Genomic DNA, 138204 nt, shown 5'->3' on the forward strand with positions numbered 1-138204 from the left:
AGCAGAACATAACTTCAGCTGCAGGAGTCAGCCTAAGACCTAGACCTGGCTCATCCAAAGATTCCTTCTCCAAATTACAATGATTGGTTCACAGCAAGGCACAAAACGCAAGCAAAGTCAGCAAGACTCAAGCCTGGAGCTGATGATGGAATTGTTGGTAAAACAGAATCTCTGTCTGTCTGCTGGAGTCACTGAGCTGGAAGCATGTAAGTCTGTTGGTGCTGGTGACCATCTCACCCTAATGTGAGGAGGGTAAGCCTAGAAGTTAAGTCAGCAGAGGGAATTCCCTGCCAGTCCCGTGGTTAGGACTCCACGCTTTCACTGCCAAGGGCCTGGGTTTAATCCCTGGTGGGGGAACCAAGATCCCACAAAGTAAGTCGGCAGAGAAAAAAGCAGAAGCAAGAGATGGAAAAACGGATACTGTGTCTTGTCAATATCATTGAGCCTCTAATATCAATCAGCCAGGCCTGAAGTCATCCTACCCCTGGACTTTTCAGTTAACTAAACCAATAATTTTGCTTTACGGCTTAAACCAGTTTGACTTGGAGTTCTGCCACTTGCCACCAAGGGAATACTGATTAGGGGAAGATCCCTGGTTCAGTTTTGGACATGTTGAGTTTGAGATGCCTCTGATGTCAAGTAGGCCGTTGCATGTGTGAATCTGAGCTAGAGGTTTAAATTATTAAGCCTCCTTTGTATAGTTGGTGATTGAATTTCCCACGCCTAGAACCCAGCCTGGCATAAGGTAGGCATTCAGTGAATATTTGATGAATACGTGAATGAATGAATATAACAGTCTGATAAATCCTTAGTAGCCCTTCAGAACCAGAAGTGCTGATCAGTCCAGGTAGATGGGATAAATAAAATGAATACAGCTGAAGAAAATATTAGTGAACTGGAAGACCAAATTGAATAACTCTCCCTGAAGGAAGATTCAAAAAAAATTAGAAAATATAAAAGAAATAATACGAGTTACAGAGTATTAAAGCAGAAGTAAAAATATCCAGATAATAAGACTTCAGAAAGAGAAACAAAGTTGGAGAGGAGAAAATATTTGAAGAAATAATGAAAGTAAATTATACAGAATTTAAGAAAAGATCAAAAGACTTCTGTTTCCAACCAGGATATAGAGGTTTTCAGCAGACCAATTCTCCCACTGCAGAAGTTAGAAGAAAAACAAAAAAATTGCAAGAATCGTCTTTTTAAAGTCAGCAGAGAGCTCTGACTGAATGAGAGGAACTAAAATTCCAAAGAGAGAAGAGCCTTCATTCCTGAATAAGCTGAGGATCACTGGTCAAATATTTTTCTCTGGAGGCATTTGCCAATTCTGGACACAAAGGCTTAGCTCAGGCAAAGGAACATTACTGGGAGAAAGAGAAACCAGCAAAGATTTTGGTGGTCCTGAGGAGCTGGAGGCTCCTGGAAGCCCCTAAAAGCTGGAGGGAGCAAAATCTTCTGCAGTCGCGTGGTGTTTAGGAGCCAAAGTCTAATTACAGAAAGGGGGCCTGCCTGAAACGAAGGGGCCAGATTTTGAAGATATGTGGGGCGGGAGGTGGGAGAGTTAAACTCAAAACCTCCAAAAGACAGAATAAAACCTCCCACAGCCCACAGGCTGAGACAGAGAATGTCTAGGCTCTCATTCAAAAGCCCAGAAGGCTCATGCCTGAGAAATGAGGATGAAACAAAGGTAGATAGAGTATTCATAAAACTGGAATTTATCCCCAATCCAGCTCAATCCCTAACTTGACGTGATCAATTTCTCAGCACAGGAGCCCAAAGAGTAAATGTAGAACATCCTCTGGTGAAAGATTAAAGTCATCTGGATAAAAGATAATGGTCCTTTTGGTGCAGCACCTAAGAAGCTTGCAAGTTGCTAGTCTGTCCTAACAGCAAATAAAAAGGTGAACAGGGCTTCCCTGGTGGCGCAGTGGTTGAGAGTCCGCCTGCCGATGCAGGGGACGCGGATTCGTGCCCCGGTCCGGGAAGATCCCACATGCCACGGAGCGGCTGGGCCCGTGAGCCATGGCCGCTGAGCCTGCGCGTCCGGAGCCTGTGCTCCGCAACGGGAGAGGCCGCAACAGCGAGAGGCCCGCGTACCGCAAAAAAAAAAAAAAAAAGTAAGCGGATTGAGAAAGATATTCCATGTTAACACTAATTAAAAGAAAGTAGTAGTAGCTATATTAATTTTAGACAAAGCAGGGATAAAAGAGGGGCATTACATAATGATAACATAATATTGTACATTAACAACATTTCAATTTTTAAAAATTAACACAAAACGAATCAAAGACAAGTGTAAGACTTAAAACTATAAAACTCTTAGAGGAAAATATAGGGCAAAGTTTTCATGACATGGCATTTGGCAGTGATTTCTTGGATATATCCAAAGTCACAGGCAACAAAAGAAAAAAAAGACAAATTGGACTTTACAAAAATTAAACATTTTGTGCACCAAAAGCCAATATCAACAGAGTAAAAAGGCAACCCACAGAATGGGAGAAAACATTTGCACATCATATATCTGATAAGGGATTAATATTCAGACTATATAGAGAACTCCTAAATCTCAACAACAACAAAAACTAAACAACCCAATTCAAAAATGGGCAAAGGACTTGAATAGACATTTCTCCAAAAAAGATATACAAATGGACAAAAAACACATGAAAAAAATGTTCATTGTCATTGGTAAGTAGGTAAATGCAAATCAAAACCACAATAAGACACCACTTCACATCCACTAGAATGACTATAATCATAAATACAGAAAACAGCCAAGTGTTGGCTGGGATGCAAAGAAATTAAAACCGTTCTGCATTGCTGGTGGGGATATAAAATGGTGCAGCCACTGTGGAAAACACTTTGGCAATTCCTCAGTAAGTTAAACACAGAAGTACCATATTGTTCCACTCCTAGGCATATACTCAAAAGTGAAAACAGGTGTTCAAACGAAAACTCGTACATGAATGTTCATAGCAGTATTATCCACAATAGCCAAAAGGTGGAAACAACCCCAATGTCCATCGCTGATGAATGGGTAAATAAAATGTGGTATATCCATACAGTGGAATATTATTCAGCCTCAAAAAGAAATGAAGTACTGATACAAGTTGCAACATAGATGAACCTTGAAAACATTATGCTAAGAAGCCAGATACGAAAGGCCACATACTGTCTAATGATTCTATTTATTTGAAATATTCAGAATAGGCAAATGCAGAAAATACAGCAGGGATGGCCAGAGGCTGGGGCAAGGAGAATTGGGATTTCCTTTTGGAGTGATGAAAATATTCTGCAACTAGATAGTGGTAATGGTTTCATACATGGTGAACATACCAAATACCACTGAGTTATACACTTTAAAGTGGTTAGAAGGTCCCTGCTGGAGTGCCCCTGTGCCCCTGAACCGGCTTCTGGGAGCTTGGCAGACACAGATGAGAGACACCATGAGAGCTTCATGGTTGTGCTTCTGGGGGCTTGTTCCCAAGAGAGCAGAGCCCCTGAGGAAGAGGAGGAGAAGCAGGAGAAAGAGGAAGAGGAGGAAGGAGGAGGAGGAGCAAAAGAAGGAGAAGAAAAATCCAAACAAAAGGCCAAGCTGCCAAGGACCGCTTGAAGAAAAGGATGCCATGACAGCCACGAGCTAATTCCCCTTAAGGATTTTATCACGCCTGTGAAGTTCCCAGGGAAAGTGAGACACCGGCCTGCGGTGCAGCTCCCCTTGGAGGAGAGCGAGCAGAGAGCTCTGCTTCTGAAGAAGTGGTCGCTCTACAACATGGAGTTGGAGAAGGACGCCGTCAGGTCCATGCTTGAGGCCCGGCAGGGAATCTGCAGGAGCTGCAGCTCACATCCCCGGAACGCCACGAGGCAGCCACCGAGCGGGACCCCAGTCTATTCCCCTTTGAGAGACAGGGACTAGAGTACACGCCGCCGATCTCCAACTACCAGCCCCCGGAAGGCAGGTACCACGACATCACCAAGGTGTACACACAGGTGGAGTTCAAGAGTTAGAGCTGTAGGCAGCTGTCCACAGAACACACTGGCCCTGAGAGCCGGAATGACCAGGGCTCAATGCTTGACTTGGGCCATTTGGACATCTCAGAACATATTGATCTATTATAGAGGGAGTCATTCTGATTGCACAGGAGGAGCAAGAAATGTCTAGTACACTGGAAGCGTGGTAAGATGCATGCAGTTTTTGTTGTTTTTTTAATGGAGGTGTAGTTGATGTACCATATTGCGTGGGTTGCAGGTGTACAGTATGGTGATTCACAATTTTTAGAGGTTGTGCACCATTTATAGTTATTGTAGAATATTGGCCGTGTTCCCTGTCTTGTACGGTATATCCTGTGGCTTTCTTTTTCTCTTTTTTCTTCTTTTGGCCGCACCACGTGAGTTGTTGGGTCTTAGGTCCCCGTCCAGGAATTGAACCCGAGCCCTCGGTAGTGAAAGAGCTACATCCTAACTACTGGACTGCCAGGGACTTCCCTTCATCTATTTTTTTAAATTGAAGTATAGTTGATTTACAATGTTGTCTTAGTTTCTGGTGTACAGCAAAGTGATTCAGCTATATACGTATATTATATACATACACACACACACACATATATACATATTCTTTTTCAGATTCTTTTCCATTATAGTTTATTACAAGATATTGAATATAGTTCCCTGTGCTATACAGTGGAACCTTGTTTTCTAATCTATTTTATATATAGTAGTGTGTATCTGCTAATCCCAAACTCCTAATTTACCCCTCCTGTCCCCTTTCCCCTTTAGTAACCAAGACATGAAAGCAACCTAAGTGTCCACTGACAGATGAACGGATAAAGAAAATGTGAGATATATATATATATATATATATATATATATAATGGAATATTACTCAGCCATAAAAAAGAATGAAATAATGTCATTTGCAGCAACATGGATGGACCTAAAGATTATCATGCTAAGTGAAGTAAGTGTGACAAAGACAAATATCATATATCACTTATATGTGTAATCTAAAAAAATGATACCAATGAACTTATTTACAAAACAGAAACAGACTCACAAACATAGAAAACAAACCTTGTAGCTTATTTTATACATAATGGTTTGTACCTCTTGATCCCCTGCCTCTGTGTTGCCCTTCCCCATTTCCCTCTCCCCACTGGTAGCCATGGGTTTGTTCTCTATATCTGTGAGTCTGTTTCTTTTTTGTTGTGTTCACCAGTTTGTTTGTTTTAGATTCCACATATGGGTGATATCATACAGTAAAAACAAACAAAAACAAATAAATAAAATAAATTGGTTAAAATGGTGAATTTGATGTTTTGTGTATTTTGGCACAATTTTTTTTTTAAGTCAAGAGAAGGTACTAAGTTTAGATAATTCAGCTTCTCAACTAAGGCAGATTGATGCATTGGCTTCTCTGTGAATCTCACTTTCTCTTCATGGTTTCAAGATGGCTGCCACAGCTTTAAGCTTCTCATCTTCCCATGATAATATCCAAAGAATGTAGGCAGAGGCTTCTCCTTCATGTCCTCACTTATTTTCTCAGGGAGGAAAATATTTCCCAGGAGCCCTTCAGCAGCCTGCCCCTTAGATTCTCATTGGCTAGAGCCAGGTCACATGCAGACCCACAAACCAATCACTATAATAGGAATGGGATTCCAGGCCTTGGGTTAAACCAATTATGATTCATCCCGAGGCTGAGTGAGGGGCTCTCCTTCCCTTACCATCTAAAGAAATTTGGACTCTGTTAGCAAGGAAGAAGAGGAACACAGCTGGGACTTCCCTGGTGGCGCAGTGGTTGAGAATCCGCCTGCAACTTCAGAGGACGCAGGTTCGAGCCCTGCGTTGGGAAGATCCCACATGCCCTGAAGCACCTAAGCCCGTGCGCCACAACTACTGAGCCTGCGCTCTAGAGCCCGCGAGCCACAACTACTGAAGCCCACACGCCTAGAGCCCGAGGTCTGAAAACAAGAGAAGTCACCACAATGAGAAGCCTGTGCACCGCAACGAAGACCCAACAATGAAGACCCAATGCAGCCAAAAAAATTAATTAATTTTTAAAAAAGAGGAACACAGGTATTTGTTAGGCGATGGTGTATACCACATCCTCCTCTTAAAATAATATCATCTCAAATATCCTTTGGAAATACCCATACATCACTCTCAAAAAAGTCGTTCATTTGGGGTGATCCCACCCGCAAAGCACCAGAAGTGGACAGTAAGCCAAAAGGGTGGTCCAAGGACGGGTGTACGACCTAGCCTCACTAATAATAGGCATCCTCTGAACTTTCCTAGAATTTACTGGACAAGTTGCATTCACTCCCTGCTGAGCTTGATAAACTACCAGATTATAAACCTGAAGTCACTATGTGTTCATCTCTGCCACCACATAGTGGATTCTCGCTGAAAATGAAGCCAATACAGAAGACAGAGCCTGGAGATGGAGAGAAATGACATTCCCCAAAATAGGTGTGCTTCTGAATCCGGCTGTGCCTGAAGCCAGTGTAGCTCAGGACTTTTCGTATATATGGGCAAATACTTGCTCTTTTTCACTTGACTCAGTTTGCACTTGGTTTTTTATCATGTGCAGTTGAAGAGTCCTTAATAATACAGGAGACCAGCAGGGACGAGATCATAAAAGGCTTGAAAGTGAGGCTAATAATTTTGGACTTTATCCTTGAGTAACTGGGAACCATGGATGAATTTTAAGTAAGGGAAAGACATGACCAGATATATGAGACATGGTCCCCATTGTGGAAATGGGGAGTCCTTCCCTCTGCCCTAGAATAAGCCAAAGTCAGATCGGCCACATGTTGTACTGTTTAAATCAGGAAGAATTACCAAATCCCCCAACGCCACCACTATCAACTTTATCAGAGGGAGACTCTAAATCAAAAGAACTTAATGAAAACTACTCCCTGGGTCATAAGTCAAGCATCCATTGAAAGTGGGTATGGATTGGGACTTCCCTGGCAGTCCAGTGATTGGGACTCTGCATTTCCACTGCAGGGGGTGTGGGTTCGATCCCTGGTCGGGGAACTAAGATCCCACAGGCTGTGCAGCGTGGCCATAAACAAACAAATAAATAAAAGTGGGTATGGATTAATGATGCCCCCAAGACCCAAGCAGTGCAGGAAGGAATACTTTCTGAAAAGAGAGAGAGCCATGCAAATGGGGAAAACATTTTTTTAGACATTTATCCTTACTGCTTCCAGAAAATTTTGGGGGGTCTTTGAAAGATATGCTTACCTAGGAATGAAATCTAATAAGGGAACCAGCAGGCCCTGCAGCTTTCACTCTTCCAGCCGAGCTAATAAAATTGGTGGCTCCACTATAGGCATCCTCGCTCTGGGTCCTAGAGGCCGTTCATCACCCATAGTTGCTGGGCTGGCAGGAAGCAAACATCAGTGCCCTTCCGGCTGAAGCCCAGGACCCTGCTCTCTTTAGACAACAGGATGCAGGAAGGAACCCAGAAGGAAAACCTCCTCCTGTGGAAGAGGACTGGAGCCTTCCTTAGGAAGACAGAAGTCGTCTTACATAGAGACTAAGAAGGAAGTTCATGTACACATGCTTGGTGCATCTGAGGACGGGAATGCCAAGTCAGAAGAGGAAAAGCATCCATGAAGGTGGAGATGGAGACAGACAGTCATATGGTGCTTTTCTGTGTGATGCAAGGGAATGTTCAAGTGTGCCAGGGCTGTAATCTCTGCTCCTCTTATGATGTAAATTCCTTCAGAAAACACCCTAATCTGTGTTTTGCAAACTTGTTTAGTGTGCATAGGAGTCACCTATAGGGCCTGTTACACGTGTAGATTCCTGGGATCCTTCTATAGATTCTTTTTTAGTAGAAAAAGTGGGTAGCTGTTGTTTATACCTGTTCAGCATCCTTCACCCCTTCTTTTGGTATCTTTGGGGAAACAAAGTGAAGGACAAATGTGTAAGCACTTATTCATTAGCTCCCATCCCTTTTGGTCAACGATGGCCCCAGGGGCATTCATTCCACCCTCTTCTAGGGTGCGCATATATTAGTGCTGAGTGGGTCTCCAAGCATCCCACACTGAGGGGTCAGAGAAGCCCCAGAGCAAGAAGTGAGAGGTGCAAAGTATGGGCAAAATGCAGTCGGGCTGTACCTGTGCGAACTTGGCAACAGTGGCTGGTAAAGAGGTGTGTGCCTGAGAAGATGTGAAGTAATGCACCAGAGTTTCCTGTGTGGTCCACATCCTGAACTCTCAGATCTGTTCAGGCCCTCCATTAAGTCCAATCCATTACAAGAGCATATACAAGATAAGCTATATTAATTATCCTACTGGTCTATACCCATCCTTGATTTCTCTCGCCTACACCCAGCATTGTGCTCACCTGGCAAGCGACCCTCAGGTGAAGAAGACACCACCATTAAGTGGTAGCACTAGTGGGGATTTGAACCCACCCAGTTTGTCTCCAGAGCTTGGGCTTTTAACCACTACAATGCCTATAGCACAGTGTTGAGGAAAGTTTCAAGGTAGGTGGCATCCAGTTTCAGTGAGAAAAAAATGCCATAACTGCTTCGGGATGTCGGCCATGAACAAAGAGGCTGGTAGACACACCACCAAAAGCAAAAGTGACCAAAGAAAAATAAATTGGACTACATCAAAATTTAAAACTTTTGTGCTGCAAATTAAGAGAGTAAAAAGACACTCCACAGAATAGAAAATATTTACAAATCATATATCAGAGAAGGGTCTAGGTTCCAGACTGTATAATGAACACTTACAACTCAACCATACAAAGAGTAATAACCTAATTTTAAAACAAGCAAAGAATTTCAATAGACATTTTTCCAAAGAAGATACGCAAATGGGGAAAGAGCACATGAAAAGATGTTCAACATCATTAGTCATTAGGGAAATGCAAATCAAAACCACTATGATATACCACTGTGCACCCACTAGGATGGCTGTAATATAAAAGATGGACAATAACAAGTGTTGGCAAGGATGTGGAGAAATTGGATTCCTCTTACACTGCTGGTAGGAATGTACCGTGCAGCAGCTGTGGGAAACAGTTTGGCAGCTCCTCAGTAAGTTAAACATAGAATTACCGTTATCACTCAGCAATTCCACTCCTAGGCATACACCCAAAAGAGCTGAAAACAGATGTGCAAACAAAGACTTGTACATAAATGTTCATAGCAGCACTATTCACAGTAGCCCAAAAGTGGAAACAACCCAAATGTCCACTACTGATGAAGGGATGAGTAAAATGTGGTCTATATATACAACTGAATATTGTCCAGCAATGAAAGAAATGGAGCACTGATACCTGTTACAACAAGGATGAACCTAGGAAACATGCTAATTAAAAGAAATCAGCCACAAAAGGCCATACTGTATGATTCCATTTATATGAAATGTCCAAAATATGCAAATGTATAGACAGGATGTAGATTAGTGGCTGCTGTGGGATGGGGGGGTGGGGACAATGGCTAGTGACCACTGATGAGTCTGGAGCCTCTTTTAGGAGGGACAAAAATGTTCTAAGATTAGATTGTTGTGACGGTTGTACAACTCTGTGACTATACTAAAAAAACATTGAATTGTACACTGTAAATGAGTGAATTGTATGGAATGTAAATTATATCTCAATAAAGCTTTTTTTTTTTTTTTTTTTTTTTTTGGGTACGTGTGCCTTTCACCGCTGCGGCCATGGCTCACGGGCCCAGCCACTCCGCGGCATGCGGGATCCTCCCAGACCGGGGCACGAACCCGTGTCCCCTGCATCGGCAGGTGGACTCTCAACCACTGCGCCACCAGGGAAGCCCTCAATAAAGCTATTTTTAAAAACCTGCAAGTCCCATGTCCTAGGAAACCCCTCAATCATTCAGGCAAACCAAGGGGGTTTGTCCCCCTAATGCCACCCTCAGCCATATAAAATTTTTTTCAAAAGAGAACAAGGGGATTGGGGAGAAAATGCAGGATCTGGAGTGTTATTCAGCTTCTTGCTGTGGCAAGGCTGTGTAACAAACAACCCCAAAATGCAGTTGTTTAGAAAAACAAACACTGGGGACTTCCCTGGCAGTCCAGTGGTTAAGACTCCTCGCTTCCACTGCAGAGGGCTCGGGTTTGATCCCTGGTTGGAGAGCTGTGATCCCGCATGCCGCGTGGTGCAGACAAAAAAAAAAGAAAAGCAAACATTTATTTCTTGCTCACAGGTCTGTGGGTCAACTGTGCCTCTACCGGGCCAGCTGGACTTGGATGTCTCCCATTCTAGGACCCAGGCTGAAGAAACAGCGTTTCCCTGGGGCATGCTCTTCTCATGGTGGGTGGCACAAGCAGGAAAGGCCAAGGCAGGTCACACAAACATGCATGAGGCCTCAGCTAGGATATAGCTTACCTCATGCCCGCTTACACTCCATTGGACAAGGCAAGTCTGCCAAGCCCAAAGTCAGTGGGATGGATAAATATTCATTGCCTAATGAGAGGCACTAAAAAGTCTCAAGGCAGCGGGGCTGGGCCTGTAATCTTATTATGGGGGGAGTGGAATAGTTGGAAATAAGCCAATCTACCACAGCCAATGGGCCAAATACTTGCCATTCCTGCACTATGAGACATTTGTCTAATGTCTGCTGCATTGGGAGCCTTTTTTCTTTAATAGAAATGACTGTATATTAAATTCTGATTGTAAAAGTAAAAAGAATCAGACAATACAGAAAACTTTAAAATGTAAAAGCTATAATCCCACCATTCAGGGTTAACCAACAATAACAGCTTAGTGTTTATTGTTATATAATTTCTTACATATATATATATATATATATATAATCACACTGATGTTATTTTTAACATAATTAGCATTACGATATACATACCGTTTTGTAATCTCTATTGTCAGTTAAAATTTCTTGAATACCTTTCTATATAAAAATGTCATCGCAATTTTTTAAAATAAACTTATTTATTATTTATTTATGGCTGCATTGGGTCTTCGTTGCTGTGCGGGGGCTTTCTCTAGTTGCGGCGAGCAGGGGCTACTCTTCGTTGCAGCATGCAGGCTTCTCACTACGGTGGCTTCTCTTGTTGCAGAGCATGGGCTCTAGGCACACGGGCTCAGTAGTTGTGGCGCACGGGCTCAGTTGCTCTGCGGCATGTGGGATCTTCCCGGACCAGGGCTCAAACCCGTGTCTCCTGCATTGGCAGGTGGATTCTTAACCACTGCGCCACCAGGGAAGTTCCTATCATCGCTATTTTCAATGTTTATATTTTTTCACCAATAATTCTGCCATCATAACAGACTTATTTCCATTTCTCATATTTACTTCCAATCTGTAGCAATGTTATTCAATTTTTTGCTTCAACGTAATCATAGTGTACAGGTGGTCCCTGGCTCACGATGGTTTGATTTATGATTTTCGACTTTATGATGGGCGGAAAATGATATACATTCAGTAGAAACCATACTTTGAATTTTGAATTTTGATCCTTTCCCAGGCTAGCAATATGCAGCCTCTCTCGTGATGCTGGGCAGCGGTAGCCACAGCTCCCAGTCAGCCACATAATCACAAGGGTAAACAAGCATTCTGTACTCAGACAACCATTCTGCTTTTCACTTTCAGTACAGTATTCAATAAAACATGAGATATTCAACATTTTATTTTATTTAGTTATTTATTTTTTCCGGTATGTGGGCCGCCCACCGCTGCCCGCTCCACGGCACACGGGATCCCCCCCGGACCGGGTCATGAACCCACGTCCCCTGCATCGGCAGGTGGACTCCCAACCACTGAGTCACCAGGGAAGCCCAACATTTTATTATTAAATAGGCTTTGTGTTAAATGATTTTGCCCAACTGTAGGCTAATGTTTAAGAAAGGCTAGGCTAGGATACGATGATCAGTAGGTTAGGTGTATTAAATGCATTTTCTACTTACAATACTTTCAACTTGAAACAGGAAGGAAGGGGGCATGGCGTGATCTTTAAAAGAATGACATAGCCACAGGACATAACAAAAACTGGTTAGAACAAACTAGGTCCAAGATGGAGGAAGATTCGACTTCCAGTAGACCTTGAGCCTCATTATGTGCTCATTGTAATACATTAGCATATGCTAAATGACACACCCACCAGTGCCATGGCAGTTCTAAGACTAACCATAAAAGGTCAAAAAGTGGGCGATGTCCCAATCCCTGGAAATCTCTGCCCCTTCCCCAAAATAGTTGGAATAATCCTCCCACTCATTAGCCTATGAAATTACCCAGCCCATAAAAACTAACCATAAATATTTTGGGGCCTCTTGCCTTCTGAGATGGCCCACACTCTGTGAAGTGTGTTTCTCCCAAGGCCCTTCTCACCTTTTGAGACAGACCGCGTTCGTCTATGGAATGTGTATCTCTCTAAATAAGTCTACTTCTTAATAACTGCTTTGTCTCTCACTGAATTCTTTCTGTGATGAGACATAAAAAACCTGAGCTTCATTAAGTCCTGAAGCCAGCTGTGTGATCTCAATTAAAAGACCGTGGGTTCAAGTCCAAATCTGAGTTGCACCGTTTCAAACTTAAGAAGGGTTTATGGGGATGTAAATCGAGGAAGATCTGTGTATGTTTGTGGGTTTGCACACTTAACATTGTTCCAAAAATGATCTTCCATGTTGTTACAATCTGGAAATTTGTTCTTTGTGGTGCTATCACACCACCATTTAATTAGCCAATTCCTATTATTGGGCGTTGTGGCTATTTCTAGTATTTTACTATTATATTAATTCATTCCAAAAATTCCTGTTGCATTCGATTGGCTGAGTTTTTTCTCCCTTCTTTTCCACCATTCTTCCCCTCATGTCAAGTGGAGGAGGGATGGCCATTGGCAGTTCCCAACTGTTGAGTTCAGTAGCGGTGTAGTAGTTCGGTAGCAGGGGCTTACTGGTATAGATGTGTATCGTTCGTAGCCACTTCCCTATACAGTTACTGACAGCTGTCCTGAGTAGGGATGGCTTCCAGAAACTCTCCTACTGCCCACTAAGCTGACTCAGGTCACTTTGTGACACCAAAGTGCGAGGCCAGAAGTCATCTGGTGATAGGAGTGTGGTCTACAGTGCCTGGCACCCAAGGCCCATGTGGGCAGTGGACGAGAAACAAGGTTTGAAATGTACTGAGCTAGAAGCTGGTGGATGGGAAATGGTGGGAAATCTCCTGCTAAATGGGAAAAAAAAAAACCATCTAACAAGGAGAGAATAAGGTTGATGCACAGAAAGAGGCAGAGACTAAGATGGAAAGATAGTACTGGTGGCGTTTGCATCCTGCCTGTCTCCCTGCCCTCCCCATGATCAGGCACTCAGCCCTTCCCTGAATTCATGAGCCAATAAATCCATTTTGTTTGAACAAGATCTTTGCGGTGTAGACACCGAGCTGGTGCTAACACCATAGCTCCTGGAACAGTGCTGGAACTAGAAAGGTGCATGAGAAATAAACCTGCCCTCTGGGAACCCACAAACTGAGGGACTGGGAGATGCTGACAAGTGATTATAGCACGAGTTACACAGTAGAGGTGTTGAACCTGACTCAGGAACCAAGAGAAGGGGACCCCGGGCTACATGCAAGAACTGAATAAGATTTCAGCAAGGAATGACAGTCTAAGTTCTAGGGAATGAATAGTTCAAGCAGTGACCGCTATGACATCTTTGTTAGGTTATCATTTTTCTGCTTTCAGATGACTTTAAGGTAACCTATGGTAATAGGATTATTGAGCTAAAGAGCATGGACATATATTTATTACGGCTTTTGTAGGCAGCTACAAAATGCCGAGGAAGTTAGGAGTGAAGCCACACCCCTCCTCCTAGCCGTCAAAAAGCCCTCTCGTCATCTAGCTTCATTTCCCACAGCAGCCCACCCCACCCTCCCCGTCTCATCACCAAGGCCCCCAATGCCAACAGTAAGAGCTGTATCAAAAGGAAATGCTTCCATTCCACGTCTGGTAACAACCTATCATGGAAAAGTATATAAATGTATATATATATAGGGGCTTCCCTGGTGACACATGCCAACGCAGGGGACACGGGTTCGAGCCCTGGTCTGGGAAGATCCCACATGCCGCGGAGCAACTAAGCCCGTGCGCCACGACTACTGAAGCCTGCGCACCTACAGCCTGTGCTCAGCAGCAAGAGAAGCCACCGCAAAGAGAAGCTCGTGCGCGGCAACGGAGAGTAGCCCCCAGTCACCGCAACTAGAGAAAGCCCACGCGCAGCAACAAAGACCCAACGCAGCCAGAAATAAAATAAAATAAATTTATTTTAAAAAATAAATAAAGTCACAACAACGATACCCATTTTAAAAAATATATACTGAATAAAATTTGAAACAGTTTGAATCACTTTGCTGTACACCTGAAGCTAACAACATTGTAAATTAACTACAATTTTTTTAAAAAATGTTAAATTAAAAAAAAAGGCAATGCTTCATCCCAGCTTGGGCCTCCAACCCAGGGGGTGATGTGGGGAATGGGCTGGAGCAGCTAATTACTGGAACAGAGGCCATTGTTTTCAACTCTCCTATCTCCAGTCTGTCCTTCCCCTGTTTTAGGAATCTCATAATCCAAGGCCAAACTCACAAGTTGCAGACATACGTGTCTAGTAAATCTCTACCCTCTCTCCTCCACATGGGGCTAGCTCAGCAATTAAAATTCCAATTCCTTCAAAAAGGACTCAGCACGGGGGCTTCCCTGGTGGCTCAGTGGTTGAGAGTCCGCCTGCCGATGCAGGGGGGGCGGGTTCGTGCCCGGTCTGGGAGGATCCCGCAGGCCGCGGAGCGGCTGGGCCCGTGAGCCATGGCTGCTGAGCCTGCACATCCGGAGCAACGGGAGAGGCCACAACAGTGAGGCCCGCGTACCGCAAAAAAAAAAAAAAAGGACTCAGCACGGACTACGTAGCTGGGATGGGAACTGGTAACAACTCCATCTAAGATGGTCCAGAGTTTCCCCTCGGAGGCTTGGTGCAGAGAGGGCTCCCTCAGCAGCAGGCATGATGGAAAAGAGCTGAAGCTTTGCAGTCAGAATCGCTCTGTGACTTGCAAGTTGTTTTATCTCAAATGACTCCTCTCGGATTCTGTTTGCGTGTGTGTGTGTGTGTGTGTGTGTATATAAAAGCTAATAATATCTACTTTTTTATTCATTTAACAACTATTTAAAGTTCACTGTGAGGCAGCGTGGTGGTGCTGTAGTGGAAAGAGCAAGGCCAGGGAACTGGCAGAACCAGAGTTGAGTCTTGCTTTTGCAACTGATTGGATTTCATTCAGTCTAGGGAAAGATGCAACGTGAACCATTATTTTAGGCAACCCTAACAAAAAACGCTGCCAAGTTCTGACACAATGATTTCTTATCTCTTGGAATTGTATTTTATAGTTATTAAAAGAGGTCTTTAGACTTACTGATATCTTGAGGTAGATTTTTATCATATATCATTCTTCATATATCTAAAAATAGAAAATGTAAGCAAAATAAATTGGTTAAGGTTGTCAAAGCCCTTGACCAAGGACCACCAGAAACACACTCATAGTCCAAAAAAGTCAGGTTTGTTTAACTTGAAGCAGTAAGGAGAGTGCATCCTGGGGACACCCTTGTGTGTATCTCCTTAAATCTGGGTTTTTGTTCCATGGTTCTGCGGAGGGATTAGGAAAGTAGGGACCAGTTGTGGATTAAATGCTGTCAAGAAGAAGAGGCAATTCAGACTGGGTATCTTTATAATGCTTACCTAGGAGGCAGGAGGATTCAGAGGGTTAGAGTTGTATCTTTGGTAAAGAAGCACCAATCGGGAATTCCCTGGTGGCCTAGTGGTTAGGATTCCGGGGGGGCCCAGGTTCAATCCCTGGTCAGGGAACATCCCACAAGCCGCATGGTGTGGCCAAAAAATAAAAAAAAAGGACCGGGCTTCCCTGGTGGCGCAGTGGTTGAGAGTCCGCCTGCCGATGGTGGGGACACGGGTTCGTGCCCCAGTCCAGGAGGATCCCACATGTCGCGGAGTGGCTGGGCCCGTGAGCCATGGCCACTGAGCCTGTGCGTCCAGAGCCTGTGCTCCCCAACGGGAGAGGCCACAGCAGTGAGAGGCCCGCGTACCACAAAAAAAGACCCAGTCACTCAGAGAAAGGCCAAGTCATTTTTGTGGTCACAAAGTGGCCCCACCTGAGCATCTAAGCGTGTCTCATTCTAAGCACTGATAAATAACAAAATTCAACTGAATAAATCTGAAGATTTAATTGGCTTTATTTAATGATTCAGCATCCTATCCAGTAAACAGAAAAGTGCTCTGCAGAACTGTACAAAATGGAAGGGTTTTACAGAAGGAAGGATGGATGGGTAGGGAAGTTATTAGCAAAAGGAAAGAACTGTTTCAGGCCAGGTCATATTCTTTTTTGGGGGAAGGGAACGGAAGGGGTCTTTATGCAGATTACCTCACTAGTGCTGATCAGGAAATTTCAGATTATCTGTTTATAGGTCACATTCCTGGGAGAGGTTGAAAATGCAATTAAGTCTTGGTTTGCTGTCATGGGGGCAAATGACTCTGTTCTGGGGCCTGTTGTTTCTTCTTCTTCTTCTTTTTTAACAGCATGGTTTATGTTCTGCTGGTATCATCACTGCCTGAATATCAGAAGGGCCATCTTACACTTTCTTAGTTCTGGACCAGGGATCCAACCCACGCCCCTTGCAGTGGAAGCACGGAGCCCTAACCACTGGCCCGCCAGGGAAGTCCCCACCTTACACCTTTTTGATAGTCTTAAAACTTCACGTTGATGTCCATTAGAGAAAAAGCACCCCCATTTCAAAGATGTTAACATGTAGGGAAAAATGCTCATGCTAGATTTGATGAAATAGGATTCTTGCTGTATTACCCTGGGGAAGTAACTTAACCCTTTAAGGCTCAACTTCCTGCTCTGTAAAATGGGAACAACACAGTCTACTACATAAGACTTGTGAGGTCTAAGAAATAATGTCTACAAAGTGCCTGGTATAATACTGGCTGCATCGCTCAGGGTCCAACCACACAAGCAGGAACCCCTCTAAGAATGTAAAAACAGAGAACTTAATGCAGGGGATTGGTGACACGGGTGATGGAAGGGCTGAGAAACCCAACAGCAGACAATGAGGCAACCCAGAGATTAGCAAAAACCAGAAGCTGCCCACACTCCTTAACTGGAGGGACAAACAGAGGAGATGGAATTAGTGGAGCCTGGCAGGGAGGACCACCATGGGAAGTTGGAACCACAGCAGCCTATCCAGTAGGAGGTGGCACCACAGGGGAGCCTCGCCTGCTGCTGGAGACCTGCCAGAGCCCGAGCAAGAGAGAGAAAGAGAAGAAATAACCTGGCTTTTTCATACCTCCTAACTTCCAGTCTCCTGCCACTGTCTCCCATTGGCCAAACCCAAGCCTGAAAGGCAGCTGTCCTGGAAGCCTGAGAAACTGCACCCTGCAAGGCAATACAGAGCAAAGCAGAAACGCAAGGAAGGGATCTGTAGCAAAAGGGTAGAGAACAACCATTAGATAGAAATAGGTTAAACAGGCTTGGTAATACCTTTATTTGTAAAACCTTTAAAGTACTGCATACACGTGAAAGTAACAAAATCATTCACTTAAAACCATACTGTAGTCCACATAAACTAGTTCACATCTCCCCTCCCACCCCAACCTACTACATTATTCTGATGACTACTGTGTCTGGTCTACTACAGTGGCATTTTAAGACGGATTTTCAGTGTCAGGCATGTTCTCCACTGAAATTTCATGAGGGCTTCTACAGCAGAGGGAGATGCCCATTCTATGTCACAGAGGTCAAAGCTCAGCCACAACAGAATTATGCAGCAGCGTCATGGCAACTGGACGCTGGTCTTGGAGCTCTCAAGGACTTCTGCGTGACCTGTGGGGAGGGTCACAATCTCTGGACTCACTTTTTAAAAATGTAAATCACAACCCTCGGGGTGGTTTACGCGCGCCCCCAACACTCCACTTGGCTCTTCATCTTTCCATTCCCTTGTCCAGAAGGCTCCACAATGTTTTTTGAAATAAAGGATGAAATTGTCTAAGAAAACAGATAACGTACCCAAGATCACAGCGCTAGCAAATCGGAAGGAATTCATTCTCTACTCTTCCCACGCCAAGGCGCTTTCCGCTCCCCCACCGGTTCTTTTCGCGCCCCGTACATCCTCTGGCGGAGGAAGGCTTGTTCAGGGAAAGGCAAGAGAGACCCCGCTCAAAATCCTGGGGCACTTGGTAGCGCTCTTCGTGCAGCCAACGTGCCCAACTGGCGTCTCAATAAACGGCGACCCGCCAGGTTCGGCCGGCCGGCTCAGGACGCTTCCGGCTCGGGGGAGCTCAAGGTCCTCTCCCGCTGGCCCGAGACCCGCACCCCCGCGCCGGGGGGCAGCCGGAAGCAAGCTACCCTGCCCGCCTCCTGCGGGTCGCGGGGTTTCTAACGGAGCCGCGTGCCCGGGGCGGGGCCACGCGCGATTGGCCGCTCGGAGTCGGGGGCGGGCCCGCGGCGGGCAGGCCGGGCGGGCGCCGACAATGAGCCTCCATAAAAGGGAGCGGCGGGGGGCTAGAGCCCCGGATTGAGCCCTCCCCGCCCGGGGTCCCGACGCTTTAGGTCTCGGGGAGGCCCAGACGCGCCCGTCGCAGGCCGGGCCGGCGAGCGGCGGGCGGCGGGCGGCGGGGAGGGGGCTGCCGGCTTGCGCGCAGGCCTGCGCACCAGTCCTCCGGCGTCCGGTCACCGAGAGCCCCCCCGGCCGCGCCATGGCTCTGAAGGCCGAGGGCGCCGCGCTCGACTGCTTCGAGGTGACCCTCAAATGCGAGGAAGGGGAGGACGACGAGGAGGCCATGGTGGTGGCCGTAATCCCGCGGCCCGAGCCGATGCTCAGAGGTGAGAATGGGAGGGGAATCCCACTTCCGCGTCACGGTCCGGGGCTCGGGCTTCCCCCCCCACACCAGTCGGGGGTCCGGGTACCCCCTCCCGCACCTCCACTCAGGGGCCCAAGCGTCCCCACTCCACTCCGGCCTGGTGCCCGGGCGCCCCCTTCCCCCTTATGTCTGAGGTACTGGCGCTCTCTTGTTACACCCCCAGCGGGGTTTGGAATCTCAGGCCTCCCCGAATTCCCCCTCCCCCGCCCAGGGTCTGGAGCCTTCGATCCACGCCCCGCGAGCTCCGGATCTTCCGGTGCCCGAGCGCCCCCTCGCCCGGGCCCAGCACGACGGCTTCGAGGTGACGCTGGCGGGTCCCACCCCTCCCCCCCCCCCCCTCCCCCTTCCCCCTCCCCCCCCACCGCGGAGGCAGAGACAGAGGCAGGCCCAGGGGCCAGGCCGTGTTCTCGGCCGAGGGCCGAGGGGCGGCAGGGCCTCCACGCCGGAGCTAGGGGCCCCGCACCTTGGTGTCCGGAGTGATTCGGTGGGTGGAGGCAGGCGCCGCTGCAGCCCGCCAAAAGGTGGATTTTAAGGGCTCTCCATGCAGAATGCTTTCCTACGCCCCCCTCACCATCCCCGGGCCTTGCGCTTGCATAAGCCACAGGTGTCAGATTCTCGCGCTGCAAGGGTGAAAGGGGTTGCATAGGACACCTAGTTTTGGAAAAGGAGTGCTTGCCACGGGCGCCCTCAGCCACTCTAGAAGGGGATTGGCCTCGGGAAGGGGTTTGAGGAGCAGTCTGGGAGCACTCGCTTTCCCCTCCTCCCTCACCGATTTGTCCAGTCCTCAGGATCTTGCAAACCCTAAGAAAACAAAGAGCCACCTTAGTGGAAGACACACTATTCATGAAAATGCAAAATCTTTTCATTCCTAGATACCCCGTCCCTCAGGGGGACAGTACCCAAAAGGTTGAGAGCAAGGCCATTCATTTAGCCTCAGCAGGACATGGTGATGTCTCCCTGCACTGCCTCTCCTTTTTGGAATCAAGAGTGCTATAAAATGAGGGAAATAAAGGCCACTACCCTTCTCAGAGCTTTTAATCCAAAAGAGAGGTTCTTTCTGTACTTCTGCTAATATTTCTCGAGTGCTCAGTGCCAGGCTGTCTCAGTTAACCCTCTCAACAACCCTGCGAGAGCATCCTCCTTCCCCAGAGAAGTGAATTCATTCAACAAGTATGTGGGGGCACCTCTTATATGTCAGGCACTGTTTTAGGCTAGGCATGCTAATAGTTATAAAGAAAGTCGAAACTCTGCTATTCTGAAACATATATGTAGATACTAATGACTAAAGATAAATGAAGATAAATAAATGTATAGCATGTCAGGTGGTTCAGAGAACAGGAAATCAAAGTAAGGAGAAAAGAGTGAGGGTGTTTCATTTGGAATATCAAGTGGTCGGGAAAGCCTTCTCTAATAAGGTGAATTTTGAACACAGACCAAAGGAAGCGAGGGAGAGAACCCTGTAGATAATTGGAGGTTAAGAATTTTCGGCAGAGAGAATAGTAAGTACAAAGGTCCTGAAGCAGAAGCTTCTTGAAAGATTTGGGGTGGGAAAGAAAAACAGACGAATTCAAGGTTTTTGGCCTGAGTGACTGGAAGGATGGACTTCCCATTTGCCGAGATGGAAAGACTGGAGTGCAGGCCTGTGGGAGATGGGGAGTTAAGGTTTGAACATGGCAAGTTTGAGAAGTTTATGACACATTCAAGCACAGGTGTCAGATGGTAAGTAAGGCATGTGAATCTAAATTTCCTGGGAGAGTCTGGTTAGAGGTATAGACATGGGAGTTGTCAGCAGGCAGGCACTGGGATGAGACCACCAGAGGAAGGAGGTAGATAAAGATGGGGTCCCAGGACCGTTGTGGAATGCTCCAGTGATTCCAGTTTAGAGACTGAGTCATTCCTCATCAAACACTGCTGAATGCCACTACATGCCAGGCACTGTGCCGAGTGCTGGAGATACAGTTGTGAAGGATCAAAAATCCATGCTGTCTTGGACCTACAGTACAGACAGGAGACAAAGGGAACGAGTAGGAAATGAAGCAGTGAGGGGAACAGGGAGCTCAGGTGGGGCAGATGGCAGCTTTCTAAGGGATGGCAGACAAGCCTTGGGTGAGAAGACGGCTCTGTTCCGGAGAAGGGACTGGCACGGGTGCCCGAAAAATAGCTCCAGTGAAGTAAGAGAAGAACCAATAGAAGGTGGTGCCCTGGAGTCCAAGGGACAAAAATCCAGATGGAAGAAGCCATCTGTCAAAGGACGAAGTTGAAGAGCTGACCGCTGGGTTTAGCATTGGTGACCTTGACAAGAGCTGTTTTCGAGGAGTGGTGGGAAAGAAAGCCCAACTGCAACCAAGGGATTCCTGCCCACAGTCACATTTGAGCGGGGTACAACCCAGCCTTGGAGCTAGACCTTCTGAGACCAAGCCGGTTCTCAGACCCATTTCAAATGCCACCTCTTCCAGGTAGTCCCCAGGTGTTAGGGTCTCCCATATTTGTCTTTCGCTCCATCTTCTCAGGTGGGAGGGAGGTGCAGCCACAAGGGATCAGAAACCCTGAGCTGCCAGGCTAACGTGGGTCTGAGCCTGCATCCTTTGCTGAGCTGAGAAGGGTTCCCATCCTGTTGGAGCTTATGGTCCATGTGCACAGGGAACAGGTGCTGTGTCGACCAGTAGGGACGAGCTAGGTTATTGCTGCAAAGGCTTTGGGAGGGGAGGCTATTTCCGACAGGATGGGAGGCCTCTTGAAGGGACCTCAACAAGTGGAGGAACAGGCATGGATGCCATTCACTGACCCGAGAAGGCTCATTGAGCGTCTCCTCTCCTACGTGCCAGGCCCTGCGGGGACAGTAAGATGACAAAATTTACCATTCTTGTCCTCAAGGAAGTGCTTCGCTGCCGTGGCCTGGTAGTCGCATATGGATATAATCACCTGCCAGGGGTGGGAGGTCAGGAAGGCTTCACAGGGCTGAGGTTTTGAGCAGGGCCATGAAGGAAGTAGAGGACTTTGCCAGACTGATGGGCTGCCAAGGCCGTAGACATGCAGGAACGCAGTCTGTTGGAAATGCCTGTTGGACCTGTGGTCGGAGACTAGATTGAGGTAGCAGGATGCCGAGGCATGTAGGCTGTGTTTATCGTGGCTAGTGCCTTGTGGGCTCCAGGGGAAGGGAGAAAGAGACTCTAGGTGGGAAAGTTCCTTCCCTACATATGCCACCAGGTTTGGGGAATCCTGTTCTCTGTGTTGTTGGTTGTGGGCACCTTTACTGACAGTCCCCGCCCCCTCCTCTCCCTCCGTAGTGGCCCAGCAGGAGAAGACCCCACCGCCGAGGCCCAGCCTGCTAGAGGCAGGCAGCGATGGCTGTGAGGAGCCCAGGCAGCAGGTGTCTTGGGAGCAGGAGTTCCTGGTGGGGAACAGCCCGGGAGGCAGCGGGCGGGCGCTGTGCATGGTGTGTGGGGCCGAGATCCGGGCCCCCTCGGCGGACACGGCACGCGCCCACATCCTGGAGCAGCACCCTCACACCCTGGACCTGAGCCCTTCCGAGAAGAGCAATATCCTGGAGGCCTGGAGTGAGGGGGTGGCGCTTTTGCAGGACTTCAGGGCCGAGCAGCCGTCCCCGCCCCATTCAGGTAGATGGGCTGGGGGAGGGGCGGAGGGGGAAGGAAAAGTCAGGACTCTTGTTGCTCACTGGCGTCTGCCCCCTTCAGACTCAGGCCAGGAGGTGGAAGTGGACCCAGACTCCGACCCGGACCCCGAAATGCCAGCAGAGATTGTCGTTCTCCTCGACTCCGAGGACAACCCCTCCCTCCCTAGAAGGAGCCGGCCCAGGGGACTCCGCCCTCTGGAGCTTCCTGGTCAGTCATCCCAAAGCCTCAGAGGCTGAGTTGGGGGGAGGGGAAGCATGGGCCCTGCCATCTGGGTGGAGAGAGGCTGCTGGGCAGGTACCTTCAGCAGCCCTGTGGTTACAGCAATCAGGCCTCTTAAAAAGGTCTTGTCTTTTGCAGCGGCCCCTGTCCCAGAGCCGGTAAGCAAGAAGCCACGTGGTCAGAGATGGAAGGAGCCCCCTGGGGAGGAGCCAGTCAGAAAGAAAAGAGGCAGACCCATGACCAAAACCCTGGACCTGGACCTGGACCCGGACCCGGACCCAGGTGAAGGGGAGGAAGGTGTGGGCTCCAGGAGGAAAGCTAGGACCCTGGGGGGGGGGGGGGGGATGCGTGGCAGAGGGCACCTGCACCTCAGCTGAGGCCATGGGCTCAGCCCTTGGGAGTCTGACCTCACAGTTCCGTCCTGTCCTCCTTTCCAGATCCCCCCTCACCTGGCTCACCCACCGAGACTTTTGCGGCTCCCACCGAGGTCCGACACTTCACCGACGGCAGCTTCCCCGCTGGCTTCGTCCTCCAGCTCTTCTCCCACACCCAGCTCAGGGCCTCAGACAGCAAGGACTCGCCCAAAGAGGGGAGAGTAGCAGAAGGAGGTCTTCTCCAGCCGGAAAGCCCCTCCCCAGGTGAGCTCGTGAGAGGGGCTGACAAGTGCGGGGTCAGGAAGGCCGCATCCCTGGGGTCTGGCCTCCACGAGGCTGCTTGGCAGCAGAGCCCAGGCTAGAGGTGGCTGGTGCTCCAGTCCCCTGGGAGAGGGGCCAAGGGCAGGTGGATTTAAATACAGCAGCCAGCCAGAGAGCTGAGTTTTTTTGCGAGCTCCTTGGGAGTGTCCTGGCTGGTTGGTAGGCTGGGTTAGGCCAGTGCTCCCCAAAAGCCCGACACCCATCACCGCAGTTAAGGTTGATTCCAGCTGGAGCCTGAGGTGCCCACCTTGGCCCCGGTGGACCAGGGGCCTAGATGGGACCGATAGCAGAGTAGACGGGGCAAGCACTCAGCAGACACCTCAGCTCAGTTTACGTCTAATAATAGCAGTAAGCGCTTGTGTTTTTATCACGTTCTCCGATTTTAAGAAACTCATATGCAGCTCATCTGGCCCTTATAAAAGTATCTTTTCCAGATGGACCAACTGAGTCTCAGAGAGCTGGTTCCTCCTCTACGGTCCTTGTATTCATTTCCTGAGACTGCTGTAACAAACTACCACAAACTTCGTGGCTTACAACAACACAGATATACTACTTTTTAGTCCCGGAGGTCAGAGGACTGGAACGGGTCTCACTGGGCTACAGTCAGGGTGTCAGCAGGGCTGGGTTCCTTTCTGGCTCCTAAAGGAGGAAGTCTTGCCTCTTCCAGCTTCTAGCAGCCGCCTGTATTCCTTGGCTTGTGCCCTCCATCCATCTTCAAAGCAGGCTGTGGCCAGTGCAGTCTTTCTCAGGATGCCACTTTTGGGTCTGACTCTTCTGCCTTCTCCTTCCCCTTTAAAGACCCTTGCGATTACACTGAGCCCACCCAGATCGTCCAGATCTCTGTTTTACTTTAAAGTTGGCTGATTAACAATGTCAGTTCCATCTGTGGTCTTAATTCTCCCTTGCCGTGTAAGATACCGTATTCACAGGTCCTGGGGATTAGGACTTGAACGTCTTTGGGGGACCGGTATACTGCTACCACAGTCACGTAACCTAGCAGTAGCAGAATTGCGATGAGACTGGCCTGTGTTCCAGCAGGGCAGGGCTGAGCCTGGTTCCTCTCTCTCTTCGTCTCGCCGGGCCAGGCCCTGCTCGCAGCATCTCAGACGCAAAAAATGGTTTTTCTTTTTTTTTCTTTCTTTTGTTTTTTGGCTGTGTTGGATCGTCGTTGCTGCGCACGGGCTTTCTCTAGTTGTGGCGAGCGGGGGCTGCTCTTCATTGCGGTGGCTTCTCTTGTTGCGGAGCACAGGCTCTAGGCGCGCGGGCTTCAGTAGTTGTGGCTCGCGGGCTCAGTAGTTGTGGCTTGTGGGCTCTAGAGCGCAGGCTCAGTAATTGTGGCACACAGGCCTAGTTGCTTCACCGTGTGTGGGATCTTCCAGGACCAGGGCTCGAACACGCATCCCCTGCATTGGCAGGCAGACTCTTAACCACTGTGCCACCAGGGAAGCCCCAGAAAGTGATTCTTGAAGGACTGAATGTATGACACAGAGAGTGCCTCGTCCCGCCTGCCTGAAATGGGCGTTTGGAGTTGGAGCCCTGAGAAAGATGGCACATGGGGTGCTGGAGGCTCCCCAGAGCAGGGCTCTCAAAAAGGAGGTGTACTTTTTGCCTAAAGAAAAAGGCAAACCTGTCACTTCAGCCCACATCACTCAGTGGTGACCACTGTCAAAAATTTGGCTTGCGTCCTTCAGACCTTTTACAAAGCTCTGTGTGCACGTCTCTGCACGTGTGCTTTCATCTATTTATTTTTTACCACTTTTTCTAGTCTGGAGGCAGGCCTCACCCCTGTGAGGTTGTAACTGTCTCAGGTTTCAGCTTGAGTCACCTTCCAGTCCTGCTTCCCCAGGACCGTGCTCTGCCTGGACTCGAGTGTTTCCCGGGCCCCCTCGTATTGTCAGTGGGCCCCTGCTCTAAATGGCTGATCTCTTCCACTGGCTGACGAGTCCTCTGGTTTCATTCTTGAAAGTGGGGGCTTTATTTTGACCCCTGGGGTACCCTGTGCCCAAACCCCACCTGTGTGGAGTGACCAATAGGTGAGAAGGGCATCCTTGAGATCTCAGGTTTATTTGGGGTGAGTGGGCAAAGCCTGAGATTTGGGGTTCAGCAAGCTGATTGAATGATGTGAGAGGGATGGAGAGGGCCGAGAGGTGTTCCCGGCAGAGGCAGGGACCTGTGGAGGTTGGAGACAGTCCAGAACCTGCAGGAGGTACTAAGTGACACAGCAGCAGGTGTTCCGCAGCCCAGCTATGGGAAATGACAGGAGCGCCACAGCCTCTGTCCCCACGAAACTCACAGTCTGCCTAAGGGTACAAGTCAGCGAATAGAGAATAGTGTGGTGCCCACGATGGTTCTGTGCAGAGCACAGGCTCCAGACCAGTAGTTTCAGGTTGGCTTGGGGTTTTAAGTACCCAAAGCTCAGATTTCTCAGAAACCTGTGAGGCTTCAACCAGAATGTCTCTACTTGGAGTTGTTTTATTTATTGAAACTCTCCAAAGGTCTTATTTGAGTAAAGATCCTACCGCTTTAAATCAAGGATATAAAAGTTGGGGGGCGGGGAGTCACTATGGTCAGGTCAGCTGACCTGATGGATATGTGTGTCGAGCAGTCAGGGACGACTTGCTGGACTTTCAGGGGCCTCCCAGGCTGAAGGCGGGGACCTGGCCAGGAGAGGAGGTGAGCCCTGAGGGCCCACTCGAACACAGTGGAAAAAAAGCCTCCTGCTGGGGTGTGTGTGTGTGTGTGTGTGTGTGAGATCACCTAGAACAGGGCCTGGGTGTGTGTGTGTGTGTCAGCACCTAGAACAGGGCCTGGTTGTGTGTGTGTGTGTGTGTGTGAGCACCTAGAACGGGGCCTGTGTGTGTGTGTCAGCACCTAGAACAGGGCCTGGTTGTGTGTGTGTGTGTGTGAGCACCTAGAACGGGGCCTGTGTGTGTGTGTGTGTGTGAGAGAGAGAGAGAGAGAGCACCTAGAACAGGGCCTGGCACCAAGAAAGCCCTCAGGGAAGATTTTTTGACAGATGAGTGGATGGCGGCTGCCTTCACTTGTCATCCTAGTGGTGACATTTCCAGAGTCTCTGCTCAGAGACAAGCCTTAGTGAGAAACGAGAGAAGTGGGCCGCAGCCACCCCCTGGAGAAGGTGTACACATTTACACACACATGCACAAGTGTGGAGGAAGGCGAGGGGAGGAAGCTGGGGAAGCAGAGCAGTTTGGGCCAGGAGAGAAGTCGGGGTGGTTCTGGGGTTGGGGTGCTGCAGCTTGTCCCAGGGACAGAGAAGTCCTCTTGGCTTGCTCTCTGATGGCCTGGAGCTCTGCTTATGCACTGCTTCTGAAAGAAGATCTCTCTACCGCACCTCAGGCCTCGCTCTCCTGAAACACCCCTCCCCACCACCCACCCCTTTGCCCTCCCTGCTATCAGGAAGAATTGGCACTTAATTCCAATGTACTGAGTTCTTTTAATGTATTTTTTCCTGAAATCCACAGGACCACCTTATAAAGGATTATTATGTCCACTTTACAGAAGAGGAAACTGAGCCTTGGGCAGGTGTGTTTCACCCATGCGACTCCCCGCCTGCAATGAGGGCCAGGAATCAGTTCTCTGTCAGACCAGGAGCTGTTCTTTTCTCTGGGTCTTCCCCATCAGCCTACGCAAAGCTGTTCTTTCTCCCTTCTTGACCCCTCATCCCATCGTAGCCACTGTCCCATTTATCCCCGAGCCTTTTCAGCAAAGCTGGAGAGCTCTTCCATACTGTCTCCAGGCTGTCTTTAGAAGCCACTTGAGTCAAACGCATGCTCACCACCCTACACTAAAATGGCTCTTTTGGCAACATTGCCATTGACTTCCATAAAGTTAGATCTGGTGGTCAGTTCTCAGTCCTTATCTTTCCTGACCGGGCAAAAACAAGGAACCCCTCCCTCCTTCCCTCCTTCCCTCCTTCCTGGAGACCCTTTCTGCCCTTGGCCTCTCGGGCAGCAGCATGCCTGGGTTGCACCTGCCTCTTGCTTGTTCTTTCCTAGCTCCCCAAGTGGGATCCTATGGTTGTTTTTCTTCCCATTTCTGGAACATATGTTCCTTTGGGTCAGGATGTTTGCCTGTTTCATTTACTGTGATGTCCCCAGTGCCCAGCACAGAATAGGTGCTGCTTCTGTATTTGGTGGATGAATGAATGACCCAACCGTGGGCCAGGGTCTGCGCTCAACGCTCTGGGTGATCCCGTCCAGGCTCACAGCTTGAAGGACAGTTCCTGTGCTCACAGTCCCGCCTCTCTCCTCCACCCCAGACCTCTCCCTTCGGTTCCAGCCTCTCTCTTACCCGTATGACGTGTCTGATTGGTTGCCTAAAAGATCCCCCAAGCCCGGAGTTTCTGACGGCGTTTCTGAACGGAACCCCCAGTCTCCTCCCCTCACCTCCAGCCACTCTATTCGCCCCCAGTCTTCCCTTACCCAGGAAGCTGGCAGCCCCATTCTTCAGTTTGCTTGGACCAAACCCTCGGAGTCATCATCTTCTGTCTCTCTCAGACCCCGCATCCGTCCATCGGCAAATCCTGTTAGCCCCACCTCCAGGATGCTCAGAACTGACCCCCCGTCACTACGCCTACTGCTGCTACTTTCATCCAAGCTTCCTTAACAACCTTTGAACTTGTCTCCTAGCTTCTGAGCTTTGCCCTCTGTGGTCGGTCTCATACAGCAGCCAGAGCCCCTGTTGAAACACAAGTGGGATCCTGGCACTGCTCTGCTCAGAGCTCTCCAGCACCGTCACTGTCGCACTTCAGATAGAAGTCACAGTCCTCGTGGAGACCAGTGGTCCTCAAACCAGGATCTTCACCTCTTCTGCCCACCAGGGCATCTGCATTTGCTCTTCCTCCCGTCAGGAATGCTGTTCCCCAGCTAGACACGCCGCTGACTCCTCGCTTCCTGTATGTTTTGCTCACGCATCAGCTCTGTGAGGCCCTCCCTGCTACCCCGTCCCCTTCCCTGGTGTACTTTACTTTGCTTCTGTCTGTATATATCACATTGCATTCTTGCTTTGTTCATCCTGTTTATTGGCTCTCACCACTGGAATGTAAGTTCCAGGAAGGCCGCTTGGCCTGCTCCATGTTCTGGGGAACCCCCAGCAACTGGACTAGTGTTGGGTACAGTATAGTTGCCCAGGACGTTATTGTTGAATTAAGGAGCCAGTGAGTAGGCTCCGCTTGCCCTCGAGGAGCTTAGAGTTTGTCAGGGAGACAAACCAGCTCATGTGACTACAAAGCAGAACTTGTTCAGTCGCACGACCCAGTGGCAGCCATTGAGTCATTTTAAATCCCGGCAAACAGTACAGCAAAATTGTACCTGTTTTCTCTGCCAGATTTTAAATCATTGGGTCTCTAGAAACAGTGCAGAAGAAAACCGCAAATAATACAGACACCGCAACAGTTACAGTCACCGTTTTCTGGCTTTGTTTTTTGATGTAACTTTTGCGCGTGCCCGTGCCAAACCGGACATTTTGGTACCTGAACAGCGGCTGTCAGCAGTTCATGTTCCCCTGTCTTAAGGCCTGGTTTTGTCCATTGTGAGTAGCTCCTCCACGCTGCTAAGTTGGACATCTGACCCCTGCGTGGTAGGTATTGACTCGGGAGATGAAGAGCCTGGTTGAGGTTCCAGAGCAGAGCTGAGTGTTAACCCAGGACTGTCTGTCCAGTGCTCTCTCCTCCGCCCTGCATATTCACCTGGTTGCTCCTTTGTGGGCACAGTCATGTCTTTTTCTGCTTTGGGGTGTTCCCCACCCACCACCTCTGCCCACACAAGGCAGAACCCATCAGGCGTCCTAGATGAAGCGGAGTCAGCTGAAGGTAGTTGAGGGGGGCGGGGTACAGCACTAAGCGTCCGTGTGCCAGAATACATGAGGGAGGAAGGCTGCGGAGGGCCTGCGCTGATGCCTGCGGAGGCGCGATGCCCTTGCGGTTGGTGCTGGTCCTTGGATGATCTAGGAGCACAGCTTCCCACTGTCCCCAGGCTTCTCCTCAGACCACAGGTCCTGGGCTATGGAATTGAAGGCCAGGAAATGGGGGTGTGGTTTACAGAGACCCTCGGGGGACATCCTCAAGGTGCGTTGTCTGGAGGGCCCTGACTCTCTCTCTGCTCCCATCCTTGCCCAGCTCCCCCTCCGGGGCTTCGCGGGACGCTGGATCTCCAGGTTATCCGCGTGCGGCTGGAGGAGCCCCCGGCAGTCAGCCTCCTGCAAGACTGGTCCAAGCATCCCCAGGGCACCAAGGGTGTGGGAGCAGGTGACAGCCCAGAATGGCCCGCGGTTCTGTCGGAATCCAGCACCACTGTCGGGGGGCAGCCAGAGGCAGGGAGTGGCCTGTAGGTTCTTGCTTTTCAGGGCGGGGAGAGGAGGCATTGTCACCCTTCGGCTTATCACTCAGAGCTGCCCAGCTCGGCCACCTGATGGAGAGAGTAAAACCAGGTGCCAAGGCAGGATGGAGGAGAGGAAGGTGGGCAGCATCCGCTATGACTCGGGGACGCTGGAAAATGTCTCCCTGAGTGAGGCGTGAGGCCAGGCCCTGAGGGGGACGGGGGTGCCGAGGGCTGTCGTGCGGTAGGGCATTGGGCCTTTGGAGAACACCCACCCGATCCTTTTGCTGACCCAGACCTCTCTGTCCCCCTGACCTCCTCCCACCTTCTCAGCCCCCCACCATTCTCCCTTGGCACAGTGCCTTACGCAAGAGGTGGTCGTGACGGTGTTGAACTGAGTCCCACTACCTCGGGGGACGCCTCTCCTCCCCCACCCGTTTCGGCTCCTAAACCAGGAGGCCTCCATTACCTCTTCTTCCTGCTCCATCCCTGCAGGTGGCTGAAGTAGCCTACCTGGGGGCTCCGTCACTCACACTCTCCTCTTCACCCCTTTTCCTGTTGTATATATCTCCTTTGTTGACAATAAATTATTTTTTTTTATTAAGAGAGTTCCGTCTGGGCCGTCATTGGGGGAAGGGGTTTGCTAGCGGGATATCCGGCCTCCTGGAGCGACCTTGAGGAGGGCTAAGAGGTGGTCCTGGGTGTGAGCCAGAAAGCTGCTGCCCCAGAGGCTGGAACAGGGTCAGGGCAGGCTTTGTTGGGCCAGCAGACCGAGGCCGAGTCAGTTAGCAGGGCACCTCGCCCCCTCCCCTTACCCGTGCCCTCCAAATGGGGTCAGAAACACCTTTAACATGTACCTTCTGACTCACTTGGTAAGCCTCTGTCTGTCCAAGACAGGCCACACTGGGGGGCCCAGGGGAGGAGCTGAGACTTAACATGACCTTTACAAAGTGCCCTGGCTGTGCCCAGTGTGCAGGGGAAGAGAAGCCTCCCCTCCCCCTGCCCCAGGAAAGGAAGGCAGGCGGTGGGGTCCTGAATGCCCCCAACCTTTCAGCGCTGAACGCTCAGCCTCATGGTCTGCCTGCCCTCTCCTCGGCTTAATTACACCAAGCCTTTGGCTGGTTTTCCTGTTCCCCAGACCCGGAGGTGGGTCCACTTGGATCTCTTCACCAGATTCCTAACCCCTTATCCTCCTAAATTAACCGTCACCAACCAAATCTGTGTAGGGTTGTGTTTTTCCTCTTTGGTGAAGGGGGCTCTCAAGAGAGGCACAGAGGGCTCTCAGATCCCAAACTTCACTGTCCCGTTCAGAATCCGGGGGTGAGTGGGATAAATAGGGCCATCCACCCTCTGCACCTGGACTGCTGGTGGATCCCGTGCGGCCGGGGAGGGGCGGGGCAGAGGCAGGGCTCACAGGGCAGTTGTTCCTGTGTGACACCAACCCCATCAGGTTTTGAGACTGACCAGAGAGCTGGTCCCTAAATAAGGAAGGGTGTGGGCTTGAGCGCGCTGTGCTGTGTGCCTGTCTGAGCTGGTGTCACCCGTGGGCTCAACCAGGTGTGAGTGATCTCAGCGTGGTTGACTCATGGGAAGTGGTCCTTTCTCCCCATCTGACGAGCTCGGGAGAAAGCCCAGGGACATCTGGGGCCCTCTTCCAGGGGAGACCAGAAGATTTGCGGTGTGGTGGGGGGAAGAGGGCAAGGATTCAGGACCCCTCGTGTCGAGGGCGGCCGCACCAGCGCGTGATGTCAGGGGGCCGTAGAACTACCCTGTATCTCTACCACCATTTCTGCAAATTGGCAAAACTTGTATCCTTCCTAATAGGAAGAAATAAGTAATGCTGAAAGTTTGGCTCTGAAACACAGACTATGAATTGTCACAGGTGGTCGCTGTCCGTCCTTTCAATCGTGTGACTGTGTTTACATTTATGCCAATGTGCTTTTAAAACAATGTGGCTGTGTTGCTGGGTGTTGACAGTTGGGAGAACTTACATAAAAGCTCATTGTGCAATTGTGAAGCTAAATGCACCTTCGCGGCTGTTAATTATGATTGAAGGTTTGGCCCGCTAGACTGTGAGCTCCTTCCGGGCGAGGGCTGGATTGCATTGACTTCATTTTCCTAGCACCCTGCATAGGGTCTGGTGCATAGTAGGTGCTTAATAAATGTTTGTCTGCTGACATCTTGGTGTGTATTCCTATGCGACGTTTTTGCAGTGCAGGCCGGTCCCTGCAGTGTGGTCCTCTGCATGAGGTGGCTGCCATGGTGACTGCTGGTGACGTGGTTGTTCCATGGCTTAAGCCCCACATCCTGGGTGGCAGGGATCTGCCCAGCCTCGGCCAGGACCCCAGGGACTCCGTGAGCATGTGTGGCTGGGAGCTGCCTGTGGGCATCTCTGGGCTTCCAGGGAGAGGTGGAGAGAGTGGAGCCCGGGGAGTGGCTCCACCCAGAGTGCAGAAGGGAGTTTCTGAACGTAGGTGAAGGATTGCTTGGGGTCCGCCACCTGGGCCAGAGCCACAGTCCTAGAGCCTGTGACACCAAGAAAGCCTCCTTTGCAAATATCAGCGACCCGAGTGGCTGATGGTGGTGACGTTCTCCAGGTGTGATGCTGGAGTCCAGCCACGACCAGGTGAAGGAGCTGGGGAAGAGGATGCCGCCGCCCGACCCCTGAGCCGTACCCCCACCCCTAGTCCCCAGTACTCCTTTGTGCTCTGAAGGCGGCCACCTGCCACCCTTCACAACTGCCCTCCTTGGGGTCCAGTCAGGGAGCTCTTTTTGGAGACCAGTAACAGCCCTGAGGGCAAAGGCAGTCTGAGACCAGGGAAGAAGCAGCCCCTTCCCTCCTTGAAGAGAAACTGCAGTGTGTACGGCCGTGGTTGGAAAGGGGGGAGCACGGTTGGAAAAGGGGGAGGGTCACCGGCTGGGCCCCCGTGCAGCGCCCAGTCCCGTCACTGCTCTGGTGCGGACTCCGCGGCTCCTCCAACCCGCTCTCCCTTTCCAGGGCCCCCCCCACCCCATTCCTCACACACACAGCCAGGCTGCAGAGCGGCTGGAATGAGACTGCCTTCACGGTGTGAAGTCCTGCACACCCCTGAGGTGTGGAGGAGGCAGGGGGCTGGGGTGCGAGAGCGTCTCTGAGGGGATTGCAGCCTCTGTGTCTGTCCCCACGGAGGGTCTTTTGGGAAGGGGGCACCCAGCTGACCTCCCCAAGGCAGGATGGAGGCTGCTGCTTGCAGGTGTGACAGGTAAGGTGACTCCGCAGCACACCCGTGTGTCTGTTTCCCACCTTCCTGGAACCAGGTGCCTTCATATCACCGAACCTGGCCAGTCCCTTTCTTCCCTCGAGCAAATAGCCTCACTCCGTGGACAGAGCACACCACGAGAAAGGAAGAGAAAGGAAACAGAGCCACCTTTCTGGCCTCCCTAACACCAACAGCAAAGCCTCAGGTCTCCTCAGGCCCTGCATCTAGGAGGCCCGGGGAAGCAGGGGCTGGGACAAGCACCCTGCAGGGTCAGCTTGCACAGCCGTGGATGAAGGCCCCTGGGCAGCCACGGTGCTGGGAACTGTGGTGTGCAGACAGGACACCTGCCCTGGTCTCCACTGTGGGTCACCCGACCTTGTGCCCATGATACAGGTGAGGAAACTGAGGCACCTTGAGCTGCATGTGGTACCTTGCCTGCCATCCCAGAGCGGCTAAAGGAGCAGAACCTGGCTGAGCCCAGGTCTGTCTGACTGCAGAGCTGTTGTCTCCGGCACGCCATGGCCTGTTTGTGCTTTAGGAAGACCCTGGCACACCTTCCCTCCAGAGTCTCGGGACCCACGGTGGGTTCAGGGGTTGGGGCTGGAGTGGACGCAGATGGGAGTCAGGAAGCTCGTTCGAGACAACAAGTGGTCACACCTCCTTTGCTCGGGAGCATGATAGTGGTGCCCAGTGCCCCTGCCTTGCCAACTTCCAGAGCCCTCCAGGGCCTGGCCCCTGCTGGGATCATGCCCTGTGCCTGGCAGTACCCACTGGAGGGGCTCACAGCAATGTGGAGGGGTGCTCATCACACCTGTCTCAGGTGACGATGTCTGGGAACCAAGCTGAGGGTTTTGAGGGTGTTGGGAGCCCTGTCCCTCACCTGCCTTTCTCCTGAAAGGCTCCTGGGCCCCTGGTGGGTCCCGCCTGCTGGCCCTGGCCTCCCTCAGCGACCTCTGACCCTGGCTCAGGCTGGACTTGGTATTTGGAGGCTACAAAAGCAGTGCCAGGTGCAATGATGTCCACATGAGCTCGGGCTGCCCTAGGGGACAGGGCAGAGGGAAGGGCTTCTCCTTTCCAGACCCTGCCCTGTCCCTTCCACTCCCTCTCCTTGACCCAACCACTTGCCCACCATGGCACCCACATCTTCCTGGGTGAGCAGTTGGCCTCAGAGAGACTAATCCATGGCCCTCCAAGGTTAAGATCACTGTGCTGTTCAAAGCTCAGGCTCAAGGGGCCACGCAGACCCGGGCTCACAGCTGCCAGCTGGATGAGAGGCATTCACGGTTCAGGTGTTTTGAATATAGCTGTGAACAAGAGAGAGAGCACCCCGGCTCTCCCCACACCCCCATTCCAGGGGAGGCAGACGGCAAACTAGGGGCTTCTCAGTGTGTCCAGCAGGGAAGAGTACTGGGCGTGACGGAAGGGCACTATTCATTTTCTTTTCTTTCTCTTTTGATCATGGACTTTTTTTTCCCACACTACGCGACTTGTGAGATCTTAGTTCCCCGACCAGGGATCAAACCCCCGGGCCCTCGGCAGTAGAAACACGGAGTCCTAACCACTGTACTGCCAGGGAATTCCCAATGGTGGACATTTTCAAACACACCCAAAAGAAGAGGGGGAGAGAGAGAGAGAGAGAGAGAGAGAGAGAGAGAGAGAGAGAGAGAGAAACAGTGAACACTGATGTATCCCAGCTTCAACAAATATGGCCAATTTTGGTTTATCTTTATCTCCCCACATCTCCTTCTCTTCTGGATTATTTAAAAGCAAATCCCAGACATTGTATCAGTTCATCTGTAAATAGGTCTGTTTGTATCTCTAGGAAATTCAGACTCTTTTCAGTAAAATATATATCACACTTTAAAAACTAATAATCCCTTAATGTCGTTTAATATCCACACAGTGTTCACATGCCCCAGTTGGTCCATGAATATCTTTAAAAAAACCTTTTTTTAATTGTGGGAAAATACTCATAACATGAAATTGACCATTTTCAAGTGTCCAGTTTAGTAGTAAGTACATTCACATTGTTGTACAACCGATCTCCAGAACTCTGCCATGAATCTTTATACAACTGACTTCTTTGAATCAGGGTCTAAGTACATTCCACACACTGCATTTGGTTGATGGCTTTCAACCTGTAACAGCCTTTCTTTCCTCTTTTTCCCTATTTCTTTTCTTTTTTATTAAGAACACAGTGGCTTGTTCTGTGGACAGAATTTCCTCCGTTCTGGACTTGGCTGATTGCATTCCCATGATATCCTTGCCTGTTCATTCGTCAAGGGATGCAGTTTTGAGTTGGGGGCTAGAGAGGGCTTCCTCTGGAGACATTTAAGCACAGAGAGAGCCATGCAGTTACATAGGGAAAGGGAGTTGAGGGCAAAGGGAACAAGGAGGGCCAAAGTCCTGTGGCTTTCGTTCCCCAGAGATTCACAGCCTGCTATGTGCCCAGCACTGTTGGAACCACTAAGGACACCGCCAGGGCCAGAAAATGTCCCTGCTGTCCTTGGGGCTGGGGACCTCAGGCACTGTCCTCCCTAGGGAGGATGGTGAGGTGGTAGGGAAAGTGGGAGTGTTCCCCCAGACACACCTGCTGCCGGCCAGCCAGGAGCAACCATGCAGCTTTGGGTACGCGGGGACATCATCTCAGACACTGATGAGTCATTGGCCGGCCTCCCCCGCCCCTCATCCTCCAGGAAGCCAGTTACAGCCAGCTGGTACCGACTCCCCTCTGCCAGCTCCAAGTCTGAGGCTGCTCTTGGCCCATCCCTGTGAGATGGGAACTCCTTGAGAGCGGCCTCCTTCATGCCTCCACGGGCTGCTCCTATTTCTGCCAGGGCTCGCAGTCCTTTGCTTATCCTTGGGGTCTGACTCTGCATCACCTCCTCTAAGAAGCCTTCCTTGCTGCTTCTTCCAGTCCCCATGCTCCCACAGGCCCCAGATCATCCACTTTGGGTATCCCCCTCTGAGCCCCAGTAAAAACCGCCCACTTCTGCTTTCCCCTTTGCCTCCCACCGACGTTGCTTCTGCAAACGTGGCAGCCTGGCTTTCCATCCAGAATGCCCAACCTTCTTAGTGATGGAGGTGGCAGAACTCTGCCTGTAGACAGTGGCCCAGTATGGGAATGTGAGTTGGTCCAAATGGCACCTCCTACCAGGAGAACAGACACTGAAGGTGGCCTCCCTGCCTGATGCCCCTTCCTCTCCCCCTCTCCCCTCCTCCCCCCTTCCCCCTAAGTCGGTATACAGTGACCTCCGTGGGCAGCTGGGCTTTCCTGCTGCGCTAGGCACATATGAGCAAGGCTGGCAGGAACACTGTCTCCTCCACCCCAGGCACAGTGCCAAGTCATGGGCGAAGAAGGACAAGAGTGACATTGTCACTGGCTTAGGGTTTGGGAGATTATCTTAGTCTGTCCAGGCTGCCGTCACAAAATACCATAGACTCATGGCTTATAAACAACAGAAATTTATTCCTCATATCTCTAGAGGCTGAGAAGTCCAAGATCAAGGTGCCGCCAGATTCAATGTCTGGTGAAAGTCCACTTCCTGGTTCATAGACAGCTGTCTTCTTGCTGTGTCCTCACTCGGGGAAGGGGCCGGAGAGCTCTGTGGGGTCTCTTTTATAAGGGTCCTCATCCCATTCATGAGGGCTCTGCCTTCATGACATAATCACCTCCCAGAGGCGCCACCTCCAAATACCATCACCTCAGGGGGATTAGGATTTCCACATATGAATCTTGGGGGGCAGACACACCCCCACATATGAATCTTGGGGGTCGACAGCATTACGGAAGACCACACAGAGAGCAAAGAAGAAGCCTGAGGCCCCAAGTGGGCGAGGGAGTTACCTAATGGCTCACATGATCCATTAGTGACAGAGCTGGGGCCAGGATGGACTCTTACATCTGATCCAGTGCTGTGCTTCTGGGACGTGGGGAGGATATAGTAGAGAGACTTAAAAGAAGCCTCAGGGAGGCTGGCTAGTCTGCCTAATAATAACAGCAGCCCACACAAAGCGCTGGCTGTCCACCAGGCTCTGTCCTGGCCTGTTTCATGTATCGTCTCATTATAGCCTCACAAATCAGCCCTGTGAGGTAGGTAATTTTATTATCCCCATTTAACAGATGGGGAAATTAAGGCAGAGAGACGTTAAGAGGCTTACTTAAGATCACATAGCTGCTAAGGAGCAGCCTGGCAGTAGGGTCTGTGTGTTTGCCCACCACCCTACACAACCCACCTCTCGTGGGCAGAGAAGCCCAAAGTTCATTCCCCTGTTCCCACTCCCACTGGCAAGGGACCAGGCTTCTCTATGCTTCAGTTTCCTTCTGAGAAAAATGAGGGAAATAACAATGCCTCCCACTTGTGAGTGTGAGTATATCCACATAGGATGCAGCTCTCCATGTGGGTTAGCCCTGAGAAAAGGGAAGGAGCCTGGGAGTTCCTGTCCTAGTGTAGCTCACATCCTGGTGGAATAATAAACATATTCTAGTCCATCAGTTCTAAGATGCACATCTGCCCACACTCTAACGTCTCTGAAATGTCCTAAATTCAATATGGTGTATGGTAATGGCGATAAAGTGCATGATGGGGCTTCCCTGGTGGCGCAGTGGCTAAGAATCCGCCTGCCAACGCAGGGGACACAGATTCGAGCCCTGGTCCAGGAAGATCCCACATGCTGCAGAGCAACTAAGCCCGTGCGCCACAACTACTGAGCCTGTGCTCCAGAGCCCGCGAGCCACAAATGAAGCCCGGACGCCTAGAGCCCGTGGTCTGCAACAAGAGAAGCCACCGCAATGAGAAGCCCGCGCACCGCAACGAAGAGCAGCCCCTGCTCGCCGTAACTAGAGAAAAGCCCGGGCACAGCAACAAAGACCCAATGCAGCCAAAAATAAATAAATAAAATAAATAAAATTTTAAAAATAAATAAATAAAATGCATGATGGGAGTTCAGAGACATCAAGAGAGAGCAAAGCTCAGCGAGATGGGAGGGTCTCTGTGAGTCAGAGGGCATGTGTGGGTTTGCCACACCCTGTTATCTGACTCTTGATCAGAGGGCAATTCTGGACCACTCTCCTTACCCCTCCGGGGTGGCCTGCCTGAGCAGGCTCTCTGGCTTCACTGGGTGGGAGGAGAAAGATGGAGAAGAGTTGCAATGGTTCACAGGGGTGAGAATGAAGGTGTCTTCCATCCAGCACCTTGGGCTCCCTTTGGCTTTTCCCCTCCTGGCCCATCCATGCAGGGGACTGCTATCCTAAGGCCCCTGTGCCTCTGGTGCTGGGGATCTGTAACCGCTGCCTTCCCTGATTCCAGTGGGCAACATGGCTGCCCTGGACCACAGGTCCTATCCATTGGTTTCTACCTGGTCTGGGGCTTGTGGTAGAGCCTTTACTTTTGTGTTTGTCTTGTTTTCAGTTATTCAGGTTGGAAAGCTTGGAATTATCCTTAGCTCTTCTCTCTCACATAACTCCTAAACCAATCCATCAAGAAATCCTGTCGGGGGCTTCCCTGGTGGCACAGTGGTTAAGAATCCACCTGCCGGGACTTCCCTGGTGGTGCAGTGGCTAAGAATTCGCCTGCCAATGCAGGGGACACAGGTTCGAGCCCTGGTCTGGGAAGATCCCACATGCTGCAGAGCAACTAAACCCGCGAGCCACAACTACTGAGCCCACGTGCCACAACTACTGAAGCCCGTGCGCCTAGAGCCCATGCTTTGCAACAAGAGGAGCCACTGCAACGAAAGGCTCACGTGCCACAACGAAGAGTAGTTCCCACTCGCCACAACTAGAGAAAGCCGGTGCACAGCAATGAAGACCCAACGCAACCAAAAGTAAATAAATAAAATAAATAAATTTATTTTAAAAAAAAAGAATCCGCCTGCCAATGCAGGGAACATGGGTTCAAGCCCTGGTCTGGGAAGATACCACATGCCGCAGAGCAACTAAGCCCATGCTCCACAACTACTGAGCCTGCTCTCTAGAGCCCACGAGCCACAACTACTGAGCCCGTGTGCCACAGCTACTGAAGCCCGCGTGCCTAGAGCCCATGCTCTGCAAGAGAAGCCACTGCAATGAGAAGGCTGCGCACCTCAACGAAGAGTAGCCCCCGCTCACCACAACTAGAGAAAGCCCCTAAGAAGCAAGGAAGACCCAATGCAGCCAAAAATAAATAAATAAATATATATATTAAAAAGAAAAGAAAAGAAATCCTGTCCGGGGACTTCCCTGGTGGCACAATGGATAAGAATCCGCCTACCAATGCAGGGGACACGGGTTCGAGCCCTGGACCGAGAATATCCCACATGCCACAGAGCAACTAAGCCCGTGCACCACAACTACTGAGCCTGCGCTCTAGAGCTCGTGAGCCACAACTACTGAGTCTGCGTGCCGCAACTACTGAAGCCCGCGTGCCTAGAGCCCGTGCTCTGCAGCAAGAGAAGCCACCACAGTGAGAAGCCCGCACACCGCAACAAAGAGTTGCCCCCACTCGCTGCAGCTAGAGAAAGCCCATGCGCAGCAACAAAAACCCAACGCAGCCAAAAATAAATAAATAAATTGATTTTTTAAAAAAAGAAAGAAAGAAATCCTGTCGGCTGTATCTATCACAAATCTGACCAGTTCTCACTACTTCCACCACTGCTGCCTTGCTCTGAGCCATGGTCATCTCTCACTTGAATTGTCATAAAAGCCTCCTCAGGGTTTCCAGAAGGAAACCCTGCCCTGCCCCTTCACTCTATTCTCAGCCAGTCAGGTCATGTCACTACAGTGGCTCCCCACCTCACTACAAGAAAAAGCCAAAGCAGCGGCCCACCAGGCCTGACTCCACATCACCTTTCTGCCCTCTTCCCCTACTGTTTACCCCCACACTCTCAAACAGCCAGGCCCGCACCTGCCTCAGGACCTGTGTACTGGCCGCACCCTCTGCCTAGAATGCTCTTCCCCCAGACAGCGGCAGAGCTCACTCCCTCATCTCCTTCAGGTCTTTGCTCAAGTGTCACCTTCTCAGTGAAGCCTGCACTGACCACCCTAAAACTGCAACTTGTTTTCCATCCCTTCACCTCACTTCTGCAATCCTGATCCCCCTTAGCTGACTAGTTTTTTTCCCATGGCACTTAATATTTACTATCATGTATTATGTTTGTTGCCTGTCTTTCCCCAGTCGAGATGCAAGTTCCCCAATGGCAGAGATCTTTTGTTCACTGATATATCTGAAGAGCTTAGAACAGTGCCTTGCACATAGTAGATGCTCAACAGATTTATGAATGAATGAGTTTGCAGGTTAGAGAGAGGTAAATGTGTGGTAATAATTAATCTTTGAAGAGGACTAGGTGGGTATGAGAAGATGATATTTTTTTTTTTTTTTTTTTGTGGTACGCGGGCCCGACTGCCGCGGCCTCTCCCGCTGCGGAGCACAGGCTCCGGACGCGCAGGCTCAGCGGCCATGGCTCACGGGCCTAGCCGCTCCGCGGCATGTGGGATCTTCCCGGACCGGGGCACGAACCTGTGTCCCCTGCATCGGCAGGCAGACTCTCAACCACTGCGCCACTAGGGAAGCCCGAGAAGATGATATTTGAACTGGATCTTGAAGGACATCTAGAATTCCAGGTGAGGGAGGTGACTGGCAATCGATTAGCCTGAACAAAAGCGTGAAGGTGAGAGAGCTTGGTGGCAGGGCACAAATTGCAGGGAGGTGTCAACCAGTGATACCTAGTTGGAGAGGATATTCACAAGGTAAGTTGAGGCCAGACTGTGCAAAGGTTTCAATGCAGGCCAAAGTCTTTTCCTACCACCAGGACCAGGTACAAAATTTGTGGGGCCCAGTGCAAAATGAAAATGCAGGGCCCCCTGCGTAAAAATTTCAAGAGGGGTGACAGTAGAGCATTAAATCAAGCTCAAAGCCCTTCTTAAGTATGGGGCTTTTATGTGACTGCACAGGTCACAGGCCCATGAAATCAGCCTGCCTAACCCACAAGGGAGCTGGTGAGAGCCTTCTAGCAAGGCAGAGATGTAATTGGAGCTGGACTTTAGGAAGATTATTCTGGCATGGCTGGTGGGGCAGGTTGGAGGGACTCTAGGCAGGGAGACCTGTTAGACAGCTTTGTGAGGAAGAGGAGAGAACAGGTAGGATGGAGGCAGGGACTAAGGGGCAGAGTGCAGGGATGAGAACTTGAGTGAGTAGAAGCATGGAGGATGTAGAGTTTGCTTAGTCAAGTTTGCTTAGACAGGGGCCAGGGAAGACCCCTGAGTGCACCTCCCTTTGCTCCTCCAACCCCCTCCCCTTTTCCCTTATTCCAGGGACCCAAGCCTTGGAGGTTACACAGGGCACAGGAATCAACAGTGAGTCTCCCTTTGGCCACCAGAGGGCACATCATCCTCATGGATTTTTCCGGATGAATTTGGGGTCGGGGAATGTCCTCTGGCTTCACCTCTTCCTCTTTTTTCCCTCTCACCTCCTTCTGTGTTCTTTCACCAACTTCTTCCTCAAGGGCTGGATGCCTGAATGGAGCTGAGGTGGGGCATGAGGAGGTGTCATGGAGTCCCGAGCATTTACTAGGACTGTAGGTCATACCTGTTGCCTTAGGAAGTATGTTCATACCATCCTCTCATTGCTTCTGTCTGGCTGCCTATTTCTCTGGTTGACTTAGCCAAGGGCTCTGCTCAATAAGCTGTAGCCGGAGTTGGAAGTCAAGTGTCAGAGGTCCAACCCACAAGCCCTTGGGCCTCTCTCCTCCTGTACCTTTGGGAACTTGTTACTTGAGCTTGGTCTCTGGCTCTTGTGGGGACTCTGGCTTCTGCCTACCTTATCTGCTGTTGAACTTAGGGTAGGTTTGGGAGTGGTGTTTTTTCAACATGTCCAGGATACAATGGGTGGGGGCAGCTTAGAGCCCGAGGAATCAGACCAGTCAGCCTACTGCCCCTCCCTGGTGAGACAGTCTAGGAGGAAGTGAAGAGTGAACTCAGGTTGCCACATGGACTTCCTGTTAAAGTCAGGGGCTCTCCAGAGATGAGAGGGACCTCAGAGCTCATGAATCTAGTGACCTCAATTTATTGATGGGGAAACTGAGGCCAGAGAAGAAAAGGAACCTCTCTAAGTGTCCATTCTTTGTGCCATCCTGAGGAATCCTCATTTTCAACCAGTTTCTCTTTTCTTTCCCATGAGTTCCTTGTCTTAGAAGCGATAACTAAAATGTGAATTAAGATAATGTCTCTCCTGCTCTACCTCACAGGGGTAGTTAAAAGGGAACTGGTGAGACTCATTGCCATAGTGCAATGCCGTTTTGTGCTATTTTGAACAAGCAAAAGACTTTTTCTGAAAGAAAAGAAAGGTAACAATTCAAAGTTGTTACTTAGAATGTCATCACTGGAACAAAGGCATGGATTCTGTCAATATAGGAGCGTTGAGGAGTCTAAACAGAGATGTTATGTGATTTTTCCAAGATCACACAGCATTTTCACTACACACAGCTGGAGGTGGAATGCAGGGCTGGGGTATCCGTGCAGGTCCGGCAGCTGGGAGCCAAGGACGTTTACCTGGTGCTTGCCTGGTACCTTGAGGAGCCCTGTGGACTAGATGTGGGGTGCATGGATAGATAAATAGAAGCCAAGATAGATGACAGCAGGTGATGAACGGTAGGTAGACAGGTAATAGACTAACGCTGCATCTGACAGGTGACACACATGTTGATAGACAGGCTGGATGATAAACAAGATGTATTTAATGAGCTAGCTGAGAGACGAAAGGACACACAGACAGGAAGTTGCCTTAGAACCAAAGGATGCCAACAGCAGGGATGGCTAACAGCCTTATTTTCTATTTAGTCAAATGGTAATACGCACACGTGATCCACGCTCCCTGTTGAAGATTTGAAAATACCCGAAAACTGACGGAAAGAAACGAAGAGTCAGACTTTGGGTACCACCCGAGGGAATGACCCGAGGCTCGCCCGGCCTCGGGTGTTGCCGGAAATGGCCGACGACCGCCGGCGGTCGGCGGGGCGGGAGGCGGGCGGGGCCGGCTCAAGGCAAGCGGGGCGGCTTCGGGTGTTTCCGGAAACTGCCGAGAGCCAGTTGGAAGTGGGCGGGGAAAGGCCTGTGGGCGTGGCTGGAGTACCCGGAGTCCCTTCGTGGATTTCCGCAAACAGAGCCGAAGCTTGGTCTTCGGAATCGAGGAGGCGCGCGCGTCCCCGGGATTACCTTCTTCGGGTGTTTCCGGAATTCACCAGTAGTCCGTGGCCGGGAGGAGAAGGCGCGCCCCCCTCCCGTTTCTAGCCGCTTCGGGTGTTTCCGGCTGCTGCCGGCGGAAAGAGCCGAGGGCCGGCGGTGGTGGCGGCCATGTTGGGAGCAGCAGGTCCGGCGGCGGCTGCCTGTGTGCCGGGCGCGGAGCAGTGCCGCTGAGGGCAGGGGAGGAGCGAGGCAGGCGGCCGGCTGCGGCGGCAGAGAGTAGGCGGAGCGGCGCGGCCCGGCCGAAAGGCGGCACAGCCCAGCCGGGGGTCGGGGGGGTGCGGTCCGGAGCCGCTCGGAGCCGGCGCGGCCTAGCCCGAGCGGCGCATCCCCGGGCTGGCGTGAGCGGCAGTCCGGCCTCCCCGCACCCCCGGCCGGGGCCCATGCGGCGGGTGCCCCTGCTGTGAGAAGCCCCGCCCGGCCGGGCTCCGCGCCTTCCCTTCCCTCCCTTCCTCCGAGCTTCTCGGTTCCCTCCCCTGAGATACCGGCGCCATGTCCAGCGCCCGGACCCCCCTACCCACGCTGAACGAGAGGGACACCGAGCAGGTAAGGAGCCCTAAGGGCTCCCCGAATTCTCTGGCTGGGCCCCTGCACCTTGCAGAGCCTCCTCCCTCCTCAGCTCCCCTCGTGCCCCTGCTGCCATCCTGTAAGCCTCGGCTGCCCTGTCATCGGGCTCCTGGCCCCGTACATCTCCCTTCCGAGTCCTCTCCTGGGACCCACCTCGTCCAGACTCCAAGCTGTACACTTGTCTTTCTGCCGACCCCCCCGCCTTCTCCCCTCACCGCCCTCCTGCGCTCTTCCGTGTTACCTCCCCAGCTTCCTCTTCTCTTCCCTTTTTCTCTCGGGGGCCTTTCTGGTCTTCCTCCACCCACGCTTAAAGCAGCCACCCTCCTGTTCCTCGACTGGCACCCTGCGATTTGCCCCAGGTCGTTGTCCACCTCCTCTTCCATCCCTCCAGCCTCGCTTCCCCTCCGCCCGCACCGGTTCTCCCAGTCCCAGCTTTCACCCTCAGGGTCCTTGCCCCGGAGTGTGTTCTCGATGCCTATCCCCTTCCAGTTCCCCGGCTTTCTACCCTGCCTCTTGCATTTTCCAGATTGTGCTCTCCCTCTTGCTTGCAACCCACCAGCTCCACCCTCATCACCTTTCCAAATCTTTCGCCTACTCTTTGCTCATCACTTTCCCTTCTCTTCTCCAGGAGCTCCCTGGTGCCTCGCGCTGGCATTTGTCGCTTCCGTGTTTTCCCGTACAGCTGTCATGCGCATAGTTTTCCCACAGGTTGTCTTTGGGGTTCCAGTCTTCACTCCCTTCAGAGTCTTTGGATCCCTCACGTTCTCTTCCTCTGGGGTTTGTGTTTTTGAGTCTTGGCCTCCTGTTTCTCACTGTGAGTGCTGTACCAGCCTTCTCCCTGGGCTCTTCCTACCGAGGGAAAGACAGCCACTATTTCAGCCCCACTTCATTTACACAACCTGTTGCTCGGTCCTTTCCCCGGCCTTGCCACATCCCCGGCCTTGCCTTTCTGTCCTCTTACACCGCAACACAAACCGTGAGGCTTTCTTGTTTCTTCACTCCTGGATCTGTCACTTTACATAGTTTCTTCCCCCTTGCTTGTTGCCTTCTGGTTTCTCTGCCCTCACCCCATCTTACTTACTATGCTTCTTAATTAGGATTGCCTTTAATCTCCATATTAGTTTCCTGCCTTCTTCACTTCATGTTTATTTTTCCCGTATATGCCCCTATCCATCCCCTTGTGATTGGCTAGTCTTTGTAACCCCCCGGGCCCGGAAGTTTGCACGCTAGTTTCTTGAGCTACACACTTCCCCCTCATCCTGGCAATCACTGCTGTCATCTGTCACCCAAGCCTTAGCCTTTTCTGTGTCATCTCACCTCTTAGCCGAGAGGCGTCCACTTTCCACCCCTCCCCTTTCTTTCACCATCTCTAGTGTCCCTTGCTGCCTGCTCTGTGGAGAGTCTCCTGCCTGTCATACCTTGGTGGAGAACTTTACTAGGCCAAAAAAACTTGGTGGAGAACTTTACTAGGCCAAAAAAACTTGACCTGAAAAAAGAGCTCTTCTCCTGTGGGGCTTGAAGTGCTTTTTGCATCCTTCTCCCTCACTACATTATTTATGTTTTCATCTTGTTTCCTTCTTTCTCCTTAGTGCAATAGAACTGTTGTTATATTCTCTTGCATATTAACACCTTTCTCTGAAGAATCCACCCTCTTTTCATTTCTCTGATGTTTTTCTCTTTTGTTACCCCCTCACTCTCTGTCATCTGGGCAGTCAGGAACTCAAGAGGAGTTCTGGATAAGTTTTTCTGCAGTGGTTGACCCTTTCATTACTGATGGATGGACTGCTTGCTTCTGGGGTTGAAATGGGTTGAGAGGGAGTGATGGTTGATTTCCGTTTCATCAGCGGGTTTGGCAGCTGGTTCTGTATGGGACTGAGGTGTTTGGAAACTGGAGCATGGTCTGTATCTCACCGTCTTTCCCTCCAGTGCCAGCTGTTTCTCTCCTTACTGGGAACCACTTTCTCAAGGCCCTCTTGAGGTTGCCTATTCCATTCCTTTTCCTATCACAGCCTTTATTTAGCAGGTAAACCCTGCTTAACCAGAGGACTTTCCCAGGCTGTTGATTCTGAGCTGGTAGGAGGAGGCCAAGTGACTGACTGGCACCCTCAGGCATCTGGGGAGTGGCGGTGGAGTGCCTACTCTCTCAGCAAGGCTGTGGGGGGCATTGTATTCAGCAAAGTAGAGTAACAGAGCGCCTCAATGTGGTTTCTTTGTGCTCTTTACTCCATGTAAATGTATTCTTGCCTTGGTCTTTTTCTTGTGATGTGTGCATTTGATTTCCTCTCTTCCCTACAAGCCTCACATAATGCTGAGCGCATAGTAGGAGCCCGGTGCACGCCTACTGATTTTGTGATAGCAGAACTCTGTGAACCATTTGGGAACGTAAGCTGCTCCTGATAACTTTGTCCAGAGCACTGGCTGCATACATTGTCACCCTGTTCCAAATTATGAATTACTCATCCTGTTTCCACTCCATGGATTCAGGTTCCCCTGAGCCGCTTCATTGGTTCTTCTGTCATTCTCAGGGTAGCCGCACCGTTGACTTGATATTAAGTCTCATTCCAGTAAAAGCGTGGATTTCGAAAAACATAACGGGCAGATGCAGTATTTTTTAAAACAAGAAAAAAGACAAGTAACACCTCCTCTGGTCATACGGCTAGAGAGGCCTGAAGCACTGGTCTCCTTTGGGCTAGATCATGCCACCAGGTGAGACCAGAAAGCTCTTCTTGGTCCTGTTGCGATTCTAGCTAAAATGGTCATTGCATAAGCCTTAATGTTGTGAAATAAAAAGCAAGGGATTTGGTTGGTTTGATTTCTTTCCCCCAAAGGCCCTCTATTATCTGGGCTTCCCTGGTGGCGCAGTGGTTGAGAGTCCACCTGCCGATGCAGGGGACGCGGGTTTGTGCCCTGGTCCGGGCAGATCCCACATGCTGCGGAGCGGCTGGGCCCGTGAGCTATGGGCGCTGAGCCTGCGCGTCCGGAGCCTGCGCTCCGCAGTGGGAGAGGCCACAACAGTGAGAGGCCCGCGTACCGCAAAAAAAATAATAATACTAAAATAAAAATAACAAAGTTCCTCTATTATCTTATTTAGATTTAAATTATTTTAATTGGTTTCACAAGAAAATAGGTAAACAAACTCTGTTGGTTGTCTTCGAGCTCCAATCTCTTGCTCTTTCTCTCCCCCTTTCTTTAAAACGTGTGGCTGATGAGAAGCTGTTTCTAGGAGCTCTTTGATCCCATCTGAATTAAACAGACATACACACACACAAAATGTTGAAGCATAAAAATAAACCTAGTGTTGCAGAGAGATTGCCTGTTTGCTGTCGACTCTGCTTCTAACAGTGAAAGTAGGAGATAAAAAGAAAGTTAAGCCCTGTCTTTATTGTGATTTTTGTGACACCTGATTGCAGATGTGCTTTTTCACAGTCATAGACTCTTCCTTTTGCAGAAAGAGGGTTGTGACCTGGGGCTGGTAGTTTTGGGCATTCTTAATCTGAGAGCTGAGCTTTCTGTTCACTTTTCCAAATGGCTCTGTTGGCCTGGAGGCTTGGCAGTGGTGAAAGCAATCAGCAAGATGACTGTTTGTCTTCCAGCCAGCAGCAGCAGTAATAGGCAAGTGGAGAGGGGTCCAACTCGCAGAGTCCACCTGCCGCTGGCGAAAGCTTCCTGTAACACCTGGTAGAGGGCCTACATTGGCTTCATACCTGCCCCACCTCTGGGCCTCAGGAACCACAAGAGAGGGCTCCTGAGAGAAAGCACCTGAGAGAAAGCAAGAGGCTTTCACTGCCCACCCGCCTCTGCCTCTGCTGCAGTGGGCCAGGGAGGGGGCTGCTGTTGTCCTTCCAGGGAGTGAGTGGCATTGTTTCTTCTCTCAGATGATTCTGGGAAGAGGAGTTTGGAAGTGTGGGTGAGAGAGCAAATCTAACTTTTAGAATCCCGTACAGAACAACTGAGCCACTCCAAACACACATATCCCTTGGATCCCAGTGTTGATTCTGGCTGAATGTTTCACTGAGTAATCTGGTTTTAGTGTTGTCTTGTAGAGAGCTCGGTTCGCTCTCCTTTCACTCCCTGTCCTGCAGGCTGTGCAGCAAGCCCCATGCTCTGGGTGCTGACTCCGACCCCTGCCCTTTGACCCTGGCCAGGGGCTCCTTGGTGGTGCTGCCTTCTAGTCAGGGGTGTGGGTGAATGTCAGACCATATAGTCTTACTTTCTGCTTCACCCTCGAAACAGGGAAGAGGTACTGTTAGACCAAGGGCTCTAGGAGCCGCTGGAGTTCATAGAGTTGCCATACTACAACCTTTGAACCTGGTAAAGGTAGCTACCTAGTAAATTGTAACGATTTCTCTCTAGTCTGTGGACTTTGGGAAGTAGCTAAACAGATGGATACAAGGCAGTCATTGAAATTCGACCTGCTTCAGATTAAAATCAAGTTTGCAAGGGGATAACTGAATCTTTCGGATGGCGACCAAAGATGGGGCTTGAGTTTTCTTCAGCATAAATGTCTTAAACAGAGTTGATGCCTGTGAGGCAGGAAAAGACTGAGAATTTGTTTTCTGAGAGGCTTGCATGGTTAGAGCTCTTGGGAGTCAAAAACATCTCAGACTAGACTGCTTCCCCTTTGGACAGAACAGCCTAATTCTCAGTGGGCGTTTGACCAGGACTAACCCATGCCTTCATGAACTCTTTCCCATTGAGCACTTAGCCACCTGGCTGGCATTCCTCTTCTCCCAGGAGCTTCCATGACTTTCCTCATATGTACTGTGTCGACTTAAATGAATATTTTATGCCTAGAGTGCAGCTAAGCGTTGGACCTTGTGGCCCATTATCGACAAGCGAGGTGGGGGCTGGGCACCACCCTTGGCCCCAAGATAGCGTCTCTGCTAAATGGACTCCCCCCAGCAGCACTTTGAAGCTCATTAATGGATTGGGATGAAGTAACCTCAGCAGATGGAAAGGGCAAGGAGGGTGGTCATCCTTCCTTCCCTGAGGCTGCCTGATGAGGCTTTCCTGCAGTAACCAGGTCCAGCCCCAGCTCCTTGCGCTGGGTTAAGCTGTAGACTGACCACTAGGCCTCTGCTTTGGGAGGAGACGTGGAAAGGGTTTGGTTCCCTCTTAGCCATGGTGACGCTGCCACATTCGCCACTTTCCTGCGTCAAAGCAAAAATTGAGAGGGCTATGGAAAGGGTGGATGGAGTTTAAACCTGGCCCTTCCTCCTTCAGCGGAAGTTCACCAAAGTGACAAACCAAATAGGTGGCTGGGTTTCCTTTTCTTGATGGTAGATTCCAGTATTTGTACATTTTGCACCTGAAGCTTGGATTCTCCAGGCTCTCTCCCAGCCTTCATCAAGTATGAGTCACTGAAGTGTTATCTATGCATTTTCCCCTTCTGTCTCAGCAAAGGGAAGAGTAAGGCTTTACAAACCTTGTGGGGGAGGAAACACCCATTTCCCACTTGTGGCATGGGAAGAGGCTGTCTATCGCCATGTTAACTCTGAAAGTTCTAGCGCTCGGAGCAGAGCGTCACTACCCCGCCACAGCCCCTTTAGTGCGGACTATTGAATGTCTTTGCTGTTTCTTAGACTTTGAGATGGTACATCTGGTTCTGAAAAGGCACCAAGAGAACATCTGGCCCCCTTGGCTTCCAGTTCTCTCTCAGAGGAGGAGGGGTCCCAGGGCCTTCTCTGGCCCACTCGACCTGCTTCTCCTTTGCCGGGTATAAATAGGCTAGATCCCTTCATCTGAATGTCCGTTTTGTCTAGAGTGTTTGAAGTTTTTTTGGTCCCTGTGGGGAGTTCTTAACACAGATGTCCGTCTTTGGGTTGGCACTCATTCCCCCTTACCTTCATTTATTCCTTCTCATTGGAAAAGGGCAAAAACCAAATATATTTCCTCTTGTGCAGCAAATGATAGACTTTAGGCTTATGAAGTCATAGTATCACAAGGAGGAGGGAGGGTGAGATGGACACTGGTCTTGGTGGCTAGGTGGATCCTGTGGGACAGTGAAGTGGGGGAGGGGGAAGGGGGATTCAACGACTGGCTCCAAGCCACCTTTTTCTTTTTAACATAAGGAAGGCGGAGCAGACCAGCGGCTTCTCTGTAGAACCAGTCAAGCTAGTTTTGAGCCGCCTCGGCCTCTTTTCCTCTGTGCTCTTTGGGAAATTGGCAATACAGAGATCTGCCTCCTCTGGGGCTCTGCTCATTGAGGCATGAGTTTGGAGGAGGTCTGTAAACAACCACCTTCCCCCCTAATTCTGAATGGGTCTCTGAGCTGGGCCTCTCCAGTGAGTGGGCTTTCTCCACACCTCATGCTACTCAAAGCAACTTGGTCTTACACACCTTGCACTGGAAGCTCTAAGATAGAGCTCCTTTTCTTTGCAGTTCACAGCTTGGCAAAAGGCCCTTCGCCTGGCCAGGAGGTCTGTGCTTGGCTCCCCACGTGTGGACCTGGAAGGGAGTCGGGACTCCTGACTCCTGGCTGTCGTGATCTGGCTGCTAAATCCAACCAGACCCCAGACCTTTTGGATCGGTACATAGGTACTGTCTGTCCAGGCCCGCTGGCTGTCCAGGCCCGCTGGAGAAGAAAAAAGGAGAGAGAATAGTTTTTGATCTTTGGCAGTTCAACAGGTACTTCAGCCATGGGGAACAGTTTGAGTGTCCCTGATCAAGGTGCCTGTAGGGAAGGTGGGAGCCTTCAGTCACCACGTACTGGCACTTCCTGAACACAGCAGGGAATCTTTCTCGGTGGGGGGGGGGGGACAGAGCAGGATTCTGAGCCCTCTGCGACTGGACTGCAGGTGCTGCTGACGTAGCCGGATTGTTTTCTCAGTCTCCCACTAAGCAGAAAGCTCCCAAGTCCAAAAGCTTGGTGATTAATGAGTGCAGCTACCTGCAGGCAGAGCTCTAGCTTATGTCCTTGTTGCTGCTACAATGGTTTACTCATTGCTTCTCCTGAGGACCATTTTACTGAAGGTTTTGTTTTGGTTACTCATATCCTATACGCAGGGTGGCCCCCTTTTTCCTTCACCTTCTTTAGACCCGAGTGTCTGCTGGTTTTCCCTTACCCCATCACTTCCTCACCTCCTCTCCACAGATGGCCATCTTTTGACTGCCTTTGCGCATAGCATTGGCAGCATTTTTGGCTTCTTGCTTTGTTTTTGCCCAAAAGAGTTTGAATTACTGGTTCTCCAGTCACAGGAAGTGGGGTCCCTTAGGCCCTCTTGGTCTAGCATAGCATTCTGATTGAGTCGAGCTTATGGCAGTGTTGAAAGGAGGTCCCAGCACTTTCGGACTTCCAATAAATGGTGTCACTGTGGTCAGAGCAGGCTCTGCAGCTAGAGTCCTTGTATTGGAATCTTGGGTCAGCCCCTACTGTGACCTTGGGCTTATTTTATCCCTCTAGGCCTGTAAAGAAAAAGGAGTAATAATAATACCTATCTTACAGATATAGTTGTTGTGAGCATTAAAAGGGTTAATGAATATAAAGAGCTTACATTAGTGCTGGCAGGACGTAATAATTATCGTCATCGTTGTTTCAGTTGAGCAACTTAGTAAATTTTCTCTGAGCGCCACACAACTCCAGGTCAGTATAAGGGACGTAGTTTGGAATGTCTCTGTAATGACTGGAAGAATCTTGGCCTCTTCCAGCCATTGGGGTTCCATAGGTGCTTTTCCTAGCATTTCTGGGTTTTTTAATTTGTTTGTTTATTTTAGCTTTCTTTTTTAATCAGATATCTGAAAGAAAATAGGATGCTGTTGGAGAGGTTTATGTACTTTTGAAAGCACTTTTTAAAAAATACTTCGTTTATTTACAAGATATCAATATTAGGCAACTTTATTGATTAAAGGGGAAAAAAAACACACCACCCTCTGCCTGCCCATTATTTCTGTGGTGTGAATGGTGGTGGTGTTGGTGGTGGATGTGCAGTCTCTTCATTGGCTGGAAGGCCAAATCCAAAGTTACTGGAGCATGGGCTTTTCTGAGCTGTTGGGATCCGGGTGTTAGAGGAGGCCCCACCTAGTGCCAGGATTTCTTTCATTGTGTTCCTTTATTCACGTGCAGTATTTACCCTTTGGCAACAGGAGAAAGCTCCCTGTTTCTCTTAAAGACCACATGGGAACTTAGCAGCTGATTTTAGGTTCCTTTTTCACTAGCAGAGGGGCCTTCAGGGCAGGTTCTTGTTACCTTTGTTGGCTTTTCTGAAGTGAAAAGAAAGCCTCCCCTTTGTGAGGCCTGGGAGGGAGGGTGACCGTCATTTCTCAGCGGCTCCTGTGGATTTGTGGACTTTGAATCTTGGGCCGAGATTTTGGTCTCAGTTGGTTCCTGTTGATGTTCCTTGCTTGCCACTTCTAGAGCCTGAATGCCTTATCAGAACAGCAAGTAAGTTGCTCAGTTTTTTTCACACTGCCACTGTGGCCAGGGAGAAAGGTAACAGTGTCGCCGCAGAGCTCATCAGGGAATGTTTCTGTCAGTGTATTTTCCTCTTCCTTTTGACCCCTCTGCTGACTTGTGTCTCACTTCCTTTTTTTTTTCTGTTTGGTTTCTTTGAACTCTGTTCCTTCCTTTTCACTGTCCATCTTGGGTTTTCATCTCCATGTACCACTGCCTTACCTGTTTGTATGCCTGTGTGCCTCTTTTTTTTTTTTTTTTTAAGGGAACTTCTAAAATTATTTATTTATTGATTGATTTTTGGCTGCATTGGGTCTTCGTTGATGCGCGCGGGCTTTCTTTAATTGCGTCGAGTGGGGGCTACTCTTTGTTGCAGTGGGCGGGCTTCTCATTGTGGTGGCTTCTCTTGCTGCGGAGCATGGGCTCTAGGCACGCGGGCCCAGTAGTTGTGGCTTGCGGGCTCTAGAGCACAGGCTCAGTAGTTGTGGCACACGGGCTTAGTTGCTCCGTGGCGTGTGGGATCTTCCCGGACCAGGGCTCAAACCTGTGTCCCCTACATTGACAGGCGGATTCTTAACCACTGTGCCATCAGGGAAGCCCTGTATGCCTCTTCTGTGGCATGGCTCAGGAGAGGAATTTTGCTAGTCTGAGATCGCCTTCATGTATAAAATCCCAGAACCACCCAGTCCTTTCTTTCTCCTATTCCTCTGATTTCTGTAAAGTTAAGGACTCACTGCTTTAGAAAGCATTTTATTTTTGTGTCTCTGGAGCCACGTTCCTCAGTAAATCCAGGCTTGGCAACTTGACAACTTATTAGGGATGGCATCCCAGTTTCCCTGGTGACAGGGTCTAAGCTAGTTCTAGGCTGTTTCCTCTGACCAATCAGGAATGCCATAACTCTAGATCCTGTCTTGGGAGAGATCTGGGGAGGCACTTGTTAATTTTGGTAGCACAATATTGAACTTGGTTCTCAAAGTGTAGTCTGGGGACCCTTGGGGTCCCTAAGACCTGTTTGGTGCTATACAAAGTCAAAATAATTTTCATTGTAACATTAATGCAGTATTTGCCTATTTCACTCTCATTCTGTCACCAGTGTACAGTGGAGCTTTCCAGAGGCTAAATGATGTGTGTTGATGTCATCACTCTTGGCCAGTGGAATGTGTACTTCTTTATTTTTGTGTTTCCTAGAATTTTTAAGGTAGTACTTTAAGGCATAAATGTGGAAGTTTTCTGGGACTTCCCTAGTGGTGCAGTGGTTAAGAATCTGCCTGCCAATGCAGGGGACACAGGTTCGAGCCCTGGTCCGGGAACATCCCACATGCCGCGGAGCAACTAAGCCCATGTGTCACAACTACTGAGCCTGCGCTCTAGAGCCCAAGGGGCACAACTACTGAGCCTGTGTGCCACAACTACTGAAGCCCACGCACCTAGAGCCCGTGCTCCGCAACAAGAGAAGCCATTGCAATGAGAAGCGCGCACCACAACAAAGAGTAGCCCCCGCTCGCCACAACTAGAGGAAGCCCGTGTGCAGCAACAAAGACCCAACGCAGCCAAAAATAAATAATATAAATAAAAATAAGTTTATAAAAAAAATATGGAAGTTTTCAGTGATGAACTCGATTTGTTCTCAGTACTTCTGCTGTGCTCTTACTAGTTTTCTTCGGTTATACCTGCTAATCTCTGTAAACCTCATTATTGTACAATAAGTAGTTATTTTAAAATCCCAGCATTTTCCTTCACCTTTGAAGAAACACAAGAAGTAAGTACAACCTGCAACACTTACTTGTAAAAACTTTTTGGAAAACTAATAATTTTTTAAATTTTATTTATAGTTTATTTTAGCACTTCTGTTTTATTCTCAAATAGAAGAAAATTTATAGTATTTCTCTTATATTTAAGGATTAATTGTTGGCTTAAAAAAGGGAGGTTGGAAGTCTTGCTTTCTCAACGTACCTGCCAGCTCTGTTTACTGCAACTGGACATATCAACAAGTGAAAGGGAGAGATCTACTCTGAAGAAACTGGGCGAAACTGTAGACAAGAACTGAAAAAAAAAAAGAAATGAAAATCATAATGAAAGTTATCTTCTCAGCTTTATAGATGCAAATAATGTACTTTATTGTATCTTATGCAACAGAGCGTTTTCATGTAGTATTAGGATGCCAGTTAGGTTGAAGCATCATTTCAAGACCAATCAGTCAGAGTTTAAAGAAGAAGGAATTACGTGTTTTAAGCGTACACACCATGGTCTCTTTAAAAGCCAAAATTTGTTCCAGCTTTTCCACCTAGAAATGACAGAGTCACTGAAGCCTCTTACAGGATGAGTTTTTGCTTTGGCTGGAATAGCCCACCCAGTAGCTGAGAGACTAATGACGTTTTGAACAGCTGACGTTCCTGAATGCCCACTGAATGAAAAGTCAGTAAAGTTCAGGGTAGTGCCACTTCGTATGTTACCATGACTTGTCGAATTAAAGATTTAGCTGCAAACATGAAGACTGAGGTAATATTTATAAAATTTTACTTTCACCTTACAAATGAGCAGATTTATAGACATGGCTCAAGTTGTATCAGCACCAGGTATGCTTCAAAAAATATTTCCTTTTGTGTGAATGCTCAACAACAAACACAAGTTGTGATAAATATGCATAGGGTTGAATAACTTTTTTGACTCTCATGGTTTATCCTGAAACAATTTCATTTCCATTTGCACTGTTGGTGCAGAAGCAGTGACAGTGAAAACTGCTGGTGCCATAACATGGATCAGGGCAGTGGCGCAAAACTGCTGGTGGTCGTAGTCATGGACTTTCCTGCTACACACTTGTGGTTTAAAAAAAAGCTATTTTCACTTAAGAATGCCTTGGATGAAGCACTAAAAATTATTATTTTTTTAATTAAATCTCAACCCTCCAATAATAAAGGTCTTTGATGTTCCAAGTGAAGAAATGCAAAGTATTCATGGAGCATTGCTGCTGTATACCGTAATCCAGCTGTCTGGAGAAAATGCACTTGCGTGTTGGAGCCGAACCATCTACATGGATCATCATTTTTACTTGAAATAGCAGTTGATGGACAAACTATAGTTGTTCGTACTGCAGTATTTAGTGGACGTTTTATTGAAATTGAACAAAGCCTGTCACCATTGCCGGTGATAAAATTCAAGTTTTCAAGCAAAATTTAGAATTTTGGAAAACTTGTATTTGTCAGACTTTTTTGATGAGATCGGTGATAAGATTGATGGAATGTGATTTTTCTGATGTTGTATGAAATGCCAGTATTTGGAAATTCTGCATAATTCGGTGAAAGAATGTTTCCTAGATTGTCAGTGGGTAAAAGAGCCATTCAAAGTGCAGGATGACCAGTGGATTTTAATGTAAATGTACACAAAAGGTTCACTGATAAAATTTCAGATTGCACATTGCAACTAGTCTTTAAAAACTACTACTTGTGGAGTTTTGGTCTAGTATCAAAGAAGAAAATCCTCAGTATTTGAAAGGCTATTAAACTCCATTTTCCAACTACACATCTGTGTGAAATGAGATTTTCTTTATATCTTTCAACCAAAACAGCATGTGGAAACACACTGAATGCAGAAGCAGATATGAGAAGTTGGCCCTCTTCCATTAAGCTAAACATTAAAGAGATGTACAAGAATATAAAGCATGTAACTCTTGTTGCAAATTTCATTTTGTTTTAGAAATAGTTTCTTCATTTAAAAAATGGGTTAGTTGTGTAAACAGGTAATAGGTTTATTGTTGTTTTGAATGAATAAAAATAATTTTAAAAATTACCAGTTTCAATTTCTAATAAGGTAAACTGTTGATATCTATGACCCACATAAACAAAAGATCTTCATAGTCCTTGATAAATTTTTTAAGAGTTTGAAGAGTTCTTGAGACCGAAAAGTGAGAAAACCTTTGTTGTAGACAAAACCTGAGTTGATTTTCCTCAGTCTTGGGCTGGTTACCTGTGATGACTTCACAGGGAGCCCTTGTTTGCAGTTCCCAGCCCTTGTAATAATCCCTGCCTGGGCCTCAGAGACTTTGACCCGAGTGAGCTTATTTCCTTCTTCTAATACATATAGCATTGGCCTTGTGAGGTTTTTTGTTGTTTTATCTGTGGTTTATTTCCCCCGTTTTTTCTCTTTATTCCCTAATTTTTCTTTTTCTCATTTTCCCTTTCTCTTTATTCTTTTATTTTTCTCATTTTTTCTTTTTTTATTCTTTAGTTTGTTAGGTTTTTTTGGTGGGGGGGGTCTGGCATTGTGTTTTAATTACATGATAAAGATCAGTTCATCAGGTGGACTTCCTTTAGTATGTGTGAAGTTGTGGTTTGGAAAATATAGTTTCTTCACTAAAAATAAGTAACATGTTTATATGTAATGGGTTTATTAATGTTCTTTTAAATGAATGGAGACACTGATGGATATAACCCATATAAACAAAAGCTTTTGGGGAGCTCAGTTATTTTTAATACTGCAAAGGCTTTCTGAAACCAAAAAGTGTAATAAGAACCACAGCTGTAGACAAAACCTGGGTTAATTCTCCCTGGCTTTGTTTGGTTGATTTCTTGGTAATTTCATTAAAAAAAAAAAAAAAGAAAGTTTTGCAGTTCCCAGCCCCTATTTAGTCCTGGCTGGGCCTCAAGAAGGCACTTGCTACCTTGGTTTGCTGTTGTTCTAGCCGAGGAAGCTGGTTCTCAGTGACCAGAGGGACTTTGACCAAAGTTGGCTCCTTTCCTCCTCTGAATACATAGCATTGACCTTGTGATTTTTTTTTTAAACAGTTAAATTTGATTTTTTTAAATGTTGAGATAATTTTAAGCTTAGAAAAGTTGCAAAAATAGTCCAAAGAGTTTTTGTACGTTCTTTATCCAGCTTCCCCTTATATTAACATCTTATATAACCATAGAACATGTATCAAAACTGAGAATTAATCTTGGTATCATACTGTTAACCAGCCATCTTCAGATTTCATCAGTTTTTCCACTGATGTGCTTTTTGTGTTGAGGATCCAGTCTGGGAGCCCACATTGCATGTAGTTCTCCTGTCTCTGTAGTCTCCTTAGTCTTTCCATGTCTTTCATGACATGGACAGTTTTGAAGAATGCTGGTTATTTTTATAGAATGTTCCTCAGTTGTGGTAGTCTGAAATTTTCTCATGGCCTTGTGCTTTAATTCTGATTTTTCATTGTGGTCAGATACACGTAACACAAAACTTATATTTTAATAAATTTTTACGTGCATAGTCCAGTGGCATTAAGTACATTCATAATGTAGCCAGCGTCACTATTTGTAGAACTTTTTCATCATCTCAAACAGAAACTCTATATCAATTAAGCAGTAATTCCCCATATTCCCTTCCCCCAGCCTTTGGTAACTTCTTTTCTGTTTTCTTTCTCTATGAATTTGCTTGTTCTGAGCACCTCATATAAGTGGAATCATGCAATATTTGTCTTTTTGTGTCTGGCTCATTTCACTTAGCATAATGTTTTCAACATTCATCTATGTTGTAGCTTTAATTACATTTTAAAAGTTAACCTGGATTTTACTGTGATGGTATGTGTTAACTTGGTATGTTGGAAAATATAGTTATTAAGACATAGTTGTAATGGGTTTAGTAATATTATTTAAAGTGAATTAATAGATTAACATTTTCTCTTTTTTTTCTCAGTTTTAGTTACAATAACAGTAGCTATAATCCACATCAACAAAAGCTATTTGAGGTCCTTAATAATTAAGGCATAAAGGATTGTCCACACAGGAGTGTGAGAATTGCTTTTGTGGATCATCCCTGTCCTTGATTGGCTGGTTACTTGCTGTGACCTCATAATGAGCCTTTGTTTTGCAATTCCCAGAGACCTGGCTGAACTGCAGGAAGGCACTTGCTGCCTTGGTTTGCAGTGTATCTGTATGAGGAAGCTGGTTCTCAGTGACCTGAGGGACTTTAACGAAATTTGGCTTATTTCCTCCTTCTAATACAGAGCACTGGCTTTTTTTTTTTCCCCATTAAAAAATCCTTTGGCTTACTTGGATTTCATTATGACAGTAGATTTTTTCTTTTAAGCTTATATGTAGGCTATTGGTCAATTCCAAATTTGAAAACTGCAAAGCTTGCTTAGTCTCTATCCTTGAAAAACCTTGGTGCCTATAATAGCTGAAGGCTGGTAGGCTCCAGGCACTCACTGAGGCCAGAACACCCAACAGTCTGTTCTCAGGGTGGCTGCAGAGCCTACACACTTTGTTCCTATTTCTTCTGTACTTAACTCTTTGTTAGTCCTGTTTCTTAGTGAAACACGCCTGCCAAATCCCGCTTTTATGTAAGAGCACTTTATTTTCTCCTGGAAGAGATAAGCAGATTTGTTGTGTATGTAACAGCGTGGGAACTTTATCTTTGCTTGAAGCATCTTTAAGAGATACAGTTGCAGTAAATATATTTCTGAACTACTATATTATTTTCCACCTCGTTCTTTTGCTTGTATTCATTCTCCAGTTAACATAGCACCTCTTTTTTAAAAACTATTTATTTATTTATTTTTGGCTGCGTTGGGTCTTCGTTGCTGTGTGCGGGCTTTTCTCTAGTTGTGGCAAGCGAGGGCTACTCTTTGTCGTGGTGCGTGGACTTCTCATTGCGGTGGCTTCTCTTGTAGAGCATGGGCTCTAGGCACCCGGGCTTCAGTAGCTGTGGCACACAGGCTCAGTAGTTGTGGCTTGCGGGCTCTAGAGCGCAGGCTCAGTAGTTGTGGCGCACAGGCTTAGTTGCTCCGTGGCATGTGGGATGTTCCCGGACCAGGGCTCAAACCTGTGTCCCCTGCATTGGCAGGCAGATTCTTTTTTTTTTTTAATTTAATTTTATTTATGTTTTTGTACAGCAGGTTCTTATTAGTTATCCATTTTATACATATTAGTGTATATATGTCAGTTGGCAGGCAGATTCTTAACCACTGCGCCACCAGGGAAGTCCGTATCTCTTACTTTTAAAAGCTCTTCTTAGTACCGCTAATAGTAGACCTTTGGGCCTCCTATAATAGTCACTCAGACCAACTTTAAAGCAAATCTTTTTTTTTTTTTTTTTTTTTTTTTTTGCGGTATGCGGGCCTCTCACTGTTGCGGCCTCTCCTGTTGCGGAGCACAGGCTCCGGACGCGCAGGCTCAGCGGCCATGGCTCACGGGCCCAGCCGCTCCGCGGCATGTGGGATCTTCCCAGACTGGGGCATGAACCCGCGTCCCCTGCATCGGCAGGCGGACTTTCAACCACTGCGCTACCAGGGAAGCCCTAAAGCAAATCTTTTTATACTCATCTTATTTGCTCAGAATCACTTCTCATTAGGATCATTAAAAAAAAAAAGTTTAATCAAGTGCTTACCTTATGTCAACTTGTGTCTACATATAGACTTGCAGGATTGTAGCTCCATTTCCCAGCACTCAGCAAGTCCCATAAGCCTCTGCTTTTTACACAAAGCACATTTCTTTCCAGAATTCAACTTGATGTGCTTTTTTCTCTCTCTTCAGCCACTGGTCTATATGGAAGATAGACTTGCTTTCAAAGGAGATTTGTTCACTCTATTAGCTAAGGCAGTGACTCAGTAACAGTGCCTCCTGGATGGCCCTCTAAGTACATTACTCTGTTCCCAGTGGTTGGGAAACTCTTAAAGGCAATGGACTGAGTACTTGAAGGGTAGACGTCTCACAGGGCACAGTTTGCCCTGAGGCTAGTGTCTTCAGCTATAGACATGATAATAGCCAGCATTTATTGAGCACTTAACTTTGTCCCAGATACTTGTTTAATTAGCTGTTTTACATTCATTAACTCATTTAATCTTTGTGAGATAGTAGGTCTTATTATTTTCCCCACTTTGCAGATGAGGAAACAGACGCCCAGAAATGTTGAGTAACTTTAAGGTAACAAACTCATGTGGTTCAGAGTGTTTGTTGGTGTCAGAACAAGACTTTCTTGACCTTGGAGAGCACTTTGGCTCTGGCTTCAGTTGTGTCCTGGCAGTGGAAGATAGATCCCTTAGGATGAGCTCACAGCCAGTGTGGGGCAAAACATGGCTCCCAGGCCGGCTTCAGAGTTGTGCGTGCTCTCCTCTGCCCCACCTTGTTTCTTTCTGCCCTCTGTGGCCTGTTGTAAAGGTAGCACAGTACTGGAGATGCAGCTCTTTGGGTTTAGCTCCCTGGTCTTAACAGCTGTGGGAAACAGTTTTTTGATCTTATTGTTTAATCCTGGCTTCTGGTTTTCCTCTTCATCTCTTCTTACCTTCTGGGATTCCAAGAACTCCTTTAGAAAAACCGGAGTCTTGAGATCTGAAATTGGTAACCAACAAGTAAATACCTCACAGCATAGGACAGTTTGGATTCTTAGATTTGACTGTCCTGCTCAGTAGCACCTCACTGACCCCCAAAAAGAAAACTTTTGTTTGTGGATCTTAACTATGTACATTTTATCCTTACGCAACTAATATTTTCTTTTTCTTTTTCTTTTTTTTTTAATATTTTCTTTTTATATACCATTATGTACACTTACACACGCAGAAGCCCAGAGCTACTTGCTTTTAGCCTTGACTGCCAAGGACACTGAGAGCACTGTAGCTGGTAGTGCCAGGCCTCTGTGTGTGTTTGGGACTTGCCAGTCCAATCCTGGGAGCTGAATTCTGTCCGTCCTGCTGTGTCTCTTTATCCCATCGCTTGTGTAATATGCCACTACTTCCTGTTTGCATTTGTCAGTCTTTCTTTTGGTTCACTTCTCTCTCCTGAAGCTGTGCATGTGGTCCTCCTAGACATCTGGAGTTGTTTCTTCGTGAGAATGAACCTCTGAGGAATTTCAGTTAACTTGAGTTTATGAGTTTTTGGTTTGATTTACTTGCTTGTCTACCCCTGGCAATATAGTGCCTTTTCTTTTATGCTGTTAGAGGTTTTGATTTTATTAGCAAAATTCTGAAATTTTGAGCTGATTTAAAGATGCCCGCATGGGGCATGGGTAAAGGGGGTGAGCTGCTGCCCTTGATTCAAGCATCACTTATCCACTTGCGCCCCTATTGCTGCCCTAGCAGAAAAAGAGGAGGAGTTCAACTTATATGATTGTATTTGTGTTCAAGCCTGATTCACTTCTCTAAGATCACGGTTACATGCCATTTCTAAATTACTTTAGAATCCATCTTTTTGTTACAGTGGAAAAACCAAGGTCCATGTGAATTACTTTGAGAAGCACAGCCTGTTGGGTTTCTTATGAGTGGTTCTCCCCCTCCCCACTTCCCACCTCCAGCACTTTTTTAAAAATTTATTAATTAATTTATTTTTGGCTGCGTTGGGTCTTCGTTGCTATGTGCAGGCTTTCTCTGGTTGCGGCAAGCGGGGGCTACTCTTCGTTGTGGTGCGTGGGCTTCTCATTGCGGTGGCTTCTCTTGTTATGGAGCATGGGCTCTAGGCGCCTGGGCTTCAGTAGTTGTGGCACGTGGGCTCAGTAGTTGTGGCTCACGGGCTCTAGAGCGCAGGCTCAGTAGTTGTGGCGCACGGGCTTAGTTGTTCCGTGGCATGTGGGATCTTCCTGGACCAGGGATTGAACCCGTGTCTCCTGCATTAGCAGGTGGATTCTTAACTGTTGCGCCACCAAGGAAGTCCCTCCAGCACATTTTTATCTCTCCTCAGAGGTGGCTGCTGTCACATACAGGTGTTCTTTAGTGATGCAGGCCACTGCTTCCTTGGAGAGTGCATGGCAGTGTTCTCTTGCTAATGAAAAGGCTGTCATAATGGGTTAGGTCCATAGGGGCTCTGCCCTTCTGTACTTGTATTCCTAGGGAGAAAAATCTCTACCTTAATTACCACATCATGCTGGCAGAGAGGTGTGGCTGCTAATCGATTAGATGACAGTCCTTTGCATTGGTGTGGAACTGTTGAGGTTGTTTTGTTTTTAAATAAAATAGATTTGAGCCAGGTAAGTTTATTTTGAAGAGATAAAGATTTCCCTTTATTAACCTCATGTCTTTTTTTTTTTTTTTTACAGACTGTCTTTTTTCTCTTTTTTAAAATTAATTAATTTTTGGCTGTGTTGGGTCTTCATTGCTGCATGTAGGCTTTCTCTGGTTGCAGCGAGTGGGGGCTACTCTTCGTTGTGGTGTACGGGCTTCTCATTGCAGTGGCCTCTCTTGTTGCGGAGCACGGGCTCCAGGCGTGTGGGCTTCAGTAGTTGTGGCACACGGGCTCAGTAGTTGTGGCTCGCGGGCTCTAGAGTGCAGGCTCAGTAGTTGTGGCACACGGGCTTAGTTGCTCCGTGGCATGTGGGATCTTCCCAGACCAGGGCTTGAACCCGTGTCCCCTGCATTGACAGGCAGATTCTCAACCACTGAGCCACCAGGGAAGTCCCAGACCTCATGTCTTTAGTGCCATTTCTGTGTCCTTATCTTCTAACTTGGTAGTAAGAAGCACTAAGTTGGCTTTTCTTGTCATTTTGGTGCCGGTGGCAGTGTCTTTTCCTCTCCTGCACCTTTGGTGTGCTTTCTTTCTGTTTGGTAGCACCAGATTCCTTTATTTGTTTTGGTTTTCCTTCTCTCCTCCTGTCTTGGAGTGGTTGAACCCTATTCTGAAATATATTTTTAAGATAGTGTTTAAAAGCAAACACCCTGCCTTTCTTGAAACCACAGAAACTGCTTGTGAAACAGCCGATAGAGCAAGCTGCCAAATCCACACTGTTAAAACCAACCCCTAACTGACAAAATGTCAGACACTGATGTTAAACCTTCTTTATGATTAGCGTGTGAGGGTTTTTCTCATTAATAAATGTTTAGGTGCTGAACTCCCAGTTTCACATTTGGAATGCTTTACATTATAAAATTCTGCATAGTAAACCATTCCAAAAGAATCTTGTGCAGCTAATCTGCTATCTGCTGTAGGAAAGGTTTTCAACAAAACAATTCCCATTCCCCCTCCCCTATTTATTTTTTTTAATTTCAGAAAATGATTTTCTTTGGGGGTGATTTGGGCCAAGTCTCACTAGCTTTACCATTTTTAAGATAGAACTATATATAAAATATATAAACAACAAGGATCTACTGTATAGCACAGGGAACAATATAACTATATTCAGTATCTTGTAATAACCTGTAATAGAAAAGAATCTGAAAAAGAATACGTATATATGTGTGTGCAGACACACACACACACACACATAACTGAATCACTTTGTTGTACACCTGCAATATTGTAAATCAACTAAACTTTAATTAAAAAAAAAATAGAACTAGCTTCAGAATTATTTTTCCCCCAACAGAGGAAGACTGGGGTCTTAATCTTTATCCTTAGGCCCTGAATTACCTTTTTTTTTTTTTTTTTTTAGGATGGCATAGAATCTTCTGTTTGTCTAGGGAATTTCTTTCCAAGTACTTTCAGGAATAAGTATTCGTTCCTTCTTGAAACCTTCCAGAAGAACTCTGACAGTGCTGGTAGCCTGCTGAGTAAGGGCACAGTTTAAAAACTGGTACTAGTGTATACATCAAGCTATAGCACTGCTTGAATGGGAGTTGATGAGGGAGACCAGGCTTGACAACCAATAATTGGGAAAGAAAAGGAAAAGTATATTAACGTGCCTCCAGAGTCATAGCCAGCACTGAGATATGGGCCTCTGGATGCAGAGCTTTACGAAGCCCTTCCAGGTTTTCCCCAAGAGCACCCTCTTCTGTTCTAACGCTGAGGGCTTGTTTTGATGTCATTTCCATGACCTTAGCCCTGAGCAACTTTTCTGACTTTGTGCTTCAGCCCTTCCTGTATCTTCTTTGCTTGTATGTTGGGCCTGTCTCTGGTTTCTACATGGGGATGAGACAAGGAAGGCTAAATGATTGATTCTTCAGTGAGTCTCCCGGGTTGACTTCCTTTCATACCAGCATCTCACAGCTCTCATCGTGGTCCACTCAGTGGGTGGGCATCCCCATTCATTGAAGTCCCAGGGTTTAATATGTATTATTTATTTAATTATTTGGCTGCTCCGGGTCGTGGTTGTGCCATGCGGGATCTTTTAGTTGCGGCATGCGGGATCTAGTTTGCTGACCAGGGATCGAACCCAGGCCCCCTGCATTGGGAGCGCAGAGTCTTAACCACTGGACCACCAGGGAAGTCCCAAGTCTCAGGGTTTAGATAGATCCTGGTAGAACTCATGGTCGTAGCTAGAAGCGAGACCCGGGATCTTCAAATCTCTCAGCGCATAGTTCCTCTGAAAAATAACAAAAGCTACAGACTTCTAGTAAATTGGAGGGCACAGGCAGACTGTAACTTTAGTTAGCTCCTGGATTTGGTCCTACGTTGGACAGTGTGATTTGTGCTTCTCTCTCCAATTAGGTAGTCAACTTTTTTGAAGGCTGGGCTGTATTTTACCCTTCTCTGTATCCCTTCCTCCCCCATAGTCTCTTAGAGTGCTTTGCACATGATCATCTCTCAGTGAATTATTTGTGAAATAAAACAATAAGAAAAATTACAACATGGGTATTATTCTTCATTTACCACCACCCTTGGGGAAGTGTGTCCATATTGATTTGTGAATCAGACATTTGTCTATCCAATTTTTGGCCATATAAGTCACAAGTCTTAATTGGTGTCTTAATAGGTTCAATAATGACTAAAAAGAACAACTTTTTCAGGATGAGAGGATAAGGGGGACTTTTTTTTTTTTTTTTTTTTGCGGTACGCGGGCCTCTCACTGTTGTGGCCTCTTCCGTCGCGGAGCACAGGCTCTGGACGCGCAGGCCCGGCGGCCATGGCTCACGGGCCCAGCCGCTCCGCGGCATGTGGGATCTTCCCGGACCGGGGCACGAACCCGCGTCCCCTGCATCGACAGGCGGACTCTCAACCACTGCGCCACCAGGGAAGCCCTAAAGGGGACGTTTTACCCTATTACTGGATTGTGTTAAGAACTCAGAGAGGAAACCACAGCGGGGGAGTGCACTGCTGAGGAAACCCTGTCTGGCTTCCCGAAATAGGGAAGAGAGTGGAAAAGCCAGGCCCTCCCGGTTTTGCTGAATTCTGTTCTTGCCCCTGACACACAGTATCTCTGGCTGTGCTGTTGCTTTTGGTTAAATTGGCCTCATCTTCCCTGCTTCTGCAATGGGTGAACAGAGGTACACTGGGTGTTGGGAATTTTGTCCAGAGCTGGAGAGATCATGTGGTCTGTATCAGAAGGCTGGAGTTATTTATAGTGGGAGAGAAGCTAAGGAGCATGGCACAGAAAGAACTGATTTCACACCACCTCAGCACTTGGTGGTGGTGCGGACCCAGATTTCTTTTTGAGCATATCGGGGGAGATCAGGTGCTTTTCTGAATTGACCAAGAGCTGTGAGGTGTCAGGGACCACATTTTCCAGGACCATTTATGGGTAGGGCAAGAATGCGATGACCGTTTCCTACTTTCCTCTTGATTCCTTGGTCTTTGTGACTCAGGGTGTGAGAGCTCCAACTGACTTTTTTTTTTTTTTTGGCGGTACGCGGGCCTCTCACTGTTGCGGCCTCTCCCGTTGCGGAGCACAGGCTCCGGACGCGCAGGCTCAGCGGCCATGGCTCACGGGCCCAGCCGCTCCGCGGCACGTGGGATCTTCCTGGACCGGGGCACGAGCCCGCGTCCCCTGCATCGGCAGGCGGACTCTCAACCACTGCGCCACCAGGGAATTCCTCCAAGTGACTTTTGAAGCTCCTGGTTTTGAACCAGTGCAGAAGGCAACAGCTGTGTAGGATGGTGGAAAAAGGACCTGTTGGACTGGTCTGCTTGGACCCACCTCCCCCTTCCCCCACTCTGGGCAGCAAGGCTGAAACTGCTGCTTGCTGGGCTTTGCCAAGTTGGTTTCTCCTTATGGATCGGCTACCATGGCAGGCAGGCAGGCAGCTCCCCATCCGGGAGCCCTCCAAGGAGCCAGGCTGCTAGGGAGTCATGCTGCGGGGGCGGGGGGGGGGGGGGCAGGTGCTAGGCACCAGGTGTGCCACCTACCCTACCAGGGGCTGTGCCTACTCAGAGCTGCTCAGACTAAGGCTGCAGAGCCCTGAGGCCTGCTGGAAGTAGACTGTGTGTCACGGTACCTTTTCCTGCACCTTGTGGCCACATTCGTGGTATGCAGAGAGGCTGGGAGTGGTGAGGAGCTTGTAAGTTGTGGGTAAATGAAGTCTAGAGAGGGAGAGGATTCTTGCCTAGGGCACACTGAGTTCAGGGTTGTAATGTTTCTAAGTCCAGAGTTGTCACCTAGCTTAACTTTAATTTTCTCAGCCCTAGGTGGAAGAGGTTTTCCAGTGTGCGAGCTTGGTGTTCAAGACATGTTAGATGAGGTTTACTTATGGAGCCAGACTTCTGGCAGGTTGACTCGATGTAAGACAAGGTCAGGATGTGGTCTTCAGGACGTGCAGACCATGCTCACTTCCTACTGTGGTCTCAGGGACAGGGCTGGAAGACTTATGAGCACAGAGGCACTGAGAGCCCTCACATCCACCTAGGACAGACCCTCAGAGCTCAACTCCAGCCCCTCATTATACAAGTGGGGAAACACAGGTCACAAGAGGGTGAATGACTGGCTCAGGATATGTAACTTGTTTGGGTGGAGCTGGATCTAAATATGCTCTCTCTTGAGGACTTGGAGCTGTATCCCCCGTTGCTTCCACTTCAGAAGCAGTCCTCTTGCTTAGAAGACCTGTGCGGGGGCTACCTGCAGCCCTCATGGCAGAGGGGAGGCTGGGGAAGGACAGGTGAAAGGGCAGTAGGCCCCAGCTCCACACACTGGCCATGAGCTCTGAAATCCTGCCAGAGTCTGCATCCGTAGAGACACCAGAAGTCCCTCGAGAATGGATTAAAAGCAGTGGGCACCAGCATTCTAGCCCTGGCCCAGGGTGAAGTAGTCACGTGGAGCAGCGATGTGCTAAGAGCTATTGGGTAAAGAGTCACTCCGAAAAAAGCAGGAAGACCCTGACCTTCTCTCGTGAATTAGGAAAGCATTGCTTGAAAGCCTGTTAGGTGCCAGGCACTGTGCCTGGGCACTGAGGACACAGAGTTGACTTAAGCCCTGGAAATTTCTCTTAGGTCGCTCCCACTCTTGTGCAGTGGTGAACAAGACAGCCACCGAGAGTTGTGAAGGAGACAGGCCGTTCGGCAAGAGCGAAGTCCTAGTGCAAGAAGGCGGCTGTCTTTGGGACACCTGGAGTGATGTGTCAGAGACCCTGTAAAGTCAGAGAGGTGGAGCAGGGAAAAATTCCTGGAGGACGTGATGTTTGAGCTGAGGCTAACCAGGAAGAAGAATGGGAACGGAGGATGGAGGCAAAGTGTTCCAGGCAGTAGGAGGCCGTGGCAAAGGCCTGGAGGTCTGAGAGAACACTTGAAGACAAGTGGCAGGAGCCCAGAGTGAGACTCTAGGGCGGGGCGAGGGCAAGGCTGGAGCTGCCGGCAGGGAAAGGGAGCTGCCAGCTGAAAGAAAAATCCAGAAACGATTTGGGTCTGCAAATCAGTTTTACAGTGTGTGTGTAGATATATATGTATATAGACATTTACCCCATGTATGTGTACGTATACATATAAATCGTGTGTGTGTGTTTAAGGGGAGCTTTGAATATGAAGCCATCACTTCCTGTTCCCAGTGCTGGGCGTCCTGCCGAGGTGACTGTGGATGCCCCCCGCATGTGGCAGAGTAAGAGGACTGGTTTTTGTAGATGCAGGTGTGGGTGGAGGGTAGGCTGTCCGAGGTTTCTCTCCTGGCAGGTGGGAGTGGTTTTAGCTTTGGAGCAGAGCTGGCTGAGGACACTGTGGGGCTTCTTCAGGCCCAGGGACAGGACCAGTTTCCCTCTTCTCATGGGGGAGTGACTCACAGGCCGTTGCTGACACCGGAGGTTCTGCAGGCTTTTCAGAGGCAGCCTGTGGCGGCTGGTGGTAGCAGTTGGTGAGAAAGAAGTACGTGGTGGCCATTTCTCCTGCCACTCCTGACAGACATTTCTGTCGCTAAATAGCACCTCTCTGTGGCAGCCTTGGGCTCTGCTCTGGCAAAGGAGGAGCATTTTCTCTCGGTGAGGGGGCCATCTGAGGCTTCTGCTCGACCCTATACAGCACGCCAGCGAGAGTCCCCCTTCCCTCCTGCCACTGGCAATCAGGGGCACAGGTCCTTAAGTGGTGGACCTTAACTTACAGGGTCACAGAAATGACCATGCTCCAAACGGCAAAACCAAAGCATGTGAAAAGCGACCTGAGGTTAGAGTGTGGACTGTCTGTCTCCGAAAGGTGGAACGGGGACAGGGTCTCACTTGACTGTATGTGGCTGCTGCCTTGCAGATAGCTGGGCTGTCTGCTCTCCTGCCAGGGAGCAAGTTTTGTTCCCATGCTAGTCTGGCTTTTACTGTTTCCCCTCCTGCCTTTCCCCAGAGACCATAAACCTGCCTACCTCCTGTTATGTTCTAGTTCTGATAGGAGTACCATTCAGAGTTCTTGGCAGGAGACCAACTCACTTCTCTCCGGGTTGGTTTCCCCTCCTTTTCCCAGCGTGTTGGATGTGCATGTTCCCCAGAGTTCTCCATATGCAGCTGTAGTGCCCAGAGATTGGAGCTCTCCTGCAGTGGGAACCCAGCTGCTTCCCTCCTCGGTTTTAGGGGCAGGGCTTGAAAATAGAGAATCATAATCTCCCTTCCTCCTCCTCCTCCTGCCCCCCTCCCCCCACAATACACCAAGCAAACTGGAGTGACCGGCTCAGGGGCTCAGAGCGGGACTCAGCCCGCCTCACTGCTCTGCATGACAGCAGCGATCTGGAGGAAGATTAATGGACGCGTGAGTATGTGAACCCTGGAGCACGTTACCATCTCAGGCTGGTCCTCGGTGGCAGGTGTGGACTTATTCTGGTGTTAGGGACACCAGGGCTTCTGAGGGGAGATGATGACCCAGCCAGGTGTGTGTCTGCCTGAGGCCACCCTCCTCTCTAACAAGTGGGGAAATGGAAAGCGCTTCTAAATACCCCTGCTCTTCAGAAGAGCTTGGTGGGTGGTTCGGGGAGTTTGTTCTTGGAATCCTTTGCAGCACAATATCCCTTTCTTCCCTAAGCCAGGTTCTTTAGCTCCTAAGCTGGACTTAACTACCTTCACTTCTTGTAGGATGAGTGCATCTCCTTGGCCGGGGTGAGACTGTGGGTGGAAGCTTAGGAAGGGGTAGCTGCTCCTTGCTAGAAAGGGGAGCTTGGAGAGGGAGCACAGGTTGCCAGCAGGTATTTCGCATCCCCCTCTGGCTGGCTAGAGAAGGGTGCCACCCCTAGTTCCTCTCCAGACAGCCAAGGGAGCACCCAAATGGAAACATCCTCTTTCTGCCGAGGCTTGAGTGCCTAAGGCAGAGACCAGATGGTAGCAGCTCAGGCCTGCTAAGAGGGGAAGATTGGTTATTTAGGGGCTGTGACAAATGGTTTTGCAGAAGAGCAGGGGAGAAAGGATCTAATTTAGCAAAGCCAGGGGCCAATTTCTACAGTAACCCTGTGGAGAGCCCAGACGGCCTGGAACCACAGGGCCACAGGCTCAGGTGCTGACTGCCTTCTCCCTTCCTTCCTGTGTCTGGTGGCTAGTGATGTCATTGTGAGGTTAACCCTCTGGTCAGAGAGGACGACCCTGACTCCCTGCTGCCTGAGCCCTTCTGCCCTGGAGCTGTACCTAAATGGCCTCCCAATTCTGACTTTGTATAGGGCAAGAAATGGTCATAGGAAGTTTTGTTTTGATAGTTTGACTTCTGATTGGGCATTTAGCCATCTGAGAACTGAGTGCTTTCTTTCTTTTTTTTAAAAAATAAATTTATTTATTTATTTGTTTTTGGCTGCTTTGGGTCTTCATTGCTACGCGCGGGCTTTCTGTAGTTGCGGCGAGCAGGGGCTACTCTTCGTTGCCGTGCACGGGCTTCTCATTGCGGTGGCTTCTCTTATTGCAGAGCACAGGCTCTAGGCGTGTGGGCTTCAGTAGTTGTGGTTTGCGGGCTCTAGAGCGCAGGCTCAGTAGTTGTGGCACATGGGCTTAGTTGCTCTGCGGCATGGGGGATCTTACTGGACCAGGGTTCGAATCTGTGTCCCCCGCATTGGCAGGAAGATTCTTTTTTTTTCTTTTTTTAATGCACAGATCTTTTTTTAAAATTTATTTTATTATTTATTTTAGTTTTGGCTGCGTTGGGTCTTCGTTGCTGCGCGGGGGCTTTTCTCTAGTTGTGGAAAGCGGGGGCTACTCTTTGTTGAGGTGCGAGGGCTTCTCATTGAGGCAGCTTCTCTTGTTGCAGAGCACGGGCTCTAGGCATGCGGGCTTCAGTAGTTGTGGCTCGCAGGCTCAGTAGTTGTGGCTCGCGGGCTCTAGAGCGCAGGCTCAGTAGTTGTGGCGCACGGGCTTAGTTGCTCCGTGGTATGTGGGATCTTCCCGGACCAGGGCTTGAACCTGTGTCCTGCATTGGCAGGCAGATTCTTAACCACTGCACCACCAGGGAAGCCCCTGAGTGCTTTCTTTATGCAAAAGTACCCTGGAAACACCCTGCTTTCTTAAGCCCTATGCCACATATATTTCTTGGTGAGACAGAGAGCCTCTGCTTGGGTATTATTTTAATTTGGGACTCTTAATGGGGCCCTATATTGCTCATCCTTCTAATCTCCCGGACCCCCCCCCCCAAAAAAAAAACCCAAACCTTTTATACAAAGAACTTTGGAAAGATGGAGCAGTGCCTCAAAGTCACTGGATCAAAAGTGGTATTTGGCATAGTTAGCTGGTTTGGTGTTTGGTGAGCGATTTCTGCTTTATATTTGAGCAAAAGATCTCTTGGCAGGAGGCCTCTGTGTGGTGTTCCCAGTGCTTGCCCTGTGTACAGGGTTTGCCCCCTTCCCTCCCCTGACAGGTTGTTTGAATCCTCTTGCCCATAAACAAGTGCAGCAGAACATGTCGGGCCAGCTCACGTGGCCTTGGTTATCTCTTAATGGGGTAGCCAGCATCAGCTTTATTTTTTTAATTATTTTTTTAAATTTACTTATTTATTTATTTTTGGCTGTGCTGGGGCTTCGTTGCTGCTCACAGGCTTTCTCTAGTTGCGGCGAGTGGGGGCTGCTCTTTATTGCAGTGCGCGGGCTTCTTATTGTGGTGGCTTCTCGTTGCGGAGCACAGGCTCTGGGCACGTGGACTTCAGTAGTTGTGGCTCGTGGGCTCTAGAGCGCAGGCTTAGTAGTTGTGACGCACAGGCTTAGTTGCTTCGCAACATGTGGGATCTTCCCGGACCAGGGCTCAAACTCGTGTCCCCTGCATTGGCAGGCGGATTCTTAACCACTGCGCCACCAGGCAAGCCCCAGCATCAGTTTTAGATACCACAGTATCTGTTTGGCTTCAGGGGCAACCTAGACCTAAAGTCAATCTGCCATGTACTCAGTCCCAGTGAGAAACTTGTGCTTTCCAATCTTCTCCACCCAGCTTCTGACAAATGAGCCCTCCTCCGTTTATCAGACGAGCTAGCCAAGGCACCTGCCCAGGTCATGGCCACTTAGTAACAGGATTCAGCAGTCTCTGCCCTTGGCCCAAGGTTGAGACTGCAGTGGTAGCGGCGGGCCCAGTGAGGTAGAAAGGAGGTACCCAGTAGGGAAGACAGTCACTTGATGTGTTAGAGCTCCACAAAGATGTGGAGATGCCAGGAGGAAGCCTGGGTCTGTCAAGAAAGGGAAACAGGAGTGTTTATGATTCCTTAGTGAGGACCAGGTAGGAAAAGTCAGCTCTTGTGGGACAGGAGTGAGAAAAGGACAGCTAGACAGTTTCATTCCTTCTTACCTTTATCATCCCTGAATTGCTACTTCTGGTATCTCATTTATCTTTCTCCTGTATCTCAAATCCTGTCTGCCGGGGCCCATGACATGCAGCTGTTTCAGGAAACTGCCCCTGAGACAGATGCATGCCCGCTTATGGGATACAAAACCCAACACCGAAAATCCCATCTTCCCAAACGGTGATCTTGTTATGTTGTGTGAAGGACAGCTGGTGGTGGGAGCCTGGCTGCCACGAAGGCTGCTGAGTCTCCAAGCCAGACACACTCAGGAGCTGGGGGTGCAGCTAAGTTTTCACCACCACACTCACCCCCACTACCCTGGCTCTGAGTTTCCCTCCTCTCACTACGGAAGAGGCAGCGCTCTTCAGTACATAACAATCAGGGACTCTAGCCACACTGTGTGAGTGTGTGTGTGTTTCTTAAATACCGGTCACATTTCCCATTGTGACTATTAATTTGCAAAGTTTCCAGTTCCATATACTTAGAAAATCTTGGCAAGATTATTGACATTGTGTGTCTCAGGAGCTATGATGTGTACTCTGGATTTTCCTAGGGATGGATGTGTGTGTTTAAAGTGCTTTTTATCAGGGACAAGTAGAGTGGCCTTTTATGGAAGGGATAAAACAGTTGAGCTGCTGGAGCCTTTTCTGGCTCTGCCAGAAACCCACGTCCAAGTCTGAGCTGTGCAAATAGGTGACCAGAACTTGGTCTTCCAACTCTAGCGCTCTCCTAGGCCGGTTTGAAAGATCCATCTCTTTTTGGAGAATAGAGAATTTGTGGTAAGCAGTGGGTAAAGAAGTTAAAGCCAAAAGCCATATCTGGGCTTCCCTGGTGGCACAGTGGTTAAGAACCTGCCTGCCAATGCAGGGGACACGGGTTTGAGCCCTGGTCCGGGAATATCCCACATGCCTCAGAGCAGGTAAGCCAACGCACCACAACTACTGAGCCTGTGCTCTAGAATCCCTGAGCCACAACTACTGAAGCCCGCACGCCTAGAGCCCGTGCTCCACAACAAGAGAAGCCACCACAATGAGAAGCCCGTGCACCGCAAGGAAGAGTAGCCCCCGCTCGCCGCAACTAGAGAAAGCCCACACGCAGCAACAGACCCAATGCAACCAAAAATAAATAATAATTAATTTTTAAAAAATCATATTAAAGAAACATAAAAACTTATGTTTTTCTAGCATATCTTTTTCTAGCAACCTACAGAATAAGTTGGGAAAGCATATGGAATTATAGTAATAATAGCTAGCATGTCATGAGCATTTAATATATGCCAGGCATTGTTCTAAGTGTTTTGGATGGTGTTGGATAATTTCTGACTTTACCCCTTTGTTTTCTCTTGATAGAAACCCCGTTATGACTATGGGGTCTTTGTCCTTGTACTCGGTGTTTGCATGGACTAGATAGAACAACAGGATGGGTAGCAGTGGCCTCCTGCTACGCAGCCAGACTCTTCTGACCGGAGGTATCCTGGGTGGGTTTTTTTCTCTCAATCTTCCGGTCTTTATTTAAGCCACCATGCCTGTTGGCAATTAGAGCTGCCCTTCAGGATTTGTTGGGGAGGATCTGTATTCCTTTTGCAGGCATCCTTTCTTCCCTGCTCTCTCTGAGTGAATTCGGAGGTGGAGAGCTAGAAACTTGGCTGCTTGCCTCCTTCAAAACAACCAGCATTCTCTTGTCTGCAGTCTGTGTAATAAATAGTGCATCTAACAATGCCCCAAAGTGGCCCCCTTCCTCCCCAGCACCACCGGTCAGTTGGTGGATCTAGTTCCTGAGGGCTTCCACCAGCACATGAGTTAATCTGTACCAAAGGGCCCTGCTCCCGTGTTCAAATCACAGACGTTAGAAAGCTCAGAACCTCCAGCAGTGAAGTCTGAACCCACATCTCCCCGTTGCCTTAGCCAGGGCTAAACTGGCCTTTTCTGGACCACTCCTTTCTCTTAGAAACCAGTACAGTCAGACTCTCTTCCTCGGACTCTGTCTCTGAGAAGATGAATTAACTATAAAAGTGTTTTTTAAGAAGGCACTTACAATGGAAAATAGCTGCAATCTCATTTACCATATTCTCTGCTCCTAGGTCATGCACACAAACAGCTAGGGAGGAGAACTGTCGTTGCTACCAGAAAACGAACAGTGTTTGACTTCAGAGGCAACCTAGGCCTAAAGTCAAGCTGCCATGTTCTCAGTCCCAGTGAGAAACTTGTGCTTTCCAATCTTCTCCACCCAGGTTCTGACAAATGAGCCCTCCTCCATTTATCTGACGAGCTAGCCAAGGCACCTGCCCAGGTCATGGCCACTTAGTAACAGGATTCAGCAGTCTCTGCCCTTGGCCCAAGGTTGAGACTGCAGTGGTAGCGGCGGGCCCAGTGAGGTAGAAAGGAGGTACCCAGTAGGGAAGACAGTTCTAAAGAGTGTTTCCCCTGATATGTCAGGGGACTGTCCCAGGCTGCCTTCTCTCTCTCTGGAAGTTCTACTTGGCCTTCCTTTAATTAGCCCTTCTCTCCTGTAAGGCAGTGTCCATTCAGAATTCCTTTCCTCCAGCCTTATTCTTCATCTCCACCTAGGTTCATATCTCCTTAGACCCTCCCTCCTACCCAGCCACCCCCAGGTGCTCAAGTCCTTTTATGTCAAGCCCTCACCCAGAGTTTGAAGGTTAAGAAACCCCAGTTTCTACGGCCCACGCTCCTTGGAGAGCAAAGATATGTTCCTAGGTCCCATGTTGGAACACTGAATTCATTTTCCTGTTCTGAACTCTGGTTTAAGTGTTAAGTATGGTTAATACACTACTTCAGATACAGTGGTGGGCCCTGATGGGGTGGGCTGGCCTGAGAATGCAGCCATCATTTGTAACATGCTTCTATGGAAAAATAGAACAGAACTTTTGGTAAGTTGGGGATTTCTTTTTTTAGTCTTTTGCCTGTTTTTTAAAGATTTTTTATGTATTTATTTATTTTGGGCTGCATCAGGTCTTAGTTGCGGCTCATGGGATCTTTGTTGAGGCATGCTGGATCTTCTGTTGCAGACTGCGGGCTCTTCCTTGCGGTGCACGGGCTTCTCTCTAGTTGTGGTGGATGGGCTCCAGGGCACCTGGGCTCTATAGTTGTGGTGCACGGGTTCCAGAGCGCGTGGGCTCTGTAGTTTGCAGCACGCAGGCTGTCTAGTTGAAGTGTGCGACCTCAGTAGTTGTGGTGCGTGCGGGCTTAGTTGCCCCATGGCGTGTGGGATCTTAGTTCCCTGACCAGGGATCGAACCTGTGTCCCCCGCATTGTAAGGTAGATTCTTTACCACTGGACCACCAGGGAAGTCCCACGTTGGGGGTTTCTTGACTAATGTGCTGCAGCAGATTTGCATGTGCCTTGTGGGAGCTTTCTCATTACTCTGTAGTCATAGCACCAGCTATCACAAAAGTTGTCTTTCTAGATGCCAAATGCCAAAGATAAACACGCACACACCACTTCCTACCCAGAAAGTTTGCTAGAGAGCTATGTGCAGCTCCTGTGATTGTTCTGGGAACAGGTTAGACTGAATTCTCAATTTTGACTGATTCGACCCATTGTCAGGTAGCACCGGAAACAGGGGCGTCCCTCATTCCACAGCTCATGTGTCCTCGCCTGCTTGGGTTTTCAATGATCTGTTGTAGGAGGAAGATAGCAACTCTCCCTGTGAGCAGGAACAGCTCAATGGGGGTTTGCTCATGGAAAGAGCAGCCAGTTGGAGTTTTAGTGGTCACGTAAGTGGAAGAGCCACATTGCAGCCCGGCCAGGTGGAGACAGGTTCTGAGAGTGGTGGTGCCAGCCTTAGGTGGTTTCTATTACTTCTTGTCCTGCTGGAGCTCTGATCTCTGACCATGGTGACTTCTGGGGCAGCGAACTTGTCCCAATCTTTTTTCTGATATTTCCTCCTCCTTCTTCAACTCCCTCTTTGAAACTGGAGGAGTAGGAAGGTAGTAGTTTTTCCACTTCCAGAGGAAGATGCAGTGGAAAGAGGCACATGTCTTATTCAGCACCTTCCAGTGTAGAGCTGGAACCAGATAAGACCCGGAAGGCCTGTTTCCCGGCCTCAGCATAAAAACATTTTAAGGAAACCGCATTGGAAGGGGCAGAGACAAAGGGTTAAATCTGCACCCAGGTAGAAAGGCTGTTGCATAAACGCTGAGAGAGGGGTTTTTTGTTGTTGTTGTTGTTTTAGATCTCGTGCTTCTTTTTTATTTTGTGTTGGCAAAAACCCCAGGAGAAGATTGGAGATTCTGGGAGGAGGTGATTATGCTGGGTGAGTCACCTGAGCTCCCCAGCTGCCGTTTTTAGTCCCTCTGCTTTTCTGTAACAGGAGGCAGTTTGGGGAGGGTGGCGGCTGGGTGGGAGCGCTGTTTGTGCATTGGACAGAAGGCAGGTGTATATGGGTGAATTTTTTGGCTCTCTAGGGTTGACAGGGCCTTGCAATCAGTACATTGGTTCAAAGAGGAAATATTAAAGCAGCTCTCGGTGTGGCAAACAGTAAGTAAATGTCTCCTAAAGTCACTGTCACTTTCCCAAATCAGTAGCTCTTAGAATGGCTCAAGCTGCATTGCATTGTCACAGCAAGACACAGTGGTTTTGGTAGCAAAGCAGTGGAGGGATTGAATGTGGAGAGGCAGAGAGAACTGTCTGAAGTGGGAGGGCCTGGTGGTTGTTGGGCAGCAGGAAGTTCGAGGAGAGGGATCCCCCTCTGTGATGAAAGGAGGGCTTAAGCTTGATTGAGGGGAGCCAGGGATGGGGGTGGGGGCTGCTGGTCCTCAGCTGTGCCTGTATTCTGAGCCTGCCTCCAGTTCTCCTCGGTGACCACCTTTGCCTCAAGCTTTGTGACAGATGAGAGTTCCAAGGGGCTTGTCCCACCTGAGAGAAAGCTTGTTAGTAGAACTGACGCTCCATGGATGTCATCCATTTTTGGGAGAGAGGATCTCATGACCCACTGCCCACTTGGATGTTGTGTACAGAGTACACTGATATGGGTTATTGGCGTGTATCCCAGAGACTGTCACGAAGATGCCCCAACATGTTTTCTTATTTATTCATTCGTTCACGTTTATTCATTCATTACCTTACTGAATACTTCCGCTCTGTGTTATAGACATTGTTGTGAGCCATGAATCAGACGGACCGGGGGCCTTCCCTTTATGGTGTAGTCTAGTGGGAAGGACAGACAGTAACCAACCAACTTCAAAGGGCAGTAAATGCCCTGAAAGAGGGGAAAGGGGTCTTCTGGCCAGAGGTTTTGATCTTCCTTCCTCTGCCCTTGCTTATCTCCTTGGGGGACGAGGGGAGCAACTTTAGGGATCAAAAAGTTGTGCCACTTTTATTCTGTATATATTCCATGAGTATTATAACGTGGGGCACTGTTAGGCACTAAGGGCATACATCGGTGACCTCTGACTTCTCAGAGCTCAAAGAGGGGGTGATGGCATAGAGGCACAAAGTCAGAAGAGCTGAATGGATACAGATAGGGTGCTGTGAGAGTCAGAGAAGGGAGAGACCACTCTCAGCTAAGAAGGTGTCTGGATAACTGTTTGAACAAAGGGATTTGGGATAAACAAGGGATAAGAGGGTTTACTTACCTGGATCACTTAAAAGAAGGTATTATATGAGATCTGGAGCCTTTTAGTGTGTGTGGATCTGTGTAGCTCTTCATACCACAGTTCTAGTCCATTCCCTACGCAGGAGCCAGAGTGGTGGGGCTGGGGTCCCCCCGCGGGCCTGTCTGACTCCAGAGTGACACCCTTCACTACCACACCACATACGGCCAGACAATGAATGTGCTAAAAACAAACTACTGGGCAAAGAAAAGGAAGTTGGAGGGAGGCCCAGGCACCTCAGCTTCACTGGTTAGTCTCCCATCAGCTCCCCACAGTCCTCTGTTAAGCGAGCCAGACCTTCCTGCTGCAGGCTGCCTTCTGCCTCCCCCAGAGCCCTGGGCTGCTGGCAGGCAGGCTCTCCTGTGATATGGAGGAACTTGTTGGTCTCCATGGTTACGGTAACCCACTGGTAGGGAGGAGCCGAATGGAGTGCGAGGCTGGCAATGTGAGCTTCCCCCAGCCCTTGGCACCATGTGGTACTGGTATGTTGGCCGTTTCTTGGACCTTTTCTGAGAGGAAGGAGTTAAGGAAATGATGAGGAAGGGAAGAGTGGGCACACCTTCCTCCCGCCCTGGGCTGCTCAGAGGGCAGAGGCGTGGCTGCCTTCTCAGTCACCCACTTCTCTTGGCAGGAGTGGTGTTAGGAAGGAGGGTCCTTTTTGTCTGACAGCCCAGCCATGGTAGAAATTTGACTTTCCTCATTCTAGAAGGAATACCAGCTTTGCTACACTGGTACTTGTAGTCAAGTTCTTAGAGATTATAGCTCTTCTCAGGGCTCAGAGAACCCCTGTAGATGGGAAACAAAGGTCCCTGCCTGAAAGTGAAGAGAGATCTTAGAAAACATGGTCGAGACCTTACCGCGCACCAGTGACCGTGGTCAGCGCTGGCGTGGATTTGCTCATTTCACCTTCACGCTAATCCTGTGAAGTGGGAACAGCTCGTGTCCTCGTGTCCCAGGTGAGGAAACTGAGACCTAGAGGTGCCAAGTGATCTTGCTGGTGGTGTGCGGTGAGCTGGTAAGGAGCGAAGGCAGGGCCCCCACTGCCTCCGGCTGCCTCCAGAGCTCTGCTGTGCTATCCTGCCTGCCTAATAAGTAAGCAGAGATACCGTCTTGAGTCGAGACGTGTATGGTTCCCCTCCTCTCAGTCTCTAGAAGGCAGGAACCAGATCTCTTTGTACTTTGCAACAGGCTCCAGAGGTGGGCGCTCAATGAAGGTTTGCTGAACAGGGCAACAGTAATTGGGGACTGAGATAGAGACCAGGCCCCAGTGAGCAGATTCTCAGGGATAAAGTGTGGAAGCTTCTGAAGCCGCGGTTGCTCAGTAGAATCCACCATTTTTGAAGAGGAGCCCAGCATTTCAAGTGGCTCAGAAGACAGGAGATTTGAGGGGTGCTCCTTGCACCGCAGCTTCCATGCATGAAGGGGCTGTAGGTGGCTCAGCTCGGATCTCACTCCAGGTCAGTTCTCGCCTGCTGGACTTCCCAGGCAGGCACTGGCTCTGCTGTGGCAGCTTTGAGGCGCGTGGGCTCCCTGCATGGCCCAGGCTGCAGTGCTGGTCTCCCAGCCTTGGGGTGAGACTTGCAGCTTAGAGAGCTGGAGGGCAGCGAACCACCTTGCTTTTGGCTTTGCTTCAGTCACAGGCTGTGCTGGCCTCCTTTGTCAGGGAGGCACCTACCCTGGTTGGAAAAAGGGAGCAGCCCTTTGGCAGTTTTACACAAGCCCACCTCCGCTCTGCGACGGAGTATTAAGGGATGGTGGGGGTTCCCCAGGTGGAGACATCACAGTTCATTCTGGGGCTGGGGGTGTACATCCGGACTCTCCACTGGTCACCAAGCTTTACCAGAGCTCTCCTACCCAGAATGCTCCGCTGGTGTATTGACTCTTGGCAGTTGAGAGTGACAGTTGCTCAGGATCAAAGGATGCAAAGAAGACTCCTGGATGCAATGAAGGAGGAAGGGTTAAAGAACTAGTGATTTGCCATGTGACGTTTCAGCTCAGTCCCATCCTGTCTCTCCCCAGCCTCTCTGAGGTCACTGCTTGGTACTTCCTCAGTTTACAAAGCCCCTTACTGCCCCCCAACAAATAAGATTGAGGAAACAGTCCTTCTGTCACATTGCAAAATCCTGGAGACTGGAAAATGAAGCCATTTGATCTCGCTCTGGCATCTGAGTGGAGGGGCAAGCCTGAGCCCAGGGTCCAGAATAAAGCCTGACCTCTTCCACTGAGATGAGGGCCCACTTTGGGAAGGAGTGAGAGCAGGGGGTGCTGTGGGACCACCTGGGTAGGCCTTTAAAACAGCCCCTGCCCCCCACTGGCCTTAACCCAGATGTTGGCCTTCCTGCTGTCCCAGGCACCTTTCCGGAATCTTCACATCTTTCCCCTCTTCCTAATCTGTGGAGGAAGAGCGAGGGACTCATTCTTCTGGGATAAATAAGAGCAGATTAGGCTTCAGAAGCATTGAAGAGGAGCTGGTGAAGGGGACTGTGAGGAACAGCAGAGTGCTGGAGTGGGTGCGAAAGCCCTGGGCTCCAGTCCCAGCTCTGCACTGGGAGGCTGACCTTGGGCAAGTCTCTTAACTTCTGTGCTTAACTTTCTCATCTGTAAAGTGAAGATGCTCCCTACCCTGTAGGTTTATGGTGTGGAGAACATGGGAAGTACGTGCCAGCAGATGGTAGTACCAGAAATGCCGAATCTGTTGACCAGGGTTCATACATAAGGTGAACACTGAGCAGCACGGTCTCCCAGGTGTCTGTGCTCAGGTGCTGTGAGGTCAGTGGGAGGCTTTGCCCTTCCCTAGAGGGGCTTATGGCTTCCCAGCATGAGATCTTTAAAGAGTTGCCTAGTGGGAAAGACCCTAGCCTCGAGTAGTGGAACGAATGTGAAGTTGATCTGGCGGCCAGAAGAAAGGCCGAGACCAGAACACAAACGGGGAGGGCTCCAGTTTGCCACAAGGACAGCAGATGCCTGGACAGCAGGGGCTTGGCTGGAGGCAGGTGTGAGGAATGGCTTCCCTTGCTGCCCCCAGGCCCTCAAGAGTTCTCAAAGAAAGCAGTATTGGGGTGGGGTGGGGGGGTGATGGAGACCTGGAGGTGGGTGGGAACCTGGAGATAGACTCCCAGAATCAGGGCTGGAAGGGGTTTAGAGAAGCATTTGGTTTGTTCCCAGCCTTTGGGCAAAATTTAGGATTAAGCATCTCATTCTCTATCAGTGACAAAGGTTCTTAGTCTAGAACCCATGGACCTAAGGGGCTTCACAGGGTTCCTGAATCTCCTGATATTATGTCCAGAATACTATCCGTATAAGTGGAATGTGCATTTTTCTAAGGTTAAACACTGCTTTTTGTGAAGTAGGAGGTCCACGTGCCACTGTTGGATGGCTAGTTTCTGCTCCCACCCTGCCCCATGGGTGGTTTGCTGGCGCTCTCTGGGTCAGCATGTCTGATTCACACATACTCCTCCTGCAGATTTGAGCCCGTACCCCGGTCCCACCTGCTGCAGGTGAGATAATGGCTTTATGACAACCTGGGCTGGCGTAAGTCTCCTCCTCACCCTCTCCCAGCTGTTACCCAGCAAAGCACCTTGGGGAGGGTGGGGCAGCCCACTTCCGGAGAGGGGGAGGGGAAGGGAGAAGGAAGTTGATCTAAACCCGCCTCTTACTCTCTCTGTCTCCCTTCCTACCCGTTAGCCTTCTGCCCCTTTCCTCCCACCTTGCTCCGGGGTAGTGTCCGAGGACTGCATGCATCTTCTGGCTACCAGACCCTGGCCCACAAGAAGTCGCAGCGCTTTGTCCCCGTTGCTCTCCTTGCCAAGCCTGGGCTCTCTCTGCTAGTGGTGGTTTCGGTTGCGACACAGTCCAGGTTCCCAGGCAGGAGCCGCTTGGCCTGGCTGCTTCGCTGCTTTTCACTGACGAGGTGGTGGAAGGAGTCGCCTGCTTCAGCTGAGTAAGGGTGGCTGACGGAGCCAGGAGCCCCCGCCCTGGGCCTGGCTCTTCCCGGCCTCTGTACTTTGCCCTCACTGCCTGACAGATCCTGCTGTGGGCTCTGCTGAATGGAAGTCGCTGGTAGTCCTTGTCCCTTTCTCCAGCCGGGTATGTTTCCCCCCTTTTTTTTTGCTGTGGAATTGCCCACTCCTCTTTCTTCCGTCTCACCCCAAACACAGGATCTTTGAAGGGTTGCTAAATGGAGCCAGGCAGCAACTAGCACAGGGAAGTGCTCCTCCTGGGAAGAGGCATTGGCTGAGAAAGGAAGAGGCGGCAAATGCCCAGAGAAGACTCTCCCCTTAGGTCGAGTGAGCAGGCCCAGCCAGAGTGAAGGGGACGGGCTGGTGACAGGCAGAGGCCCAGGGAGGGCGCACGAGTGCTACAGTGAGGGGAGACGGGTCTGGGGCGGCCGCCCAGGGCTGGTGCCCAAGGGACACTTTTCCTCCATTCCACAGTGCCCAGGCTCACTCTGCCTCTGGCCAGGGAGTACCTGCCTATCCCCCTTCCCAGCTTGGCCCCCTCCCGGCCCCAGGGAAGTCTCAGGACACTCGAGGCCAAACCTGAGTGCAGAGCCCCAAAGCGTGAGCTTTTCTAGGGGAGAACTGTTGGTCAGGGCCTCCAGCATTAGGGAAGGGGCCCTGCCTACCTGAGTCAGCGCCGGGCCTCTCGGGGTGGAGGCTGTCTTCCGGGCAAACGTGGCAACATGCCTAGGCTGAGTTCTGAGATCCAGGTTGAAGGGCCCATTGGATATAAGACTTTTTTTTTCATCCTCATGTCCTGCCTTCTCTCCTCTCGATTGAGCACCTCAAAGCTGTTTAGGCCCTAATTCTGAATCAGGCCTGCTTAGTAACCTGCGTGTTCTGCCATTTGGTTCCAAATACTGCCTCACAGGGTGACCCCTTGTTCTTTCTGAAAGCTGCCTGACAGCCCTGGTGTCTGCTTTCAACAGACTGGCCTCAGACCTTTGGGGCCTGCCTATGGTGTGAGGTCAACCAGAGCTTTGAGGATGTCTGGTGTTCCGTGTCTTACTGTGTGCAAGGAGGATGGAGGTGGGGGGCAGAGCATGGCTCTAGCTAGATCCTGCTTAGTTGGCCCAGAAGGGCAGCTAGTCTTCAGCCCCCCACCCTGTTGGTGAGATCTGGGTCCAGGTTACATGGGCCTAGTCGAGAACCAGGGATGGGACTCTCTCTCCCACACCCCTACCTCCTCTTCAGCCTTCAAAGAAGCTGCCTCTCATGGGGCCTTGGTCCAAGGAACACTTCCTACTAGAGACTTTCTCCTTTCTCTGCTTCCTCACCCTGTCCCACATCCCTGCTGTGGGAAATATCTCACAACATAGAAGAGGCAGAAGGGGGTAAGAGAAGGACTGTGTCTTTTGAGTCCTGAGAGTTGGGTAGTTCGGTCCTGAAAGGGGAGTGTGTGACTGTTAGAGCGGGGGATCAAAGAGCGCGCACCGGTGCCCTCTGCTTCTCTGGGTCCCAGACAAGCAGAAGCTTCTCTTTGACTGTCCTGGATACCTAGCCTGGAATCAGCCCTTCACAGCTGCCCTGTCGAGTCCCCTCCTGTGAAGGCTAAAGGTGCTGGTGTAGGCCAGGTGGCTGATGCTCAGCCGGGACCTCTCCCCAGCCGGGAGGGCCAATACATAGCATCTCTTGGCCTCCAGATAGGCTGCAGCTGGCTTAGGAGGGCTTGACTTAGATGCAGAAGTCTTGTTGACAATGAGACTTCCGGCTTTGCAAATAGGCTTTGTAGTATTTAGGAACTAAAAATAATGGTATTCATGGTTGTTCTTTTTTGAGCATTGGATAAGGCATTTTACATATTTTCTGTCACCTAATGAATGTGAAATAGGGACTACTTTATCACCACTTTACAGATAAGGAAACTAATGCTAGTAAGTGGGGGAGCCAGGACTGGAACCTAGTTCTGTTGGACAGAGCTCCTCGGCACCCACTAGACCATCTCATGACACCCACGTGTGGGATCATCCCACGTCGGTCATCTTTTAGATGATTTCCTTCCTGCTTTGTAATAATCTCATCTCCATCGTAAGGATGTTGTTGATGATAATAGCGTTAACATGTGTTGAGTGAGCGGCAGATTCGGGGCTTGAAGCTGGCAGCTGGCCTCTGCATCTGTACTCTTAAGCGCCCCTCTCTGTCCCAGGAAGGAGGAGGGTTGTCGCTGTTCCTTGAAGTTCTGTGTGCGGCTGAGCCCCTGGGTGTGGGGAGGATGCTGTCCTGCTGGGCAACACAGCGGGAAACGTGGAGAGGGATGGGCAGAGCAGAGCTCACGATAGGCAGTAGGGTTCCCAGATTTGGCTTCAGGGAGCAAAGGACCCAAATCCTCAGGTAGACACTAAATTCTCATTGCAGACTTTGAGGACTTGGGGACTGTCAAGACCCTGTTGCCTTTGGCTCATATCCTCAGAAAACAGGAGAGTGACAATTTAGGAGGTGATTTAGAGGTTGCCAAGGAAACTTTTCACCCATCTTCCTATCTTGGAAGTTGGGGCAGAGGGAAATGTTTTCCTATTCATAGCCCCTTAGGGCTGAAAAGCAACAGGTTGGGGAAGCATGCTTCTTGCCAAGGAACCCTGGACAGTTCCTTGGGTGGTAGCAAGTCATTTCTTTTCTCTGTGGTTTTTGAGGGCTTCACTTAGAGCCAGAAAAGGACCGTGAAAGGAAGAATTTTGAGTCACACTTCTCTGGTCGCCCTGCTCCCTCCAGACGGTTTCCTTGGAGTCTCAGGGCAGCTCTGGGTGGCTCTGCGATGAGGCTGTGGCAGCGCTTTACCCCATCCTGCTGGAGCAATGGCGTCGGGTGTTCTGGAAGAGGCACATCCGTGCTCTCGACCAGAGTCAGGCCAGACGCTCCACAGTGTGACTGTTCACCCGTTAGAGTGTACAATTTAGTGGCTTTTACTAAATTCTCGGAGCTGTGTATCCATCACCACAGTCAGCATTTCATTAGAATATTTTCGTTACTGCAGAAAGAAACCTCACAGCCCTTAGTTGTTACCCCTAAGTTCCCTCACCCTCTTCAGTCCTCCTCAGCCCTAGAGTAATCTCTTTCTTGTCTCTATGGATTTACCTACTCTGGACATTTCAAATAAATGTAATCATATAACCTGTGGTCCTTTGTGAGCAGCTTTGTTCACTTAGCATAATGCTTTCAAGGTCCATCCATGTTGTAGCATATGTCAGTTCTTTTTTTTGTTTTTAAGTTATTTTCTCTCTTTTTTGTGGGGGGCGGGCGCTGCGTTGGGTCTCCGTTGCTGCACACGGGCTTTCTCTAGTTGCAGTAGGCAGAGGCTACTGTTTGTTGCAGTGTATGGGCTTCTCATTGCAGTGGCTTCTCTTGTTGCAGAGCTCCGGCTTTAGGCGCGCAGGCTTTGGTAGTTGCAGCGTGTGGGCTCAGTAATTATGGCTCGCGGGCTCTAGAGCACAGGCTCAGTAGTTGTGGCACACGGGCTTAGTCGCTCCGTGGCATGTGGGATCTTCCCGGATCAGGGGTGGAACCCATGTCCCCTGCATTGGCAGGCAGATTCTTTAACCACTGCGCCACCAGAGAAGTCCCTTCTTTTTTTTTTTTAATTGCCAACGAATATTCCACTATGTGGATATTTCACTTATCAATTGACAGACATTTGTGTTGTTCCCACTTCTTGGCTATTATGAATGTGTGATACTACGAATGTACATGGGTGTGCAAGTTGCTCTTGGGTATGTAACTAGGAGTGGAATTGCTGGATCACATGGAACTCTACATTTAGCCCTTTGAGGACTGTACAGGTCTTCATACAGATGTATGTTTTCATCTGGACCATACCTTTTTTGTGTTATGTTTATATACCTGTTGGTGCCAGTTGTCATTTCTGCTTCCTCACACCCTTATTTGAGCTATGGGATATCTAAGGAGGGCAGAGGGTGGCCTTGCGCAGACCCTGTCATTCCATTTTCAGTGCACAAGTATTCATTGAGCATCTACCATAATCCAGTCTGTCTAGGCGCAGGGATGTATCAGTGAATAAATGATACATGCCTGTCTTCATGAGCTTCCATTCTTGCTGGATAGACAACAAATCAATGTAAAGTGATACATAGTAAAGAGAAATGTGAAGTGTTGGGAGGCAGTGAGTGCTTTGCAGTGATTCTGATCATGCTCCTGCGGCTTTGAGATGTAGCCTCACCAAAGTGGGAGGACGGTAGACGGCGCTCTCCCACGTGAGGTGGAGGAACTCTTGGGTTGTTACAGCGGATGTGTTGCCAGGCAGTGGAGCCAGCGATGGGACAGTTTAGGTCCTAAGCTCCAGCGCCCACAGGGTGTTGACGTTGGACCTTAGGCTGTGCTCTTTTGGCGTGAAGGTGGGCGCTCTTCCCATCTCCTTTTATCCCACTGCCTTATGATTCTTTCTTTGCATGCCTACCAGCCTCCTGGAGTCTGCCCCCATACCCCAGCCTCTTGCGTTTTTTGCAGAGAGCTAAGGGCAGTAGTATGGGGAACCGGAAGGGCAGCATACTCAAAGGTGTACATGTTTCTACCCTGCAGCCCACCTTGGGACACCTCGACTCCAAGCCCAGCAGTAAGTCCAACATGCTGCGGGGCCGCAACTCAGCCACTTCTGCTGACGAGCAGCCCCATATTGGCAACTATCGACTCCTCAAGACCATTGGCAAGGGTAACTTCGCCAAGGTGAAGCTGGCTCGGCACATCCTTACTGGGAAAGAGGTGAGCTTTGGGGTTGGGGACGTGGCAGCGTCTCCCAACTGTTGATACCCCAGCAGGTAGTAGTGGAACTTCTACCACAGCCAGCCTTTTGTTTATCAGGCAGAAATGAGATCTGAACAGATAGGGGTGCTAAGAGGGATAGGGCCAAAAGGAGGCAGAAATATAAAGGAGGAAGTAGATTTGAGTCCTGAGTTTAGTCTGGTCAGAGAGGTAATCTTGGGCTTTTTATCTCTTGTTCAGGTAGCTGTGAAGATCATTGACAAGACTCAACTGAATTCCTCCAGCCTCCAGAAAGTAAGCACACAGTACCTCCTCTCCCTTTCTAAACCTCTGTCAGGAGTTAATGATCTGCTGACCCCATTTGGACCTCCTCTTGAACCCCTAATTCAGAATCTCTGGTCGTTTCACTGTTCCCACCATCCCTTTCCGTGGCTCTGCTATCTTTAGGGTTTGGGTTGGATCACCTGTGTTGGCTCCTCCTGATTGAGCTTCCTGGCCACAGGCACTGGCTCTTTTAGAAGTCTTTCTGCCCCTTTCCTGCCCCTTGGCCTACCTGTCTGACCTACTTCCTGCATCTTGTTTTCTTCTGGCCTGTGACCAGCCCTATGCAAAAACACATGTATATAGCCATTACTAGAAACACATGCAGTTAACTGTAAGATCTGAATGATCCAGGGGAGTGGCTCTAGAAGTACAGAGATAAGAGGAGGCAGAGAACCTGCCACTGGATTCTGTGCCAGCTACATTTCAGAGAATGGGTATGGAAGGCTGGGGTTTTTCGAAACTAAACTCCAGTTTCAAGCCTCTTACAGTACGTGCAGATTAATGACAGGTCCTCCCGGTTTTCCTTCTCACTTCTAGGCTTCTTTTGACTAACAGTTGCAGAGTCCTTTGCATGTAGTCTTTGCTAGATGAGGTTGAACTTTCCTTCCCTTCTTGACTTACAGTGGAAAACTGAGGTCTTACTTAGCTGGTCGGGGAACCCTCCAGGTGAGACCACATATGTAGGAGTGAGAAAAGAAGGCTTTCATTTGCAGAGGAGGGACGGCTTACCAGTGACTGGTTGGTGTAGAACTGGAAACTGTCTGCCCTCTGCCCCCACCCTGGGCTCCGTCAGTTAGGGGAAGGAAGAAATCTCCCGTCAGGCTCCCAAAAAGCTGTCCCTATTCAGGTCAGTCAGATTTCCTCATACTCCAGCTGACCCTGGCTCAGATTTTCTGACCTTGATTAACCTAGTTCTTTGCATCTTGTGGCAGATTGAGTTTTTCTTTTCACGAGCACATTGTTACTTGAGTTAGGAGAGGGCATAACCTGATGCTAACAGCCAACTACAGTGAGATTGGGAAGCTTGGGACTGGAGGTTGGGAGCTGTTGCTGAGAGAGACACTCACAGAATTAGTGTGAGTTGAGGTGCCCTGACATGCTGACAGCCAAAACCAAGGTGTTTCCTATTTTTTGTTACCCCTGGGATCCCCTCAGAGTTCTTTGACTCAAAGGAAACATGGCTGTCATCACCAGGGCTTCCCTGCTGCTGGGAGCTTTCCGGAAGAAAGGGAAAGAGGGCTACTCTTGACATGTTGGCTCAGACCCCACAGAGTAGAAGCCAGCTTGGTGTGGGCCATTTGGTCTTTGGAGCAGTTTAGCCTGCCAGAGTCAGCTAGGCCATCTTATTTCCCACCTCTTTTTTCTCCCTGCCTCTTCCTGACTGGCTGGAAGCAGCAGCACCAGACAAATGCAGCCATTTTTAAAGCCTTTGAACACACTCCATTGCCAAGGCCAGTCTGATTCTGGCCAAATCACTCTGTTTAAATTTGATCCCAGCAATGATCCCTAAAGGACAAACGCTGAAGAAGCTAACCTCTTCGGGGTTCTAGACAAGCTCAGAAAACGCCACGCTCTCCTAGGAGAACGCCCTTTCCAGGCCCATTATTGCCCCTGAGGTGGCGTCCAGGATTTTTTGCCTCTTCATCCAAGATAACTATTGGGCCGGGGAAGAAAGCAAGAAAAACCTGGGCCCTAACAAGAAAAGGGAGCCAAGGTCAGAATCAGGTTCTCGAAGATTGGAAAACCTGTCTCTTCTTTTCCTTTCCAGCCCACAAAAGCTCTGGGATCTCATTAAAGGAAAAAAAAGAAAGATGTGTTCACTTTTCCCCATAAAATATAACCTAAATTAGGTCTCCATACCTCCCCTCTCCTTAAAAACAAAAACAAAACACAACACAACTAGTTCTGCTCCTTGTGCAAACGGTGAGGCCTAGAAGTTGCAAAAAACCCCACCTCCAGTTCTCTGGCCCCCGCAGAGGGGATGGAGTTCATTTCTGTCATCTTTCTTCATGGAAATGTATGGTTTGGAGTCCCTGATTTTGTTTCACAAAGAGAGCGTGAGTGTGTGGAGGTGGATTTGATTAAAATTGGCATCAGCTATATATAGGAGTGGCTTCTTCTGTCACCACCCCGAGGCCCAGGAGAGAAAGGCGTACCCACTAGCGCAGAGCCCTCTGACTTCTGTAAGTCAGAAGGTGGTGGGCCCCTTCAGAGGGGCCCCTTCAGAGCTCCCCTACCTCTTCACACAGACCAAGCTAGAGTCTGCTTTGTCAGTGAACTGTAGAAGCAGCTCAGGTTCTAAATGTTCATGTACGTGGGCTCACGCTCCCTCTTTCAGAGGCATGCAGCCAAAACCCGTCTGCTGTTTGGGGGCTGGATTTGGGGAGACAACACCCAAGGGTGCAGCTGGCTCGTCCAGATGCTGCCCCTGAGGGTACAAGTCATGAGAGCCCAGCTTTCCTCGCACTGACCCTTCTTGCTCTCCTTCCCCGCCATGTCCTTCTCAGCCACTGGGGATGGGCATGGAGGATCTGGACAACTACTCTATTTCTTTTCCCTGCCTGTTTTCTCTTTTGGAAAAAGAATCTTAGCAGTGGCTCTGTTTGGAGGGGACCTGAGGGGAGCAAGCTGAGCAAGCATGACCCCTGGTATTTTATTTTCCAGCTGTTCCGTGAAGTAAGAATAATGAAGGTTTTGAATCATCCCAACATAGGTGAGAACCAGTCATCATTCCTTTCCTCTTCCCCCACAGCAAGGCTCCACTTCCCAGCATGTGGCCCTTCTCCCTGAGGCACATGGCCTTCTGGAGTCTGTAGTCTTCAAGGATGCCTCTGGGGAACCCAGCTCAAGATCCAGCTCTGCCTCTGGAGCACAGGGCTGTCCTTAGTGGTGTGGCTGCCTCGAGAGGAACCTGTCTTTGGGAGAGGAGGAAACTTTCTGATTCCTAGGATGCCCCTGTACATGTTGGGGCTCGATGTGTGGCCCCTGCTGCTTCTCTGACTCATAGCTTGGCCTTTTCTCTTGTAGTTAAGTTATTTGAAGTGATCGAGACTGAGAAAACTCTCTACCTTGTCATGGAGTACGCTAGTGGAGGTAGGTATGGAATTGCCTCTTCCTACTGTGTCCCCACCTTCCCCAGCCCCAGCAAGCTCTGATGTAGACCCTGCCCCTGTCACTTGCAGGAGAGGTGTTTGATTACCTAGTGGCTCATGGCAGGATGAAAGAAAAAGAGGCTCGAGCCAAATTCCGCCAGGTGGGTGTGACTCCCTCCATGGAGTGTGGGCCCGACCTCTGCTTTGGGGGGTTTGGCATACAGGGAGGAGCTGCCTGTCTGTAAGCGGCACCTGGAGGGTCCTTTGGGCTTTGCTTATCTATGTGGCTGCTTCGAACTCGGTCACGGGATCACAGCTCCACCAGCCCCTGTAGCCCACCTTCAGGTGCCCCTGAGCTGACCGCTCTTCCTTCCTTTCAGATAGTGTCTGCTGTGCAGTACTGTCACCAGAAGTTTATTGTTCATAGAGACTTAAAGGTAAGGCGTGCTCTCACCTCCGGTGTCTTTGAGTCAGGGCTGGGTCATTCACCCTCTGTTAACTGTGACATAACCATTACACCCTGAGTGTTCAAGGAAACACCAGCCTTTAATTTTTTGGAGATGATGAGGAAGCCCCTAGGGCTGCTTCTGACATAGGCCTTATGGCTGGACTTAGGATCCCATTCCAGCTAGCGAGGAGAGGGTCTCTGCCATTTCACCTCTCAGCCCTTCACCTTCTGGTGCAGGCAGCCTGGCGGCTGACCGAGGAAGCAGTGCTGACTGTTCCACAGCTGCGTCACAGCTGCTTTGCAGATGTGCAGCACACTCATCTCTTTCACTGAGCTATTAGCATGTGAGACTACCTATGAGTCTTCCTGGCCCCTGCGTCCTCGCAGATGTGACCGTGATTAACCCAGGCCTGACAGGGAAGCTTTGCACAGCTCACCGCGTCTCTGAGCCTTCAGATCCCAGCTCTCACGTGGCTGCCTGTGTGAGGAGCGGCCTGCACGGCCCTCCTCCAGCCCAGCCCAGCCTCTGCACACTGATTGGAGGCCTGCCCTGGAGTTGGTGGGAGAAGTTCTAACATTGAAGATGACTTCCTGTTTGTTCTTCCATTCCGCTCAGCTCCTTCCTGTCCGGTGCCTTAGTGTGATCCACTTGGTTCCCTGACGTTTTCCTTCTTACCTCCCAGGCAGAAAACCTGCTCTTGGATGCTGATATGAACATCAAGATTGCAGACTTTGGCTTCAGCAACGAATTCACCTTTGGGAACAAGCTGGATACCTTCTGTGGCAGTCCCCCTTATGCTGCCCCAGAGCTCTTCCAGGGCAAAAAATACGACGGACCCGAGGTGGATGTGTGGAGCCTGGGAGTTATTCTATATACACTGGTCAGCGGATCCCTGCCTTTTGATGGACAGAACCTCAAGGTGGAGTGAAGTGCAGGCTTAGATCATTTGTACTCTCATTTCTTCTCTTGGCCTCTGGTTTTATCCCCGACCTCTCACCTTTGCTGCTTTTCTACATTTTTCCTGAGCCAGAGCTTCAAAGAAGGGCTTGCAAAAGGTAGCAGCTATTAAAAGCCCTCTGCACCCAGCAAAATAACCTCAGTTCCTCTCTTGAGGGCTGGGATAAATTGTATGTCCGTTCACCCCTCCAGGGTCCTCAGAATTGCAAGCCTCGGGCTGATCAAGCCAGAGGGCGTGGGGTATTTGACATCACCGCCTCTCGAGTGAGGTGCCTTGTCCCAGGCTCTCTGCCTCTTAACCATATTTCATTTATATCTGCCTGGCCAGTCTTAAACTGTCAGGAGCCTGGATATTAGGTTCCTTCCCTTGGCCTTGGGTGATTTAAATTTCCCTCCTACAGGAGCTGCGGGAGCGGGTACTGAGGGGGAAATACCGTATTCCGTTCTACATGTCCACAGACTGTGAAAACCTGCTTAAGAAATTTCTCATTCTCAATCCCAGCAAGAGAGGCACTTTAGAGGTGAGCAGCCTGAGCCCAGCTGGTAGGAGGTCCTGGGTTCCCAAGGAAACCTCCAAGCTGAGTCTTCCTGTCTTCCCTTCCCCTTCCCTTTACTCCCCAGCAAATCATGAAAGATCGATGGATGAATGTGGGTCACGAAGATGATGAATTAAAGCCTTATGTGGAGCCACTCCCTGACTACAAGGACCCCCGGCGGACAGGTGAGGCTGTGCTGGGCCGTGAGGTTGAGCCTGCCTAGGACTCAGGACCAGCCTTAACTGTATGTCCCCCCACGCAGAGTTGATGGTGTCCATGGGTTACACACGGGAAGAGATCCAGGACTCGCTGGTGGGCCAGAGGTACAACGAGGTGATGGCCACCTATCTGCTCCTGGGCTACAGGAGCTCCGAGGTGTGTGCCCCCTGCTCCATTCCCCGTCCAGCCAGCCTCTCTGCCGGTAGTATCCCCATGCTTCTAGCAGCTGTTGAGGGCAGAAGCTCGTCTCTCAGTAGGTGTGCTCTCTACTGACTAATTTTAAGCCTCATCTCTGGTGGTGCTAAGGTCCCCTGGCTTTTGCTTTCACTAATTTCCATCAATAGTTCAATAGGGAAGCTGGTGGGGTCTGGGCCTGGGTCTGGGTTTCCATACGGGTGAGTAGATCTGGCTCATTCTGTGTTGGTTAGACTGGGTCTAGGTCATTCTGGCTGGGTCAGCTCTGTGTTGGCTCTAGAAGTCTCTGACTGTTTCGATATGTTTGTGTCTCTCTGTATCTGGAAGTCTGGGTTCCTGGGTGCTCTGTGTCTGTCTTATAGGAATCTTGAGCCTGTGTGTTGCTTCTGCCTAGAGCTTGTGTCTGGGTATGTGCATCTGTGTGCATGTCCGTCCATCCTCCCGTCTGTGCATCTGGAGGCTTCGTGATTATTGTTGTGCTCGTATGGGTACCCATGTCTGCGCCTGAATCCCTGGGTCTCTGTGGGAGTAGGGCCTTGTTCACCATCTGTGTGTCCCCACATCCACTCGTGGCCTCCCCGTCCTGCGCTCCGCCTGGTGGTGCTGGACGCCCTTTCTTGATTCTTGACTTAGCCTGTTCAGGAGGTGTTGGGGGGTGTCTCTCAGTCTGAATGTGCACTCTTATGTGTGTGGTGTGTGTACCCCACTCTGAGGGCGGGGTTCTTTTTGGGGAGGTTGATGTGTCTTTGACTGTGTTTTTCAGGGTCTGTGTTGGGACTTGTCTCCGTGAGTGTTTATTTAGATGCACGTTGGTCTTGCAGGGGGTATGTCTCATGGGAGCCTGGGGTGGCTTTGTGTCAGGCAGGAATGTGTAAGTGGGATCATCCATAGGCAACTCTTCATGACTTCTGCCCTCCCTTTTGTGTTCTTGCAGCTGGAGGGCGACACCATCACCTTGAAACCCCGGCCTTCAGCTGATCTGACCAATAGCAGTGCCCCTTCCCCCTCCCACAAGGTACAGCGCAGCGTCTCAGCCAACCCCAAGCAGCGGCGCTTTAGCGACCAGGGTGAGTACTTCTGGGAGCTGCAGGTGGGGGACTCACCCCTCTCCTGATGGGTTCTTGGGGCTTTGGATGACACAGCTGAGTTTCCATCCCTGTTCAGCCCTTATTAGTAGCATGTCCTTGGGCAAGTCACTTAACTTCCCTCCAACTTGCCCTTACCCATTCCCACTGTCCTCTGGCCCAGCAGCTGGTCCTGCCATTCCCACTTCTAATTCCTACTCTAAGAAGACTCAGAGTAACAACGCAGAAAACAAGCGGCCTGAGGAGGACCGGGAGCCAGGGCGGAAGGCCAGCAGCACAGCCAAAGTGCCCGCCAGCCCCCTGCCTGGGCTGGAGAGGAAGAAGACCACCCCCACCCCCTCCACGGTGAGCCACGCCCACCCCCTCCCTCCTCCTGGCCAGCCCCACCTCTCCTCCCCATCCTCCCGGCTCCTGCTGTGGGGCCTGCTCTCTCCAGGCAGCTCTTTCCTTAATGCAGACCCAGCTCCCTTTGGCTGCCTACCTGACCTTCCGCCCCGCGGCCACTTCAGCTTACTGTAGAAAACCCTGCCCCACAGGGTAAAAGCGAACTCCGTTCTTTTCCCAGCCTGACTGCTCGTGGTGGAAGGGGGAGGGGGAGCAGGTTCTGTGAACCTGCCAGTAGAACACTTTGGCTTTCTGTGATACCACTCTGCCCTTTATTCCCCACAGAACAGCGTCCTCTCCACCAGCACAAATCGAAGCAGGAATTCCCCGCTTTTGGAGAGGGCCAGCCTTGGCCAGGCCTCCATCCAGAACGGCAAAGACAGGTGAGCAGGCCTGGGCCCTGTCTGCCGTATTTCCCGGGAGCCACCTCTCCCAGCGGTGACGTCTGTCAGCAGCACCGTCTCCCGTCCTGCCCCCTGGAGTCCCATCCTGGCTCTGTCCAGTCCAGCCTTCCACACGCCAGCACCTCCTCCCTGCTCTTCCCACCCCCCTCCTCCTCTCCCCTGTGCTCCTGTGACTGCTTCTTACGGTGTACCGAGTGTGACTCCATGGTCATCTCAGCTGCCTTCTTGCTTCTTGACTGCAGCCAGGGCGTGGCAACTGCACTCTTCTGGGCATCAGTGCCTGAGGGGCCCCAGCTCAGGGCAGGACCGAGAGATGCCCACCTGAAGCGTGTACACATTGAGGGTGACTCTAGCTGTGCCCATGAGAACAGAGCCCCCCTAACCTTGACCGTCATGTTGAGTTCCTGGCTCCTTGTCTTCTGAGCTTAATGAAAATTCCCCTTAGCAACACGCTGCTCTTTCTGGCGATGACACATCCTTGTTCTTAGAATTTCTAGGAGACCAGTGCAGCCCGGAGACAGTTGCCTCCTGTTGGCTTTCCTGCACTCTGGGTTTCCTTCCCTAGGCTCTGGCCTGCCTCGCCTTCCTTACTGTGCCCTCCACTTCCCAGCCCTGCCTCCCTCGGCTCTGACTTGTGCCCCGTTGCTGCTCCTGGGCCTGACCTGCATCCTGCCGAGGCTCCCCAGCTCTGGCCCCTCCCGCCCTGCCTGTGCTTCCTAACCGGAGCCTCCTGCCCCCTCCCACCCCTAACCCAGGCCTCTCCACTGCTTTTGTCTCCTAGCCTAACCATGCCAGGGTCCCGGGCCTCCACGGCTTCTGCTTCCGCCGCGGTCTCTGCGGCCCGGCCCCGCCAGCACCAGAAATCCATGTCGGCCTCCGTGCACCCCAACAAGGCCACTGGGCTGCCCCCCACGGACAGTAACTGTGAGGTGCCGCGGCCCAGGCAAGTGTGCTGGGGCAGCTGATACACCTGCTGCCCTCAGCCCACCCCCACCCCCCCGCCCCCCACAATTTCTTCCCACCTGGGGGTCCTGCTCTGTTTTTGGCATCTTAGCCACAAGAGATGGCTGTCCCCTGCAGCCAGGAAGTAGAGGACACAAAAAATAGCTTAATGCCCCTCTTTTCCTCCAGTTCTCCCTGTCAGAACAGATATGCAAGAGGCCGTCCCGAGGCTCCAGAAGGAAGCCTTTTTGTTCTGAGCCTTCCTGGACTTCCTTAGGACCCCGGGGACAGTCAGCATCACAGGGACTCAATCCTTGAGGGTTGGTCAACATTGTCCCCTTGAGGTTCCAGACTGCCTAGCTCCCAAGGAGCCTCTTCTCTCCATCCTGTACTGCTCTCCACACATGTATCCTTCCCTGCCTCCCCTCCCTCCCCCAAACCATCTCCTTCCCCCTCCACCCAAACATCTTCCTTACTGGTGCCCTCAGTGGCCACACCCCTTCCTTCTGTGTCCTCTGTGATGGCTGCCTCTGCCCTAGCGTCCCCCTTCCCTTTCCCACGCCAGGGAGCTCCAGATGCTCGGTGCTGATGGCTTTCTCATGCCCTGACGCATTTCCCCGCCCCCCACCTCTTTTCTCACAGCACAGCCCCCCAGCGTGTCCCTGTCGCCTCCCCCTCCGCCCACAACATCAGCAGCAGCGGTGGAGCCCCAGACCGAACTAATTTTCCCCGGGGTGTCTCCAGTCGAAGCACCTTCCACGCTGGGCAGCTCCGGCAGGTGCGGGACCAGCAGAATTTGCCCTACGGTGTGACCCCAGCCTCTCCCTCTGGCAACAGCCAGGGCCGGCGGGGGGCCTCGGGGAGCATCTTCAGCAAATTCACTTCCAAGTTTGTACGCAGGTGAGTAGGGGGCCTAGGGCGGCAGAGAGGCTGAGGCCAGGCCTTCCACCTTGCCTGGGGGTGGGGATGAGGACACCTGGGGGTTAGAGCTGGGATCAGGTCCCAGGGTTAGAAACCTCAGGAAGCCTAAGAAATTGAGTCTTTGTTGGCACCTGAGATGCCCAGACCCATCCGTCCCTCTCAGGCCTCCCCAACTCCTTGTTCTCTGGCCCGAGCAGATGGCCGATGCCGCCTCCTCTCTAGGAGAGTGTGAACTCAGATGCTAAAATAAAAGCCCCCCTCGTCTCTCCTGGGTTCCCATGGAAACTTATATTTGGTGACGCAGCTGCAAAGTCATGAGGCCTGAGCCAGGCTGGGCCGGCAAGGAGAGTTTCTCCTGGTCTCTTGTCTTGCCCCCTTTGACCTCCTTTCTCCCCACCCAGTCGGTTTTGTCTGGCTGCAGCCACTCCCCGCTGCCACGTTCCTCTGCTGGGGGGCTGGGGGTTGCCAGGATGAAGGCCATAAATGAAATAGCTGGTGGGGGCCTAGGATGCCTCCCTTGCAGCCTGAGGCACTCTGACGCTTTCCTACGTGGGAACCAGGGTGAAGGTTCTCTTCGTGAGGTTTCTCACGCCTGGCCCCTGATGACCCAAAAGGACAGCGTTGATTCTTGAGGTGCATCCAGTAATGTGGCCTCTTGGGCTGCTCCCTGTCTCCATCCCACCACTTCCTCAACCATCTTAGTGTAGCTCAGGAAGCAGCAGGAGCCTTGGAGAGAACAGGTTTGCCTGCCCTTCCTCCTGCACTTCATTCCACTCAGCTGGAGCAGCCAAGCCGTGCCCCTTCCCAGCCCCGGAACACAGGTGTAGGGCTGCAGGGTGCGCGTGAGCAGGTTGGGATGTCTGGGACTCCAGTCTCGCTGAGCGGCTCTTCCACAAGCGGGGTGACCCTTGAACCTGTAAAGCCCACTCCCCACCTGCTTATCCACATACCGTCTTGTTGGTTTTTTTTTTTTTTATTTCTTTTTTTATTTTGTCTTTTTTTGTTTGTTTTTTTAGAAATCTGTCTTTCAGGTTTGCCAGAAGGTAGGCGTTGAGCCCGCTGTGTGTGCGTCTGTGTCCTGTGTCCTGCCTCCATCACTAACTCGCCTTTTCTGGCTCTTGCTCCCTCCTGCATCTGCTAAACCATGTCTGTGGGGTCCTCTCTCTGCCATCTTAAAGGGATGAAGACGGCCTCTGCCTGGGCGGCCCACAAGGCCACGTTTGCCCACTCAGGGCAAATGACTCTGAAAACGATGGGCCTGTCCCCAGGCAAGGGGGACCTTCTCAGGGAATTCTCCCTTTAAGATTGTCTCCTTCCCCCCAGTCCCCTACCCTGGGTTTTGGTCACAAGCGCGTTGGGTTCCTTTTCCAGCCCTTTCTCGTGTCTGTGCATGCGCTCTGAGGAAGCTCCACTGGGGGTCGAAAGTGCATCTGGGATGGTATCTCATTCTGGGTCTCCTGGGCTTCCCCTTCCCTGGTGCCCTGAACTTCAGGGCTGTGTGGCCTCTTGCCCCTGTCCTCTGGGATGGCAGGACTTTGGAGGCACTGCAGGGACACTGGGGTCTCAAGACTTCAGCCTGACGCCTCCAGGCCCAAGGAGCCTTTGCCTCACGAGCGGGGCACAGCACCCCCTTCTGGCAGCTCCTGCAGAACTAGGCCGACCCCACCCCCACCCCAGCGTACCTCCTACCTCCAGACGTTTCTGGATGAATCAAGCCGCGTCCTCTCTGGGCTGTGTTCTCCAGTTATGGCCTGTGACTTCCGAAGAGCCAGAAGCTGGGACATTCTAGGGCAGGGGCCGTCTACCCCTAAGCCCTGGCCAAACAGTGGGAGATCCCCCCTCCCTCAGGCGTCTCCCTTCCTGGGCCAGCTCCTGGCTCTGCCACCCCTGGCCCTGTGTTCATCCTCTCTGGTGGCCTGGGTGGGCCAAATACCAAGCTGAGGACCAAGGGCCAGGTTGGGAGCCCTGGTTCCCCAAGGCCGTCAGCCCAGCCCCTTTGGTGCCCCAGCTGACAGAACGACGGCCAAGACAGGGTGTTCAGGCTTTCCCCCTTCCACCCGCTGCTCGCCACCCAGCTCTTCACTGCATGGCTGGCTGTTGACTCATGGGGCCCCAGTGGGGGCCTGCCCTGCAGGGTACCTCCACCCACAGGGCAGGAGCCAGGTGGGGCCGGAGAGAGCAGCCAGGCTCCTTCCCCTGCACGGCCCAGGCTCCCTGTTCGCAGTGCACTTGTTTGCATTCGTGTGTCTGTTGTGTCTTTGTGTTCCTTTTACATGTGCTGCCGCTGCTCTCTCTCACTCCTCCTTACATCCTTGCCCTCCTCTGCACTCCCCAATTTCCCAGCTCCAGGCACCCATCTTCCAGCCAGGAGCTGGAGAAGCCGCTCAGCGGGGCCAGACCTCTTCCCCCCCCCCCCTCCCCAGGTGTCTGCCCTGCTCTGCCCTCTGTCCTCCCTTCTGTATCAGCAGATGGCCTGGCAGGCAGGGGAGTTATAAAAGAATGGGGGAGGTGGGCTTGTCTACAGCCGGCCTCAGGGCCCATCTTCTCCCCCCACAGTCCCAGGCACTGAGCCCCAGGCGTACTCAAAGCAGGTCCGGCCCTTGGCCGTTTGAGCCTCCTGAGAGAGACCTCTATTTATCCCCCCCCCCCCACCCCCCCGGCCCTTCCCTCCAAGGGGACTACAGCTCTGAGACCCGCTCAGGGGGCGCTAGTGCAGAAGCCGCCCTGCGCGCGAGCCCTGGCTGTGGGCTGTGTGCGCCATGCGTGTGCCCGCACGTCCACACCCTCCTCCTCCCCCGGCTCCTCCTGGCACCCGTCTTTGAGAGTGTGGGGAGGGGCGGGCCCCGCGTGCTGGGCTCCCTGTTGGAGAGGGACAGTTGAGCTGCCAGTGTGAGGTGCCATGTTGGCCTGCTAGGTGATGGGCGAGTGGCCTTTGGGCTTGGGTCCCGCCCACCCACCGGCGGCACCTCCCCCGGACCCGCCCTCACAGAGGTCCCAGCACTAAACTCTCCCTCGCTCTGTTTTTTGAGGAACCTGAATGAACCTGAAAGCAAAGACCGAGTGGAGACGCTCAGGTGAGAGGGGGCCGGAGCCAGCGCCCGCCCTGCCCGGGCCGCCGGCCCTGCCACGAGCCTCCCACTCCTCTTCCTTCTGCCACCCGGCTCTTCCTCCCATGCTTGCGCCCTGTCCTCCCCCTCTTGGGGCCTCCCTTTCCTCAGAGGACCCCCACAGCCCCGCTGCAGTGGGTGTGGGCCCTTCTCCTCAGGTCTGGTGTGTTCTGGGAGCAAGAGCCCCGCCTGGGCCGGGTGGTTGGGCCTCTAGACTCCTATCCCTCGACAAGCTCACTTGCCTGGGAATCAGTCACTTCTTTCTGTCCAGTCTGTGAACCGCTCAGGGCTCCTGAGCGCGAGCTCCCCTTTCTTCCCTGACCCTGCCCTCTTCCCAGGAAAGCATGGCGCTGTCACCTTGTCACCCCCTGCCAGGGGCTGGCTTCTCGCCTTCTCTGCCCTGAGAGACCAGACCGCCCACCCCTCTCGCCCTCCCTCTGCTCCCTGGGCCAGGTCTAACGCTCCCTCTTCCAGCACTGCCGCCTCCCGGGCACCCTCCCGCTCTCCTCTCTGGTCTCGGGGTCCATCTGCCAGGGGGGCTGTCCTGTGGCTGGGGCGCCTGACGCCCGCCTCTGCCCTCTCCGCAGACCTCACGTGGTGGGCAGCGGCGGCAGTGACAAGGAAAAGGAGGAGTTTCGGGAGGCCAAGCCCCGCTCGCTACGCTTCACGTGGAGCATGAAGACCACGAGCTCCATGGAGCCCAACGAGATGATGCGGGAGATCCGCAAGGTGCTGGACGCGAACAGCTGCCAGAGCGAGCTGCACGAGAAGTACATGCTGCTGTGCATGCACGGCACGCCGGGCCACGAGAACTTCGTGCAGTGGGAGATGGAGGTGTGCAAACTGCCGCGGCTGTCTCTCAACGGTGTTCGGTTTAAGCGGATATCGGGCACCTCCATGGCCTTCAAAAACATTGCCTCCAAAATAGCCAACGAGCTGAAGCTTTAACAGGCTGCCGGGAGTGGGGGCGGCGGGGGGCGGCCAGCCGGACTTAGCTGCCGGGGCCGGCGCTCCGCCTGCCCGGGCGGGACTGCAGAGACGGATTGGTGTGTCTCCCCTGCTGGCACTTCTCCCCTCCCCGCCCTTCTCAGTTTCTTCTTCCATGTTCGTGGGGGTTGGGAGACGGTTCTCTCCCCCCCACATTTACCCCTGCCCAGATAGTCCCCCTTGCCCCCTCTCTCCCACAGGAGGCAGAGGAAGGGGCGGGAGGGGTGGGGGCTGGGCTCCCCTCGGTACTGCGGTTGCACAGAGTATTTCGCCTAAACCAAGAAATTTTTTATTACCAAAAAGAAAAAAGAAAAAAAAAAAATCCCAGCGGCCACCTTTCCTCCCTGCCCCATTGGGACAGTCGAGACTGGATCTGTGGGGTTTCCCGGGAGGGTGGCTCAGGGCTGGAACACTCTCAGGCAAGAGTGGTGGAGTTCCCTGTCAGGCCCTCCGCCAGGCCCACTTTGGGCTTCTCCCCTCTCCTCTCCTCCTTCCCCTCCAAGCAAACCACCAGAGGTGGCCTTCCCCGACCTCAGGCCCCTGGGCTGGAGGCCTGGGCGGCTGGGGGCTGGGGGCAGGGGTGCCGCACAGCCCTGAAGCGGTGGGACTGGCGGCTGCTCGGGCTGGCAGGCTAGGCGCGGGGCTCGGCCTCCCTCCACACTGTATCCTCTGCCCCTCCTTCCCCAGAGGCTGGGCATTTCCTTCCACAAGCTGCTGTGGGGACTTTTGTTCCCCTCCTCAAAAAGTCTGTGCCATCTTCTCCCACCCCCTCCTGGGTAGAAGGCGGGGCTGACCCCAGGGCTGGGAGAGGGGAGGGGACCGCAGGGCAGATGGGCTCCTCGGCCCCCAGGGGGCCGCCTGGGCTGCTAGTCTCCAGAATAGGGACGCTGGGCATTCTCCGTTCTGGGAGAGCCTTTGTCTGAAAGCACAGCCCCCCTCGCCGTCCCTCTCCCCACTGCTCCCCTTCATTGGCATTAATCTGGGCACCAGCTAGTTCCATAGCAGTGACTTCCCTCACCACTCATCTCTCGGCCTTGCCTTTTCTTCCTCACGCTGTCGCCCCTCCTCTCAGGAGACACTGCCCGGGGGCCCCCGTGGCCGGCCGCCTGGCGGGAGGCTGGACAGGGCAGCAGGGCCGGGAGCCTCTGCCCTCCACAGGGTGGGGAGGACAGATAGGCCAAGTGACTCCCAGCTTGCTAACCTCTGCAGCCAGCGTGGGAGTGGCTGGTTATGGGCGCTTGGCTGGTGGCAGCCGCTGCATCCCTTAATTTATTTCTCTGCTGTTTCTGTTCTTGAGAAATTGGGGGAGGGGGTCCTGAACAGAGGCTGCCTCTACCCTCACCTGAGTTGTACATTTTTTGTGATGGGTTTTATTTTTTATTTTATTATTTTATTTTATTTTTTTTTTTTGATTTATGATGACTCCACTCCTACTCATCACCCCACTCCCAGGCCTGGCTCCGTGGCAAGTCGAGCCCTTGGTTCCCAGGAAGGGGCCTCGCCAACCTCAGCCCTCCTGCCCCAAGCCCTGAATGCGGGCTCCGGCTCCCACCAAGGGCTCCCCCTCCCTTCTTCCCTCCCCCCTCCTGCCCTATGGAACAGCCCGGGTGCTCCGAGGGGCCCGGGAGGGCAAGGCTTGGCTCCCAAAGGGGGTGGTGGCCAGGGGCTGGGGGGGGGCCTCCCAGGCAAGGTGGCCCCTCCCCACCCAGCCCCCCTTCCTGCACTTAGTTTCTCCTCTGGATCAAACACGTAATAAAGAGAATGTTTGGAATCTGAGCTGCCTCCTCCTGTTTCTTCCTACCGGGCAGGGACCCAGTCCCCCTGGGCAAGATGTGGCCCAGCCTGCCTGCCTGCCTCGCAGGGGAGAACTGATTCCTGTCTGGGGCCTGGGGAAAGGCCGGTGCTGGGCGGGATCCCTCCCCACCCTCCCCACCCTCATGGCACAGACAGGAAGCAAAGCCCAAGACCCTTAAACCAAAAGGGAAAGAGGATTCAGTGAGCTTGAAGGTTTTATTTATTTTTTAAAAACATTGAAAAATAAACCCATGTCTGCGTATGTTCCCAACCCTCCTTTCTCTAAACTTTTGGGCGGTGGGCACAGTGGGCACCCTCAGGGCTCCTCGGCACTTTTCACCCGGCCCCCTGAAGACTGGAGAGCTACCTCTTCAGCCTCTGCTGCTGTCAGGCCCCAAGGAACCTTTCTGCCCACTTCCCCCCTCCAGCTCCCTCCCCACCTCACCCCAGACTTATTGCTAAAAGAAGGGGAAGAGGAAGAACAGCCAACACACTAAACTGTCCTCTCCGCCCCCCCCAGGCTATGGTCACTACCCCCTACACACGAAGGGCAGGACCCCTAGGCCAGGCCCTGGCAGACTAGGAGGCAGCCGTTCCAGTCCCAGCCAGGAAAAGTACCCTCGGGCCAGCTCAGAAGGCCCCAGACCCTGGCTGGGGTGGGGGTGGAGACAGGCTGGCTGCCAGAAAGACGTGCAGAACCCGCGGGGGTCCAGGCTGTGCCCCCCGTCGGCAGCGCTGGGTCTTCGAAAGACCTGGCGAGAGCTCTAGTCTCTTCTGTCATCAGTGAAGCTGGAGGTCCCCGAGGACGTCCGGCAAAGGGGTTCTGAAGCCTCCGGTTGGCGGAGGGCCTCGGGGCTCAGAGCGAGGGTGCTGGAGGCTCCAGGGGGGCTCCAGCCAGGGTGGGTGCGGGCTGAGGGCCGGGGCGGGCACCGTGGCGGGAGGCAGCCAGGGCAGGGCGGATAAGAGGTGGTGGGGGTTGGTTGGGGGCCAGCCGGGGCTGGAGGAAGCGGCCCTGCTGGAGTGGGGGTGGCTGGCGGAGCAGGGTGGGAGCCGTGGGCAAAGGTGGCCTCAGCAGAGGCGGCGGCTGGGACAGCGAGGTGGGAGGCGGAGGAGGGGGCGGCGCAGGGGGCCCCGATCGGGGTCCTGATGTCGACACAGATGTAATCTGGACCTGAGAGGGGCGAGAGAAGAGTGAGAAACCAGGCTCAAGCACACCCTCAGCCCAGTCTAAGGACGGAGGCAGTTCCCCTCCTCTGTTCTCTGAAGCGTCTCGCTCTCTCTCCCCTTCTCACCTCATCGTCTTCCTCCAGGGCTGGGGCTGGCAAGGGAGCCCCTCTCCTAGCCTCCTCCATGGGGACCGGGGGGGCTCCAGGGGCCCCATCCTGCTCGGCCTCCCATTCCTGCAGCACCTCCTCCAGATTGAAGCGGCGCCGGTAGCTCACAAAGAAGGTCTTCACCTGGGTCAGAGTCTTGTTGCCAATCACCTCTGCAATAGCCCCAAAGTCTTTGCCATACCTACGGATGGCTGCAAGGGTCAAAAGGGCAGCAGGTGTGAATACCCCCTTAGAACTAGTTACTTCCCTGATCCTCCCCCTCCGCCCCAGCTCCTCGGAGGGCAGGAGAGACTCCTGGGGCCCTCTATTCTCCCGAGGCTCACCCACCTTGTACTGCCAAAAGCTGCTCATCCGTGGTCCAGCGGGAGTTGAACTTGGTGTTGGCCTGGGGAGCAAGGAATATATCCTTGAGACTCAAAAATATGGCAACAGAGGCCCTGCTACCCAAGAGAAACTCCCCTTTCTGCTGTGCCACCAGAAGGAACCCCCTCCTGCACCCAGACTTGAAGCGCAGCCTCACCTCAGGGGGGCGGAGCGGATCGATGCCCCCCTCCAGGGCTTGGCGGAGGCTGCTGTTGGTCTGTTTCATGCTTTGCACCTGGGAAGGCAAGGCAAGGAAGGGACATCAAGTTCCAAGCCAGGGAGGCCGTCAACACCAACCCTCACCAGGGCCCCACTGCCCAGCAAAGCTCTTTGCCACCCACCATCTACCTCATCTCTCCCTCACAACCATTCAGTAGGGGAGACACTGGGGTTTGCCCCTTTTCAAAGACCAGGTTTGTTTTTTTGGTTTTTTAATGTCCAGAAAAGAACGCTAAGTTACCCAGAAGCCCAGAGGATGGGGCAGAGGCAGGCTTGGCATCCACACGACCTCCCTTACACCTCCAGCTGCCCCCAATCATAGTTCCCAGCTGCCGACTGTCCCCTTTGCCTGGCCCCTTCTTTCCTCGGGCCCCCCACCTGGCGCTTGAGGGAGATGAGCTGGGAGTCGAGGCCTCGAAGTGTGAGGTTGGCAAGGTCCGGGCTCCCTGACACGGCAGTGAGGCCCTCGGGGCTCAGGTACATGCCCTTGGGAGGGCGCCGCCGAGTTCGCAGCGGATGGTGGCGGTACTGAGACCCCTGGGCCTCCTTCTTTCCTGGACCTGGGCGGGCATTCAGGGGCCGAGAGGGCAGAGGCTGCCAGGGAAAGGAGAGGAGGTGGGTGGTGCAGAGCCCAGGGAGAGGGCGGGCAGGCGGGCAGGGCCAGAGGAGCTCTGGGACCTCACCTCTCTCTTGGGGTCTCCAGCGTCCGGCTCCCCCTCACTCACGGCTCCTCGTCCCTCTTCAAGCTCATCACTGCTTACACGGGGGCCAAGGCCAGGTAAGGCAGGGGCCAGGGCCCCCAGGAGCTCAGTTTACCCCCACCCAGAGCCTCCCCAAGCCCCCCACCTGTCTTCTTTGTCCTTTCGGCCCCCCAGCCGCCGAGCCTGTCTGTCCATCACACTGGTCCGGCTGCGGGTCTTCTTCCAAGAGTAGTAATACTTCACCAGGCTGGGTATCAGCTTGTCAGGCAGCTGGAGGGGCAACGCCAGAGGCTGGGGCCCACCTAAGACTCTGGGCCTCGGGCAGGCTTAACAGAAAGAAGGGGCCAAGGAGCACTGGCGGGGGTGGAGGGCTTTACCATCTGCTGGATCCGCTGGAAACATTTGCCGTGGAAGCCGAAGGCCTGTTCAAACAGCACCTTGTCCTCTACCGTCCACTCGTCCGGGAACGGGGTGAAGTTGGCCAGGTCAGCCAGCGACTTCTCTACGTCGTGCTTATGCCACAGGAGCATGCCCAGTGCCTGGCCCAGGAGAGGGGACAACTCAGGTTCAGCTGCCCGCAGCACTGTCCCGTCTCCACCCCAAATCCCTGCGAGGCCAAGGCTCACCTGCTCGATGTTGTAACCATGCTTCTCCTTGGCCATCGCAATGTACTTGTCAACTGCAAGGGCGGGAGGAGCCAGGTCTTGGAGGAGGGGTTACAACCCCTAAGCCAGGCCTGCCCGGAAAGGGGTATGCCCCCAGGGGCTAGGCCCCTGAGCCTGAGCCCCAGGGCAGGGGCTGAACCCACGTACCTCAGCCTCCAGCCCACTTCTGAGAAGAGCTGGCTGCCAGCTGGCATGAACCCCAGGCCCCAGCTCCCAAGGGTATGCATGAGCCCAGGGTCCCACCCCACTCACGCTTGGCATCTGACACACAGTGGTTGGGCGACCACACCAACATCCCCTTCAGCTCCTTGTTACTGTAGCGTGCGGGGCTCTCTGAAAGGCAACGAAGCAGAGAAGGGAAGACATCATCAGCCTGGTGGCGCTGGCCTGGACCCACGGCCAGAGGGCAGCGGAGGAGTGGGGCCCGCGAGGCGAGGCCCAGAGGGGAAGGAGGGACAGAGACCCAGACAGGAAGGCAGAGCAGGAAAACTAACCATGCCACAGGGCCGGCCACCCACCCCCGCCTGTCCTTACAGTGGGCGCCAGCCAAGGGTTCCCCCAGGTGGGGCTCAGGGCCAAGCCATGGGCCCTCCAGTCCCCTCCCTTCACAGCCTGTCCTGCCACTCACCAGGCTTGCACTCCGGAATTACGGCCTGGTAATTGGTTCCAACGCGGATCATGCTGTCTGTGGAGCCGGTGGGGGGTGGGGGGAGGCAGTCAGGACTCCAGGGAGGGAGGGAGGACGGGAGGATGTGGCGGGGGAGGTGGCTGGCCTGGAGTTCTCCTTCCTGACCACCCAGGGCCCCCATCTTCCAGGAGGCTCACTTTTCCCTGATCTTCCCCTCAGTTACCCTCAGCCACAGAAGGAACTGGAAAAGGGAGAGACCTGCCTAGCCATAGCCATGGGGGGTGGGGGAGAGGACAGGGGCCAGTTTTCAAGCCCAGGCCCAGCAGAGCCCTTTGTTCTGACGGGGGGGGGGGGGGGGTGGGGGGGGTTGGAGGGCTGCCCCTAGACCTGGACCACAGCCCTCCTGCAGAGAATCCAAGGCTCCTCCCCACCACAGGAGCCCCACAGCTCGGTGTGGAGGTGTCTTTCCAGCTCCTGCCCCAGTCAGACCTCAGTCCCCTGCAAGGTGGCAGGGTACGAGGAGCCCAAGCTGTGAAAGGGAGGGACGCCTGAGTCCTTCGGGGACTGAGGGCAGGGAGCGGGCAGGCAGGACCGCCTCCTCGGCAGCTAGGGGCCCAGCCTCCAGATTCCCTGTGCCGGCTTGGGGGAGAAGCAAGGCACAGGCTCCAATACAGGCAAGGCAGGAACCATCCGTATAATACCCCCGTGGTCGGCAACTCTCCCCCACGCCCTGCTCCGCGCCCCCCCGGGCCGGTGCGCCTTTAACCCTAGGCCTCCGGGCTCACCGTGCGAGTGCTCCTCCTCGCTGCTGTCATCCTCCGAGTGGGGTTGTCCGCCGTTGGGCGCCGTCTTGGCCCGGCTGCGGGACAGGATCCCGGAGCCCGCGCTCGGCTTCTCCATCACCGAGGGCATTACCCCGCCCAGCTGCCCCGGGGGGCGCGGGAGCCTTCGGAGAGCAGCGGTCGTTGCCGCGCTCGCCTGGGGTGCCGTGCCCGGCCCGGCCTGGAGAGGTCGCCACTGAGGCTACGAGAGGCAGGAGGTCAAGCGTGGCTAGGGTCCGGCGGGGCAGGAGCCCAGCGGGCAGCCCAGCGCTCTCCGCGACCCCCCCGGGTGAGGGTGTCAGAAAAGTTTGTGTAGAAGTGGGGTACGCGGGGGATGAGCGCAAGGTCCGGTGGGGCTGGGGCGCGCTCGCTCTGGACGCTCCACGGAATTGGGGCTCCCCGGAGAAGTCTGGGCACTCTGCCCTCGGAGCGCCCTGGAGCCCCAATGCCCGCCTGCCCACGCAGTTCAGCGAGCGGGCGCTGCGGCGCGATTGCCGCCCCCGGCGGGCTCCGCGCCTCTCGGCTGCACCAGGATGCCCCAGTCCCCGGGAGGGGACCCCTGCCCGGACCAGACCCCTGCCTGCGACGGCAGCCGGCGGGGCCCCGGCGCTGGCGGCGGCGGCGGCGGCGGCGGGACGGCGCGCACGGCGCGCGGTGCTGGGGCAGAGTTGCCGGGAGGCGGGGGAGCGCAGCCGCGGGCGCCGCCTCGCACCCTCCCCGGCGCGCTCGCTCTCCACGGCGCGCTCGGGCTGCTGCTCGCTCGCCCGCTCTCCGCCGCCGCTCGCTCCTCGCGCACACAATGAAGCTGCTGGCAGGGAAGTAGTGCCGGCTGCGGCCTCAGCACCCCTCCCCCAGCCGATGCCTCCGCCAGCTGAACATCTGGCCCTGGGGTGGAAGGGAGGGCCCGGGGGGGCGGGGCCTGGGGGCCGGGGCTAGACCTCCAGGGGGTGGGGTCAGGACCCGGGTGGAGAGCGCTTTCCTCTGCGGGCCCCCCGAGCTCCCAGACTTGCCCCTGGGGGAGACCACCCCCTACCCCCGAGGAGTAGCCGGGGGTCAGCCCCACCCAGGCGCACACCAGCCCCACACACCAGTGGGCTCGGGTTACCGCCGCCTGCCCCGGGGGCCCTGAGGCCGCCTGCCCGCCCGCCCGGGTGGAGCCCAGCTTTTCCTTCCATTTCCCTTCCTGCCAAGGAACTCCCCGCCCCCCTTCCGCAGGGGGGACCCCCCCCCTTCATGCGCCCTTGGGGGCCAGAGCGGATGGGAGGCCGGACAGGCGAGGAATGAATTCCTCCAAGAGCTACCGGGCCAAAGCCTGGCTTCTGGTGCATCTGTGGGTCCCCAGGGGTCACCTCAGTTCCCTTTAACTGCTGCAGCGCGCACCCCAAAACAGTGGCACAAGGGGTTGCGGGATGGGGCGTGGGAAGTGTAGGGAAAGATCTGGACTGCAGGGTGAGGGAGGAGCTGGGTGTCCTCCCTACTGGGTTCACTGTCACCCCAGCTGGGAGCAGCATCCCCCTCCCCCAGGACGAGCACGGGCAGAGTGACAGACCGGGAAGCGGGTAGAGCGGCACAGACGGAGATGGGGGAGGGGGGTGGGCAGAGACTTTCAAAGCCAGACCCAGCCACCCTGCCAGGCACACAAAGAGCCAGCACACACACACACCGGCGACAAGCTGCGCCGGTGCCCGTCCCCGCCGCCGCAGGCACGTGCGGCCGCGCACACAGGCCGAAGCCCCCTCCCACCCGTCGCCCCTCCCACCCGAGCCCCAGACTTCTAGACACACCTCCACCCGGGCACGCCCCGCTGTGCCCAGACTGAGCCGAGCTTGCGCTCGCACCCTCCTCTCCCTTCCCTTCCTCGGCCACTCAGTACTCAGATTCCTAAATTTAGAAGCAACCCAGGGCCCAGCCAGGGATGGATCCCCGCCCCCACCCGCTGCCTGCGGCCAGCCGGCCGGGGTCCTGCGGTCGGGCCACGACCCGGCTGGGGCCTCCCGGTCCTGGGGGCTCCTGCGGGCGGCCGGGCAAAGTCAGGCACAACCCCACCCGGCTGCGGTGCTGTCGGGCCACATGGGGCCACACTGGGGCCACCCAGCCGGCAGCCACGTTGCCCGCCACACCTCCGGTCAGAGCTATGGGGCCTTTTTCCTCCTCTTAAATCATGGATTGGGCACCAAGCCCCAGGGTGGGGAGGTCTGGATAGAGGAGAACGAGTGGGCCAAGGGCAGGTCTGAGCTAAGGGCTCTGCTACAAATGGAAAAGAGCCTCCGCAGCCTTACTCCGTCTGAGTGGCCACCCTGCCCCCAGAGCCTCCAGTCTTTAGGGAGCCTCTCATCTCTGTCCCCTCCTGCCTGGCCGGCAGCCATCGCTGCTCACAGCCCTCTCCTATGATGGAGTCTTCCATTTTGCCCACACCAGCCCCTCTTGAAGCAGGGCCTCAGCTGGGTCCCCCCTTTCCCCCTTGCCACTTTTCCATCCTCATGCTTAGGGTCCAGGGCCCAGCACCTCACCCCACCCCCAGGCCTCAGCATCATGCTTATTCTGGGCTCCCTCCTCCTGGGCTGCCCCAGGTACCCCCAGCCACAGGCGTCCCTCCTTCCTTAGCACCCCTCCCCCCAATAAGAACCTAATTCTGTTTTCACTTCTCCCTAGGGCCTGGAGCTCAGGGCCAGAGGAAGATTCTGCTCTGGAGGAGGGGGCAGGGAGGGGAGGCTTATTCCTTGGCGTAGAGAGGAGGGGGGGAGTCCCTAGGCCCTGGTGTGATGAGGCTTCCGCCTAGGAGGTGGGACGCGACATGGGAGGGGTATCCTAGGAATCTGGGGATGACTCTGGGGTCCACAGTGTCCAGGGAGAGAGAGGAGGCACATTCCTAGTGAGCAACCTCCTCCCCAAGGGGCAACGGCGCAGGGTTAGGAGGGGGAGGGGCAAGGCCCCACCCTCCCACCTGCTGCAGCCGCCCCCTCCCCAGCTGGCCCCCTCTTTTGTGCAAAGCCACACAAAGGACAAGGGGCCCCGGCCGGCCTGGCCATCTGCTCCCAGCAGCCTGAAGGCTCTTAAAGAGACAGCACCCCCTCCCTGCCCTGGGGCTGTGCGGCGGGATGGACCGGGTGCGCCACAGGACCTGGTCTCAGCGGTACCCCACGTGCCACCCACCTTTCCCTCGCTCCCCCAGCCCCAGGTCGGGAATCGTTCTCCCCCAGGCCAGGGGCACCGAGGTGCCACGTGGCCCAGAACAGGAGGCGTGGGAGGGGAGAGAAAGGAGGCAGCCAGGGACCAGCCCCCCCCCCCCCCGCTGCCTTAGGCAGAGGGGCCAGGGAAGTTCAGTAGTAAGCACCAGGACTGGGGTCCCTCGCCTCCCTGAGGCCACCTCTGAGCTTTGTGAGCTACTGCCGGCCTCCGGGAGTGCCCTCCCCGCCGTTCTCACTGAGGAGCTCCCCCTCGGCCTTCCTCAGGGAGGATGCCAGTGCCTGCTTTTTGAGGGCTGAAGGCCTCTGGGCAGCAACCCCGTGATCCGGGCACATTTACTTCCTGCGTTTTCCAGTTGAGGAAACTGAGGCTTGGCCGAACCCCCCCCCCCCCCCGCACAGGCCTCCACAAAGCCAACGCCCCTGGCTCTGTCCGAAGCCTTCCTCCCGCCCCCGACTCCCCCCCACCCCACCCCGGGGCCAGACAGGGCTCCTCACCCCTGAGATCCCCCGGGAAGCCAGACCAAGGTGCTCAGAGCCTTTGCCACACTGCTGGGGACACCAGTTTACATTATTTGTGTGATTGTTTATTTCTCGACTGTCTCCCTCCAGGGCGGCGTGGCAGGGATTGGGTCCACTGTGTTCACTGCTGTGTTCTCAGTGCCTGGCATATAGGAGGCACTCAAATTTGCTGAATAAATAAATGGCAGAAGCCCCAGAAGCCTTCCTCTTCGCTGGGCCCCTCTGTCCTCTGCGTGTTGGGCATCCTGCCTCCTGACTCCTCGAGGTGAGGCAGAGGGGACGAAGGTCGAACAGGGATGCTGGGAGAGAAAAGGAGGGTGACCTTGAACAAGCCACCAGCCTCCCCTCTCCCTCCTCCCAAAGGCGGGGGCAGCTCCAGCCAATCCTGAACCCGTAGCCCTGCCAGACAGACTGGGACTGTCCTGAGCTCTGGCCAGGCAAGGCTGGCCGCTGCGGTGTGGTGCCTGGGACCCCGGCCAGGCCCTCAGTGGCTAGAGCCAAGGGGCTCAGCTTGGGGAGGGTGGCAGGCAGGCGGGCCCTTGGGTGGGGGAGGGAAGGTGGCAGGATCTAAGGAGAAACCTGGCCGAGCAGCGGGGGAGTCGGACTGGAGGCCAGGGGGAGATGAAGCTGGAGAAATGGTGAAGGTGGGCTACAGTGTGAAAGGAGCATGGGGGCGCTCCCTCCAGGGCCCTCACGCCCTCAGCCTGCCCAGAGAGGGCTTCAGTTCCTCCCAGGCCCCTGGGGCTCACTGGCAGACGGTGTGGCCCAGGGCACTGCCCTCCTGGGCCCAGTTAGTAATCTCCTGAACTGGCCCACCCTCCCACCCGGGACTGTGAAGAGGCTGAGAGAAGGTGACAGAGGTGACAGTCCGGTGCTTGGTATCGCCTCAGCACTGTGGCCACGTGAGGGGGGGGGGCACTAAAGGAGCCCAGGCCAGCACATCTGTGAGTGGCGCTGGGGGCGGGCAGAGCAGAAGCAGGCGGGAGGTCAGCAAGGAGACCCCAGGCTTCCTGTCACCCACGCTGACGAAAGCTGACTCCCTGAGCAAAGCAGGAACTAGGGCGGAAGGGTCAGGGAGACCTTAGCAGAGAGACACGAGAAGGTGACAGGGGCTCCCTGGAGCCACGAGGGGGCAGCTTCCAGACCTGGGAGCCCCCTCTGTTTCTCCGGAAGCCAGGAAAGGAACCTCCCCTCACGCTCACCTGGGCAATAGCTGGCGCCCTCTAGTGGTCACAGCGTGGACCAAGGGGGTCCCACCTAAGCTTGGCCACAAATGTCCTCCCAGGGAGTCTGAGCACGGCACCCTAAGGAGCCCATTCTCCTGGGGCAAGTGCATGCGGCCAAGATCGTCTGGGGCCAACTGAGCTTTAGATCCAATCCCCAGCACGTCTCCTGGGCCCAGAGCCACCCAGAACCTCCCAGAACAAAGTCGGGTGGAGCGGAAACCCCTAGAGAAATGGCAGAGGAGAGGGGAACCGCAGGGAAAGTGCAGGAGCACTGCAGGCCAGGGAGCTCAGACCTGGAGTGAGTCCTGGCTCTGCTTCTTGCTTGCTGTGTGGCCTGAGGTGAGTTACTTGGCCTCTCCGAGGCTTAGTCCCTCCATCTCTCAAAGGGAACAATAACGCTGAGCTCATCTGATTGTTGGGAGGATCCAACGTCATCTCACATGGAATGTAATTGGAGTCTCCATCAATGCTGGTTTCCTTTTGAAGCAGGGGTCCCCTCTTGAACACCCCTAGCTGGGCTACAAAACCACCCTTCACTTCTCTGTGAGGCTGCCCATGATCTGTGGACCAGCTGAAGGCCATTGCCACCCGCAGCTCCTGGTTCTGGCCTCTGGAGCTAAAAGCTCTTCCTCTGAGACATTTGACACTTGACAACCTCCCTCTGACTTGTCTACCGCTTCAGGTTCCTGCCTTCGGTCTGATCTCGCCAACCCATCACACAAACATAGCTGGATACAGATTCTCAAATACTGCTTTGATCAGGTCTCACTCCTGCTCAATAACCTTCCATGGTTCACCGTTGCCTTCCAGGCAAAGTTGGAGCTTCTCCTCTCCCAGCCCAGTACTCAAGGCCTTTCTAGCCTGTATCTGATCCAGCTGAACAGGTCTGCTCGCTACTTGCTGAGCCCTACCTGGTGCCCCAGAATACCCCATCCACCCTGCAGACCCTGACCCGGCCCACCTATTTTCATGCCCCATACCTGGCCAGTCCCTTGGGACTGCTGGCTTCTGCTGGCCAGCTCTGCTGTGACAGGGCACATCCAGGGTTCCTGGCTTGGCTACAATCACCCTTCTTGCTTCCCCCAACCTGCCCCCCTCATACTCCTCCTCCACCACCCCATCTGCTGCATGGCTCTTAGCCCGTGACCTTGCCTTCCGCTTCCAGAGAGAATAGAGGCCTCTGGGAGGAACCCCCTCTAAGGCCTGCCCCTGCACCCAGAGATTCACTCCTTCCCTGTCACCTGCAGTTGTAAGTGTACCTTCCCCCTTCAAGGCCAACCTCCCTCCCAGGCTCTGCATCTCTCAGCGAGACACACACACACACACACACACACACACACACATTTGGTCCTCATTTACCTCTCCTCCCTCATTATTCTCTTCCCTTCGGCATGTCAACCTGCCTAAGGCCCTCCATCCCAAGACACTCCCATCCCCCATGTACACCAACACACACACACACACACACACACACACACCCCTTCCTCCATCCCAAGTTTCACCTTTAGCTACTCCTTTCAGCTACAGCTACTGAAAGCTAGTGCTACCTTTGCTCTCAATCTCGCTCTCTCTCTCTTTTTTTTTAAAGCTGAGCTTCTTAGGGAATTCCCTGGTGGTCCAGTGGTTAGGACTCTGGGCTTCCACTGCAGGGGGCATGGGTTCAATCCCTGGTCGGGGAACTAAGATCCTTCAAGCCGCAGAGAGCAGCCAAAAAAAAAAAAATTAAAAAATAAAGATAGGGCTTCCCTGGTGGTGCAGTGGTTGGGAGTCCGCCTGCCGATGCAGGGGACACGGGTTCGTGCCCTGGTCCGGGAAGATCCCACATGCCGCGGAGCGGCTGAGCCCGTGAGCCACGGCCTCTGAGCCTGCACGTCCGGAGCCTGTGCTCCTCAACGGGAGAGGCCACAATGCTGAGAGGCCAGCGTACCGCAAAATAAATAAATAAATAAATAAAAATAATAAAAAATAAAGATAAAGCTGGGCTTCTTAAAAAAGTTGTTCACACCCCTTCATCCTTGTTCTCACCTCCCACTCACTCTGCAACCCACTGAAGTGTTGTGTCACCCTCTGCCACTCCACGGAGACTGCTCTTGCCGAGGTCACTAGTGGCTGTCATCTCTAAACCCAAAGGACTTTTTTTTTTTTTTGCGGTACGTGGGCCTCTCACTGTTGTGGCCTCTCCCGTTGCGGAGCACAGGCTCCGGACGCGCAGGCTCAGCGGCCATGGCTCACGGGCCCAGCCGCTCCGCGGCATGTGGGATCTTCCCGGACCGGGGCACGAACCCATGTCCCCTGCATCGGCAGGCGGACTCTCAACCACTGCGCCACCAGGGAAGCCCCCAAAGGACTTTTGACGGGCCTGGACTCAATCCACCTCTGGGCAGGACGGACAGAGAGGGCTACCCCTGTTCCTGGACATGAGCTCCCAGCTGGCGCTCATCCTCTCTGCCTCCAAACCCTTGCTGTAGATCCTTCGGTCCCAGGCTACATCCTTAACTCCCCGGGCTGTGGACACTGCAACCTCCATCTCCAACCCCGACCCCTGCCCCTGGCTCTGGACCCCCCATACCCAACCAACTGCCTTCTGGACGTCCGTGCTCAGTTTTCTCTCAGACGCAACAAGCTAGGCCTGTCTGAAATGGATCTCCGCCTCTTGACTACCCGTTTGCTCTGCCTGCCCACCTCTTCCCACCAGTCCCCGACGAAGTATAGAAACTTAGGAAATGCCCTGGACTCCTCCTTCTGCTTCACTTCCGAGTCCAACAGCCTCCAACTTGTGTCAGTCTCTTCCCCCATGGCCACTCCCTCTCACCCCGTGTATGAAACAGCCTCCCAGCAGGCCTCCCTGCCTCCTCTCCTGGCCCCCTCTAATCTGTTCTTTATTCAGCAGCCAGGGCAGTCTTTCTCACATCCAATCTAATCAAGTCAATCCGCTGCTTTTCATTATCCTTTGATAATCTCCTTCAAAATCTGGCCTCCTGATACCCCTTCCCCCTTTGCCTTTCTCCTTTGGGGATCCATGTGGTGCTGTGGAGTTGATCCCACGCCAATGTCAGCCTTTCCCAAGGCCCTGGAGATCATGATTGGTTCAGAACTGGACTAGAGACCTAAGCTGGCCCAATCAGCATGTTACAAATATGGGATGAAGGTCAGGAAGCTGAGCCTGGAGGGCACCACAAAGAGATGGGAAAAAAACTGGCTTCCCAATGACATCAGCTTTACCTGAAGCCACTGAACCTCTGAACTTTTTAGTCACGTGCGTCAGTACCTTCCTTTGATTGTTGGAGCCTGGTTGATTTCAGTTTTCTGTCACTTGCAACCACAGCCTCTGAAATAAGACATCTCTCAACATTACCCCACTTGAACTTACGCTTTAGCCACGCCCGACAACCTGCAGTTCGCTTGGAGTCTGTAGATGCGATTCCTGATACCTGGGATGACCATCTTCCTTGCTGACTAATTCTCATTTGCCTCACAAAATGAAACTCAGTTTCACCCTGTCTAGGACCTCTGCTCTTCCCCATCTCAGCACGGATCACACTCTAAGGTAACCACATACCTGTTTACCTGTCTGTCTCCTCCTTGAGGCTGTGAGTCCTGAGAGGGCAGAGCATCTGTCTTACTCACCTGTGCACCCCCAGCCCCTCTCACTCCACAGGTACCTACACTGCCAGGTCCCAGGAAATCACTTCTGCCAAATCTCCCCTGATTTTACCAACGTATTAGGATCTCCTTGTAGGCAAAGATTTACAATAATAATAGAGAATGCCAACTTCTGTGAGTGTCTATTATTTCTTTTTTCGCAGCTATATTCCCCAGACCCTAGATTAACACAAGTACATAGGAAATGCTCGATAACTATTGTTGAATAAATTAGTGGATGAGTAACAAACAAATTGAATGCTCATAGGTTCCAACCCCAGTGTGCAAAATGCTTGCCTAAATTATCTCATTTTCCTCCACAGCAGCCCTGTGAGGTAGGTATTCTAATTGTCTTCATTTTACAGATGAGGAGCTGAGGCTTCAGGAGATGATCTGCCTAAGATCATAAAGCTTGAAAGTGGCAGAACTGGGACTGGTTTCAAGCCAGCTGATGCCAGAGTCCTGCTTTTTATATTCCTGTGTCCATATCCTTCCAGTGAAGATGCATTTGGCTGCGGCAAGAGGCACCATCATTTGATGGTGCTTTGAGCAAAGTGGACACTTTATTGTTTCTCCTAAGAAGTGTGGGGGTCAGTGCCACCACTGACAGTGCTCAGTGGTCACCAAGGCCTCAGGTGCTTCTCATCTCTCAGCTCTGCTTCTTCCATGCATCACAAGGTTCCCCCTCATGGTCCCCAGATGGCTGCAGCTGCTCCAAGCATCTCACCCTCGGAGGACAATTTCCAGAGTATGACAGAAGGGACATAAAGCAGGGGCTTTCTCCTTGGCATGTCTCTTTCATCAAAGAGGAAAACCTTTTTCAGGAATTCTTGAGCAGGCCTGTGCCCCTTAAGCCAATCCCCTGCCATGACGCCCATCACCTGAGCAGTTGGGGCTCTGTTAGCAAGGAAGAAGGAAACATGGCTGTTGGGTAGACAGGCAACCCTGCCCTCTGCTGCCCTCCCCATCCCCCTGACACCCTCTGTGCACTAGAGTTTTCAGAGATATTTGTTGGCTGAACTACAAACAGAAGAAGCAGGTAGGGTGGTTCTCTTCCCTGGCAGACTTGGGTTATAGCCCTGAAGTCACAGCCTCCAGGTGCCCACATTTCCGAGGATGAAAACCAGCAGAGAGGGCTGCAGTTCCTGGTGGAAAGCAGGCTCACTGGATCCAGTGGTCCAGTGCAGAGACAGATAACCTGGAACAGACAGACAAGTGGATGGATTTTGCAGGTTAGATGTATGCAATCATTCATTCAACAAGGGTTTATGGTCCATCATCTCCTCTGCCTCCTCCCTCTCCTCCACAGACCAGCTGATATTAGTGGACAGGTTGCCTGGGGACTACTGATGAGGACGCGGAGTCTGCACCTTGCTTCAGCAGAAAGGATGCCAGGAGAGATTAGCAATGTCTGTCATGGGCACAGCATGAGCGGCAAACAGCAGAGAGAAGGAGAGAGTCCAGGAAACAACAAATTATGGAATGACTGTGACCCTAAAGAGGGGACCCCGGCGTGTTATAGGTTAACTTGTGTCCTCCCCCAAATTCATATGTTGAAGGCCCAGCCCCCAGTACCTCGGAATGTGACTTTATTTGGAGATAGGACCTTTTGTTTTTTTTTTTCCAGTACGCGGGCCTCTCACTGTTGTGGCCTCTCCCGTTGCGGAGCACAGGCTCCGGATGCTCAGGCTCAGAGGCCATGGCTCACGGGCCCAGCCACTCCGCGGCATGTGGGATCTTCCCAGACCGGGGCACGAACCTGTGTCCCCTGCATCGGCAGGCGGACTCTCAACCACTGCACCACCAGGGAAGCCCTGGAGATAAGATCTTTACAGAGATAATCAAAGTGAGGTCAATAGGTGGGCCCTCGTCCAGTTTGACTGGTGTCCTTACAGCAACGGGAAATTTGGAACAGATAGCCATATACGGGGAACAGCATGTGATCATGAGGACAGCCATTTACAAGCCAGCGAGAGAGGCCTGGGACAGCTCCTTCTCACACAGCCCTCAGAAGGAACCAACCTTGCCAACACCTTGATTTTAGACTTCTGGCCTCCAGAACTGTGAGACAATAAACTTCTGTTGTTTAAGCCACCCAGCCTGGGGTGCCTTGTTACAGCAGCCCTGCAAAACTACTACATGGGGAAACAGCCTCTGGGCTCAGGGGTGTGTGTGTTCAGATTGGGCACGACTGACCTGGACCAAGACGTGAAGAGGCCCTGGGCCTCCAGGTCAGGACATCTCACCCCCTTCCCACCTTTGGGCCCATCTCTGGCCTTGGCATCCTTGGCTGTCAAGGAGGGATAGACTAGATGACTACCTGGCCTCCTAACCAGCCCTGAGGCTGATCAGGCCAGCTGTCACTGTTAAATCCTGCCACCAGTTGTTGCCTTCTAATGCCAAGGGTGGGGCCTGTGGACCTTGAAGTTGAGAGTAACAAGTATGACGTTTAACTGCCTTGTATTAGTTATGCCACAACAGTGCTGTGTAACAAAGGACCCAAAACTTCTGGGAGTCAGAATCTCAGGAATGACTTCACTGGGTGGTTGTGACTCAGGGTCTCCCGTGGGGTTGCTACCACGATGTTGGCTGGGCTTCAGTCCTCTGAAGGTTTGACTAGTGTGGGACAATCATCTTCTAAGCTGGCTCACTCACTTGGCCAGCAAGTGGAGACCGGCTGTTGGTGAAAAGCCTCAGTTCCTCACCTCCATGCTGCTGCTTGCGCATCCTGACAGCATAGCAGCTGGCTTTCCCCAGAGGGAGCAATGCAAGAGACCAAGGCAGAAGCTTGGTCTTAAGTGTTCATAACCTGACCTTGGGAATCACACCCTGTCACTTCAGAAGTATTTTATTGTCACATACGTCAGCCCTACTCAGTGTTGGAGGGGACTATGCAAGGGCATGAATACCAGAAAGTCACCGGGACCATCTGGGTGGCTGGCTACCGCAGGCTGGATAAGAGATCTGGTACCAGAAGGGATTACGGGGCAAAGGGTCATGAAGGAAGAGTCTTACGCATTGATCTTGGGAAAGATGGAGCCTTGGGAGTGTATTAGTGTCCCGGGGCTGCCATAACAAGTTACCACAAACTGAATGGCTTAAAAAAACAACAATTAATTTGGGCCAAAAATCCAAATCAAGGTATTGGCTGGGTTGGTTCCTTTTAGAGGCTCTGAGACAGCTTCCATTCCGTGCCTCTCTTCTAGCTTCTGATGACTCCCAGAAACCCTTGGCATTCCTTGGCTTGCAGCTGCTTCCCTCCAATCTCTGCTTCTGTCTTCATATGGCCATCTTCCCCCTGGATGTGCGTCTCAAATCTTCCTCTGTTTTCTCTTATAAGAACGCTGGTTCAAAAAAAAAAAAAAAAAAAAGAAGAACGCTGGTTCTTGGAGTTAGAAGCCAACCCTGAATCCAGGATGATTTCATCCTGAGATCTTTAACTTAATTACATCTGAAAAGATCCTATTTCCAAATAAGGTCACATTCACAGGTACCAGGGGTTGGACTTGGGGACACTATTCAACCCACTACAGGAGGCATCCCCATGGAGGGGCTGGTTGATTCCATGTCCTAGTATCTCCATCTGCTTTGGCTCGGGTGTCACCTCCTCTAGGGAGCCTGCTACCTCTCCTTTGTGCCCCACAGCACCGGTGCCTGGTACCACCAGTGCACCGTTATTCCTTCAATGAACATTTCCTGAGCACCTGCTCTATATCAGGCACTGAGCTGGGTCCTGGGAGTTCAGAAGTTCAGGTTGCCAGATTTAGCACACAAAAACACGAACACCCAGTGAAATCTGAATTTCAGATGCAGAGTGAGTTTCAGTTTGCCCCCGTATTGTGTATTGTATCTAGCAACGCTAACAGCAGCGGGGGAGAGAAGCACAGCCTTCAACTGAAGGAAGCCTACAGTCTTGTGGGGGAGATGGCAGGGTGCAACAGGGGGAGAATAAGGCATCAGGAGACCCAGGGAGTGTGCCCGGGCCAGCAGGAGTGAGGGGAGTGAGAGGAGGCTTCCTGCATCTAAGCAGGGACCCCAGGGGTGAGGAGGAAAAAGAGTTTCCAAAGGCGGGGAGATGGGGCCCTTGCCAAGCGGGCAACACCGAACATGCAGTCCCTAACCCTGAACAGAGCCTGCAGCCTCCGACGGCTTTAACTGGCCCACCAGATGTGCATTTTAGAAAAAGGGCAACGTATGCGGTCACAAGTGCCGAAGAAAAAGAGTGTTTCAAGGAAGGGGGAGAGAAGAACAGGCCAGATGTGGCAGGGAGGCCCCGAAGGATCAGGACTGAGACGTGTCCCTTGCAGGTAGCAAGGCTGCTGGAGGCCTCGGGAGAGGCTTCCGTGGGGCGCTGGGAACAGAAGCGAGGCTGCAGCGGCTTGAGAGCAGGCAGCGTCAGAAGCGAGGAGGAGGTAGAGACAGGGAAGGCCGCTTTCTCCAAAGGTTTTTGGGTGGAGCGAGGTGGAGAGCAGGAGAGCAGGGTTGAGGAAGGCTGGGGGAGGGCGGGGTGACTGAAGGGACGGACCCTGAGGGGAGGAGTCTCAGCAGCTCCGCAGGTGGCAGGGAGGGGAGGGTGGAGTGCATTCAGAGTCTTTTCTGGTCTTTTTGTCTTTTCTTCTTTTTGAAATGGAAGGACTCTCCTTGGCCAGCTGATCACAGGGTGCAAAGTCTGCCCATCCATCCCCCACTGTGCTGTGAGTGCCGTGACAGGCCACCTGCTGGGCAGGGCTATCTCCCAAGGCTGTTCCCCAGCACAGAAGACTACAGTGTAAGGCAGCCCCCAGGCCTCCGCTGAGCATGTGAGTGAATAAATAGTCGGGAGCGGTTGAGAGCTGTGGACTGAGGAAGGCGAAGCATGGTGTTTGGGGGAGCGGCTGTCTTGGAAGGAAGGGGAGTCCAGGAAGGAGGTGGGAGGGGTGCAGGGCCTGGGAGAGAGGGGAGACAGTGTCCCCATCCTGAGAGGTCAGAGGAGGGTGGAGAAGGTCGCCTGGGTTCCCCGCGTGCACAGGAGCTGGAGGGCGTAGCTAATGAGTCCGGCCTAGACAACAGCCTGGTCACTAGGAGCAGGGGTTTGGCAGAGAAGGGAGGGAGGGTGGTGAAGGGGGTGGGGTGGGGTGTGTGTAGGGGTGGGGAGATGTACTTTTGTCCCAGGGAGGGGGTTCCTTTCCTGCCCCAGGCCATGCCAGGTGCCTTGCAACCTCATCTCATTTATTTATTTATGTTAAAATATTTATTTATTTGGCTGCGCCGGGTCTTAGTTGCGGCACATGGGATCTTCGTTGCAGCATGCGGAAATCTTTAGTTGCAGCATGCAGGCTCTTAGTTGCGGCATGCATGTGGGATCTAGTTTCCTGACCATGGGTCGAACCTGGGCTACCTGCATTGGGAGCACGGAGCCTTAACCACTGGACCACCGGGGAATTCCCTCATCTCATTTAATCTCATGAATTCTCACCACCTCTCCTGGAAGATGATGCCGCTGTTGAAGATGACTGCTATTGGTGGTCTCACTTTATAAATAAGGAAACTCGAGGCACCTTCACTAAAGTCACAAAGGATGGAAGTAGCACAAAGGACATTTAAACACAGGCCGGTCTGACTCCAAAGCAGGCTCTGTCCTCCACCCCATGAGACCAAGGAAGCCCTGAGCAGGAGTGAGCCCAGAATTGGGGGCAGCCCCCAGGGAGAAGGACACTGCTGTGGGGCAAGAATAGGGCATTGGGCCTTCTCAGGCCTCTCGGGGGCCTAGGTGATGTCACCTCCCCAGGGGCCTACTGGGCTCACCTCCCGGGCCTTGTCTGGTGTCCAGCAAATTCCTGCAGCCTGGGGAAGATGGACCCAAGAGTGAGGAGTGGCAGAAGAGACAGGGCACAGGGCATCACAGTGGCGGGCATCTGTTCCCTGAAACAGCTGACCATGAAGTTCAGTGTGGGTGAGGAGACAAGAGAAGCCAAAATAGGGTGGGGAATTGCACTTTGCCCCTCCTCCCTCTGTGAATCCCCTTGCCCCACCCCTTCATGCTTCCTTGGCTGGCAAATACCGTTTCCTCCCCTGGGATCTGCTTGCCTTCTTCTCCTTCTCCTCCTCCTTCAAGGGCAAGCTCAGAAGCCCCCTCTTTCTACCTTGGCCACCCTCCTCCCACCCTTAGCTCCCTCTTCTGGCCCCCGGCATGCTAGCAACCAGATTTTCTGACCCAGGAATGGGATGTAGGCCAAAGAGGCATTCATTCTAGTCTACCTACATTCCCTCCACGGTCTCACCCAGTCTCATCCAGCTTTAAATACCATCCAGACCTGATTGCGCTGAAATTTGTAACTCCAGCCTGAACTTCTCCACTGAGTTCCAGACTCTGATTACTCCACATCTCCATGTGAATATCTAAAGAGACATCTCAAGGGACTTGCCTGGTGGTCCAGGGGTTAAGACTTCGCACTTCCACTGCAGGGGGCATGGGTTTGATCCCCGGTCGGGGAACTGAGATCCCTCATGCTGCTCGGTGTGGCCAAAAAAAAAAGTCTCATACCTGACGTGGCCAACACTGAAGTCCTGATCTTCCCCTCCCCCACCCACCTTGCTCCTTCCAAAGTTGTTCACATCTCAGTTGAAGTCACTCCATTTTTCCAGTAGCACAAGATACCTTGAAGTTATCTTGACTCTTCTCTTTCCCTCACACACCACATCCAGTCCATAGGCACGTCTTGTTGGCTCTACCTTGAACACGCATCCACATCCTGAACCTTTCTCCCACCTCCGCTGCCATCCAGCTGCTGCAAGCACCATCACTCTCGCCTGGATTATAGCGCTGGCCTCTGCACTGCCTTTCCTTTGACCTTGCCCCTACACTCTTTTCTCAACCCAGCAGCCAGGGGGTCCTATGAGCACATAAGCCATTCCTAATACTCCTTCCAAACTCTCTAATGGCATCGCAACTTGCTCTAGTCCCGGCCAAAGTATTTTTTTAAAATACATTTATTTATTTATTTTGGCTGTGTTGGTTCTTCGTTGCAGTGCACAGGCTTCTCATTGCGGTGGCTTCTCTTGTTGCGGAGCACGGGCTCTAGGCATGCGGGCTTCAGTAGTTGTGGCGTGTGGGCTTCAGTATTTGTGGCACGCGGGCTTAGTTGCTCTGTGGCATGTGGGATCTTCCCCGACCAGGGCTTGAACCCGTGTCCCCTGCATTGGCAGGCAGATTTTTTTTTTTTTGCGGTAGGCGGGCCTCTCACTGTTGTGGCCTCTCCCGTTGCGGAGCACAGGCTCCGGACGCGCAGGCCCAGCGGCCGTGGCTCACGGGCCCAGCCGCTCCGCGGCACGTGGGATCTTCCCGGACCGCGGCACGTGGGATCTTCCCGGACCGGGGCATGAACCCGTGTCCCCTGCATTGACAGGCGGACTCTCAACCACTGTGCCACCAGTGAAGCCCCAAAGTCTTTTAAAACATACAAGCCCTAAATGATTCTCTCCTTACTTGTCTGATTTCACCTCCCACTCTTCTCCCACGGGCCCACTCTGCTCCAGCCACATTGTGCTACGTGTAGTTCTTCAAACATTCCAGTCATGCACCTGCTGGGGAGTATTGCACTAGCTGTACCCCCAGCCTGCAATGCCCTTCCCCCAGATAGCCTCACCTCCTTCAGATCTTGACTCAAATGTCACCTTTTGTTTGCCTTCCCTGAACATCTTAGTTTAAAACTATAAACCTGACTTTCCCCATCTGCCTTCCCTGCTTTATTGCCTCCATAGAACCTATATCATCTAACGTGTTACGTATTTTACCGGTTCATTCATTTAGTTTATTATCTGCCTCTTCCTTCTAGAATACAAGTTCTATGACGGCAGTGCCTTTTCTGTTTGGTATTTTCTTTGCTGCCTGCAACAGCGCCTAGCATATGGTTACTGCCAATGTTGCTTGAGTGGCTGTTTGGGGGCCACCCCTGTGCTGAGCACTGATGATGGGATAATGAGCAAAACCTGACAAAGCCTGTGAAGCTTGTCTTGGGCAGCGGTTTTCTGATTTTCTTGAGTACGACCCTATCTGGGAAGTCCTAGAAGAGAAGACTCTGGCTCCACCCCTGGAGATTCTAGGGTAGGTCCCGTGGTGTGCACAGTGCACAGGCTCCCCAGGTGATTCTGATGCCGGTCAAGTGGGGGTCACAGTGGTCTGCTGGGATAGACTGAAGTTAATATTGTTCAGGACGCCTAATGTCTCATTTTCACAGCACCTTCCACTCCCCAGTAAACAGTTGTTACATGCCTGTCTCACCTCTAAACAGTAAGTTTTGGACTGGGATGGCATGTTGCTCCTTTCTGTGCCCCCTGGGCTCTGCACAGCGTAGGTGTAAGTGCTAGTCAGTGTTTGAGAGAGCGAATGAATGGAGGGTGAATGAATGGTTAGAAGAAGGATGAATGACTCTGGTTAGAAAAGGAATTTCAAGAGTTCACTATCTAGAAGGTGGGAATTTTCCAAAGACTTCCCCTGTGCCAGAGGGTTGTAGGAGGGACTGGTATTTAAGAGGTCGTGACGCGTTTGGTTGTCTGGGAAGGTGGCTGCTGCGCAGGCTGACCCAGGCGGGCGGGGGAGAAGCGGAACAGAGCGCAGAGGCGGCGCTGCCACCCACCCAGCTGCCCAACGGCGCGCTTCTCTCGGGGCGGCGCGGCCGTTGCCATAGCTACAGACACAGCCAACCGAGGAGGGGGCGGGCCCGGGCTACGTCATTCCTAGAGCGACGCTGCTCCTCGCCTCCCGCCTCTTTCGGGTGCGAGACCCTCCGCCCGCCTCCCCGGCTCTCCACCTGCGCGCCTTCCCTCCCCCCCGCGCCGTCCCCTCCTCGGGCTCTGCGCCGGCGCGGTGCCCGCCAGGGCTCGAGGGGGGAGCCTGCGAGGCGCATGCGCCGTGCGGGGACCGCCGCCGCTCTGGTGTCGCTGCCGCAGCCGTTGCCGCCGTTGCCGCCTCCCTGCTGGCAAGTGTGGGAAGGAGGAGCTGAGGGCCACCGCCGCCGTTGCCGCCATGGGGGTGAGTGAGGGAGGGAGAGGAGACGCGAGGGCCGGGAGGGCTCCCCGCTTACCCCCGTCCCCTGCGCCCCCATTGTTCCTTGAACCCCCTCTCACGTGACCCCGAACCCCTCCGGCCTCACGTGACCCCCAGCCCCCACATGACTCGACTCCCCCAGTCTAGTGTCCCGACGCCCGGCCCAGCCCGGGAATCTCCTGGGGAGCCCCGTCTCCGGGCCCCACCCCCTCCGGTGCCCCCAGCCTCTCGCGTCGTGCCCGCCCTTGCCTTCCTCTAGGACGTGTTATCTTCTTGGCCTCCCCTCTACCCCCGCGCGGTCCCTGGGTATCCCCCCCGCCCCCAGGGGTCACCCATCACCCCGCTGTCACCGGCTTCGCGGCTTCCCATATCCTAGGCCTACACTGGGTTAGAGGGAACCGAGGCCCAGAGAAAAGAAGGCACCCAGCCAAGGTCACACGGGCAGTGACTGGGCGCCAAACCCCGACTCAGGGCTCTCGAATCCCCGGCCGCCCGCTTCCCGCTACTCGGCTTCTCAGCGAAGCTGGTTTCCCCAGTCTCTTTCGAAATCTTTCCACCAGGTTCCTCCTGCTCCAAAAACATTCTCTTCCTTTTCGACAGAGGCCTGCCTTCAAGGCCTCCCAGATGCACCGAAGTGGGTCTTATTACTTGGGTTGTTAAGTAGTCTTCCTACTTCAGGTGGCTTTGGGTGGAGAAGCTGTGCAGAAGGTGAGCAGGGAGACGATGGAGGAGTACTGGTGATGGCCCCAGCCGGGGATGGATAGTGACCACCTGTTTTGCACAAGGCAGCCTGGAGGTGCGTTTTATGCCCTTCCTGGCATGTGCTGATAGAGGGTTGAGCAGAAGTTATTCTCATGTTTCTGTGAGATCACCTTCCTAAGTCCCAATTAGAGTAGCACAAGTCACTCTCCTAAAAATGTAACTGGCCCTCCCTGGTACCATGTATCTTAGTTTTTACATGAAATTTCCACCACCTTTAGGGAGTCCTGACTTTGGAGCCAGAGAGACCTCAGTTCCAGCCCCACCTTCCCCGGCTAGCGGCATGATATTGTGCCAGTGACCTGGCCTTTGTGGATTTTAATTTCCTCTTCGATGTAATGAGAATGATGATACCTCCCCTTTAGGACAGATGTGAGGATAAAATCAGGTAGTGGATGTAAATAGCTACATAGGTGCTTCTTAAATAGTGGCTGTTATTTTTGCCTGTATTCTCAGCCTTTAGTCATCTAAAATAGATTTGCGCTATTTTTAACTCATTGGGTTTGTCCCTACTATTATTAATCTGGATTTGTTTCCTCTCCACTCAAATAGTTATTGACTGAATAAATCAACTTGTTAGACAAAAATAGTTGTCTTGTCCATGTCGAAGCACTTTATGTAAAATCCATGTCAAACACATTCATCATGTTTCAACAAGGACTTTTGGATACTGTGTACTTCATGTATAGAAAATCAAGTCTGGAAACCTTAGGCATATTTAACCTAGATTTTAGTGAAAGGTCCCAGACCCCAGGTCTTGTTGAAACTAAATAAAATATTGAGTCCCTGGTATTACTTGGTAAACGTCTACCCGGCATCAGCCACTCCAGGCTGAGCAGAAAACAAGAAGCATAACATGCCATTCTCGTTCAACACTTCCTCATTGGTTGAGTTGAAATAGCAGGCCTCAGAGATCCTGCGATCCTTGCTGCTTCCTTAAGGGCCCTGATCTTATTACTCATACTTCACAGATGTGTTTCTCAGAACAGCCCCTACCTAGTCTCTGCAAAAGTGAAATTGAATTTTCCTCCCTGAAGCAGAGCTGGAGCCCTCTCATCATACTCATTCCTGATGGGTGGGGGCTGTGGACTCCCCACCTCAGTGTCAGGAGCGTCATGGTTCCTAATGATTACCCTCCAGAAGAGGGCCCTGCTCCATTTTGACAGCCTGACCACAGGCTGAGAGAGTGGCATCAGCTGGAGCACTGTCCACAGTTCTTTCACCCTTGCTGCCACACGTGTTTTAGGAATTAGAATTTAGAGCTCTGTCTCCCTTTGCCAAAAACTGAGGGGTTTTTTCCTGGATTCTGGATTCTTTGTGGGATGGAGGCATTGATACTGAAAACCTAAGGGTTGCCAAATCCTTTTTCTGGAAGGTGCCTCCTGCCCCCATCTGGGCGTTTTTTGTTTTTTAATTTCTATGTGTGACCCCTAGCAGTCATGGAACTACTATTATGACTAGCAGTCAAAGAGGTACTCCTTTGAGGGAATTCCCTGGTGGTCCAGTGGTTAGGACTCCACGCTCTCACTGCCAATGGTGCGGGTTCAATCCCCGGTCAGGGAACTAAGATTCCACAAGCCATGAGGTGCGGCCAAAAAAAAAAAAAAAAAAGAGAGAGATACTACCTTGATAGGAATAGCAAGGGGAGGAGTTAGACAGCTGCATGTGAAAACAACATTTATACCACACTTTGTAATAATAAGTGTCATACACATTTAACTGATGTAGTGGAAGGAGCAGGGACTTTGGGGTTCAGACCTGGATTTGAATCTTGGAGGACTCATTCAACAGGTATGAATTGCGTACCTGCTGTTTGCTGAGCACTGGGTATACGTCGGCAAATAAAGCAGATGTGACCTTCCTCTACCTTGTGGAGTGTACAGTCTGGTGGGAGTGGAGGGAGAGGGTGGCCAGAAGACCTCTTTGAGAATCCTGTTCACAGGCTCTGTGACCCTGAAAGTTATCTAATCTCTCTGGGCCTGTTTCCTCATCAAAGAAGTAGGCAGTCATTCCTCGCTGAGTTATTGCAAAGATTAAAATAAATCATCTTTATTAAAGCACTAGCTGAGTGTTTATCATTAGCAGGTCCTTGTACACAGAAGTCCTTACAGTAAGGAATTTTTATATCTAGTACATTGTATCATTTTGTCCTTAACAACAGTCCTGTGAGGTATAGGCATTGTTAGCCCTCTTTTATGGATGTGGAAATTGAGGTTCAGAGAAACTGAGTAACTTGTTGGAGAGAGAGTAAATAACTTGCTCAGAGTCGCACAGCTATTAAGTGGAAGAGCTGAGAATCAAATGTGGGTTTCTTGACTCAGAATCCCACACTCTTTATTATATAAAGCTCCCTTGGGAAAGACACTTAACCACAATGAGCTTTACTGTTCACTGTGCTTATTTCCCATTTTAATGAGGAGAATTTTCCTGTGTCCCTGCAGGGTAGTCTTACCTGCACGAGGCAGGACAAAGCTAATTGGAACAGTAGGAGACTACTTTTCCTAGCTGCGTTTGAGGGAGGGCCCCGCCTGCCGCAGCCTGCCTCATACCCTGTGTGCGGGCAGCGAAGCGCTTGAGGGGCTCTTTCATTATCCGCGGCCTCTGGCCATGGCGGCCCCAAGAGTCACTGCTAGTTGCCTGGCTCACCTGTTCCCCTACGTGAATGAGCCCGTGAACGTCCTGGAGGCCCGAGCTGGGCCCTCCTGCCGCCTGTGCTTAGGAATTGCTTCTGGTGCTTAGAAATGAGACGCTATGGAGGGAACCTACACTTCAGTGCTTCCGGGGTCCTGGGAGTTACTCTTTCCTTCCGGCACCTCTGATCCCTCAGCTCTGTGCCATAGAGCTAACGTGCAGGGTGGAGGCAGGCAGCTGGCACCGACTGGGATTGTGTGCTGGCTTCTGACCTGTCCTTGGCTGTTCTGTGAGGCCAGCAGTTGTGTTCCCATTTTCCTGGAGGTGGAGCTCCTTTCACACACGGGGGGTGGCAGGAGGAACAGTGGCCTGGCCTGTTTGGTGCCAAAGCTCATATTCTTTCTGCCCCCGTGCACAGCCCTGGCGACCTTCCGTCTCAAGTTTCCATGTCCCTTACCCCTACCTCAGTGTGGATGTAGGGTCTGGGGTGGCACTGTGCGGGCATGTCACGTCAGCTGTTACCAAGCCAGAAGGGTAATGAGAAGTGAATCACCAAGTGGCTGCCTTGAGGCTCCTGAGGTCTTGTCTTGACCTTACCTTGGCGGAGCTGAGGAGGCCTTGGACGCTGGTGTAGGCTCTCCCCAAGGGAGGCAGAGTGGCTGGTGGGACAAACACTGAATCTGCACCCAGCCCTGGGGTTGAGTCTCCCCTCTGCCGCTTACTCTCTGGGGAACTTCGAACAAGTCGCGCCAGCCCTTTGAGCCTCAGTTTCTTGTGTAAAGGGAGGTGATGGTTTCTGCCCGGAGAATTGAACCAGGTAGTGTTGGTGAAAGTGTTTTGCAAGATGAGTGTATCTCTCAGTGTTGTCTTGAAACCCAGATTCCCAGAGGAAAAAAGGTGGATGATCTAAAACCTCTTTGTGGTAGAGAGGGGCTAGTTCTGCCCCGAGATCCCAGTGTTGTGAAGACAGTCTGTTCTCTGCTGTTTGTCCCTCTAGGGAGGTAAGAAATGGGCGCTAGCGCTCGGCTTTCTGCACAGGGCTCAGCCTGCAGATAGCAAACAGCTGGTGCTGGGCGAGTCTATGCCTAGGAGAGCCAAACATCCCTGTGAGCTCCTAGTGTCTGAGCTCTTGCCTTCTGGGTGCCTGAAATAGGAGTTAAGCAGTGTCATTCCTTGAGGAACCGAGGGTAGAATTTATCCAGCAGCTGGGTATTCAACTCACCGTTTCCTGGGCCAATCAGTGTCAGGGCTACTGTGGGATCGGAGGTGGCAAAACCTCTCTCTGGTGAGGTCCGGAAGTGAGGGGTGGGGGCAGAAGAGGCAGTGCGGTTGGTAAAAAGCAGAGCCACCTCCCCAGTGCTTTTGGGGTACCTTCAGGACTTGGGCTGGGTGGGCAGGCACCTCCGGATGCCTGTGTTGCTCTGCTCCTCCTTGGGAGTGAGAATGAAAAGTGTCATTTATCGAGCACAGGCCATAGTAACCCTCATGGGCTTAATACTTCAAAGGAGGTATTAAGGGCCCTGCTCATCAAATGAGGGAAGGAGGCTCAAAGAATGGTTGTGTCTTGTCCTAAGACCAGAAGGGAGTAAAGGGCAAAAGGAGGCTTTGGACAAGGTCTGCTGGACCCCAGAGCTTGGGCTCTTTTCCCTGTGTTACCAGTTTTTACAAGAGGGTAAGAGGGTCCATTTAGATTTGAGAAAACCTCACGTGAGCCCCCAAACAGGGTCTGCTCCGTTTGGAGTTTATGGGCGGTTTGCAGTTTGCTTCTCTGTGTAAGGACAGCCTCCCTTTGCTCCTCCTCTGCTGCCTATGTGTCCTGCAACTTGGCTTTGCTGACCACGTGTCAGTATGGCCTCTGTCCCCAGGTGAACCCCTTGGGGCCCTTCACTCTGCCCTGTCGCTACTAGGTGCTCGGTGTGTCTGCCACTCATTGGCCTTGGCTGAGCAGCCGTTTCTGGGAACAACTCCATCGCCTTAAGCCAGAGTGCCCAGCCCTAGCTTAGAAAGGAGACTCAACTCCCAAAGAGGCTGCCCCCAGACCAGATCTTTGTTTTCTGAAGCCAGAAGACACTGAAAAGGCTTACTGAATGAATTTATACTTAGAAACAGCTGTCAGCCACTACCTCAGATGCCATCACCTCCCTGAAACCTGCCCCGAATGTCTCTAAACTTACTTTTTCCTACCTTAGGAGGGAATGAATGAGTGAATATTAGGCAGCTGCTGGGGGCCCAGGCTCTGCTTCAGGTGTTGTCACATGCTCTCACTGGGTCCTCACAGTGACCCAGTGGTCCCAAGGGTCAGTACTCTTACTGATAGAGAAGCTGAGAAGTCTAGTGACGCTCCCAAGGTCTCATGACTGGGACGCGCTTGGGTCTTTCCTACCCTACCAAGCAGGATCCGGCAGCCAGGATCCGGAGTTTCTGCTGTGGATTGGGGACTGACCCTTAGGGTCTCCAAAGGGAAAGTCAAAGTCAAGTCTTTGGTTGGTCACAGCCTTCCAGCCCACTTTGCTTTTCCCTCTTGCAGAGGAAGTCGAGCAAAGCAAAGGAGAAGAAACAGAAGCGGTTGGAGGAGCGAGCAGCCATGGATGCTGTCTGTGCCAAAGTGGACGCCGCCAACAGGGTGACTCCCCTCCTTCCTAGTCCCTTCCTCCTGGAACTGCAACTTGGTTTTTAATTTGATTTCTTTTGGCGCCACCCTGTGGCAGAATTGTGTTACTACGCATCCATACCTCTGCTGCCTCCTTGCTGCTGGGGAAAACTAGCCTGGCTGGCAGAGAGCTGCGAGGAGGGCCAGCGATTGGCCCAGGCGTGCAGGGAAGTGTGGATTGAAGTGGAAGTGGCGGGAAGTGTGGATTGAAGTGGAAGTGGCGTCTTCTCTCTGTGGGTCTCCTTCCTTAACACTAGAAGAGGGTCTGCAGAAATTTTTCCTAGGGTTTTGCATTTTGGGGAGGAAACCTCCCTGGTAAAATGTGGTATAGTTTTCTCATTCTTTCCTTCAAACATTTATTGCCTGCCCATGGGGTACTACAGGTTGTGCCAGGGATGCAGCAGCCTGGTTTCGAGGGGCCGCAGTCGGGGGAGAAGTAGCTGAGATTCTGGTGGACCTGACTGGGAGTGGCTCAGCTTTCCAGTGGAAACAGAGAGATTCTGGTCACCCTTCCTGCCGCGGTTCATGTCCCAGTTTTTGTTATTCTTTTAGTCCACTCGGTAAACATTCACAGTTACAAGGGTGTGGCGCAGGGACATGGTTTTTCATTTTGGGTTTTGACCATGGGAGGTTAGTTGGGGGCCTCTCGAAAGCATGTGAGTGGGGCTTCCCTAGTGGCACAGTGGTTAAGAATCCGTCTGCCAGTGCAGGGGGGCACGGTTCGAGCCCTGGTCCGGGAAGATCCCACATGCCACGGAGCAACTAAGCCCATGCGCCACAACTACTGAGCCTGCGCTCTAGAGCCCGCGAGCCGCAACTACTGAGGCCCGTGCACCCTAGAGCCCGTGCTCTGCAACAAGAGAAGCCACCACAATGAGAAGCCCACACACCGCAACGAAGAGTGGCCCCGGCTCGCCACAGCTAGAGAAAGCCTGCGTGCAGCAACAAAGACCCAATGCAGCCAAAAATAATAAATTAAAAAAGAAAAATTTATAGCATGTAGCCAAAACTAAAATCAGAAGAAAATATATCATTTTTTTAAAAAAATATGTGAGTGGAGCAAGGGACCTGTCTTCTCTCTTGGGTCAGGTGGGTGCTGAGTAGGTTTTATGCCCAGAGGCCGGTATTAGAATTAGGCAGTAAAGTCTCTTCTTACCTGTCAAATGAAGCTAAAACCCTGTTGGGCCTCCTTCCCAGAGCCTCCCTCCTACGTGTGATTTCAGAGCTAAGGCAGATGGAGGGTCCGTATATAAGGGCGGCTCCTGGCCCTGGGAGCTGAGCCTCCACTCGGGTCCACACAGCGTGGTACTTCAGGGTGGAGCCTGTGACTCTGCTAGGCGAGTGTTTGTGCTACTCCTCTTTTCTTTCCCTCCACAGCTTGGAGACCCATTAGAGGCTTTCCCAGTGTTCAAGAAATATGATCGCAATGGGTGAGTGTTCAGCATTCCTAACTTGTCTCCTTGAGTCTCTTCAGGAATTCACCTTTCCAGAGTAGGCTTCCTCAGACCCAACTTGTTTCATTCTTCGTTAATGAAAAAGCAGAAAAGATGGCTAGTACCCTGTTGTTATAAAATCCCCCAGTTAGGGAGACAAAGGAATCTGCAAATGAGCAAAGATTGCCTAATCTCAGACTGATGTCTCTGTGGAACTTGTTATTCTCTCCGACAAAGCACCATAGAGCTGAAACAAACTTGAAAAATCATCTAGGCCGACTCCCTCATTTTATGCAGAGGGAAACTGCGAGAAGCTGAATGAGGTGTTTGAGCTTATGGAGCTTCTCCCTGGCCGCAGGGGGGAGCTTTTAATTCCCAGTCCAGCGTTCTTTCCCTGGGTCTGTAGTATAATTGTTAAAAGCCACTTGCTGGCTTTGTGACCCTGGACAAATTACTTAACTTCTCTGTGTCTCAGTTTTCGAATCAGAAATGGGTACCTTCCTCATGGAGTTGTCAGGAGGATTAGTTGTAAAGTGTTACTGCCTGGAGCATACGAAAGGCTAGGTCAGTGTTAGTTGTTATTACTACTGTTTTTTTTTACTAATCCAGTTCACTGCAGAATCTAGACTAAAGCCCCCTTCCACTTTCTGTTCCTTTGGTTTGTAAAATAGGTGGCATTATCGGTCTTACCCGAGATGCTGTTGGCTGAGGGGAAAACAGGGGCTATGATTTTACAGAATCGTTGCTATGGGTCTGAATCATAACAGTGCCTCTTATTAACTATATTTGGTTAAGTGAACATATTCTTCAAGCCTCGTTTTTCATCTGTTAAATGGAGCGATGATGGCAAACTTGCAAGGTTGTTTAAGGAGGACAGAAACTATATCCAGCTCTGTAAGTTGCAGCTGGTGTGAGTATTTTAATGAACAAGATAAGACAAATGTAAATGCATGGATTATGAAGGGAAGACTATAGTAGGTAATACTACATTTGCCTTTCATAGCTGTGTCTGAATTTCATAGTATCATATTAATTTATTCTTTCTGTCTGAGATCAGATGCATTATGCTTCCTCTAGAAGCTTTGTCATCATTCATCCTCTGGGAAGTCCTTTGACACAGTTTAGAGATTCCTTGCTGTGATCTCTCTCAGTGTTCCCTATCCCACATTCGCACTGACTTCCAGAAATATGGACCAGCTCTGAAGCAGGCGTTGCCAGCTGACTCTGGGCTCACTTGGTGCCTGGAATTGTGTGGCTGTGATCCTACTTTCATGTACTTAAGGAACTCAGATTAGTGGAGAATTTATACTTGCAAACCAGCCTTGAGAAAGTTTATAGCTAAGACAGTTGCAGTGCTGTGCGTGGGCATTTCTGACCACTACATGGCCAGTACTTGGAAAGAAAGGAAGGCTGTTCAGAGCCAGGAAGTTCTGAATTCACAAGGCCACACACACGTGCAGCTCGTATGACATACCAGACAGCAGAGGTGACCGTGGATTCCAGTGGTGATGTCCTCTGAGGAGTCGAGTCAGTCCTTTCAGAATGTGGCACTACCTGGAGAATATGATTTCACAGTTTGGCCAGGGAGTTTAATCATGATTTATTTAATTCATTTAGACCTAAATAGCAGATTGAGGGAACTCCCTGGCCGTCCGGTGGTTGAGACTTGGCGCTTTCACTGCCGCGGCCCAGGTTCGGTCCCTGGTCGGGGAGCTAGGATCCCGCAAGCCACGCGACGCGGCCAAAAAAAAAAAAAAAAGGTCGATACCTTAACACCTACATCATTCGTTAGTTTAGGAAAACAGAGCATCGGGGTGAATCCCGATCTACCCTGTTTGATCAGCTGAGAGCACCCACTGTGTCCTCAGAGGAAGCAGCGGGCAGGACTCCTCGGGGGGATGTGGGCCATAGTCTTCCTGAAGGGCCTGAGGTCCTCCAGCTGCTTTTGCAGGCAAGGTTGGTAGATAAGAAGGAAGAGTTCCCCTGGGAGCCCAGTGAAGACTTGATTCCAAATGAAAGCAACAGGAAAAATGCCTAAGGGCAGGAACCGAGGGAACAGAGAGGACTCCGGGGTTTATAACAAACTACAGAAGAGAGGGTGGAGAGAGCAAAGAGCTAGCAGAGAGGGACCGAAGTTTACAAAGTGCTGCCTCTGATAAGGGCTGTGCAGGGAAGGCAGGAAATGGGCTTGTGGTCAGGGCGGTGGGCTGGTGATGACAGTTGTTAATCTCGGCTTGAACGGCCTCGTTCCTTCACAGGCACCTTCTGTAGTCACGTCCGGGCTCGGCTTTTCTCTGTAGATTAACTGAGACCAGGCGGGCCTCGTTGTCAGGCTGTCAGGGCAGCCGGTGGTGCCAGGCCTGTAGCCGGCTCCAGACGCCTCCTTTTCCTCTTCTCAGGCTAAATGTCTCCATTGAATGTAAGCGAGTGTCTGGCCTGGAGCCGGCCACCGTGGATTGGGCCTTCGACCTGACCAAGACCAATATGCAGACCATGTAAGCACGCCCTCTCGGGCAGGGAGACTGGCCCTCTCCAGAGCCCCTGTCCTGACTGCCCCCCACCCCCACCCCCACCCCCACCCCCGTCTCCCAGGTATGAGCAGAGCGAGTGGGGCTGGAAGGACAGAGAGAAACGCGAGGAAATGACGGATGACCGAGCCTGGTACCTCATCGCTTGGGAAAACAGTTCGGTTCCCGTAGCCTTTTCTCACTTCCGGTTTGACGTGGAGTGCGGGGATGAAGTCCTGTACTGGTAGGGGCCCTGGCCTGGGGGTGGGCGCGGGGGGAGGAGGCACCCCAGCCAGTGGCAAAATCCAGCACGCCCGTCTGGGTCTGTGGCAGGCCTCGCAGCCGCCCCACGCTCACTCTGCTTTCCTCCCCCAGCTACGAAGTGCAGCTGGAGAGCAAGGTGCGGCGGAAAGGCCTGGGGAAGTTCCTCATACAGATCCTGCAGCTCGTGGCCAACAGGTGAGGGCCCTCCGTGCACCGCTCAGTTGGAGGGAGCTGCCTCTGAGGCATCCCCCGTGGGGGACAGGGCTCACGGGACTGTTGTGAAAGAAAGGTGCCTAGAACCCTCTCAGTAAGCTTCTCCCTGCCCAGCCATGACTCCAGATTTTGTACACTGGGCTCAAGGAGGCAAGCACCTCTGAGTGCCTGTTCCGCGCCTGAGTAATGGGGTGCAGAGAGGACCTGGAGAAGCCAGTCAGGTGGGGGCCTGATTAGCCCTGTCACAGGGGGCGGCACCCAGTGCTGTGGGTGCCCAAGGCAGGCTAGAGTCGGGCCTCAGGAATACTTCTTAGGAGCAAATGGGAGACAGCAGGCAGACACGAGAGAGCAAGTGGGATTTAGCACCTGTTTCTCTTTCTGGAAGGTTCTCTCTGCTTTCTTCTCAGCACACAGATGAAGAAAGTTATGTTAACGGTATTTAAGCACAATCATGGTGCCTACCAGTTCTTCAGAGAAGCGCTGCAGTAAGGAGCTGGGCCCCGGCGTGGGACGCTCTGGGTGGTAGCAGCTGCCTGCCCCAGTGTCTTTTCCCCCATCCTGGCCCCGTTTGTCCTGACGTTGAGCTCTCAGTTCTGAGGTCCTTGGGGCTGGCAACTGGGGAGATGGTGTGGGAGCGCCTGTGGCTTGGTCCCCTGCCCTGCTCCTGAGCCCTGACTCCTGGGGAGGAAGGCAGTCAGCTGCCCGTAGCCAACCCTTTCCTCCTGCCCGCCTGCAGATTTGAAATCGACGACTCTTCCCCAAGCATGTCCGGTTGCTGTGGGGAGGACTGCTCCTATGAGATCCTGAGCCGGAGGACCAAGTTTGGGGACAGCCAGCACTCCCATTCGGGCGGGCACTGTGGTGGCTGCTGCCACTGAACCCCCAAGCTCTCTCCAAGGCCTGTTCTCTCCCCGGTTTCAAGCCGCTTGCCAGGTGCCCTCAGAGCTGTGGCCTCCTCAGCCCCAACCCTGGGGAGGAGTGGTCCGTGCCGTCCCTCCTGCTCTCTCCTAGAAGAGCAGGGTGCCGGAGGGAGCAGAGAGGAGAGGATGCTGCCGGAAGAGCCGGCGGAGGCCGGGGCACGAGGTGCATCCTCTCACGGTGGCTGCCTTCTCGCTCGGCTCTCGGCCCTGAGCGTGGGTTCTCCGACTTCCCTACAGCTGGATTCCTGACAAACCCCCCTCCCCGCCACACACACTGCTGGACAAATGGAGTGTTTATTCCCACCTTGATGAAAGTCCTGGAGCCCTGGGTCAGGGTCTGGCTGGTTCCCAAAGAGGAATGGGCTCAGTGTAAGATCTGGGCGTAGAGAGAGTGTTCAGAGAGACTCCTGTTTCGTGGATGGGATGCTCCAGTGGAGACTTCAGGAAGGTCTCTTGTGCCATGACACAGGGAATCGAGGGAGCTCTTTCTGGCTGTGCCTTCGCGGATCCAGTTAGAGTGGAGTCGTCCCAGGGGACCAGCCAACTCTGGGAGAAAGGCTGCCCCCCCTCCCCATTGCTGTCAGCACGGGGCCGAGAGGACAGGAGCAGGTGTGAGTGGGGCCTGCCGTGGGGGCTGTGGCTTCTCCGGGCTTTGGGACCTGGCCGCACCCTGAGCTTAACCTCTTGATCTCATGGCAGTGACTCGAGATTTTTACTCACAGAAAAGAGCTGGAGCCCTGCCTGCTCTTCTCCGTCACCTCTCACCACTGTTTCTGCCCCTGCCTCTCCCCCCACTCGATACCCCTGTTCTTACTCTCAAGGGGGAATAACATCAGGGAGCCCCTTGTCTTCCCCCAGAAGGCCCCTTGCTCCTGCCATATTTAGTGCCGTGTCCTCTCATATCTTGGTGCTGTTAGCTCTCTGAAGGTGGGTACCCCCCACCGCCACTGCCCCCTTTGGAGAGCCCCCAGCCAGCAGCAGCCCCTTCCTGCACTCCCCAGCCTGGCCAGACGCTGCTCTTCTCTCTGGTGTCACCTGCGGCAGGCGGGGCGCGGGAGAAGCTTCCTCTCCCCTCCTGGGATAGAGAGGGCGCAGGGTCAGAGCTCAGACTTGCCCTCATCCCCAGACGGTTATCCCCTTCCAGGGAAGAAAATGACCAAATCCTTAGCCAGGAAGAAGCACCTACCGCCTCCCCTTGGACAACCTTGAGCTCTGCCTTAGGGAGCGTCTCAAAAGTTCTGCCTTTGCAAGGTTGTTCCGGAGGAGGTCTATCAGTCCTTCCGACCTCGGTCTGCTCACGCCCCACCCTCTGCCCTGACTCAGGCTGCCTGTGCCGGCCATCTCCCCCATCTCCCCGGAGCTGTTCTGGCCTCTCGATCTGCCAGCAGTGGACGTGGCACTCCCTTAGAGAGGGCCTTGCAGCTTTACACTGGAATAAGCCCACCTTTACCCCTACCCTGCTGACTCCCAGGAGATTTTACCCAAGGGGGAGAGTTTTCATTGCTGGAAGGGCATTGGAGGGCTCCTTCCAAGAATCATGGAATGACAGAATCACATTTAGGAAGAGCTTTTCCTCTGATCCCTGCTGTCTCTCAAAGGACAGAGAATGAAATATTTATTGTCTTAGATCATGGGTTTCTGATACCTCCCACTCAAGGGGACCAAAAGGGACCCCAGCGTAAATCCCACATAAAGGGAGTTAAGTGTGCGTGTCTCCCCTCATTGGACACCTGGCACCGAGCCCCATTGGTAGATGGGCACTTGGTGTTAGGCCCTGCTTGTCCAGCCGCCTGTGCCACTTCCCAAGGGCTGGCTGGGTGGGGAGGCGCTGCCTGAGACCCGCAGGTCACCCTGTTGTTGGTGTTGAACCCACTCAGTTCTCAGCCATCAGTCTCTCCATTTCCCCAAGGTCTTGGTTTTAAGAAACATAGCAGGCCTTTTGTACCAGGATTTTTGGTTTGTTTGGGGCATGTTAAAATATTAATTTTGAGATTTGTTTTTTAGTTGTATCCACCCTATTTCAGGTTATTTTCATTGATGTCAGATGTGTATGACATGTGTATGGTTCTTTTTAACCCTTCCTGGTGTGTTTTTTTTTTGGTTTTTTTTTAGAGGAAACTTTGAAGATAAACTCCTTGAGATATATATATATATATATATTTTTTTTTTTTCTTTAGCAACTTGTTATCACTGGAATCAAAGGGAAAAAGTGATCTCTTTTTGCATTGGTTGTATTTGTTGTCACAAATAAAAGACACTTTGTTCAGCTGCTGGGACGGCTTCCTGCTGCTGGGGTGCCATCGGCAGCGTGGGCTCAGACCATCCCAGCGTTGGGCCTAAACCCTGGGGGGCACGTAGCTGTGACGCCCCACGCCTCTTTCTGTGAAGGAAGCTTTGGGCTGAGAAAACCTCAGGGTGTCTGGGGCGAGGAGCCAGACGTGGGAACTGAGACCGAATGCATGTGTTTGTGCCACTTCCCAAAAGCCCTGGGTAGAGGTCAAAAGCCTTCTCCTGAGGGGCACCTGCTCTGCTGCTGGAGAGAGTCCCAGGCCAGGCGTTGTGACATTGGACATATGTGGGTAAAGGTAAATTCCAGAACACTTGTGAGGGAGTCGCACAGACGAGAGTGTTGGTGTTTCTTTCCTCCCTTTTACTTTATTGGTTTCCTCAGGATATTCTGTGTCTCTTAAAAGGACTCCAGCCCCCTCTTCCCTCCACTCACGAAAGACGAAGGCTCAAAGGAAGGGTAACTCATGTCAGGCCTGACAGGGCAGGAAAGTTATGAGCTGGGGGAGGCTCTGGCCCCTCGAGTGTGACAGATGGAGCTGTGCACTTCTCTCC

At 52.0% G+C, this 138204-nt stretch overlaps 4 protein-coding genes and 1 pseudogene across 15 annotated transcripts; 4 read left to right on the plus strand and 1 right to left on the minus strand.

Annotated features, from left to right (window-relative positions):
* The first annotated feature begins 3567 nt into the window (after nucleotides 1-3567).
* On the plus strand, nucleotides 3568-4008 carry LOC114887630 (annotated as a pseudogene).
* A 14535-nt stretch (nucleotides 4009-18543) lies between these two features.
* On the plus strand, nucleotides 18544-30365 carry SPINDOC (spindlin interactor and repressor of chromatin binding). Of its 5 annotated transcripts, none has more exons than XM_029209333.1 (8): nucleotides 18544-18865; nucleotides 19115-19204; nucleotides 22191-22520; nucleotides 22599-22745; nucleotides 22896-23039; nucleotides 23195-23395; nucleotides 29589-29717; nucleotides 29801-30365. In XM_029209333.1, exons 1-8 carry the CDS (start codon nucleotides 18739-18741, stop codon nucleotides 29974-29976), a joined length of 1344 nt encoding a protein of 447 aa, XP_029065166.1. In that variant the 5' UTR covers nucleotides 18544-18738; the 3' UTR covers nucleotides 29977-30365. The 5 variants fall into 5 exon arrangements, with proteins under 5 accessions (XP_029065166.1, XP_029065170.1, XP_029065168.1 ...); XM_029209337.1 differs by lacking the exon at nucleotides 29801-30365 and adding an exon at nucleotides 26935-26995 and having other exon boundaries at nucleotides 29589-29696; XM_029209335.1 differs by having other exon boundaries at nucleotides 18545-18865; nucleotides 29589-30365.
* Nucleotides 30366-43157: 12792 nt separating this feature from the next.
* On the plus strand, nucleotides 43158-101637 carry MARK2 (microtubule affinity regulating kinase 2). 6 transcript variants are annotated; one of them, XM_029207221.1, is made up of 19 exons: nucleotides 43254-43788; nucleotides 86080-86259; nucleotides 86500-86553; nucleotides 89248-89296; nucleotides 89611-89676; nucleotides 89766-89836; nucleotides 90056-90112; nucleotides 90807-91043; nucleotides 91483-91602; nucleotides 91703-91802; nucleotides 91880-91992; nucleotides 92966-93098; nucleotides 93283-93461; nucleotides 93786-93883; nucleotides 94686-94847; nucleotides 95489-95746; nucleotides 96784-96810; nucleotides 98797-98841; nucleotides 99462-101631. In XM_029207221.1, exons 1-19 carry the CDS (start codon nucleotides 43735-43737, stop codon nucleotides 99820-99822), a joined length of 2364 nt encoding a protein of 787 aa, XP_029063054.1. In that variant the 5' UTR covers nucleotides 43254-43734; the 3' UTR covers nucleotides 99823-101631. The 6 variants fall into 6 exon arrangements, with proteins under 6 accessions (XP_029063058.1, XP_029063059.1, XP_029063054.1 ...); XM_029207223.1 differs by lacking the exon at nucleotides 43254-43788 and adding an exon at nucleotides 80687-81637; XM_029207225.1 differs by lacking the exon at nucleotides 94686-94847 and having other exon boundaries at nucleotides 43158-43788.
* A 215-nt stretch (nucleotides 101638-101852) lies between these two features.
* Nucleotides 101853-107210, minus strand: RCOR2 (REST corepressor 2). 2 transcript variants are annotated; one of them, XM_029208383.1, is made up of 12 exons: nucleotides 106351-107210; nucleotides 105566-105622; nucleotides 105190-105270; nucleotides 104899-104951; nucleotides 104650-104811; nucleotides 104418-104542; nucleotides 104255-104324; nucleotides 103950-104165; nucleotides 103510-103587; nucleotides 103317-103374; nucleotides 102948-103180; nucleotides 101853-102826 (listed from the first exon to the last, which is right to left on the minus strand). In XM_029208383.1, exons 1-12 carry the CDS (start codon nucleotides 106475-106477, stop codon nucleotides 102512-102514), a joined length of 1575 nt encoding a protein of 524 aa, XP_029064216.1. In that variant the 5' UTR covers nucleotides 106478-107210; the 3' UTR covers nucleotides 101853-102511. The 2 variants fall into 2 exon arrangements, with proteins under 2 accessions (XP_029064216.1, XP_029064217.1); XM_029208384.1 differs by lacking the exon at nucleotides 102948-103180 and having other exon boundaries at nucleotides 102173-102826; nucleotides 106351-106854.
* Nucleotides 107211-123780: 16570 nt separating this feature from the next.
* On the plus strand, nucleotides 123781-137938 carry NAA40 (N(alpha)-acetyltransferase 40, NatD catalytic subunit). 2 transcript variants are annotated; one of them, XM_029209019.1, is made up of 9 exons: nucleotides 123781-123971; nucleotides 124665-124782; nucleotides 129904-129999; nucleotides 131404-131456; nucleotides 133859-133954; nucleotides 134052-134210; nucleotides 134342-134425; nucleotides 134851-134928; nucleotides 135180-137938. In XM_029209019.1, the coding sequence occupies exons 3-9, from the start codon at nucleotides 129961-129963 to the stop codon at nucleotides 135319-135321; spliced, it is 651 nt and encodes a 216-aa protein (XP_029064852.1). In that variant the 5' UTR covers nucleotides 123781-123971; nucleotides 124665-124782; nucleotides 129904-129960; the 3' UTR covers nucleotides 135322-137938. The 2 variants fall into 2 exon arrangements, with proteins under 2 accessions (XP_029064852.1, XP_029064851.1); XM_029209018.1 differs by lacking the exon at nucleotides 124665-124782 and having other exon boundaries at nucleotides 123823-123971.
* The last annotated feature ends 266 nt before the right edge of the window (nucleotides 137939-138204 follow it).

Source organism: Monodon monoceros, unplaced genomic scaffold (genome assembly GCF_005190385.1).
Source record: "Monodon monoceros isolate NGI ecotype Baffin Bay Population unplaced genomic scaffold, NGI_Narwhal_1 Super_Scaffold_7, whole genome shotgun sequence".
NCBI classification, from domain to species: domain Eukaryota; kingdom Metazoa; phylum Chordata; class Mammalia; order Artiodactyla; family Monodontidae; genus Monodon; species Monodon monoceros.

What these genes read in the sequence shown, in the direction of transcription:
- SPINDOC (XM_029209333.1), top strand. Translation starts at nt 18,739, where the DNA reads ATGGCTCTGAAGGCCGAGGGCGCCGCGCTCGACTGCTTCGAGGTGACC. An exon ending in CCCAGCACGACGGCTTCGAG is followed by an intron (nt 19,205 to 22,190) that starts GTGACGCTGGCG and finishes CTCCCTCCGTAG; the next exon opens with TGGCCCAGCAGGAGAAGACC. An exon ending in GGACCCGGACCCGGACCCAG is followed by an intron (nt 23,040 to 23,194) that starts GTGAAGGGGAGG and finishes CCTCCTTTCCAG; the next exon opens with ATCCCCCCTCACCTGGCTCA.
- MARK2 (XM_029207221.1), top strand. Translation starts at nt 43,735, where the DNA reads ATGTCCAGCGCCCGGACCCCCCTACCCACGCTGAACGAGAGGGACACC. An exon ending in ACGAGAGGGACACCGAGCAG is followed by an intron (nt 43,789 to 86,079) that starts GTAAGGAGCCCT and finishes TCTACCCTGCAG; the next exon opens with CCCACCTTGGGACACCTCGA. An exon ending in CATGGAGTACGCTAGTGGAG is followed by an intron (nt 89,677 to 89,765) that starts GTAGGTATGGAA and finishes TGTCACTTGCAG; the next exon opens with GAGAGGTGTTTGATTACCTA.
- RCOR2 (XM_029208383.1), bottom strand. Translation starts at nt 106,477, where the DNA reads ATGCCCTCGGTGATGGAGAAGCCGAGCGCGGGCTCCGGGATCCTGTCC. An exon ending in TCCAGCGGATCCAGCAGATG is followed by an intron (nt 104,543 to 104,649) that starts GTAAAGCCCTCC and finishes TTGCCCCTCCAG; the next exon opens with CTGCCTGACAAGCTGATACC. An exon ending in TCATCTCCCTCAAGCGCCAG is followed by an intron (nt 103,588 to 103,949) that starts GTGGGGGGCCCG and finishes TTGCCTTCCCAG; the next exon opens with GTGCAAAGCATGAAACAGAC.
- NAA40 (XM_029209018.1), top strand. An exon ending in GGGGATGAAGTCCTGTACTG is followed by an intron (nt 134,211 to 134,341) that starts GTAGGGGCCCTG and finishes TTCCTCCCCCAG; the next exon opens with CTACGAAGTGCAGCTGGAGA. An exon ending in CTGCAGCTCGTGGCCAACAG is followed by an intron (nt 134,426 to 134,850) that starts GTGAGGGCCCTC and finishes CTTTCTTCTCAG; the next exon opens with CACACAGATGAAGAAAGTTA.